This window comes from Spodoptera frugiperda, chromosome 29 (genome assembly GCF_023101765.2).
Source record: "Spodoptera frugiperda isolate SF20-4 chromosome 29, AGI-APGP_CSIRO_Sfru_2.0, whole genome shotgun sequence".
Lineage (NCBI taxonomy): Eukaryota > Metazoa > Arthropoda > Insecta > Lepidoptera > Noctuidae > Spodoptera > Spodoptera frugiperda.
This window is the reverse complement of record NC_064240.1, coordinates 4,077,665-4,217,013: the sequence shown is the minus strand read 5'-3', so window position 1 is coordinate 4,217,013 and position 139,349 is coordinate 4,077,665. Positions and strand designations below refer to the sequence as shown.

The 139,349-nt window shown below is 36.0% G+C and overlaps 8 protein-coding genes across 13 annotated transcripts; 4 read left to right on the top strand and 4 right to left on the bottom strand.

Moving 5' to 3' along the window:
• The first annotated feature begins 21,555 nt into the window (after positions 1-21,555).
• On the top strand, positions 21,556-33,808 carry LOC118268630 (uncharacterized). 2 transcript variants are annotated; one of them, XM_035583187.2, is made up of 7 exons: positions 21,556-21,946; positions 26,451-26,567; positions 27,882-27,996; positions 30,632-30,721; positions 30,984-31,076; positions 33,072-33,138; positions 33,605-33,808. In XM_035583187.2, the coding sequence occupies exons 1-7, from the start codon at positions 21,877-21,879 to the stop codon at positions 33,692-33,694; spliced, it is 642 nt and encodes a 213-aa protein (XP_035439080.1). In that variant the 5' UTR covers positions 21,556-21,876; the 3' UTR covers positions 33,695-33,808. The 2 variants fall into 2 exon arrangements, with proteins under 2 accessions (XP_035439080.1, XP_035439078.1); XM_035583185.2 differs by having other exon boundaries at positions 21,558-21,946; positions 30,599-30,721.
• Positions 33,809-35,806: 1,998 nt separating this feature from the next.
• LOC118268134 (huntingtin-interacting protein K) lies at positions 35,807-37,394 on the bottom strand. The gene is made up of 3 exons (XM_035582437.2): positions 37,085-37,394; positions 36,582-36,689; positions 35,807-35,985 (listed from the first exon to the last, which is right to left on the bottom strand). The coding sequence occupies exons 1-3, from the start codon at positions 37,241-37,243 to the stop codon at positions 35,890-35,892; spliced, it is 363 nt and encodes a 120-aa protein (XP_035438330.1). The 5' UTR covers positions 37,244-37,394; the 3' UTR covers positions 35,807-35,889.
• Positions 37,395-38,001: 607 nt separating this feature from the next.
• LOC118268190 (protein roadkill) lies at positions 38,002-89,462 on the top strand. 4 transcript variants are annotated; one of them, XM_035582550.2, is made up of 9 exons: positions 38,002-38,174; positions 56,056-56,089; positions 70,055-70,090; positions 79,336-79,504; positions 82,181-82,518; positions 84,113-84,354; positions 86,547-86,725; positions 87,361-87,503; positions 87,762-89,462. In XM_035582550.2, the coding sequence occupies exons 4-9, from the start codon at positions 79,430-79,432 to the stop codon at positions 87,913-87,915; spliced, it is 1,131 nt and encodes a 376-aa protein (XP_035438443.1). In that variant the 5' UTR covers positions 38,002-38,174; positions 56,056-56,089; positions 70,055-70,090; positions 79,336-79,429; the 3' UTR covers positions 87,916-89,462. The 4 variants fall into 4 exon arrangements, with proteins under 4 accessions (XP_035438443.1, XP_035438442.1, XP_035438440.1 ...); XM_035582549.2 differs by lacking the exon at positions 70,055-70,090; XM_035582547.2 differs by lacking the exons at positions 38,002-38,174; positions 56,056-56,089 and adding an exon at positions 61,774-62,060.
• A 521-nt stretch (positions 89,463-89,983) lies between these two features.
• On the top strand, positions 89,984-91,887 carry LOC118268335 (uncharacterized protein C15orf61 homolog). Of its 2 annotated transcripts, none has more exons than XM_035582782.2 (3): positions 89,984-90,243; positions 90,783-90,966; positions 91,649-91,887. In XM_035582782.2, exons 1-3 carry the CDS (start codon positions 90,088-90,090, stop codon positions 91,774-91,776), a joined length of 468 nt encoding a protein of 155 aa, XP_035438675.1. In that variant the 5' UTR covers positions 89,984-90,087; the 3' UTR covers positions 91,777-91,887. The 2 variants fall into 2 exon arrangements, with proteins under 2 accessions (XP_035438675.1, XP_035438676.1); XM_035582783.2 differs by having other exon boundaries at positions 89,986-90,243; positions 90,788-90,966.
• Positions 91,888-93,115: 1,228 nt separating this feature from the next.
• LOC118268273 (odorant receptor 13a-like) lies at positions 93,116-104,869 on the bottom strand. Its single transcript, XM_050706285.1, has 8 exons — positions 104,678-104,869; positions 102,395-102,643; positions 100,716-100,984; positions 99,671-99,872; positions 98,713-98,812; positions 98,513-98,617; positions 97,578-97,739; positions 93,116-93,251 (listed from the first exon to the last, which is right to left on the bottom strand). Exons 1-8 carry the CDS (start codon positions 104,824-104,826, stop codon positions 93,198-93,200), a joined length of 1,290 nt encoding a protein of 429 aa, XP_050562242.1. The 5' UTR covers positions 104,827-104,869; the 3' UTR covers positions 93,116-93,197.
• LOC118268668 (uncharacterized) lies at positions 95,268-96,536 on the bottom strand. Its single transcript, XM_035583243.2, has 3 exons — positions 96,372-96,536; positions 95,937-96,069; positions 95,268-95,850 (listed from the first exon to the last, which is right to left on the bottom strand). The coding sequence occupies exons 1-3, from the start codon at positions 96,527-96,529 to the stop codon at positions 95,347-95,349; spliced, it is 795 nt and encodes a 264-aa protein (XP_035439136.1). The 5' UTR covers positions 96,530-96,536; the 3' UTR covers positions 95,268-95,346.
• A 1,988-nt stretch (positions 104,870-106,857) lies between the features above and the next one.
• On the top strand, positions 106,858-138,993 carry LOC118268370 (probable cytochrome P450 304a1). Its single transcript, XM_050706272.1, has 9 exons — positions 106,858-107,100; positions 110,186-110,434; positions 113,954-114,126; positions 115,222-115,494; positions 116,579-116,696; positions 122,930-123,110; positions 134,204-134,321; positions 135,589-135,730; positions 137,491-138,993. The coding sequence occupies exons 1-9, from the start codon at positions 107,004-107,006 to the stop codon at positions 137,673-137,675; spliced, it is 1,536 nt and encodes a 511-aa protein (XP_050562229.1). The 5' UTR covers positions 106,858-107,003; the 3' UTR covers positions 137,676-138,993.
• LOC126912721 (jerky protein homolog-like) lies at positions 119,538-122,923 on the bottom strand. The gene is made up of 2 exons (XM_050706275.1): positions 122,113-122,923; positions 119,538-121,866 (listed from the first exon to the last, which is right to left on the bottom strand). The coding sequence occupies exon 2, from the start codon at positions 121,864-121,866 to the stop codon at positions 120,592-120,594; it is 1,275 nt and encodes a 424-aa protein (XP_050562232.1). The 5' UTR covers positions 122,113-122,923; the 3' UTR covers positions 119,538-120,591.
• Positions 138,994-139,349: the final 356 nt, after the last annotated feature.

The window sequence follows — 139,349 nt, the reverse complement described above, 5'->3', positions numbered from 1 at the left end:
AAACGACGCAACGTCGTATTGTGTTTATTTGTGGGACCTTAACAGCGTTTGGATTTGGTAGTTCATTGAAGTTGAAACGAGTAGATATATTAGATCAGTTTGATGGTCACCAGCACCGTACATGTACAGTTGGACATCCATCTGGTGGATTATTCCGTTTTATATTAATTGTTCCAGGTAAAAATCTGTTTGTGTCCGGTGAGTATGATAATGAATAAGTACGCCCCTATTAATGTATTACTACATCAATGTAATTATGTAACATTTTTTCATATTAGTTATATCTGTCGATATATTCCTTCTTTATTGCTTCTTATTTGCTATTCAGTAACTGTTTTTTCATTCTACAAGATGCCAAAATATACAGACTTCTTTTATCTATATTACAAGAAAATTTAAACTTTACACCCTCAGATTTTTTTAATGTAATAGGGGGCAAACGGGCAGACGTTAATACCATCGTAAAATTATATGGTACATCATGGTTAAACGCTCTATGGCTTTTGTTAATGTCAAAAGCATGTTTTTGGTCTGCTGTACGGCTGTACACCGGTCGTATTATAGGGTCGTGGTTTTGACCCGAGCCCCGAACATCGTACCTACTCGACACAGAGTACCGAGTGACTACATTTGTAGGTACAATGTAGGTATGTATGTATTTATATACGTGTATGTTTGATAACATATTTCTTGTTCTATCCCTAAAGAGAGTAAAGGTACAATACATAAACTCAAATTATTATTTGCATTCCATAATATAATTTAGGTGTAATGTTTGCATGGGAATTCTGATCATCACAGACTACGCATTGATTTGACTGCGCGGTTGGTGCGGTGACTGGGCAACTGGCTGCCGTGCATCGTGTAGCGGGTTCGATTCCGCTAGGAGCGACACTTTGTGTGATCCAAAAAATGTTGTTTCGTATCTGGGTTCCATGTGTATGTGAAATTGAGTGTTTGTTAACTCATCCAAAACACAGGAGAAAATCCTAGTGTGGGCAATGTTTTAAAAAAAGGTGTAGATAGGTTATTTATAACAAAAAGTGGCAAATTAAAATGTGGGCAAATGGTAAGGTTTTTGTAGTATGGGACTGCCAGATAGAAAATAGAGAGCGGCGTTGATTGTAAGTGTCACGGATTATGTTAAAGGGATCCAGTTATGACATCTCATGTCTCAACTTTGTTTTGGTTTCATGACCCTAACCAAAAGATTCAACAGAATTTGGCAGATGGTAGATTATAGCTATCGAACCTATTAGTGAATTGCAAGTGATATTTATGGAAATCCTAATTAATTAAATTTACGGGGAAATGTGGCTGGTAAACAAATCTCAGTTTGTTAAAATCAAATGTGCCAGTGCATAATTAAATAGGAAACTGATTTGGTTTTACTATCAGTAGCCCAATATAAATGTTTTCTTTCGGTACCTAATTTACTGGTTTTAACGTTTACGTTACGTCTTGTGATGAAAAATACAGTATTTGACAATAGATTAAAGCGTATCACCACTCCTTTTACTCCCGAAGGCGTAGGTAGAAGTGCACATTACGGCACGTAACTTTTTCACCATTTGTGTTATAAGTCCCATATAATAGAGGGTGAGCCTATGGCTGCTATGGCACATTTCCAGATTCCGTGCTGTTGTATGTTTTTAGAAAATATCCTTTTAGTAAAAGGATAATTTCTAAAAACCGAAAACGACCCAGTAATACTTTGTCCAACCCAGAAATCGAACAACGGAAACCCCTTACCCGACAGTCGCACTTGCGACCACTCGACCAATGAGACAATCTAAAACCCACTGATAAACTAAACCTAACTTACAAATATTACTTACCTAACCTACCTAATATTATTTTTATGTAAGCTCATCCGTGCCTAACGTGTCAAAGAAAACAGGTACTATCTGAAGATCTTAAGAAACAGGTACTTATATGAGACTTGAAACCTTGTAAGACCCGTAAAGTTAAAGTAGGTATGACGGAGCCTGCATACCTATGTAACCTATATTTTCAAAGTTCGATACAATATCTAAAAGGTGTCACAAAATGGCGCCCTAAGCGGTGTACTTTACCAAATATATTTTGCTACAAGTACTATATTTTTAGGGTTCTGTCGTCTGAAGGAGTTTACAAAAGGTTCTTCTTTGGAAATTCCTACAAGGATTGTATGATACTAAGGTTCTTGAGAAACAAAATCAGAAGACATTTTCAGGTCCGCGGGCTCTTTAAAGGTTGTATATCGGTTATTTTTTATTGGATATTTGATTTTATATCAAAACTATTAAAGTTGAAAATGTAATAAAGCAATTTGACATAAAGAAATTCGTTGACTTGTACCCTTAGTACGAGTTTGATTTACGTTTAAAGTAATCGAAAAGAGAGCGCGCGTTCGACGCTCTGATTGGTTGGTTTATTCGAGCCGACCAATCAGAGCGCCGAACGCGCTTTGACTCTTGGTACTGCTAGCTTCTGTGCAACGATATTAAATCATCATCATCCAGATGACCTCCGAAAATCTCAATGTAAGTTGTCATTAGTTGCTAGGGAATGACAGTTATGTTATCGAGCAATTTTAAGACTCTTCTCTTTTTTAAAGAAGAAAAAGAAGTGAGCAGAAGTCTATAATTACATTTTACTTACATTTCTCTGACAATAATAGTGAACCATCTCTTTTACGGCCAGGCTTTAAAAAACTAAATAAAACCTTGTAAAAAATGCTCTATTCGCCCTAACTTGACGAAGTTACTCGTCGTTTTTATTTTAAGTTAGTGCTTTTCAAAGACCTTTCACATTGGACTTTGATTGACGATTTCAACGAAATAAATAACAATACCTATAGAGTTCCATTCGGTCTGTTTCATTTCAATGAACTGTTTCGTTTTTCATTTACGATGCCCGTGTTACGAGCGCAGACTTGCCATTGTTCAAGTTGTGAATTTTAAAATAATGTTTATTTATTTTTTAAAACTAGCTATTTCTCAGTTTCGTTTCCACGTTGATAGCTGAATAAATTTCAAATATCATCCTGCAAAAGGTACGGATAGTGATGATGTAGTGTTGCATGTTTCTGAACAACGTACGTCCAAAAGTATGAATCTGTATTCGACTGTATATTATTATGTGTTGTACATCTTATATCTCCATTACTCTGATGAGGATTTTTAATAAGTAACTAGAACTTCAACACAGGCGATCTTTAACCACTTTTTTTTTTAATGGGGGAAATTCAACCAATTACTTCTCCCGCCATAGGCGAGGCGAGAGGGAGTCTTAGACTCTTACTGACTAAAAACCACCCCGTTCCTACTCGTGCTTTTCGAGCCGCAACCCCGGTAACCTGCTAGGTAGTCTGCAGCTCTGGACAAACTCGATCCACTGGAGTAAAGAATCACGACAAACCATTAACAAGAAAATTATTCAAAATACTGGCACAAGTTTAACAGACACTTTACAAACTTGACTAATCAGGCGATCATAGCCATATAATCAGTTTAACGATCACCACATTAATACCACCAAATTCAGAAGACCCCCATAACTAAATCATTGGGTGTTTAACAAGATAACACGTTAAAAAAGTCATTTAAAATAAGAGGGTCATCTTGCCAATGAATTTTACGACCCAAATGCGGTTTTTAAAATCGTTTTAAAACTTTATTTTATGTCCCCATCGATGGTAACTTCGCACTTTTATGACTTGTTTTTTTGAGGAGTGCAAGTCATCCAATGACTTTTCTCGCCTTGGGCGAGGTGGGAGGGAGTGTCAGACTCTTACTGACTAAAAACCACCCCGTTCCTACTTTTGCTTTTCGAGCCGGAGCCCCGGTAAACTCGCTAGGTAGTCCGCAGCTCTGGGCACTTTTATGATTAATCAATGATTTTTATTTAGTTTCGTTTTTTTTTTTTAAAGACGTGAGAATATTACAAGTTATAAAATGTTTTGGTCAAGGTCGAAAATAGAGTTCAAGTTTTTTACAAAAACTATGATGAGACATACTAAATTGTTAGTTAATGGAGAACAGCTCTACTAGTTTCGTACTAGTAAATAGAGGTGTACAATCAATTGAATCGACAAAAGTTTTTAGGTGAAAGGTGGACCCTATGAAAAAGAAAAGTTATTATTAAAATTCAAATTCGAAAATAAACGCTTCGTAGTGATAGTTATCATTTATTAGTCTAGACTCAATGTAAAGGATTAGGTAGGTATATCTTTTAGTTTTACCACTAAATCTACATAGATCTATATCTCTATAATAATAGAGAAAAGAAAATGGGCTCTTTTGAATTTTGATAGTGAGCCTAATAACTTAGTTATAAAAAAAAAACTGAAGTATACCGTTACAGTAGACGAGTGACAAGTGGGCACTTGAAAGTCATTCAAATTTAACCCTTAGAGGACTTAGAAATTGTTTGAACTCACTTAGTTTTCTTTTTGATCTTGAAGGTCGCTTATTGATAGCCACGTCTTTTCACATTCATTTTTGTTAAAAAAAGAAAAATGTTTTAGAATTGTACTTACAACCTCATTTCTATAAAAAAATAATCTTGATACGTTGCTAACCGAATGCTGGATATTTTAGTTATTTAAACAAGTTTTTTTTAGAACAACTTGGTCTGTTTCCAAGTAAATAAATGGTCTCAGAGGATTCTGGAATTTTAAATATAAGTACTATTCATATTTCGTTAGAAGATTACCACTCTCATTTCTTCAGTGTTTTATTAACAATTATTAATACTATAAAGAATAAAGTTTTTAATGGAATAAGCCAGTAAACGAGCAGACGGATCACCTGATGGCAAGTAATCGACGCGACCAATAGCACCCGAAACATAAGAGACGTTACAAATGCATTGCCTTGTAGGGGTTAGGAATTTAAGCGTTGTTGGAGAATCAGGGATTGGGAAGAATGGGAAGGGGAGAAATTGGGCTTCCAGTAACCTCATTCACACAACGAAACACAACGCAAGCGTTGTTTCACGTCGGTTTTATGTATCACTACGGTCCTACCGGCCCATGCCATTGTACCGAAGCATGGCTCTCCCACACTAAAAAGCTTAAAGGTTCCATTAAAATAACTTGGAAAGTATATCTATTATTGTATATGTAGTTACCCAATATCTACACAAATGGTTTCCTGAATTTCTACAGAGAACCTAAGGCCGGATAAAATTGTATGCTAATAAGGTAACATTGAATTTGTAACAATAAGAGCTGCGTACAAAAGATTTTAGGTTTACTTGTGATTGTGTACGGGGATAATCGAATCCAGCTGTATATTTTAAGAATGCCTGCTACTATTCCATAAAACCTAATTCAGGGTGCTTTTCCACCAGAGATTTGCTATATTGCTATGCTACGAAGATGTAATAACTAAGCTGTGAAACTATGTGACCGTTCCCACTGATACTAAGCTATGTAACTGTGCGAGGAAGATGTGCAGCTCGAGTATGCCATGTATCGATAGTAGAGAAGCCATCCATAGCACGCGCATCATTCCATATAAAAACATAGCTTAGCTATGTCCATTTCCACCAGTGCTAAGCCAAATGTAGCAATGAATATGATTGGTGGAAGCCAAATGTATCTTCAGCAACGTAGCATAGCACATCTCGTGGAAAAACACCCTTATTCGAATCTTTTTCTCCTGTAATAAAACCGCTATAGGTAATATTATGCCCAACACAATGGGAACGCGAAATATCCAGTTATTTCAGTTAATCTGTAACGTTATTGTGATTTTTTTTTAATTTATTGTGTTTTTGTTGTTCCATTTCACAATACTGTAATAAATAGCAATAATTATTTAATCAAAGTAAGACGGATACGAAGATTCCGCGGAGTACTGTTCGAAAGGTCTATGTCCAGGAATTAATGGAATCCTGGTTCCTGTTTCTTGAAACCAATTTCCATATCAATGCCATTAAATCCCATAAAATCTCTATAATTTTACAATGTCAAACCTATACAACTCCAATCGTATCTGTTAAAACTGTCGTGGTATCACTTCAGTCAAGCCGGCCCATTCGTGCCGAAGCATGGCTCTCCCACACTTCGCGATACTTCTTTGTTTATGACCTCCAAACAATTAATAAAGCTTCAAGGCTGAAGATAAAATGCTAATTATTTTTACAGATTAATCAATAACTTATTACATCGCTATAAAAGCAAACAAGAGCAATTTCTTTGATTTCAATGCCACGATATTCTTTTGTGAAAACAAAAGAATCTTGGCAAAGAGTCAGAAAAAAGAAGTGTAGGTATTTGCCTCACGTCCCTCGTGTAATTTGAAATAACCGAGATCCGCTGAAAGCGAGATTCAGGTAAAAAAATCACTTTATATAAGGCTATCCGTACACTTTCAATAGTATTGCTCAATATCATTAAAATATAGCACTCAGAAGTACCCTGTATTAAAAAATGCGCAAAGTTTGAACAAAAAGCTTGCTCCCACTCCTAAACTTTGATTCGTTTTATCTAAGTATTGTTGTCTTAAATAACAAAATAATAAAATACGTGTCTAATATTTGTTTATTACCTAAGTGACAGATTATATAGATTTTTAATTTTCATACCCCATCATCATCCCTATTACGAGTATATAGCACAACAAAAATGTTCCGCAATAGCAAAAGTATACAAACAGCCTAAAACGTCCTTTTATCCCAAACTTTCGCTAACCCCAGATATGATTATTGGGTCATGATTATCTGATTATCTTATTTATTTTTTTGTCTTTTCCAGAAGCGGCGTATATGTGGCGTAGTGGTGAAACAACCGTAGAAACAACAGAACAACTAGATTAAGCCACAAGTAAGTAATTCCATTTTGAGTACGTTGAAATTATATTGTCGGGAGGAGAATGGAATTTACTTTATTGTACATTGTTGGTTACGGTAAAAAAGGTTAGCCATTATATTCGGGGTTGTTTTGTAGATTCTAAGCATTTGACTTACGAAACATTTATGGTCTTGAAGATTAAAAGTACACAACACAGCTGTAGTTTATTTCTTATTTTATTTGTCATCATCAATCATTAAAACCCTATAGGTACGTGGCCACTGCTGACCAAAGGCCTCTTTTCGAACGGAGAAGGTAATCAGCACGCTTGCTCAATGCATTTTACTGTGTCAAAATGCGGATTGGCTATTTCAAACTTATATTTAGAAATCATAAGCCCAGGTTTCCTCCCAAATTTTAGAAAGTACATATAACTCGGAAAAAGTTACATTAGTACGGCCGTTGCCGTTGCCCGTTGATAGGTTTCGAATCCGCACCCGCATGCGTGAGAAGAAGTCTTAAATCTCCGGATCACCACGACAATTATATTATTTTAATTATATTTTATCTGTATCTTTCAGTAATCTCTCCAAACACCCATTAATCCAATATAATTCTATAAAAACACATTCAGGCCGGAATGCCTCTAAGACAATATTCCTCTAGCCTCGAAATAGGCCAAAAACAATGAAAATATTATCCAAGCGAAAGAATAATAGCCAAGTTATTACATTATAAGAGAAATCTGTCATGATGTCTCACATAAGCACTTACTATATTGTTTGTTGTGAAAACACACCTAATTGTAATGGGTGTAAGAGATAATATCACTTGTATTATTTCGAACGAGTACTATAGTCGTCAATTTGGCTGCAGTTTATCAATTACTATTAGGATTAGGGCAAATGGGACGTAATAAGATACATATTACCTATACAACTATACTTATATCTTCGGGAAAATCAGTAGGTGTCTATAGTGATATCAAAAAATCATTTTGCAGTAAAAGATATCGTATCACAATGTAATTTAAACTTTCAAGTTTCTACTTTAAAGTTCACATTGCAACCACCATTTTAAACTGGAAGCAATCAGAACAATGATTAAAAGGGGCTACACTACATTTATTGCATAGCAATTTCATACAGAGATACAAAAGTAGGAATTGTTCGGAACACGTCCGTGCGGGGATAACGAACATTACACCTCTGAACATTTACTGGAGTAACAATATCTTCATTCGTTACATAACCGAGTCACGTTCGAAGCCAAATGAGTGAAAATCTAATCTTTTTTCCACCCTCTCTTCGGTACCAAGTCTAAAATACTCGTAGATGGACGTTTACACAATGCCAGTTGGCTCCCACGACTTACAAAGCTGGATTCTACCTCGTTTGCATAATCAGAGCCGATTCGACGAATTCATGAGATCAAGTTCCAGTACTTTTGTATGATAAACTCATTAGAAAGGTAATCTCGATTTCGGAACTTGATTTTCTACAAACTTTATTGAAATTGGAACTTAATTATCTAGGTACGTAGGTAGGTTGTACGTTGTACGTCGCGGACTAATCAGCCGTTTAATTAGTGACGTAACCTTTTCGGTGAACAGCGCCATTCAAAATTTAAGGTAGCCGCATCGAGTGGGTTTTAGGGTTGATAAAGTTATGTATGCTGTGGTAATAAGGTCTACTCTTTAATATACTGGTTTGTAGGCAAACTAAATTATACCAGGCATGTTGTAACATCATTTGTCATAGTACTTAGGTATTTTATTTCTTACTCTTCAAAACTAGGTACCAATAATATCAAGCGATTCCAATGAGTGCAATTTCTTTTAAAAATCTGGTTGCTCCTGTGTTGCTCGAAAGAGCAAATTTTAGTGAACTTTTATAAGAAATATGTGTATAAATAAAAAATAATATACCAGGCATACATTATAGGATAAGTACTACCCTATTTTAATATACTTTTGACTCAATATTACCAACACCACGTAAATAACTTGGTCGGAATTATCACGAATACTTTTGAAATACCTTCTACACTGGTTCACAAACAAGTCAAAAGCATAGCAAAACAGCCAAATACCGAAAATACACCTCTCTAATCGAAACGACAAACTCGATTCTCCCGAAACTATCGATTCAATTTGGAAACAGTTAGTTCAGCTCTCAAACGGTGGTAAAGGGTTCCGGAAGGTTCTATCAAATAATATTATACAGTATTCAGATACCAGAACACAACAGTTTATAAGTTATAGTAACTTAACCGTGGATTTGCATAAATTCAGGTGGCATCTGCAAGTACAATTTGGATATGATCTCGCGGCCCGACGAACTTTGTAACCCTCCTCCTCTCGAATTGACAACTTGGAGCGTTCGCTGCCACACTGACGAACAAACAAACAAACCATTATTATATCCATGGAAATTAATTTCCATCTCCAAGGTTGGTTTTGGTGTAATTTGAAAGGTATTCACAATAAAATTCGCTCTTGAAAAGGTTGGTGAGTGAACAGTTTTCCTGTTCGTGTCTTTTTTTCGTAAGTAAATTTTTGTGCAGTGATATTTTGTTATACAAATTATTGAAATACAGGCTAAATGCGCTAGAATATATCGAGGGTCGTACCAAGAAACTCATCAATTATGATGCGTTGGTGGAGGCTTCAAAGCCTCGTACACAGACGCAAAGTTGCAAGCCTTTCGGTTTTTTACCGGATACATTTCGGAGAGTGTGCGGGAGAATTGCACAACTTGATTCCCCCTAGTCCTTCCCATCATCGAACTACAAGACAATCGGCGAAGCGCCACCGCTTCATCGGCGAAGCGCTTCGTTTCAAGCTTCTTTGTGGGAACTGCTAAGGAGTTGAATTCTTTTCCGGAGTCTGTGTTTCCTGATGGATATAACCTGGATATCTTCAAGGTCCGACTGAATAGGTTGCTTTGATAACCATGCTCACGCTGTAATAAGACTATTACAATTAATAATAGACTGCCTCGTTGGCCGAGTGGTTGCAAGTGCGACTGCCGGGCAAGGGGTCTCGGGTTCGATTCCCGGGTCGGGCGAAGTATTACTGGGTTTTTTTTCGGTTTTTCGAAAATTTCTCAGTAGTAGCACGGAGTCTGGAAATGTGCCCGGTATATGGCAATAGGCTCACCACCTATTACATGGGACTTACAACATAAATTGTGAAAAGTGGGTGCACACAGTGGCATTACGTGCCATAATGTGCACCTCTGCCTACCCCTTCGGGGATTAAAGGCGTGACGATATGTATGTAAATGGATTTCACGAAACAGCACCATTTTAATCACAATAACAGAATGTTTCCCGCAAGCAGTATTAGGATGCTTTTCCACCAGTTTACATGGCTATGCTACGAAGATGTAATAGCAAACCTGTGAAACTATGTAACCGTATCGACTATTATTAAGCTATGTAGCTGAGCGAGGAAGATGCGCAGCTCGAGTATGCAATGTATCGATAGTAGTGAAGCCATCCATAGCGCACATCCATAGCACGCCTCCATAGCACGCATCTTTCCATATAAAAAACATAGCGTAATTGAATCCGTTTCTAACAGTGCTAAGCTATGTGTACCAATGGATATGATTGGAGGAAGCCAAACACATCCACAGCAACGTAGCATATCACATTTCTGGTGAAAAATCACCCGTAATATTCACCTGATATACCTGATAGACAATATTTTCCACACAACTACATCGCTAGAACATTCGCGGCTAGACCAATTTACCAAATATCCAAGCTAACATTCACACGTTATTTCAACGTAAATAAATAGGTACATTTCGGTTTCTATGTACACTACCATTTACAGCAAAATACAAACAAGTCTAACGTAACTAACTAAGTAACTAAAACAAATTAGATATGTGTAATCTAATTCAGGTTGAGTGTAAACACGCCTTGTAGTGATACTTACCTACGTAGTATTAAATTAGGCTTTATGTAGAAGTTCGGCGCACACCTGTGTGTTCCACCCTAATCTCTCACTTATTGCCGGCTGCCTGCTAATTACAATTGCCTCCTGCTGCCTCCTGCTACCCCCTACTGCCTCCTACAGACGGCCCTCGGCTATTATTCATAAACCGGAGATTGTACAAAAATATAAACAGTTCCTCTGAATGAGGTATAATTAATTTAGGTACTTCTTAAGTAGGATTTGGGATATCTAATATAAATGTTGGTAGGTTTTAAGTTTTGGATATCGATGAAAGATCAAAATTGTTTTTTGTCGCATAAATAAAATTCAAAGCAATTTTCGCTTCGCTCGGAGATACCTAATGACGAATTTGCTTAAAAGGAATTAAATTAAATATAAAATTTCTATTGCAAAATTTTAGCATTACCTAAATTTGATTGATCTTATGAATTATGATCTTTTTAGCCTGGTAAAATATGTAGATGTTGTGATACCTAGTTTTTATTATATTTTGAATTATCATTTTTATTAAAAATCTACATACCTACCCACTCTTTAAGATCAGTAATAAGATTACGCAATGGAGTGCAATACTTAACATTTTTATTATCTTTTTGAAGAACTCCATACTCTAGACTCTAGTCTTTTGGGAAAATGTGCACAAAAAGAGTTAATTAAAAATTGATTATACTCTAACTTTTTGAAAAAGTCTTCGTAGATATATTGTTTGACAAGCCAAATCTGTTAAACATGCTTTTGGATTTCAAGTAAATGTATCTTAATATCAAGTTGATACAAAAATAGGTCGGGCACGTACCAAAAGGGGTGAAGGGTTCCGTACAACCAATTTGAAACAACGATGCCTACTCTTGTTTATTTTCATTATACATCCAATGCAAAATGAATTTTCTGGCTCACTGGTTTCATTTTGCATCGAGATTTTTTTTATATTTCATTCACAAAAAATACACTACGTATGTTTTCTAATTATCGATTATGGTTTATTTATAGTCACTACCTACTAATGAGAACATGATGCCTTTATTTTTATTACGTTTTGTAACTCTTCTGGTGTTCTGGTGTCTATGTGTGACGCTGCGCTTCACATTACTTACCACCAGGTGGTCCAGTGGTTCCTTTATATTGTGTTCAACAGGGATTAAACCACCAACAGAAGCAATAAGAATAATATGGTAAACCAAAAAGTAAAATGTCCTGGTCGTCCGGAGGTTTAAGACGCCAGCTTCTCATGCCTGAGAATACCGGTTCGAAACCTACCAACGGCAAGTACCAATGTGACTTTTTCCGAGTTATATGTTCTTTCTAAGATTATTTAAACACTGCCAAATGGTGAAAGAAAACATCGTGAGGAAACCTTTTTTTTATAAGGGGGGAAATCGTGAGGAAACCTGGACTTACAATTTCTAATTATAAGTTTGAATTTGCCATTCCGCATTGAGCAAACGTGGCGATTAATGCCCAAATCTTGCGACATGATGCCTTTGGTCAACAGTTAGGTACCATATAATAGGCTGTTGATATAAAACAAAAATATATTAAACCTGTAAGCTAATTTCTATAAATTTCTACCCCTTTAACGTACAGGTTAGATGGTATATTGTGACTATGGAATGTTCCTAATTATATCATTCCTACACCTCCAACCTTGAACGATTTCCGTGAAAACTGTAGCTCATTATAATAGGTATGATTATTTTATAAAATATCCAGTTCACTCAATTTCTTGTGAAATCAAAACAGACACCACGGGTTCTGTTAAAATTTAAATACCTATTAAAATTTCCGTTAAGATATAGAATAAAATATATCAGAGGAAATAAAAAGGTAGCACTGGGATGACTCATAACACTTCGTCTCTTAAAGGAGCATAATATGAATAGGATGACATGGTCATCATCATCATCATCATCAGCCGGAAGACGTCCACTGCTGAACAAAGGTCTCTCCTTTGGTCCACCTCGTTGAACGACAACTTATCACCTGCATCCACTGACTCCCCAGGACCTTGGTGATATCGTCGGTCACATACCGTCAGTTACACATTTCTCACATTATTAACAAACATTGTTTGCTGGTGCTACCAAGTATTGTTTGCCAAAGTATACTTAAGTATAACGAATTAAAGCACTAAGATCTCAGGTTCGATCTCCAGGTTGTTAAAGCAGTATATATTTCATCATCATTATATTAATCACAAGATGTCCAATGGTAAAAACCAGAGGGCTTAGTACAAATTTGTTCATTTCGAGATCGAAACGAGACCGTGTTCGGCGTTCTGATTGGTTGATTCATTGGAGTCGGCCAATCAGAGTACCAAACGCGGTCTCATTTCGGCCTCGTTCAACGTAAAACGAACTTGTAATACACCCTCTGTAATATACAAGTAGGTAACTACATTTACGGAACAAGAGAATTTCTTAAGATAGAACATTTTGCGGGTTGAACACCCTTGTCGACGCTAATAGGATTACAAAGACTTAGATACATTTCGACCCCATACCTGAGAAACTTCAAATCCCTTTCTCTCACTTTTCCATGGGTCTTTACTTTGTTTCCTTTTTGTTTTGCATTTTCTGTATTTGCCAACCCTGATCTTAAGTTATCTGAGATACTCGACCCGAACGTGACAACCCTGCACGATTAGGCAAGATTTTCCGAAGCATGACATTTTGCAACGTTTGTTTGTTTGTTGCCATGGTTACTAATGTCATGATGTGACGTTATTTGCTGATAAGATTGGTCGATGAAAAGCAAAAAATTCAATTGTTAATAGACATTAAGTTCTTTTATGTTAATGTGTGTGTTATGTTAATGTTCCTATGGGGGTCACAATAATCGTTGTGGGATTAAAGATTAAATAAAAAAGATTGGTCGTTGCGTTTCATTTATTCCATGACTTTTTGGTATTTAAATTTTGATTTTAAATCGAGAATCGTACGATCCATGGGTCATATCTATAACGACCATTATACCAATGAGACAATCAAGGCTTCTTCTTAGCTATTTATTAAAATTAAATGAAATTATAATATTTTCCCAACATAATGACTCAGTAACGTTATTTGTCAAAAATTACAGGAAAATTTAATAACCCACAGGCGTTAATAAATACGTAACAAGATTTTCATTTTACGTTTTTATAATATTTCCAAGGAAATTAATATAGGTAGGTATATTTGTCACATTTTTCCCGCAAAAGTTATCAATCTTAGGTACCTAGTGATATTCAATTGGTTTTAAATTTTCCTAATGTTCGTTTTATGATATAATATTTAAATATTTGCTTGAAAAAAAAAATATTCAGGTTATTTTAGGTATGGTAAGGTGTCTCACAATGTGAGACACCTTACCATACCTACCATACCTAACCAGGTAAATTTCAAAGTCTCATAGTGGGCTGGATTTTCAATCAATGTCTTTAATTTTTTGTGTATACTTAGCAAATTTATCTAGCTTTAATTTTGTAAAACATTAATTTCTCATATTCCTTTTAGTTTCAATGTAAACAAGGTTTTCATGAAAAATGATTTTTGGTTCAATGAGTACTCCAGGTGGTACACATTTAACCAGGGTATGGTTCACATTTAGCCACCTTATTTCTATGTATTCTAGTTCCGTTTATAAGCGAAATCAAAGCGAAAAACTTTGTGAGAATAATAAAAACAGGAATAGTGAATTATACAATTTTTATTTATTATAAAACAAACTATTCAACAGTCTAATAATCAGCCTTATATTTAATTTTATTAAAATCACTTTAAATCTTATACGAATACTTTCACCTGTGCAGTTTAAGGGCTTTAAGCATGTTGCCAGCCAAATGCCCACCACTTTTCGCACCATTTTATAACAAATTAAAAACATTTCTTTAAATAAACTCATTTAGTGACTGGGATGTACGTAATGTTCCAGGGCTCAATGTGTACCACCCTCAGGTGACTCACTGTGAGACACACCACGTTTTGATAACTAACTTCAATATTTTACCGGCAAATCAATCTCGTAAAAACACGAATTATAGCGCTTTTAATTGCTAACTAACCATAGAAAACAATGTATATATAATTAAATTGATATTATTTAATGGAAAAAAGCTAAAAAAGAATTGAATTTGCAAAAAAGACTTACTTTTTGAGTCAGTTTGCTTTCGAATGCTCCTTATAAAAACACTTTGCTCGCGATCGCCACGTAAACTAGTGGGCAGGAATGGAACGTAAATACCTCTCTTTTACTCATATTAGCGCACTTTAGCAATGTCACATTTTCGAGATTCGGCGGTGGTTAAATGTAGCTGCCTGGTTCAATGTGAGACACCCGACCCTACCTACTACACTTCTCTGGTTACTTTATTCGAGTTGGCCAATCAGAACGCTACACGCGCTCGCGTTTCGATTACTTTAAACATAAAGCAAACTCATACTAAGGGCACAGGTTTACTCAAACCAGCAAAAAATTGACATTGAAAACGTCATGTATTCATTATTAGATACCTATGTAATATAGATATAGTAATAATCAACATAATTACTTTGTTATTGCGTACATATAATTATTTAAAACAATAACATAATAAGAAGTAGGTACGTATACTTCCGACATGTATATTATACTAGCTTCTGTCAGCGGCTTCGCACGCTTTTCCGTGGGATAAAAATCCTATCACTTAAGTCAACACGTTATAGCCGGGTCCAGACGAGTGTAACGTGTAATGTAATCCACCGTGTAATGTAACACGAATTCTTCAGCGCGAGTGTTACATGTAATGCTCGTACTGCCGTCCACACGTAGAATTCGTGTTACATTACACGGTGGATTACATTACACGTTACACTCGTCTGGACCCGGCTTTATGCAGCAGTCGGCTGCGCAGCCGCCGCGCCAACCGTGCAGTTAAACAATACATAGACAAATGCAGTGAAGGGATTATTATTTTATAATTTGTACCTAGTAATACTTATATACTGTAGTAATAATGTGGTAATAATCACGGGTAATAATTGACTGACTGACGTGCAGCCTGTCAGTAAATTATTATTATTAGTTAGGTTAGCGCGGTATGTATAGCGGTTCAGATTCACACACGAAGCCACTCTTTGTGTGATCCACAAATTGTTCGAGTCTGGGTGTCATGTGTATGTGAACTTGTATGTTTGTAAACGCACCCACAATATATAAGGTGCTCTAAAAGTATCTGCCACGGCTTTAATGGGAGACAGTGAAAGAGATAGCTCTTTCATAACAAATGCAGACATAGATTTTTTGTGTGTGACAAAAAACTCATAATTAATAATTTATATTTACTATTGTAATCTTCGAACAAAATACTTCCCATTAAAGCCGTGGCAGATACATTTAGAACACCTTATATACAATAAGAAAATCCCAGTAAAAGCAACGTTTTATAAAAAAAAGAAAAAAAAGGTAACGCGTATCTTGTTAACTGGCATTAGGTATGTTTCTTAATATAAAACTCATTAAGAACTATACTAGGTATTTCATTATCTAACAATACTGGGACAATGTACGCAATGTGGGGACGCCTGTCAGTAGATATATTCTGATTCTAATTAAAGCCAGTTTCATTCCTAGAACACCGTAATATTATATCTATCTTGTCTTTTGTTAGGTAATGCACCGTTTTGTTTGTGTATTCATTAATTAATTTATACATAGGTAACGATGCTTTGTCATAAATACTACTCGTCGTAGAATGCAAATATAAAATTACAATGTCTTTTTTTTATAACGTCACGCCTTTAATCCCCGAAGGGGTAGGCAGAGGTGCACATTATAGCACATAATGCCAATGCACACCCACATTTCACATTGTCTTTCAAATTACAATGTCATGATTTTCATCTTACTCATCCTATTTTACGAGGAACTCTACTAATTTCGAGCCATTCTAGAAGCTCATATTCATGAATAGCATTTTACTGTAACAGTGTAACAGTCTCCGTGTCGTGTGTCAAAGGTTTAATATAAACAATGTCTTAAATACAGGATGTAAACGGAACGCTTAAAAACGTGGCAAACAGGTGATGGTAAAAAACGAGTTTAATAATTCTAAGATAATTCAATGTAGATTTTATGTAATAATAGTTCTAATCAACTGCTTAGGGCTGATGTTACAAGAATAACACTATAATAACAAAAACGATAAAAAAATATAGGGCTTTTCGGGAGCGTCTCTGTATAATTTTATTAAAGAAACTTTGTAAAATCCTTTTTTTAAATAGTTTCATTATACTAAACATATCTTCTTTCACATTTCTTTCACGTACCTACCTAAATATAAAAAATCAAAACTCACCACGAAACTCCTAAACACTTGTGCAAACGAATCGTGTGCACCATTCATCAGAAACACAAAGTTTGTTCATTCGCGTTCGTTTCCTATATAACAATACAATACAATGCTGGGGCAGCGACTATTACTCACAAAACAATCATAACTAGACGGAACTCCAGTGTTTCAGTGAACGGGACTGTCAACTTAATATGAACAAACGGCCGAACAAACAAAATACATTTTGTGGTTCGTTTTTCCTAACATGTTTTATTTATTAATAGTAAGAATAGGATAGATAGGTTGTGTTGTACTGTATTTCATGAGGTGGGTGTGATGGTAACGTAGAAAGAAGCGAAGTTACCTTAATTGGAAAACATATTTTTTTTAAACGAAATCCTTAAACAACAATTTGTGGATTACACAAAGAGTTGCTCCCTGCGGATAGCGAACCCGCTACACGTTGCGCGGCAGCCGGTTGCCCTGCCAAGGCGCTAACCGTGCAGTCTGTCCTAGGGCTATTATTAAATACATAATATAAAAATGTCCAAATACTAATCAAAAACAAAAAAAAAACAAGTTAATCAGTTTTATAACAATAACAAACCGGTGGCTTCTGACATTTTAACAAAGAACTTCATAGAACACAAATATTTTCATTTAATTAATTAAACTTTTAAATATTTTCAAACAAAAAGTCGAAGTAAAACTATAGCTATTAATTATTCAAGAAAAATGTTCTGTGTGTAACTTAGAATTAGGTTCGTAAATTATGTAGGCACATAATTTAGACAAAGTCTAGGTTTTAGACTGAACTGAAGGTGATTCCACGAAGGCCAATAAGGCCTTTTTTTAGCAAAAACTATGTAGTTAATCAAGCTTTTTTAGCTTTCTTTAGCCTTTTTTAGCAAAAATTATGTATTAACTTGGTTGACCTAGCCGACTTTTAGGATTTTGTTATATTATGAAGGGCAGATCGTGGTGGCCCGGAGGTTGAAGATACCCGCTCCTCATGCATAAGGGTGCGCGTTGAAAACCTACCAACAGCAATTACCAATGTGACTTTTTCTGAGTTAAATGTACTTTCTAAGATTATTCATAGATCAAACACTGATCAAAAGTTTGAAAATCGCCAACCCGCATTGTGCAAGACGTGGTAGATTAATGCTCACGCAACGCACTTTTATCGTGTGAAAAGAGGACTTTTGGTCCGCATTAAGTTACCACTTACAAATGCGGTATAAGGCATCAAAATGATGTTTAGTTTGATGTATATTTATTTGACAGAAAAAGATAATTACTAGTCCTTTTATAGGATAGGAGGCAAACTGACATCAGCGGTGTCTATAGATACCCACAACACCATAGGACTTACTAGTTTGTTATCGCTCATTCGGTGCTATAACAATATTAACGAATCAAATAACGGGAAATAACGGGTAGACAACATTTTAATATTGACTATAAAAACAAGAGATCCTCGCTGATTTTCAACACGATGATAACAAATCGCGTGCGAAGTGTTGTCTAATGCATACGAGGTTGTAACGTATGATTTGAGTACACTAGAAGAAATTTTAGTAAGTTCAAATAAATTCATCGAAACGGAGTTTCGTTGGAAAATCTTTTTTTGTGTCGAATTTAAGAAATAATGTGCAAAGTGCTATACCATTTTATAATCCTTATTAAATGCGCCAACTTTGGTGAAATTTGCCACTACTAGCGCCTTACATAATTTATTCAGTACAGTCACTTAAAGTAGTGTGAAAATTTTATTCAGAGTATTTGGTTCGTCTTAAACTAACACTGTTTTCCAATTTAAAGTAGTTGGCTAAGAATTTATGATTCCATATAACTGAAGCACTATTCAGGATAATGTAAGGAAGACTACAGACGAAAAAATAAAGATTTGTAGCAACAAGAGTCAAAAGACTGGCACAGGGTGTACTTTTTCGTGGATAACACATAAGTCAATGTAATTTTAAAACTGTAGGACTTAGATTTTTTCTTATATTTTTCTAATAACATTTGGAACCTTGCCGATCACCTGGTGCCTGTTGGACGTCGACTTCAGGGACACCCTGTATAATAGTTTTAACTAATGGTTATTAAAATAATATCACATTTTACTATTCAATTTTTTAAAACTTTCCATCAAGTTACCCAACGAGCTATAACTTGAGCTGCGGACAACGTAAAAGGTTACCGGGGCTCCGGCTCAAAGCAGGAGTAGAAACGGGGTGGTTTTTAGTTAGTAAGAGTCTGGCACTCCCGCATCACCCAAGGCGGGAGAAGTCATTGGTGATTTTCCCCCCTCAAAAAAAAAAATACGAGCTATAACTTCAAAATCTCTACCAGTATTACCATGTGGTGACATTTATATTGATCGCTCTGATACCTGATAGTCTGATAGATAGATAAAATACGTAAAATAGGTACTTTAGATAAAAACACTTCCACAGATTCGTATCGACATAATTGACATGTATCCTATAAATAGATATTAGGTGATATCAACAGATTAGGAACGTGCGGATGATATGTTACGTAGGTTACGCGTGTGGACAAACAAAGGGCCTATTGCAAAACTTTTTGTGGGGTAAAAATCGCCCATGTAACTCCTCCCGCCCTAAGTGAGGCGCGTTTATAACAGACATGGGACAAGCACGCTACAACCTCCCAAACCGCTGCAACTCCTGTGAGCAGCCTGTGCAGCTATGTAGTATAGCACATCTCTGGTGAAAAAGCACGCTTAGTAAGGGGTTAGTTTAAATAGTACGACACGCTAAGTAACTTTTAGTTAAGATCCTTTTGAATCAAACGGATGGTTTTTCTTTGCCAGATTGTTTTACAGAATTATTTTTATGGTGTCTATGATAGAATGACTTTCTTTTTAACGTGAACAAATAATGTGTCAAAGAAAATGGTATTCATTAATCTAACAATACGTAAAGAAATTAGCAATTCATGACAAGAAAATAAACCTCTCTACAACAGCAGAACAAGCTACCCAAAACTTTCACAATCTTTAATGAATTTTTAACTTTAACTTGTTGTAACATGGTCGAAAATCTATTGCAAACATTTGCCGGTTTTAGAGTACTTTCATATGCAGTCGGTATCTTAATCTACCTTACTTATAGATACATGAGTTGTAGCAATCAATCTTCTGAGAAATCCATAAAATGATATCCAAAATATTATTGTAAAGAATTTTAAGTATACAGTACCTACTTACTTACGTGTGCACTTATATCTCTTAGGGCTTATAATATTATTATGTATTCATGTAGGTATATGAATTAATAAACAATTAGGTCCTTGTGCACATCATTATTATATTTCACGTACTAAGAAACAAATTTTTGACTGCACGGTTTGTGCGGTGGCTGGGCAACTGGCTGCCGCGCAACGTGTCGCGGGTTCGATTCCCGTACGGAACAACTCTTTGTGTGATCCACAAATTGTTGTTCCGGGTCTGGGTGTGAAGTGTACGTGAACTTGTATGTTTGTAAACGCGCCCGACACAGGAGAAAATCCAAAAGTGAACAAGGTATTTAAAAAAAAAAAATAAAAACAAAACTGTTTAGACATGTGTATAACTTTCATGAGGCATGCAAAATTAATTAAGTATTATGTTTTTCGGCTTACTCACGTAGTTTTTTGACGAAGAACTCGATTAATTTCAAGCCATACTAGAGGCTCATATTCATGAAAGAATTCCGCGATACACGACGTGGTGACTATAGCGGTGCTAGATATAACTATGCCTATATTAGATTCTTTTCTTTTATTTATCGCAAGTTATTGCAAGTTATTGCTGAGTTTTTGGTTGTTGAAGTTAATGTAAGTACGTACATGTATGGTATGTCATACGTATCAAACTGCGATCAGTACCCCTAGTATGAGTTTGCTTTACGTTTAAAGTAGTGTTTGCAATCCATTTTGACCACTTAACATCCAAAAATATAAGTAAACAACTTATGAAAAGTGAAACTATTATGTAACACACCTTCACCTACCCATACGGAGAAAAATACGTAAAAATATGTTAACGTAAACTCAATATTGTATCGATTTTCCATAACACAAGGTTTATTGTCGAACTGTAATAAATTGTAAATAAAAATGTCGAAAGAGACAGAACTATTTGAATAAATAGGCTATTTACTGATACGTCAGTGTTGGTGTACAAAGATAACTAAATCATTCACAAATTAAGATAGAGATAAAGGCAAGCCGTTTGGTGACTAACGCAGATTTTTAACTAATTGATTTATTGCCCCTAAACATCGGAGGATAAATTAGCACGAGTGATTAATGGACAACAATTTATTTTCTACATTTATTGAGCAAAGACGTTAAAACAGAAACTCGATATAATTAATTACGACGAAGGGAAATCACCGGTAGGTACTCAGAAAAACAAATATGTGCTATGTGATAAAACGTCTATATTACATGGACATACGTACGTGTAGAAACAATATGAGTTACGGCTGTACGGTTCGTCTTTGTCCATCAGATGTGAGAAGTCGTCATAGCCGGTTATGCTAGGATATGATGGCTAGACAATAGCCTCTACCTCTAGCAAGGTTAAATGTAAATCACCGATGTAGTGAATCGCACTACTCTTTATAATGAGTGACGCGTTCCCCCCGATAAGCATAATATCAGAGAAGTGTAGATCACTGATAGCTTATCACCGTACCTTATTTTAATGTATCAAAAATGTTCTCAATATACAACCAACGGTCGTGTTGAGTGCGTTTAAATGCGAAATTGTTTTTGTAATAGTTACTATAATAATATAAAAATGATTGTAAGGTTATAAAGATGTGGAACCGGATCGTTTTTTGTTTTTTATGTTTTGTGTTAGTGTGTGCTCAGACCGGAGATGATACAGGTAATGTTTTTACTTATTAATTGTACTTATGTAGATATAAACAAACGATATGAATCTAGATGTTACTATGTAAATATTTAATTATGAATGTTTATTTTGTTCGCGTAATACCTGGCTTTAATTGCACGACGTAATTGCATTCAATGTTTACTTGAAACAAAAGAAAATTGTGGACTGTTCAGCACGAAAATATAGAGTAACGTGGAAATTAATGGGTAGAAAAGTCTTTGAAAGGAAATTGAATGATATGGAAAAGTTATTGGCAATTTTGCATAACACAATATAATGCATTTTTCCCCTGAAGTCTGCAGGTGGAAAATAATGCATCCTTTACGCATTAGGTAACTATATTTCAATTAATGCGCATTTTCTTTTAATTTTGTTAGCATTCCTCTTTCCTATTCTAAAATATATATCCTAATTCAATGAACGAACGAAAAAACTTCGCGGATTGCATACTACAATTCTGTTTATTGCGAACTTTCGTGAACAAAAATGAACGAATGAAATTAAGATAAATAAATAGATTTTGATATGAAATTAAAAATAAAACGTTATTTCAAATAATTCTATTAGTAAATCAATAAAACCTACGGCCGAAGATTAAACGAAACTTGGATTCGAGAACCGGAGTAGCCCTACTGATCTGGTTTCTTATTAAGAATATGAGTATCTAGTACACAATTAAGATCGGTACAATTATTATGCTATTGATCCAGTAAAATTGTGACATTTGAATGAAATAAATGTCCACCATTCCGTAGTTGTGTTGCTTATTCACCTTTTGTAAAAGCAAAGGTATGAATCCAGATTCCAAAATGACAATTTTTATCATAAGATCATGGAGGATTGTCTATTGAAATGAAAATCGTTGTCAGATTCTAATGCAATATGAATGTTAGGTATATTAAAGTTATCATTCCTATTCCTATTGTCTTCCTTTTCGTCTACTCCTAACACATTTGTATTACTTATAGAAGTGCATATTTTTATGTCCAACACTTAATCTAAAAAATCATTGTCATTTCCACATGGAAGAGTCATGCTTCTTTCACTACCGATGTGAAGTAAAGCTTGTGCTAATGATTCTTCGTACAAGTTAGGTTACCGGAGATCCAACCCCTCCCCTTCCCCCACTCATAGACCAACAACAACATAGCAACGCACTTTGTGACTCCTTTGGTATTGCAGTGGTTCATAAGCAAAACTAATTGCTTATTATTCAGTGGTTAATTTGCCCACCCGCTAACAACTTTTCTTCCTCATCTTCTCAATCCCCGATTCCCCAACAACTCTTAAATTCCTAACCCCCAAAGGCCGGCAACGCATTTGTTACTCATTTAGTGTTTCGTGTGTCCATGGGCGGCGGCGATTGCTAGCCATCGGGTGGACTGTCTGCTCGTGGTCCGGCTTATACCATAAAACCAAATTACATTATGTTTATTATCCCAATACGTATAATCTTCAACAGCTTTTCTTTTTTCCGTGTTTTCTCATATTTTTTCTTGTTTTATTTCAATCCCCATAGTACCGAGACCTTTAATGCGGATATTTTACAAGTAGGTACACTTGAGAATTTCAATTAACTTTTGTTTGTGCTCTATATAACATCACACTTAAAACAAGAACTCTTATGTCTAGTGTGACATTATCTTCCTGTTCCTATATAAAGCAATTTTAATATGAAAATCATTGCGCAATCTTATTATTCAATGTATTTGTTTATTTACTTACACATACAACATTACAGCTACGCTAATGTGTTATATTCCGGAGCTGCCGACTACCTAGCGGGTTTACCGGGGCTCCGGCTCGAAAAGCAGGAGTAGGAACGGGGTGGAGTGGGTCAGTAAGTCTGACTCTCGCCTCACCCAGAAGTAATAGGATGATTTTTCCCCTTAAAAAAATGTTATATTGTTAGCAAGTAATGCTTATACTTCAAAAAATACTTCTTCGGCCTGACGACTGCCTCGTTCGTCGAGTGGTCGCAAGTGCGACTGCCGGACAAGGGGCCTCAGGTTCAATTCCCGGGTCGAGCAAAGTATTACTGGGCTTTTTTGGTTTTTCGCAATTTTCGCAATTTGCCAAGTATATATGTATGCTATTATTATAACACAAATGGTGAAGAGTTCGCATACATTGTATGGCGCCATTACGTGCTGTAATATGCACCTCTGCCTACCAGGGATAAAGGCGTGGCGTTGCATTGAAAAAGAAATGTTTATTTATCTATAAGATTACAAATTTACAACAATACATTCCAATAATTTAATTAATATAATCTTTAATTACATATTAATTGCACTGATGATCATTTCGGGTAATTGATGAATGGGATGATGATGATTATGGGAGAGTAACTTGGGAACATGTCTCTAACTTATCCCAAGAATAGTGGAATATTATGTAAATCTATACTAATATACTAATCTATACTAATATTATAAAGCTGAAGAGTTTGTTTGTTTGTTTGTTTGAACGCGCTAATCTCCGGAACTACTGGTCCGATTTGAATAATTCTTTTTGTGTTGGATAGTCCATTTATCGAGGAAGGTTATAGGCTATAAAACATCACGCTATGGCCAATAGGAGCCGAGCAGAGCGGGTGAAACCGCGCGGAAGTAGTAATATTATTAAGCTGAAGAGTTTGTTTGTTTGAACGCGCTAATCTACGGAACTACTGGTACGAATTTGAATAATTATTTTTGTGTTGGATAGTGCATTTATCGAGGAAGGCTATAGGCTATAAAACATCACGCTATGACCAATAGGAGCTGAGCAGAGCGGGTGAAACCGCGCGTAAGTAGCTAGTAAGATATAAAGCTACACTACATCATACCTCGTATCTCTCTTTAGTTGTGGTGTCCAGGAGGTTAACGGGTGCTTTTCCACCATCCGTTCCTGTCTTTTTGTGGATGCGTTTGGCTTCCACTAATCATATTCATTGGTACACATAGCTTGGCACTGGTGGAAATGGGTTCAACTAAGATATGTTTTTTATATGGAAAGATGCGTGCTATGGATGGTTTCCCTACTATCGATACATCGCATTCTTTGCTACGCATCTATCTCGTATAGCTTAGTATCAAGTGAACCGGTCATATAGTTTCACATGTTAGCTTACATCTTCGTAGCATAGCTACATAACACATCAAAAGCACCCTTATTCGCATTTTCACTAGCCAAGTTAAAACACTAAATCTCTAAATCTTAACTTCATAAGTCTCGTTAAAAATACGGCTTTGTATTTTCAATGGAATTTCATAATTAATCTATAAAAATCTAAACTATCTTATCACATAGATAGCCTCAATTATAGGCAAATAAACATGAAACGCATACCACCACAATCTAGATGGACAAATTAAAAGTAAATACTAGAATTTAGGTATTTAGGTAACCTCAGATCTAATCAATTAGGTGGGTAAACCTGAAATAGAATTACCTAGATACCTAGATGATTAAAATTTAAAGTTAACTAATAAAAGTTAAATTTGTTTTTACGAAGTCTTTCTTCTTTTGTAGTAAAAGTACCTAAGGTTTTGTTTACCAAAGGTTGTCCATAGGCGACGCCGGTTGCCAACCATCAGGTAATCCGTCTGCTCGCTTATTGGCTTATGCTTATACCATAAAAAACCCGTAATCACCCAGAACACAAATGGAGTTACAAGTGCGTTGCCGGCCTTTCGGGGGTTAGGAATTTTGGGTTGTTGGGGAATCGGGGATTGGGAAGGAAAGGGCCCTCCGGTACCTCACTCACATAAGGAAACGCACTCCAGTCGAGCCGGCCCATTCGTGCCGAAGCATGGCTCTCCCTCACTTAATCACTACCTAATAATGTTCAGTACAGTTCAACTCAGTACCTAAGTATGTGGTTACTGGTTAAACTATACTATGAGTATATACATAAGTATATCTAATTTCCATGAACTGTTTTACGATCTCATTTTAAGCGTATTATTTTAATTCAACTTACATAAATAAACAGGTTCAATTATTTTAATATGCGTCAAGTTATTTGTAGCGATGAAAATCGTTTTTGTTTTATTTGCTACTAGTTACTGCCAACGGCTTCGCCTGCATTCCCGTTCTCCTAAGTTAGCTTATACCCAATTTCATCAAAATCAATTCAGTAGTTAGTCATGATCGACGAACAAACATCCAAACAAACAAACTTTAATATTCATACTAAATCTGAATAGTTTGTTTGTTTGAATGCGCTAATCTCCAAAACTACTGGTCTGAAGTGAAATATTATCTTTGTGTTGAATAGTACATTTATTGATAAAGGTTATATAGGTCACTACGAGCAATAGGAGCCAAGCATTTTATAATATTAGTGTGATCGCAACAGAGATTTTACTTAAACATAATGAAAATCCTAAACAAAAAAGTTGTCATGTCATTTATTAAGATAATGTTCAAGGATTACTTATTGTTTTTGCTTCGACATACAGATAATGATGGACAGACAGACGGAATAATGACGTCATTTATGTTACAGACAAATGTTTGGAGATAGACTGTGTTGGAGAAGGATACGAGTGTATCGATGGCGTATGCTATTGTGCCAAGGGGTACATACCAAACCACTTTCAGGACAAATGTATGAGATGTCCAGGTAAGCTCTACTTATTTCAAGCCTTATTATCATCATCATCATAACAGTCATAAGACGTCCACTGCTGAACATAGGCCTCCCCAATGACTTCCAGATAGGCCGGTTGGAAGCGACCTGCATCCAGCGGCTCCCTGCGATCTTAATCAGGTCGTCTGTCCACCTTGTGGACGTCTTATGCTGCGCTTGCCAGTACGCGGTCTCCACTCGAGAATCTTTCTGTCCTAGCGGCCGTCGATGCTTTGCGCTATGTGCCCTGCCCACTGCCACTTCAGCTTGCTTATCCGCTGGGCTATGTCGACGACTTTTATTCTTTTACGGATCTCCTCGTATTTTTTTTCGATTTCAAGCGTAAACAGAGCCCTTATTCGGGCATCCCCGTAAGTTAATATCATCCCCGTAAGATTAACAAATCCTCTATCTTCATACGAAGTTTACTTAGCTACTCCCCCGCGCAATCATACAAACAAACTTCTTCAGCTAAATTAAACAACATAATAACAAACTAATAGTAACAATAAAGAACCTCTTACTTTTTGGAAGTCGGTTAAAAACGATCCTGAATCCTTTGGAGGCTGCCAGACTATCCATTTATTCATACATACATAGTAATATGACTACGAATACATTATGTATTGAGCATTTACTCGTCATAATAATGTATGTGGTCATAAATTCAAATGAATATTGTAGGCTTATGCCTACATTGATGAACCTCTCTGGGTTATTGTACTGATAACTGGAACCCACGTTAAGCCACAATATCAGTACTCATCCACTATCTAGAAAACCGTGTGTTCTATCGATTTCTGATACAATTATTACCATTATTGTTTGTTGTTGCTTTTGACGGCTGTAAACTAACCTACGTAATTATTTAATACAGATGTTAAATGTAAATATTAGTAATATAGCTAGATAGCATAGTACGCATCTTTCCATATAAAAAGCAGCTTAGCTGAGTCCGTTTCGACCAAAGACCGAGAGCTAAGCTATGTGTGGATACCAAATGTATCTTCAGCAACGTAGCATAGTACATCTATGGTAGAAAAGCACCCTTACAACAAGATAAGGATTCAGGATCATTTATCATTTATGATTCTGTTTCCAAAACTCAAAATTCACATGGCAAGGCTCGATTCGATTTGCAATGTTTGAAATTTTCAATAAGACATGATGAAATATTCAATGAGCAGCTAAACCAGTAGATAAGTTATAATCAAAATCGTGCCCTGGGAAATCAATGCCTTGCATAATTTCAAACAACACAACCCCTAATTAGTACCAAGAAAAGTAATGAAAGCGTCTGTATTTCAGGTTTAGGAGAGACATGTATGGGACCGTGTTGTAACATATACGGGAACGGAACCCTGTCGTGTTGGCAAGGAGTATGCCAACCATGCTACGATGACTTCGGTAAATGGACTTGCAGGTTCGCATACAAGTTTTTAAGAAGCATTTTGAGGACCTAGAATGGAAATGGAAACCCTACTTACGGGAAATGGAAAGGTCTTGTACTCGTACATACTCGGATTTGTGGAGTATATTGCACAAAAATTGCACCTGCCTGCATGCCTGCATTTGCGAATTGGTTTGGTTTAGTTTGGTTTTGGTGTGGATTTTGTTTTATAAATAAGCTGTTTTGCCTACGTATTTATGCATGCATAACAATCTCATTTCCTAACATTTCATTGTTACTTAACCCAGTCCTTGGCAATTGTTAAGTAATCAGGTATAGTTTAAAAGTAACCATTAAATGTCTCTGAGTGAGGCAGTAAGTGAGCGAGTAGTTTCATTCAGTGGAGAGTGTCCGAGTGATGAGCCAATGTCACTCTCATTCTAAGGAACGTCCATTTCCATGCTTTTCAGCTTTCGCGGAAAATGGTATTTGCATTGTCAGTCTCTCAATATTTATAACGGAATAAAGTATGTAACACTCACAGGTGGATGTCATTATCAACAGTCTACAAGTGGCCAGTACTGCCAAAGACCTCTTCTCGTATGGAGAAGGTTACTCACCAACGTTACTCGTGCATTACTCACCACGCTTGCTCTATACGGGTTGCCATTTCAACGGTGCATTTACTAACTCATAATGTCACAAAACAGTCAGAGTGCGACACGTGTAGTCAATAAAAACTTGCATTAGGTATCAATAGTAATTTCTGTCTCATAATCATTAAACATTAATATATTCTGATTTCAAATATGCAGTTGGAAGTATATATTATGTTGGAAGTATATGTGATAGGAAACATGTCCGCTACATGTAATATTTTTTAAACAATATCAAACGCGGTACTAACCAATTTACTGCGGTTCGGTTACTGACATTCTTTAAATACCAGTCGGCTAATGTTTTAAAAATCGTTATAGTGAATTAGTTTGGAACTTGTACACCTACTGATTTATAATCATTATTATTGATTTAAAATTTATTTGAGTATTTGTAGGTCCTTTCTTGTGCTTTGACTACGGGCTACGCCGTAGCACATCGCTGGTAGTCGTAACATATCCCAAATTATTAGCTACGAGCCTACGACAATAGGGACGGGAAAGTCTAAACTAGTCAGACTAGTGTAAAGTTATAGTTTAGTAAAATTAGTGACAATAAAAACATATTCTCGACGGAACTGCCGCCATAGCTACGAACTACCTAGTGGCTTTACCGGAGCTCCGGCTCGAAGAGCAGAAGTAGGAACGGGGTGGTTTTTATTCAGTAAGAGTCTGGCACCCCCTCTCAGTATTAATCTGGTTTTCATTCGTGGTAGATTTACAACATATAAGCCCTACATTAGCAACGCAGTTTACTAAAAATAAAAACGTATTGTTAAGTTCAATTAGAACCAAGCCCATTTTACCTATAAAGGTAAACAAATATTATTGAAACAGGAAATTAAATTAGCTTTTTTATTAATTAAAGTACGTACTCGTAAAGATATCAGTATGAAAGTACCAACGATGAAGTTGATAATGTTGTTATCGAATTGATTACTAATACTTTTGATTCGCATTGATTACTTCTATACTTATAAACATCTACTTAAAGACAATAATTTATTAATATGTTTGCCCTTGACAATGCAAATGTTAAGTCATTTATTGTAACAAATAAATGTTCACTTCCCTACTATATATTTCACTTACGAAGGTTCTCGAGATTTCTATAATCAGAGCATCACAGATCGAGAGTTCTTTACGGGTTTCCGAGACTTCAGTTAGAAGAGCAGGAGTTATTTAGTCAGTAAGAGTCTGACACTCCCTCTCGCCTCAAAGGCGGAAGAAGACACTGAGATAGGCCGCACAAAAAAATTTTTTACTTTCAGAATATACGTAATACTTACATATATGTTCACAGACATATAAACAGATAGAGAGAGTAACTATTAATTCTATTAGATTTCCATTTATCGCTGCTTAAATTCCATTATCTACGTTTATTTCAATACTTTGCATCTTCCGTGCGATCCGACCGATCCGTGCGATGTGTGCGATCCGTCCGATCCGTCCGATCCGTGCGATCCGACCGATCCGTGCGATCCGACCGATCCGTGCGATCCGACCGATCCGTGCGATCCGTGCGATCCGTGCGATCCGACCGATGCGTACGATCTGTCGGATGCGTGCGATCCGACCGATGCGTGCGATCTGTCGGTCTGTCGGATATAATAGGGATGATGACGGGGTGTGAAAATTAAAAATCTAATTAGTCCGTCAGTTAGGTAATGAAAAAATATTAGACACGACGTATTTGTTACTTTGTCATATAAGATAACAATACTTAAAACGAATCAAAGTTTAGGAGTGGGAGTTAATTACGTCACTATTCAGTATAAAACGTACTCTAAAGTGACGTCACGCGATATTTCAAATGGATATATCTTTGAAAGTATTTGTTTCCGTAAGAAAATAGAAAATACGTGTATAATATTTTAAAATAATCTACAAGACGGTATATCCGTCCTGTTCTCCATCTTGGAAGTGATGTCGTCAACATTAACTTAGTAAATGTAGTATTTGATGTTACGTTCCAGGGAATCCCTAGAACAAATTCTTCTGATTTCCAGCACCCAGGTGATAATGGGCGCGGCGCTCATCCTGGGCATCATAGCCACCTTCGTACTCCTCTACAAACTCTGTGCTACTACAGATATGAGGTAAATAATCCGTACATACATACATACCCTACCGACTTTTTAACACTCTATGCTCAGTAAATCTTTTCATAAATACATAACTACATACTTATCAAACTTTTAACACACTCCGCCTAATAAAAAAAATTGAATAAAAACCTGTTGCGTAGTATCAAAGATCTAAAAGCATACATAGGGACAGACAACGGAGAGCGACTTTGTTTTATACTATGAAGTTACCATTACAATTATAACAATGCCATATCGTTTTTCATTTTCACAGGGCCTACGGAGCAGGATCTAATAGTGACGGTCGACTGTCAATTGGAAGTCTACAGTTATACGTCGACGAGCGACTACGAGACGCTCCGCCAAGGTAATAATAATAATTACACTTTTTTATTTAATGACGTCATATCAGATTTTACCTTTAATGAATCTTGAAGGTAAACACCTAATTAGTAGCACCATCAACAAGGAAATTGACGATTAGATATTAAATACTTCAGTCCCCAAGGCTTTGCATTTGCGGGAAACAAATTTAAATGCAAAATTATTAGGTACTTAATTAAATAAACATTTAATGGTAACTTTAACCGTGTTATCCAGGCTCCCAAAGGGCATGGGTTTAAGAGGAAGGCTTTGGTGTTTAAATTAAATAATAATTACAGCTGGCCCACTTTAAACGGTAGGGATTATCCTGCGACCAACATGCGTAATTGTATGCAGTAGGTAGCTGGGTAGGTAGATACATACCTAGGTATATCTATACATTTACATACGACTAAATTGTGCTGTTAGTTTCGTTAAAACTCGAAACCTTCTCAACCGATTTGGGTAATTTTGGTATTAAGTCCAGGGAAGGTTTAATTATATACTTATGGTGAGAAAAAATCTTTGAGGCGGTACGAAGTTTGTCGGGTCAGCTAATAGTAGATAGATATATCTTAACATTGTAGGTACAATAAGTTACATTGCTCAGTAGTCATTTCAAGTATGTATGTAGCTTTGATTAAGTACCTTGCCTATTTACTTACATAATCTTTGACTAGTGAGTCTACTGAGTACCTACCCATGTGGTTTAGGTATTCATTTAGTCCATTGAACTCCATTGAATTGGTACATGAGCTTTATAATGTTACTAGAGGTTAATTGATTAGATCCTAGTAAAACCCCGCACATGTCCCAAAATTAAAATTGCGTTCTCTAAATAAAATTGCCATACTCGGTCCTTAAATTATAACATTTCCATGGACTAATTAGTTATTTCTCCAGTGTAAACGTACCAACCTATTGAAGTAGGCGGCATCGGCAGTGGCAGTTTCGCAGCAAATTACTTATGTTTTTATTTTGATAATGCATAACTGATTATAATCTATGATAGTGATCTCGTTTCTCTTCACAATCGATCGATTGATCAATCAATTGCAGTCTCGTGATTACTTGTGATTATTACGTACATAGATATTCGTAAATGGTAATCAACAATAAATAGGTACCTTCACTGTCGGTATACACATAAGTTATAAGGTGTTCTAAAATTATCTGCCACGGCTTAAATTAATGGGAGGTAGTGTTGTGGTTGAAGATTACAATAGTGAATAAATTTCGTTACCCGGACCTGTTCAATTTGAGAACGTAAAGAAGTTAAATAAACATTAATTCTACTCTGCATAACGTGGTTCACAACTACGCACAGAGATAGTGAAGGAGATAGCTCTTTCATAACAAATTCATACGTAGAGCTTTTTGTATGAAAAATAATCTCAAAAGTAATCGATAATTTTTATTTCCTATTGTAATCTTCAAACACAACACTACCTCCCACTAGAGCCATGGCAGATACTTTTAGAACACCTTATATACATACTCGTATAGGTACCTACTTATCTACACTGAGATCTGTCATCTAATCATTTTTCCTGATTGATAAGAATCTATGCGAAAATATAAAAATCAAGCCAACACCCTAGTAGAGCTACGGCCTCGTTGATAGTGGTCACAAACATGACAGCCGATCCAGGGTCACAGGTTCGATTCCTAAGTCAGGCAAAATACTTACCTTCAATGTTGATTGATTTAGAAAGAAAAGAAAAACAGTTTATTTGCACCGTTACAAGATAATGCAGGCAAAAATAATCAACACGGTGCAAAAAGGCCAGTGCTCAGCTAAATTTTATTTGAAATAGATAAGGCTTAGTTCAATTTTTGGATTTCTGTATTTTTGGAAATGTGCCCAGCATAGGGCAATAAGCTAACTCCCCATTACATGGCCCTCATAACAAAATATAGCACCTACTCTGCTTAACCCTGCAGGGAATAAAAAGTATGTTTTGTTATATGTTAGTATACCTACTCTTTACAATTCCAGATACTCTCGGACACCGGCAGCAGGGTCAGCCACATACCCCGCGATAGCGTTTCTCAATGCTGGATTTGTAAGTACATACCTAGACTATCTGCATTATAAATAATAAGTACTCCGATGTGAAAACTATAAGGGTTCGACAACATCTGGTCACAACAAAAAGCACTTTTTGTGCCTCTGTACACTGACAGTGTACTAGGATGCTATTACACTGTCGCTAAACTATTTATAATTTTTCACATTTGTGTCTTTTCGCCTAAGCTCGTATAAGTATACTTCACAGCTAAAGTGGAAACTATCGTTTTCTTCTCCTCTAAATATTTCTTCTGATTTATTTCGTTGTGGGATCCAAGACGGTTATTCATGTCATTTGGACGCGCCGGACTTCAGTGTTCCGGTGTTTTCATGGATGTAGATCCTGGCTTACAGTAGTAGTTGCAACGGTCTGGAATTCTGCTGACTTATCCTATAAAAATACTATACAGCAAGACAAGACTAATATATTAGGTATAAATTAACATAATTAATATTTCCAGATCCACGACAGCAGCCTTCCGCCTCCGCCATACACGCCAGAAAATAAAACAGAAGACGATCGAAACACAGGCACAACAAATCACATTTGAATATCAGAACCGCCCAGTATTTTGAACCTTAGCTTACTGTAAATTAAGTAGATAACTCTTTAACAAGTAATCATAATAAAGTTACTGTTCTTATTTATATTTTTATTACGTAAATATGTGTTTTATTTACTTGTAACTTTTTAATTAATGCTTCAAGTAGCTGCAGGATTTAGATAAGGATGCCGCACCGAGGATTATATCGTCATATCGTTCAAAAACTAAGTAAATAATTTACTTGAGTGTAGGTATTTATGTAATAGTGAATAAACAGTAAACATATTACTCAGTCAGTAGATATTGATATAAAAAATCACTCAGTCAATACTCGATTGCTAAAGCGATTAAGTCATCATCGTCAAATGGTGATGAAGATTGGAACAAGAAGTAATATTTCAATCGCATTATTTTCTGAATCTATCTAAACTACTATTGATGTTATTCTCTTGGCTATTTGTAATTTTTTACTTGTATCTTGTAAGTGTACTTGTGTGTGGAAAAGTATCAGATTCGTACTAACTAATTAAAAACCACCCCATTCCTACTACTCTTTGAGACGGAGCAACCTGACAATCCGTCAGGTCCTCTGAGACTCCGTTTGGACATCAACCCTACTGGGTCCAATCTGTGGCGGTCTGATGGCTCTATAAGGGGCGCGCGGAACGCGACGCGCCGTAAACAGTTGGGTGTGATTTTGGTCGAGCAGTAAGCTATCATTGCTCGCCATCCGCATGCCCATGCTAACGGTGGCTTCAATATGAGCCCTGTACACTGTGAAACTACGCAAATATAAAACTTACGATGTCTTTTAAATGTTTAATACTGGAACCCATGTTCCACCGTCATATTTTGAGTTAAGTATGCAAGTAGTTGGAATAACATTTCCGACGTTTGGCTCCCAAGTTGGAACGAACGGGGGCTGCTCTAAAGCGGCTCCTACCCAACCTCGGGGGACCAAACGCCTCCTGCCGGAGGTTGTACGCGGGGATTGTGCGGTCCATGGCCCTCTATGGGGCCCCGGTGTGGGCACCAAATCTACGGCGACGACCAGCTCGCGCGCTGGTTTCATCCCAGAGGGTCATGGCCATTCGGATGATCCGTGGGTACCGCACGATCTCCGGGGAGGCGGCTAACCTCCTTGCCGGATTACCGCCGTGGGATCTGGAGGCGAAAGTGCTCGCGGACGTATATAGGTTATGTGCGGAGGCGCATCGCCGGGGCGAAACTCCGCTGCCGCGTCAGATCAGTGCATGGCGGGATGAGCTCCGGCGGGATCTCATGGCGGAATGGAAGCAACGACTGTCGCAACCGAGGGCTGGGCTCGCTGTTATAGCAGCGGTAAGTCCCCTCTTTGAGGAGTGGCTAGAGAGGCGTCACGGCGTCCTCACCTACCGCCTGACGCAGGTGCTTACCGGACAAGAAAGTTTCGGTAGGTACCTGTTTCGGATTCGGCGGGAGGAAACGCCCGGGTGTCGGCATTGCGTGGATCACCCGGAGGACACGGTGGAGCATACAGTAGCGGTGTGCCCTGCATGGGCTGAGCACCGCCGTGTCCTCAGGGATGTGATCAGCGACGGTGACCTCTCGCGTCCGGCTTTGGTTCAGGCCATGGTGCGGAGCGAGGGGGAATGGGACGCCGTCTCCTCCTTCTGCGAAGCAGTCATGCTAGCTAAGGAGGAGGCGGAGCGCGTGAGGGAACGATCCTCCTCACGCCCCAGCCGCCGCAGAAGACACTCCGGGCGTCGGGGATCGCGTGACGATCTCCGGCCACCGTAAGTGCGGGCCTGCGGACGGCGAGTAAGGGTAGCTCGCCGCCCGACCACAACCAGACCCGTGCGTACGGCGCGTCGCGTTCCGCGCGCGCCTCAAAGAGCCAGACCACCACAGATGGGGCCCAGTTGGGCTGATGCCTGATCCGGAGCTGCGGACAACGTAAAAGGTTACCGGGGCTCCGGCTCAAAGCAGGAGAAGGAACGGGGTGGTTTTTAGTCAGTAAGAGTCTGACACTCCCTCCCGCCTCACCCAAGGCGGGAGAAGTCACTGGATGATTTTCCCCCCTCAAAAAAAAAAAAAAAAAAGTAGTTGGAATAATCAAATTCATAAAGAACACATCAATCTTTGGATAGAAAATTCTATTCACATAAGTTTTGACAGTAGTATGTTAGTGAACATAGCTTATAATATATTCAAGTAATCAGTTAGTCAGTAAGAGTAGTTAATGCCGCTACCAAATCACCCCGGTGTTCTCTTAAAGTCCTTTCTGCTAATGTTCGAGATATTTCCAACTCCTTTACCTGAAATTGATAAATGTTGTGTTAAGTTTCATATTGTAACAGTGCTCTTATAATGAGCACATTGTGTTCAAGAACAAAAACTTTACTACCATACTCGGACTCATTTAATGGTTCCTTAACCCAGTCCTTAGCAATTGTTTTTGGAACAAAATCGTTACTAAGGAATAGTTTAAGTAATCATCAAATGTCTCTGAGTGCGGCAGTTAGTATGTATAAGAACTAAAAGTATTAATAGAGTATTTTTCCTTGATATTAGCATGAAGTAATCTGATTATGTGTACAGCGATAGGATAAGGATAGATCATTATTACATGGAAAGGGGCTAATAAAATAATGTGTGAGGAATAAGCAATATACATCAAGCTGTTGTGCTCTGTACCTTATAATTATATTTCTTAATTCAATAACTGGTATGCTGGAATGCAAATCAATGCAAGACACAATGTGTTTGCTATTATGTCTCATATACTGGCATACAAGATGTCAATTACTATTTTGTCTATGAGCAAAGAAGGATGGAGTGTAAGGTCTTTGACCTGCATCTGGGACAATCCCGGCAAAATGTTTGTTTTATAATTTTATTACAAAATACTTACAATTAATTCTATATCATCCTTTTTCACAGAAACCTTTTGTAGTTCCTTCTCTTTTTCAAGACGCTCGGCAGCCTCTTTGTTTCTTCTGTCACCAATCAACGACAATGCCTGTAATCAGTGTGTTTTACATGTTAAATATGTTTTACATAATAAAAATGGAAGTAGATATGCTATGATACTAATAGGTAAAATATGATCTTTAGACTTCTAGAATATTAAATTGGGTTATTAAGAATATGAGAAGCAATCGTTAATAATTAGTCAAGCATTAACATTAAAAGAAATTAACGATTGAATTTTGTCGTTAGCCATGTCGAGACTACACTGAACTAAGAATTTTTAGTAATTTAAAATATTTTTAAGAATATGATATATTTGATACTGAACGTCGGTTAATTGACCTATAGTCGTAATGAATATTTATTGGACTGTTTTCGTATGGGAGGTTACAAGATAGGTATGATTCCTAATAAGTAACTTGGTAAATTGTTTGTTACACTTACCCCAGATATATCCTGCGAAGATATTTCCTTCTCTTCTGCATAGTCTGTAACCTTCTCCAAGTCTGCTACTCCACTGTCATGTTTTGCAGTCTTCTTTTGAGTTTTATCTTTATCGTGTTGAATATCATCAGTATCACCGTTAATTTCTTCGTCGGCCATTCTGTTATTTATTTAGTATTCTTCTACTATTTGGCTTTTAACAGAAACTAATAATTCTCACTCAAACTCTATCTAAATAATCATAATACAGACAAACTGAACTTGTCAAGCAAAACGAAAAAGAGATGATTTCAGGATTGTTTTTTTGAGGTTATTTTTCCATTTCGTTTGGAAACGTTTTGCAATTGTTCGAAATCGCTTTACTGTCTATGATCTAACTTTTTTTCATATCTCACTTAAAATTATAAAATCGTAAGGTTTACTGGCTACGCAGCTATTAAATGTAATGAAATGCTAACATAATTTATAATGTTGATTAATTTCGGATTAATTTGTAAGTATATTTTATTTGATTGCAACTCAAGTATTAAAATATTGTTTCATTTTAGGACGAAAGACCATAACGAATTGTAGGTGACAAGAAGGAATACTACGTTTAGTTAATTTTTCCATAAACCTAAAAATCTAGTTCACGGCGTATGAAAACGTAAAATCAGCGCGATTTAGCGCTAGCAAAAGCTGTTTGTTATTCCATTAATGAGCTTAAAGTTTTGGCTTTCTGCTTTACTCTAGTATTTTAAAATTCGTAAGTCATATTATTTTTACATATATTTTATGATGAGAAGATTATCACTTCAATAAATTCATTATTATTTTAAGATGTACAGAACTTTGTAACTTTAACCTAGTTGTTATTTACGTTTAATTATTGCTGTGTACTGGATTTAGTAAGTCCATTTGATTTGACACCTTGACACTATTGACAGCGTAGGATTTGCATTACCCCTTCCATACTATTGTATATTTCTTCTTCTTTTGTTTTTAATTCCTTAATTTTAAGGTACAATAAAATTCTTAAACTATTTTTCTTTTGGGTTCATCATTTCAAGTGTATGGCAGTATCGGAAAGTGGAGAAAACGGCAGAAATTGGTAAGTACACTTACTATTTTAGAATAAGTGAATTGTCAAACTAATAATGGATATTTCGCCCTTGACGTTTGATTTTATTACTATTTTACTCACTTATGAGTTTATTTTTTGATGCTAGGTACATAAATAATTGCATTAAAGCGATTCGTTTCATGTACCATTGTTTGGTATTTCAATGTGACGTCAAGGCAATATGGAGAACGATTTCATTAGCTCGCGATAGCTCGTGTTTGTTTCGTATACTTTTGCCTTTCTAGTAATTTCACCAGAGCCTCCTTCGTGAAGTTATGCGCATACATGTGTGAAATATGGCTATTGCTTTATTCTGCTTTCATTAAAATGGTACAAGAGTGGTTAGTGACCTTGAACCATGGTGTTATGTACCTACCTTTAGTTCAGCCATGTGTTAGCAAGGTACATTTGTACCATAGCAGGTAATTATTTGTTATTTCCTTTGAATTATTTTAGTTTGTAATAAACTTGTACAGTGTTTGTTCACAAAATTATGTTTAAAAAGTGGTCATGCATGAATTGAGTCTTATTCAATACATCAACTGAATTAAAATGAAAATAATAATTGTTTATTAGACAAAACCAAATATTTTTTATGAATGTCTGTTTACTATAAGAAGATAATTTTACTACTCTTATTTTTATTTACATAATGCACAAATTAGTGTTTATTTGTTTATTAGCTACTGCCAGAAGATTTGCTTGCATACCCAGGATAAAAAGTACCCTTATACTGACTATAGTCTATCACTATAACTAATCTCATTCAAAATCTATTCAGTAGTTTCTGCATGAAAGAATATACAACCCTACAAACATACATACAGCATCATAAACTTTCAAATTTAGAATATTAGTAGGATATAATGGCACCATAATTTTACAATAACATAATTGTAATAATAAAAAAAAAGCTAAAAAATAGGTTAGAATTATCTTTCACTCTAATAAGTTTAGTAATGTTTTCAATTGTAGTTTAAAAAAAGAATGCATCTATGGTTTGAATAAAAAAATAATACAGGCACAAAAACACAACACATTCCAATTTTGAACTAGCTTTATCATGTTTACACTCAAGAAATCTTGACACTATTCCACTCTCTCCTTGACCCAGCTCCTGGTGCAGTCATATATACATTTTAATGATGGCAGCACTGCATCTGATTGTATTCATAAATGTTTAACCCTTTTACCCTGTCCTATATTGAATTGCAATTATTCTCCAGCAAAATAATAGCAGTGATTGAGTTGTTTTCTTATTTATTATATGTGCTTTTTATTTAAACTTACAGATTCTTTTTTTAAATTTAGTTTTTTTTCTGTTGAATCTTTGGCTGTATCTGTCATTAGTTTACTAGGAGTAAAATAATATTGCAGTAAGGTGAATGAACTTTTGTTAAGTACTCTTAAGATGAAAATAGGGTAAGTGTTAACAAATTGTTATTAAAACTGTTTTGTTTCTATGTTATTCTTGATAATAACTAACCATTTGATTGAAGGTAATGGCCTTAGCTATTAAATGAAGTAACTATGAATTAGATAAGTCTTGTACAACAGTGAGATAAAACTTAGATTTTAAATATCATCATGATCATTTTTTTTTAATTTTACTCGTGTCTATTTATGATGAAACACGGCAAGCATATAAAGCATATCCTACACAGGAAGTTTTTAAATATTGTATGTTTATTTTATTATCTTCTTTCACTTGTTACTATTTGTGATAAAGGTGGCAAGCTCTATAGAATATATGTCCAACACTGATCACAAATTCAATCTTGTTTAAAAAAAATATGATACTTCGTTAGACTTTAAGATGAATCTTCTGATCTCCTGATAAAAGAATCTTCCGATAATGCAACTTTTTTTGTGCTACTAAACAATTTTAATGCTGAACAGTTTTTATATTATTTACTTGTTCATTTTATTTGTGTAGTTTGAACCAATGTTATGCATGTAAAACATTTAATTGATTTTCATGAGCATGAAAAAGTTAACTTTTTCGTGAAGGATAACTATCCTTCCTTATAAAAGTTATGCTAACGAATGACCAGGTTCCCTTGTGTATAGTTTTAGGTGACTATTGTATTTTTGAGTAATTTTTCATTCAAAATAATTCTATTTATTAAAAAATAAAGTAAGTAGGTATCTAGTATTTTTTTTTTAATACTACCAAACCCAGCGATCTCTTCGTTTCGTCACAAATGATTTTCCCTGCTTTCCTCTTGATTTTTTTTCTTTGCTATAAACCTCACGGGGCCCATTACTAAAGAATGCAAAGCTGTGGATATCAGGAAGGAAAACCCGACTTATTTTTATATTATAGACTATTCTGTGTTAGGTAGGTTACTAGGTACATTAAAATCCACACAATGCTCATTGTGTAATAACAGGTAATCTGTGGTATATTTCTACCCATTGTCCTATGACGTTATTAGACCACAATTTGTTATTTATCCTACTTGGTTGTTTCCCTTAAAAGTATATTCTAAAAAGGTATACCTACCTGCTCGCAAACAATAAAACATTCACTTTACCTGATTTTAAATACAATAGGTCCTACCTAAAAGTAAAAAAAAACCCTATACAATATACATACAAGAACATTTTTCTTTTGCTTTTTGTATGCACGTCAACTCAATATGTGATAGGTACTTTGTTCTTAGTTGCATGTCCGTCCGCTAGATGGCGCGTCGACGTTTAAATAATTCATCATGATGCGAATTTATTAAAAGTGGATTGATCTTATATTTGCGAGAATTGGAATCACTTATTTGTTTTAAATTTTTTTAAAATATTTTTTTTAACTTTTCAATGGCGTTTTTCTGTGGAAATACCTATCAGTTATTTTTACATGGCCATCAGTAACTACTATTAAGTATGTACCGATAATCGTCCCCCAAATACTTAAAGGTCGATCTAAAAGAGTTAAAGGCCTTATCACCTAATTTTGATCTATTTTTAGATAGTAAAAACATATAACGTTACTCTAACGCGGAAGCTTAGCGTTTTTAATAGACAGGGGCACTCTCAATGCCGTTGCTGCTTTGAATCACTGGTTTTATTTAATTTTCCTAGGACACGCGTCACGTGCTGCTGACATTGTAGTTTTATCTTCTCAAAAATTGGTATAAGTGATTAGATTTAGATTGTATGTTGTATTAGTTAAGCACTTAGATTCTAAGTGGTTACTTATACAACTATTTGTAATCAGTGCTTGACCAGAAAAAAAATTAGCTTGACCAAATCTGGTAAATTTTGAGGCGAATCCAAAGTTGGTTTGGACAGAACGGACGGATGAAAGCAGATTTATACGAAAGAAATATACCTAGACGGACAAATAGAGACTAGATTGGACTAGATATTAAAGTAGGGACAAATAAAGTACCCTTAACCGACGAGTATGCATGAAAAGACTGATGACTGTTGATGAAGCGAAAGAGGTATATAAGATTTGTAGCAATTGGCGTTCCATTGTCTCTGCTTACCCTCATGGGAGACAGGCGTGAGGTTATGTATGCATGTATGTAATTATACAAAGATTCATGCAAAAAAAAATCGTGTGTTTATCAACGCCTAACCGGAATAAAAAGCAATTTGCTACCAGCTACCACCTGTCGTACGCGCGGTACGCGTACCCAAGGTGTTTTTACAAGCTTCAAATTAGTTACTAGTCGTGTGAATACAACAGGTGTTGCCGACACAGAATGGCTTCAAAATATTGTAAATCTCTCTTGTTTATTGTTTAACAATATTCGTCTTGAAATGTCGACGCTTTGCCCTATTCACAAATCACATGGTAGCCTAAATCCTTTTTATAGTTTCTTGTAGGTAGGAACAATGTAGATTAAAAACAGTTTTATTTCCCTAAACATCTTAATTTTTGTCATTGAATTACTATATCACGCTTTATTTAATAAAAATCTAAAAAATCTTACAGTAAAATTAATACAGTAGAACTCCAATTATCCGAATTAATTTAACCGGGACCCATTCGGATAATCAAATATTCGGATAATCGGATTTTTTAAAAAAATTGCCATTGAAGAGAATAAAAGCTACGTTTTGATATTGCACTATTTTTTTATTGAATTAAATTGCGGGGACCTGAAGTCATGTAGGCACAACGGCAAGTTAAGACAAGTCAAGTCAGTCAAGACTTGACGCGCAAACACTGGCTTCGCATGGGGTTACGAATAATAGCGCAAATTGACTTTTTTTTCAATTTTTGTGATTCGGATAATCGGCGATTCGGATAGTCGGAGTTCGGATAATTGGAGTTCTACTGTAGATGATTTATAGATGTATATTGATATTAATTTAACAGTTTCCGTGTCATTAATACTGATTCGAATAAAAATATTATTAATAATCATCAAAATTTTAATGAATATTCTTTAAAAGAGTTCAAATATTTATTTTCGTAAGATGATCATGAGTTTGTTGTGTGCACTGTCCGCTAGATGGCGTTGTCCGCTACGAGCAGCGCGGTAAAATATTTTAATTTTATGGAGTGACCTCGGTGTTCTTATCCTAGTTGATTATGAATTGGTTACAGCTTTCCATAATTTTGGTTGACCTGATTTATTATCGTATCCGTTGAACACGGGAAAATATTAACAATGCTCGTTGGTACTTCGTTAATGCGATCCTTGACACAATTTAGATACGTATTCAGGAAATTATCATGTGGTTTTTACGAAAAAAAAAACAACAAATGGGATGCTTCTATTTTTCCCTTGTGTTTGTATTTATTTCCATTTTAAACGTTTTCGTACGAAAATGAAATCATTGGCATTGTTGCTACCTTATTTAATTTACATTTCCGAAACACAAATCTTCTACAAAAATAATATTCTGTAAAATATAAAAATACGACCAGTCTTTATCAATATTTTAATTTAAAGTTACAAATTCTTAATAAAATTTTGAATAATACATAACAACCAATTTTACGCTACTTCCTCAAATCCTTGAAATAATTCAAATAATAAGTAGGTAATAATAATAATCACGCCGGGCACTAAAACTAATATTTTCATCTTAATTATTTAAGTCAAAATATAGAAAGAAATTGTAATTATTTTCACACTTTGAAAGATAGATAATCGAAAACATTAATATCAAGCAAAGCGAAATCCGTATTAATTATGCAAAACTTTAAGTTAGTAATTAAAAAAGAAATATTCATATAGGATGTTTATATGTAACGGTCAAACTTGAGGCGTAAATATATGAATAATTTCCAAAAAAAAAATCATCTGCATATTGTACCTATGCGTGAGATTCTCGTGAGAAATGCCCACCTTATTACTATGCACTGCTTAACCAATTTACATTAAAAAGTTATATTTTAAGAAAAGTAAAACGTCTTTTTTTAAACTGATACATGAATATGTATGAGTGTGATGTGATGTAGTCGAAATTTTTATTCATATTGTTATATATTTTATTCTACTTTCTTTGGTCTATTGGGCTGTTGTGTCTACTGCCTATTTTATGCGTGATCTCAGGCCTCTCATGCACCATGCCTATATTCAGTCGTTTTTTTTTATTATTATTATTTTAAATTCGGAATACGTCCGTCTAATGACCAGTCTAAATCTATCTATTGGAAGATTGGACTACTATACATATCATTTTGATATGAGCCCCATTACACCGTACAAAATGCGTTAAAATAGCGAAATATACCGAAAGAATTATTGAGAATGTGGCCAGTCTCAAAGATTCTTTCGAAATCGGTAATCTAAGGTACTTCGTCAACTACTAATGTGAAATACTTGCCCAATCTTCACTACAGCGACATATACTCATCGCTGAATATATCTACATGAAATATGCATCAATCTCGATAAAAACAACATTGCTATCAGTTTAAAGATTTATCATTCAGTCACCATGTCGTTAGTAAACTCGAGGTTTGTTGTAGATTATGTAATTTCTTTGAAGATGAAAATAAAAGATTCTGCTGTTACCGTCTAGTGACGTTTCCAAAGCATTCGTGCTCTATTTAAAAGAGAATCGGTGTTCTTGTTCTCATCATAAGGTTCCAATTCCATTTAAAGACATCAACAAACTCTTGAATCTATACATAGTATAAAACAAAGTCGCCCATTTTGTCTGTAGTCCCTTCGTATGCATAAAACTTTAAAACTACGCAACGGATTTTGAAAAGCGGTTTTCACTAATAGAAAGAGTATTTTCTCCGACAGGTTTTTATATATAATTGAAATACATTGAAACTATATTAGCTGAGTGTATAGCGATTTATGTCCAAGAAGTCAGAAAAAAATCTAATTGAAGATTGCATTTGTGCGTGCGCCGCTTATACCGTTGGATACAAGTAAGAACAATGTATAGCAAAAACATTGGTCTTTATGAGTTCTACAAAAAAGTCCGCGATGACATATATCCAGAATTTTTATTTAAGTCACAAAAACTCTTTTCTGTATTAAAAAAACATTTAATTCGTTGGGTGATGTTTAACTGGTGATATAACCAATAATACATATATCCTTACATAATAAGTAAGTTCATCATCACGAGCATTTAATTTAGATTATTTTTGCAGTTTACAGTGTGTTATTTAGACATATAGTTTAGGAGATATCACGATATTAGTATTGCGGCATGGTACGGAATCCGGCCGCGGCGGCGGGGGCATGCGTTGACTGTATTTGTCGAAGAGCGGGATACACGCAAACGAATTGCGCGGGTCAGCTAGTTTACCAATAAATTTAAAAATTAGTAGTAGAATAGTTTTACTTAATACCCCGTTCAACTTTATTATAGAAAATGCTAAATTGGAAAAAAAAAGAATACTATCCACGGGGTATGTAAATTAAGAATCTATTTAGTCCGTCAGTTAGGTAATGAAAAATATTAGTCACGTATTTAATATAAAACTAATCAAAGTTTAAGAGACATTTCTACTAGAAATGCCGTATTTGCTCCCTAGAAGGGACGTATATATCTCCAAAAGCACATATTTGTGTCCATAAGAAACCAAAAAATACGTGTGTATTGTTTTAAAATAATCTACACGACAGACATTAAAATAAAAATTAGTCCTCTACCTTTACGTGACGTCTTTACACGTTAAAAAAAAAGAATTTTCGTATCAATCTTGTTTATCATTCTGCAACAAAATTCGTGACACTGTTGAATATCTAAAACATAAATAATGTTGGGACAAAGAACTTTTGAACAACAAAATTTTTCTGCAATGACAACGTATTAAAGTCAAATTGCCGTTTAATGAACTTCAGTTCATAGATACTATCATAATAAGGTTAGGTATGTTAATAACCTTTAATGTACCTAATTTGATTTTGTTTGCAACTTTAGTTACCATTAAATAAATTACTGGGTACCTCTTTGTTTATTGCTTCTGAAAGCGTGTGGGTATGAGAACTTTGAATTTTTGTGTTTATTCGGATTTTGGGCGATTATGCCCGATGGTTTCCTTAATCAACATATCACCAGCCTATAAGTGGCTACTGCAGATCAAAGGCTTCTTCTCGTACGGAGGTTTGAGCAATAATCACCACGTTTGCTCAATGCGGGTTGGCGATTTCAGACTTATAATTTTATTAGAAATTATAAGCGCAGGTTCGATGTTTTCGATGTGTTCACTTTGTTTTCCTTCACTCTGAAAAAAACAAATTGGTACTTTGCTGTTGGTAGGTTTTAAACCCGCAACCTCATGCATGAGAAGCGGGCGTCTCATGCCTCTGGGCCATCAAGAATTACTAGAGGTAAATGATCTGCTTACTTTGCATATTTGTTTACTCCTTCAGGAAAACTGTTCAAGGAAATGACTGAATTAAATTCATCTTCTATTTGCATAGAGAAGTATTACGAACCGTACCTAAAATTTGATCCACAAAGACCCTGCATTTCTACCTTTCATCAAAATTTAATTCGGTGTAGTTAGTTGAATCCGAATATACAAACAAACACACAAACAACTCTGCGAACTTTCACATTTATGTTATTAATTCAAATAATTTCGCCATCGCATTTACTTAGCTGCATGGCTGCATGAGTTTCTCTAGATATCTCGTCGTCAAAGAGGATTAGGTCTTTTCATTTCTCGTCCAAGTCATTTGAATACTGTACCTGCTGGTCAGCATTTATAAAAGAGAGTTGGTAAAATCCACTACTCGTGTATGTGTATCTCCATGTTTGAATATCACCGTAGTCCTTTGACTTGGTTTGGACCAAAAATACGTCTATGTGGGTGTTCATTCACTGCTTAGGGTAATTAGGATTGGCGACATTCCCTTTTGGAATAAATATAGACGCCTATTCGACTACATTTCGTCCAAAAGCTATCTGTCGGTATTAGAGAATGTCCATGAGTATCAAACGACAAATAATTTGGTCAGTTACTCTATCTAATCAATCAATGATTGCTAAGATCTAACTTATGATCGTTTTTGGTCAAAGGTATTTACTTTACGCATTCTGAGTATTAGTCAGTTAAAAACTAAGCAACTACCTACTAGATACTTGTCCGATATCATTTGTATCCATCCAGTCTGATTGTCGTTGGAATAACGAGGCTACATCATATCATATGCACACCAATGCCGTAACTAAAACCCTAACATTAAAAATTGAAACCTCAATGTTAAATTAAGTAGAAGGTTTCTCAGCAACAATAACTACTACGTGGAACTCGGCTGGTTCAGAAATGTTGAAGGTGACATAGGTTGCCTGTAACCTTGGACAAATAAAATCAACCCTTAGTTACAACCTTGGCCTTAAAAGCCATCGTAATTCAATGTGTTTTCTAGCTTCAACATTTTAATTGGCCGTAATTTTGTTCGGAGTACTTTGTTTTATAGATGACACAATTGAAACTCGTATGGAACAATGACAACTGTGAAGTACGAGGTCGTGGTGCAAAGAGGCGTGTCCTAGAACGACACAAATAGGTCTGCCCAAGATTTTAACTTTCGATTAAATATAAAAAGGCAATAAAACCTTGCAGCCCATGGATAATGGAATTTAATTCATCAGATATAAAGTGTAACGCAATAAAACATCCGATATTTATTCACGTTCTATAAACTTGCGGAGCACTCAATGTATTTATCGTTAAATCCCGTGCCTACCGAAATATTTTGTGTAACCTTGTTACAGTAAGCCGAATCTATAGACCGATCGGGCGACGGGTAGGCCAGATTTGTAATGAGGTGACCTTGTATTGTGAGGCTCCAAGGACTCCACCCGCTCGAAGGATATTTTCGGGGTACCGGCCTTGGGCAACTTTTGTCTCAAGGACTTGAGGCTCCAAATGATAAATGACATCATTTCAGTTTCTAGGTCGAATCACCCACTAGCCTGAATACGGAATTTTTGTGTCAAAACCTTAATATCACAGATATTATGGGCCTTTTAGCGGTACATTAGTAGGTACTTAATCTGTAATGTTCAGCGATCAATCATTGTTTACGGAAGTTGACAATACGTTTTATAGCGTTTATTTTTAAATCAATTAATGTAAATTATAATATGCCTACTGGCATTTTTCGAACCTTTGTTTATCATTTATATCTGAGTCTCAATTAGGTTGTATTTACAGCTTCTAACACTAACGAGTTTTAAAATTCTATACTCAATTTTTATTTTAGTCGATCCCGTTTACATTTCGTTTAAAAACCCATATTATCAACAGCAGGAAGACGTCCACTGCTGAGCAAAGGCCTTCTCCACGTCACATCACCTAAACGTAAACTAACAAATTACCTACTAAATAAAACCCTAGGTTACAAAACAGAAGCTTTCAACATCACGTCATGATTACCTACTTTTCTTTAGTTGAGAACTCTAGAAACTTTATGCAAATATAATCTTGTTACGTGGGAGTAACCCTAGATTCTCAGTACAGGATTGCTGGTAATAGAAAAGTTGTTGGACCCCGGGCGTGTTTCATAGGTCGTACTTTTGTAGGTCACCCGCTTCATATACCTCTTAAATAATTTCCTGAAATATCGAAAACGAACCTTATTTACTTATTACTTGAGTGGTTTATTGTTAACATAGTGCTGACGGTCACACGGTCTAAGTAGGCTTCTGATTTCGTATCATGTCATGTCATCTTATGGAAAAAATAGAAAGGGTATCTAATATCTATGAGTTTCGTTAAACTAGGTCTTTTGGTTCTCGTGATGAAAATGCGTGAGTTTATGTGCGTATATGCGAGTATGTTATCTATCAATGACGTATTATTTCGATGACGTATTACGGAAACCCTTAGTAACTTATCGTAAAATATTTTTAACATAATTATCCTTGTCATAACCTCAGTCTAAATCGTAAGGTTAAAAAAATATTGATTCAATATCAATTCGTGTAGCGAGATGACCCTGTGTAACGTTCACGTACATGATAACAATGTTGAAACAATACTTCCTTGTATTCTCAACTGATACTTGTAAATATACTATTAAAGTATTTAGTGCCTTATTGTTGGAGTTCGTAGCAAACGGTTTCGCAGCACTAGTACCTACTGATAGATAAGCTATCACGCTCACTATCGCGTTGTTCATCGCTTTACCTCGATCTAATTCGGTACAACGGCACTACATATCTAATAGATGTTTTTAGGGCTATCAATCGGTTAGCGGTTAACTGAGTCGTCATTTAACTGTACAATTTTAGCGACGAGGAATCTTAACCTGAAAGACAAATGAAGCCTGTCATTGTAATTTTTTTAACTGCGGTGTGTTCACATGACTGCATCGATGGTCTACATAGGGTTCAACTTCATTCCTAGGTTAGGTTTTTCAAATTGTAAATTGTATGTTGTGGCATCCATGCCAAAGATAAGCTTTTTAGCCGAAATTCTAAACACCGTTCAAGTTTCCTGAAAAAAGCTCACCCAAAAAACGGTTCATATTCTTACATAAGTATCGGGTGTTGAACTATGTAATAAATTCACATAACTGTATACGCGTAGCTTTATAATTGATACATTTTTCGTTCATTTGTCATCGAAGGCATATTAACAATTTAATTGTGCGCAATCGGCTGTTTATTTCTTAAACCATCACGAATGCGCAAACAGTACGACGAGTTATGCGGTAAATTACAAACATATCTCTACAATTATTGATTTCACAGAATATCTAAGCTCAGAAAAAATGTTTCTGCGTATGGCACGTCGTGTTTTGAATAATAATAACAACACCGTTCCTTATTTGATACGAATAGGGATTGTTCTTCAAAAATGCTCAATACGCACGTTACTTCCTGCATGAATATGCCGTTGATATCTGTTCGTATTTGAACTTTCAAAGTTGTGGTTATTCTAACTGATAGTTGGGTCACTGGAAAATCGACTTTATCCTTATGTGAATCGAGTCGCTTGTGTGTTGTTAACAGTATGGTGCGAGAGGGGTCAGTATTCCGCGGTTAACTCGTCCGCCGGCAGGGCGTCGACCTCGGATTGCACGCGGACCAGGCTCTGGACACTTGCATTGTCCCATCGACTCGTGTCGCAATACCCGTGCCTACCTATAACCAGAAAATAATCAGCTATTGCGTTATGAACGAGTTAACTCATGTTTAAGAATTTCCTTTCTGACGATTGTCCTAAATTAAGCATTAGCTTTTCAACACGTGGGCAATGGTGTGGCTATTAACATACCACGAAATAAGTTTATAAATAGGCTCATAGGAATTCAGATAACACCACATGTGACACAACATTAGGGATTGATTACTCAAACGCGTTAATATGGTGGGAGAGAGAGCGGGACGGGGAAAAGTATAGAGAATCGAGATAGGCGTGGTAATTAAACATTAGTTAATTCGGTTATATCGGGTGAATCATGGCTAGTGTTGTATGAGTAGTGCAAATCAGGTTATCGATTGGGTAGTGTTAGCGACACAGGCCGGGCATCGACCCTCGTGACTGCAAGGCATGCCACTTGTACTGAAGCGCATCGTGACCCAAGGAGGAGCGACGTGCCTGTCTGGAAAGCATAAACAACTTGGAAGGTTCTACCAACCATAATAAATTCACGACGTGGCAATCCTTTGGTCCAATTTGTCAATGACAATAACCTTTCGTTTCCAGTGAAGAAAATTAATAACAAGACCCTGTTTACTTTTTTTAAATTATTGACTATGTGGGTTTACAGGGTGCAATCAAAAGAAGCCAGTTAAGAATTCTGCTAAAAGTTCGATAGAGAGAGCACTGGAAACAAAAGATTACTGCATAATATTTAGTATCAACTTGTGGCTTTACAACCAATAACGCGGCGGGCTTCCGCTTTTTATCATGAAAATTAAGAGTTAATTATATTATTTTATTTATGTCCAGTCGTAAAATTTAATCAAAATTCTCTCCACATTCACACAAGCTGTATTTGATTAAAACGAATAATGTGATTCACTTGTTAACATGACCACTTCGATATATGACTACTTAATGACTCCTCGATAAATGACTACCACTTCCTGCTCATTCTTCATTATGTATAGTGGTGCTATCTGGAACACAGTAATAAGCCGACGTTAACAATTCATGAAAATACTCCATCACAAATAAACCACATTTACATCCTGTAAATTGAAGCGAAACTACCTGACCGGGACCGACCGCCTCGCGTTAACGACCAACCACTGCCAGCCAGCCGTTTACCCATCAAAAAGAGGGATATTTTTTATTCAAAATATCAGGTAGGTAGCATTTGAGTCCCTTTTCAAAAAGCAGAACCTAGAATTTTGTTATCTAACAACGTTTGACGTAGCGGGGCCTCAAAATACAACGAGAGGTCGGAAGGGAGGGGGCTGGGTCACGAATTTTACGGGTCCGGGTGCTCTCGACCCCAACTGTGTTGGTGTAAGTGTGCCAGCGATGTATGTAGGTTAACATCGGACGCGCTCGATACGCCACCGCTGCTGCCGCCGATGTCGACCACATAACCTAGATCAGGGTGCGGAGAGAACGCTTATGAAATCTGGCGCACGTTGACTGCATAAATGAAAAGCCACTTTATATGTCCGTTTGAGTTAATTTGATATGCCAGTAATTTAGTACGGGCGCATTTACGCCTGTCACGGGCTGTCAAATGGAATTTTATTTTCTATTAGCTAATATAACAATGGTTTAGGTTGTACTCGACCTAAATCTCTTGTACTAACTGTAATAAAATCAACACAAAACTTTCCTTTGGAATATTTAAATCATGATCTTAATTATAATTGCTGGGGAAACTATCCACAACTTTCACAAGATGATCAATGACAATTATCTATTCTAAAATCGTCTTTGTTTAAAATGTTTGCTCCGTCGTGATTCATGTAGTAATGCTCTTTCTCAGCCCACGGCGAGAAAATTATGTCAATCTCTATGTAGCAGTTTCTGTAACAAGAATTGCAAAAGTGTAGCATGCGGACAAATTTCGTCTCTTCACTTGTTTCCTTTTAGCTGTTTGTATTGGTAGTAACACTAAATAGGCATTTAAAGGCGTGATGTTATTAATGTTATGCATGTATGTACATAATTATGTATGTTATTATGTATAATATAAAGAGACGACTGAAAGTTGTCATACAAAGTATTTTTTTTAAGTGGGAAATCATCAAATGACCTCTCCCGCTCTGGGTGGAACGGAAGGTAGTGTCAGACTTTTACTGACTAAAACCCACCTTTCCTTCAAGTTGCCCTTTGCGTTCCGGGGCACGGCTCGTTAGAACTTTCCCGCAGCCCCGGCTCAGTTTATCCCGTTTCCCTTGGGGGTTGACATTTCAAAAATCCCTTCTTAGTGCTCACTTATGTTACTAGGAACCTCTGTTCAAAATCTCAGTTTCCTATACCGAGCGGTTTCGATGTGCGTTAATAAATCAGTCACCCAATCGCACCCCTAAATCACGATTGTAGGGTAGTTCAAAAAACTTATAATGTCAAACATATTTACTTGCCTATGTACGTGTTCAAACCAAGTTTCAAGTTTATAAACCCAAGGAATAAGATTTTTCATAGAAACGTTTTTACCCATTTGCCCCACCCAGGGGGTATGAATTTCAAAAATCCTTTCTTAGTGCTCCCCTACATATCCCAAGGAACCTACATTCCAAATTTCAGCTGTCTACGACCAGTAGTTTCGACTGTGCGTTGTCTGTCAGTCAGTCACTCAGTAACGGAAGAGTTTTATATATATAGATTAGCTAATACAACAATGGTTTAGGTTGTACTCGACCTAAATCTCCTGTACTAACTGTAATAAAATCAACACAAAACTTTCCTTTGGAATATTTAAATCATGATCTTAATTATAATTGCTGAGGAAACTATCCACAACTTTCACAAGATGATCAATGACAATTATCTATTCTAAAATCGTCTTTGTTTAAAATGTTTGCTCCGTCGTGATTCATGTAGTAATGCTCTTTCTCAGCCCACGGCGAGAAAATTATGTCACACTCTCTATGTAGCAGTTTCTGTAACACGAATTGCAAAAGTCGGAGCATGGCGCACAGTCGTTTTGTTGTTGGGCCCCACAATGAAGTCCATTCAGTTTTGATTGACTACACTCTAAATGAAATGAAATTCAATCATTAATAGATTTGCTGCTCTACGGTTGTCGTAAATTCATTATTACCGAATACTACCCGAGATGTTGAACGTCATCGTGACAATAAATATTATTTGTGTCGAAACTAAGCACTAATTCAAGAGTAACATTATGTAACATTCAATTATCTTTTCTTCTAAATAAAATTTTGAAAGTTGTCACGATCATCGATCACAGCCAATAGAAATTCTTTTCATGGCTAACTTTCAATAGTTTTACTAAAAAGTATACAAACGAAAGTTTTACATGGTTATTTTAGCAATCTCTTTAATGCCTGTTTTTTTCTATTTTGGTAGTTATCGATTACGCTACTTGAAAGTTGTTTGACAAAATGAAATTTTATTGTACGAAAGTTCAAATATTTTTTATATTAAAATAAGTTTTCACGGAGAACGTGCAACAAACAAAGAGCCTGCAAACAAAGAATCACGCAGCAATGGATTTAGAGTCGAAGGTGGGGCAAAGATGTATGAGCCATATGCAGCAGCCAGGTATAAACTGATACAATTAAAGCGTTGGCGAAGGGTGTGTTTGTTAGGTACAGGAATGCGCGGGTGAGTGTTCGGCCGAGCTGTGCACCGTGCAGCTGGTCCGCTTCTGTCTCGATACGGCCAATTGTGCGCGCCGATTTCAAAACGAAAGTACCGCGCATCTAGGACGGTGAACGTATTTCTCGCTGAGATTTCTTGCAATTTACCAGCGAGGTAGGCACTTTGTCAGAGAATGCGGCATAGCCAGATTGTTAGATATTCATAACTTGCAACATATTACAACTAATCAACAACATTAGAAACTTGCAAAACAAGCGAGTTTCTAATCTAGTGCGTTTGTTTATTTAATGTGTGAGCTTTTAGCCTTATCGATGGACCAGTTAGCCGACCCTAGAGACAATCATGATAACTACCTGCTCTATCCCCGTTCCGAACAAGTTTAGTAAACATTTCTAAAGTCAACTGTTTCTATGCGAATGTTTACACTTCGAAGTTAGTTTGTACTTCGATTCCATTTAATATTATTATTAAATCTAGTTTCTAGGTCCTTGCCATTAACAATTGGGTTAACAAGAGGATATAATTATACTTACCTACCTAAAATGTCGGCTGTGGGCTTTACAATGTGTCATCAAGTAAATGGAACAAAGAGATACAAAAGGTAGTTACAATTACAGTTGTACTCAACCCAAATATTCGTGGATTTGTCATTGGCTTTTGTCAGAGCTACGACTGAGATCTCAAAATACGAAATGAGGTTCGAACTCTTGTCTTTGTTACTTTAGAACGTATTGTAGCTGCGGAAACACGAAGGTCTTTGAGTTTATCGGAGGTTGGCCAATCCTTGTTGGGTAGGCTGAAGCGTTTGACATACGTAGAACTAATTTAGCGGCTAGCAGGAAAAGCGTTGAGGTCATAACCGTAGCCAATGCTGAAGGAGAAACGTATGAAGATAAAATTGTAACGCCTACTGACAAAAAGTTAAGGAACCTTAACGGTTTAAAATGTCCAAAAATGCTAATCTTATTTCCAACAAATCACGTTTCAGTTACAAGCATAATTTCATTTGGTAATGATTCCGTAGAAATGTACTTATTTTAGAAGGGTGTTATGAAAGGCGAATGGGGCGTGAAATCGTTATTGCTCGACCATACCGCAATGTACCGAGCGACTGTTATATCACACGAGGTATCGTAACTTTTGCTCGTTACTTTTGTTCCATGTTCTAATAGAAAGTGCACGAGCCTCTCGCCTTTCGGATGCTATTTATTGCTCAGCCCGTAGATCGGTATCTGTACATCTATTCAAGATCTTTTCAAGATGCATATTTAATTTTTGATCTCTGTGACCCAAAAGTGCTTTGATTTGTAATGGTTACAAGACCATTATCTTCCATAAAAAAATCATGTTAAGGTAATAGTTGGAATTAAACTACAATTATGTTGATTACGAAGTAGCGGGATACACGCAAACGAAGTTGCGCGGGTCAGCTAGTAAATCAATAATTGCAGCATCACATTGCAGTTTTTATGTCATAAATCCATAAAGTACGTTATTGACAATCACAACACATCTTACACCGATGAGTTAATGAGTCTTTGTGATATACGAGTGTACAAGACGTGCGTTCTCTCAACCTACTTCTTGAATGCCGACATCATGTAAACAGAAGTCGACTCTATTTTAGAGGATATAAAGATTAAAACATTAAATATTCACTAACGTTCTCAATCCTACATTTAGGAACTGCTTCTGATGTGCCACTGCATTGTAAGCCTTATGTTGCTTGAACAAGGTGTATAATACTGAGTGGGTGTCTGTTTTAACACAGTACAGTGTACATGTTCCATTCAACCATGAACTCCTTTGAGGAGCGTCCCGCGTTGAGACCTCAATTTTTTAACTCTCTCACTTATTGGTCAATCGGCGTGACATTTGTATGGCATGGTATTACTATTATATGGTTATAAAATGGTTATTGCAAAAATACCTTTACCTTTTAGCTTGGGCCCCTTGGGTGCTACTTTTCTAGTTAAAAAACTATGAACTTTCCGTTTGATATTTATTCACTTTGAAAAACGTTTTGTTGAAAAGAAAATTTGGTATATTAATGATATAGTATGTAGTAGTCATTTGTGTATTTAAAAAAAACTAGTTTTTAACGATATTTAAAACGGTGTACGTGCCTCAGAAAATAATCCGTGTTTTCAATTATTATTTATCATTGTAACACATTTTATACTGACACACGCATCCGTCCGTCTGTAAAAGCAAACAGTGTCAAGGCGGCTTATATTGATTTCAAGCTTGTAATGAGTACAAAATGACTACACAATTGATTTTATTATTGTACGCCAGTTGCTTTTGATCAACATAATAATATATCTATAATTATAACTATAGAATCTACTGACTACGCTTGTGGTAATGTTAATTAAGATATACGTTTAGTAGAATGAGTGATGCCTAAAAACTAGTCTTAACTCTGAACATGTTAAAGTCGATTGGAAGAAATGCATTGCCTCCACTCGATTCCGGAATATCGTATACAATTTTAGAATAGAAAATCGATAGCTGCGCAGTCCTGTCTGGAAGTAGGTAAAGCTATAGAAATGATGTCAGGATTATTGGATAATGGATACTTATGTAGTATGTCCTAGATCAGGTGTCAGTTCTTTTGATACCACTTCAAATGTTCCTAGGAATTTTCCTTGTATTACTAAAAAGAGAATAGCTGACTGTATGAATGAAATATCAATTTAATTTTTTTCTTGCTTGCAGGTAATACGGCGACAACTGAGGAGCGCAATATTGTGTACGTACATTTTAATATTTTAAAATACTATAAACTCGCTGTATGCGTTAATATCTGAGATGCGTATGTTTAACGAAGCACCTCGTCCACCGTGTCAATGGTTGTGCAAGCGCATTGTAAAGCTGATTGCTCAATCAGATGCATCTTGTTTCGTGTAGCCATGCGTGAGAGTCGAATTTCCCAATAGTTATATGTGTAGAGAAGTCGGGTGCTTGTCGCGGCGGTTTCCCAATAGAAAGTCCTCAGATGCAGGAAGCGCTGCACTGCAGTGCACGTGCATTTGTTCGGGCGCGGCGTTGGTGGGGCGGCGGCCGATGCACTTTCATGCTGGTGACGTCACACCTTACCTTTCGTCAGCGTCACACCGCAGCTCGTAAGAGCTGTTACGCAATGGACGCACGCCACTCAACTTTCCAATTTCGACAACGCGCTATTGTGTAGCGCTTTCAAATTTTACTATACCATCGCCCGCCGCTCAACGGCGCTTTCTTGCATTTCTCTCTCTTTTTAATCACGACTGAAAAATGCTCTAAACTCGGTGCGCGGCCGCAATGTAAAGATGCACTTTCACTGTTGCGTTCCGCCTCTCATCTCTAATAAATATATGTTATTAAATAATTAAGATTTTTCCACAGTTGGTACTCTCATAAATTGAAAATCATTTAAATAGTTTTTTAAAGTTATTCATATTTATTGATATGGTAATTAAATCTAACTTTTCTTTAATTTTTCTTTACATCATCATATTTGAAGTAAGTGATAGAGAATTTCCATAACCCTTTTTATGTATATATCTGTATGAAATTGGATAAATAGTAAATAAATCCACGAACGGCACACTGAACTAAATGAATGGTAACAACGACTATATTGTAGGATTTTCACCTAGACGAGATAGCGAGCTTTCCATGCAGCGAGAGTCGAGTTGAGAGTGAACAGCGGCTCTCTCCTTACCTTAATCTCGTATACATATTAATAAAAACATTTAGAACGATAACACTACATATCGATAAACAACTCGGTAGCTTTATAACATCGTTCATGAACTTAGTGCTCTCTATAAAATACTTATTTCTCAATGGCCTCCTTTCGTTTTAATGTAGGTTATGAACTAAAAAATTAATTTCCATATTGATCAACATGATAATTCATTATTACAAATATTTGTTGATTAATTCAGTATGCGTTTTTGTTGCAAAAATGTGGTGCCTACAATAGTGGAGAGACGACTACGAGTTGACGAATTTTTTTCACCTATTCAATCAAAGCGAAAATCTATTTAAAAGTTTTTGTTCGAGTACCTATCTACCCGTTTTTGGTTCGTGTGCCGTAGAAACTTAAGGTCAACTTGTATTGTAAATGAGAAAGTTAATCGAGGAAAGTGTGATCGGTGGCACTTGGTGCAGCAGTTTCTAAAAAATATTTTGTATTGACAACCTTTCGCTGTATTTTTTTAAAGTGTAAATTGCAGGTTTTCCTTATCTGGACTAGACTGATAAGAGACCTGGGTAAGGAGGACATACTAATGAACGTGGAAAGGGCAGCTTCACTTGTAAGATAGACAAAACAGACTTACTGTTAATCAAACATCCACCTACTCTGCGCTTGAAAAAAAAACATATTTTGACGTACTCATGATTAGTGGTCGTGTCCCTAGGGCTAGACTCATAAAGAACTGAGCCATCTCAAATTAAAACTGCATTGTGCAAGAGTTGATGATTTGCATATCAGAAGCCTTAGTGATCTTTTTTTTGAAGGCAAAAATCATCCAATGACTTCTCCTGCCTTGGGCGAGGCAAGAGGGAGTCAGATTCTTACTGACTAAAAACCACCCCGTTCGTACTCCTGCTTTTCGAGACGGAGACTCGGTAAACCCGCTAGGTAGTCCGTAGCTTCGGAGCTTTAGTAATGCTTAAAATTTGTTTAACACCTAAATATTATATCTTATTTAAAAACCGTTTTAATATCATCCTTTTAACTTGATAAATTGCACAATACTGTCCAAAATTTCGATGGACATATTTAAATTAATTATAATCGAATCACTAATCAACGATCATTAAAATATTCTTAAAGCCACCTGATTAAATTAACGAAAGTCTGTTTTTATCAATATAGTATCGTTCCTTACGTACACATGTTTTATTTGTTACTAAGTGAATCAAACGACCTTGTAGATAAGAAAAACAATAATAACCTATACAATACATTTTAAAACGTACCCAATAAACATTGATTTAAGATTGGATTTACGTAACCATTGCATCCACATTAATTGCTGCTTTCTATTCCATTCATTTCATTATCTTAATTAATGATGGTTATACAAAAATGTGATACATATGCCTACAACACAAACTAATCGGTTTTCTCCGTTTTAAATGATATCAATTTGAAACTGACTTCGTAATAAATATACTTTCCCTTTGGAGATATAGTGTTAGTATTCCAACACGATTTACCATCCACCTTCTAATCGTAAGCGAATAATGGATGGACTCTTTCAAACAGTTTCACGTTACTTTCATACCAATTTTGGTTTACCCCAAATATCTGTCCAGTTTTGTTATTAGTTTCATATAATAGGGGACGAGCTTATCGTGGCCCGACCACAAATCCTAATAAATCCAAAGTCCGTGCTGCCACTGAGATTAGTCGGCGAAAAATTCCATAACGCTTACAGCTTATCAAAGTTCCCGGAAAATCGATTCAAATTGTTGCACGTGAATGTATTTCCAATAAATAATGTATTGGATACCAGATTTCTCGAAAAATGCGACCAACAACAAAGTGTCAGGCAAATAGCATCCTCAAAATTTTCGGTGGCCTAACGACGCGATTGCATTTTACGGGGATACTTTTATTCATCAATCTTCGTATTCCGGTAAATGATTTTAGAAATTATTAAGTTCTAAACTTGTTTTAAAAACAAAAACATTTGATATTGTATAACAAGGCACTGCTTTAAACAAGATTAGGTGCTCCGACAACAGTTTGTCAACATACAGTATTATGCAAATTGCTGTCGCATGGTACGCATATAAAATCCATGGGTCAGTCGGTATAATTTCTTTGTGTTGTTTTTGGTATACTTCAGTGTTATGGACATGAGAATTTTACTTATCACCACCTAATCATCTGACAAAATCGTCATCATATTTTGTCGAAGTTTCTACAGTTCTTTTTTTCCTTCCTTAAGCATTATTGAACTTTAGGAATATATGGCCATCAACGAATCACTTAACCTCTCAATTTTTATCATGACATTTTCTTTTATTATTGTTTAAGTAGCAAATCTGTTTCCTGATGTTTGTCACTGTTATGATAATTTTCTCAGTCATCAAAGGCGTTATTAGAAATGTCACGTACTAACCACGTTTTTTTTTTTATATTGTTCGTAATATGCTGAGCAATGGCATCGGTAGTGACTAGTGAGTGACTCACATACCATTTAATTTTAACTTTGTACCAGAGATTTTGTACCACGTGTTAGTAAGGTTTTTTAAATATCCCTAAAAATCACGTGCGCGAAAAAAATTTGGACTGCATAAATAGACTGTTCTCTGATTTTTTACAAATCCAGGTCTATTTGTCTTGTAAATGTTCAGCCTTCATTGTCCTTAGTCACTACAAATACTTCTGTCTTTGTTCATGGGCAATTTATATGGGATCATTGTCTGTCTTCTTTTCCTTTTCTGGTGTTTTATATCCATCACAAATTCATACAATAATATTGGCCTTTTACAATGTTTTGACTCTATTCTTTTATGATTTAGACCACTTCTGACCAACCTTTTTACTCTTTGGGCGATCCATTCTCTTCTTAGTTTTCTATGTCCTTTGGTGACGATAGATTTATTTGTACCACGTTAAAATTTACATTTGAACTCACTTTTTTATAATAAATGAAATTCCGTCGCAAGTTGTTTGACCATTTGGTTAAAATTAAATAACATTTGGTACCTATCGATGAATGTAATTAAATAGATACGCATATTAATTTGGTATTGGATATTAACCTACTAAAGCAATGACTTTTAAAAGTTTTTTTATTTAATTCTTCAAAAAATACTTAATATTTAAATGAATATAAGAATATATTTGGTAAACCGTACAAATTAACCGACACAAACGTTCTTAGTTGTACGTACGGTGTTTGTCTTTTTGAATGCCTTTTCGAGACAAAATCAAACATTTTGTTTGATACGCCCAAAAAAAATTAAGTATGACAATACTCAAAATCACGGTGTACCGAATATTTTCTAAGAAACATCATGCCGAAACGATTCAACTCAAACAAAGGAGCAAATAATCTGAGCAGGTAAGGTGGGTTGTGGAATCCGAGGCCGAGGGCTTTTTCCCTTCGGGAGGTTAACCCTGAAGGCTCGAACCAAGGTCGACGAGTGTTTGAGACGCCTTTGAGGGCGAGATGACTCGATGACTTTGCCTAACCCCTGCGGTCATATTATTTATATATTCTGTTGTGGCAGCCAATGCACGCGTTATTACTGCAGCTAACCTCCCGGCCTTACCAATCGACTTCTTTCATTCGCATATCTTATACCTAACATGTTCACTTATTTATGTTCAGCCAATTTCGTTTTAAAATATTTTTTGTTTTATTCCTGTGTCATTCTTGTGACTTTTTTGCCTTTCTGAAGGACAAAAGTTAGTAAAATAAAATTCGAAGAAGGCAAAATTTATTTTAAACTCTACCAGAACAAAAATCGGTTTAGGTGTTTCTGTTATATGTATGTTTAAAACCGATGAGCAATAAAAAAAGTACGTATATCTGCAGATACATATCATCAACGCGAAGAGACCGGAGGTACTTGCTGATCTTACAATTATCTTTCAATGAAAACTAGGTAGTTGCACCACAACCTCGGTATTAAAGTTATAGACCCTTTCACAAAGTAACAAGACGCAGTATAACCGAGCGAAACTTTCAGTTAAGCTTTACTTTCTGTTACGGCAAATGTAATCGACACGTGGTCTTTGTTTCAAATATGGAAAAATACTATCAAAATATGTTCAATTAAACTAAACAATTGATAAAGACAAATCGTTTAAAACATTATCGAACGTAATTCACGTCTATTTGTTTGCTGTGTCGAACAGGGCGGCTCAAGGCTCTGCTCGGGGGCAACAACTTCTCCCTACGTGCAATGAACAAAGCTGCAGTCAATGTATAAGCTTGATAACTCATTGTTCGGTAGGTTAAATATAATGTAGCGACTGCTCCGTCTGCTGTTATTTACACTACAATGTTTCTTTTCTATATTGAAGTTACATGTTACTCATCTCTTTGAATCATAAAAGTCCTTTATTTTAACACGACAGAAATAAATTAGAGCATTGCAATATAATACCAGTTACCTGAAAACTGGGATAGAAAGTTGGACACGTGCATAACAGTTTCATAGGTTTCGTAATTGGAACGTCTGTGATGTAAAATTAGGAAGTGGCTTTTGTTGAACTTATAATCTTGCATCCGTCAAAAAGTGGTATTAAGCATATGAACAGGCTAAAGCTTTCACCAATACAATGGAGACTGAACGGAGAAAGGGTCTGTGGTGCGCAGCTGTCCCGCGGGCGCCCGTTGTCGGGCGCTCCGCCCTCGCTGACCCCGCGCCTCCGCTCCGCTCTCCGCGAGCGGCGAGAGAAGCGCTCACATTCACATTACAGTCGACTCCCCGACTCGCGGCATTTGAGAGTCCAGTACAGTCACGGCAGTCGCCCGTCAGTCGTCGAGCGCAGCGTACGTCTGTCACGTCTCCGCGCGAAACTTACCAGCCATGTGGTGAAGTGAAACTGTCAAACGTGATACACTTTCGCATACCGGTGTTATTCGGTTTTAGTGGACTATTGTACTTTTAAATTAAAATTGACTTGTGGTGGTTTGTGATAACGAAGTGGTGCAACAATTTTGGAAAATTGGATTATACGAACGTATAATGGCCTTAGCCAGGTGAGCTATTTTGGTTGTTGGAGTCAACGCGGAACTAGTTTATTTTATCATGTTCGTCGAAGGACTTTTCGTCGGTTGGATCGTTACATGAATTAGAACACTCACGTGTACGATCATCAGTTTGCAGACGTCAAGCGACGTTTTCCTTGTATGATATTTAAGCGTTGGCACTGATGAATTTAATATTGTCAGGTATGCCTTCATGATCTCTAAGTCACAATATTGTGTTGTTTTGATTAAGTACTTATTTATCTCTACAATGGGCGAAAGTTGCTTTGCCCCGCACGCGCATTTAACTTTCCTTGTTGTGTAAGCTGAACGTCAACCGACAGGTAGAGGGAGCAACTTAGAAATCGAGTCACTTTTACTGCAACCATTATCATTAGTAATAATGAGTTTTTAACCAATTTTCTTTCATGCATTAGTAAAAACTCATTAGCAACGGCGTCATATTTACAATTTCAACTTAACTTTCGTGTCTCCACCAGCCCCTCGACCGTTCAGTTTATGGTGTTTCGATGTTTTCTTTTATTCCCTGGCACCCTCATTCGTCACGGCTACCCCAAACAGTTGAACCCCACTGTTGCTTGCTTGACGGTGTTTTATTTGGGACGTCGTGTTTTTTCTTCGTGCAACGTTCCGTTAATACCGATGTTATTATTATTTCTATGCTAACAAAGTCTATGATTAAGCCCTCACCCACGGTAACATATTTTTGTTTTCTAGATAGTGTTCGTGAGAAGCAGTTCCAGCTCTTTGTTTATCACTGTCACCAAAATAATATGGGTTATTATGAGTATTTACCGATTTTATTTATAAACTAACCTAAATAAGATCTTTTCCAAAGATAATATTTAACGATGGATCAGTAAAAACAAGTCCTAACGTATGGGTTCGTTTCTTTTCTTTAGCAGGTAGTCAGCCAAGCGAGGCCGGAAAGCGCTCACCTCCTGATGTTCCAATAGCCTTTTTTTCATTCAATCGTGTTCCTCTTTTTTGTGAAAGCAAATGTAACGTTCCAGCTTTAGACGATCATAAAAGAATTGTAATTGGTTTTAGTTTATCTGTTTCCTATCTATGTTTATATAACTTAGAGAGCTATTGACAATATTGTTCTAGTTTCACCAAATTGGATTAACTTAGTTTACAGTTTTGTTTATTACAGACAACTACTTGTTACTTACGTTATTTTGTCATACTAAATCGGCTTAAGTGCCAATCCCTATTCTTAAAGCAAGCCACTAATATTATGAAACAAAATTCAAAACATACTTAAGCACGTGACATTTAGGAATAGTAAATACATATTTCTAAACAACTACCAACCAAGCTTATGAATGTACGGGTGTCTACATAAGTTGGTCGCCATCTTAAGTCTCTCCCTAAATGTCTATACAAAGTTAGAATCGTATCTTGGTAAGCAGAAAATAAAGATTTGCGGAGAAGCTCCTTCGTGCGGGTCGATGACCTTCCTCCGCGCAGAATGCACGGAAGAGCATGCAAGTGTGGGTAGGTGTCTTCGTCTCGACCCTCTTTACTCTTATTTGTAACGAACACCTCGGAGCCCTCGCAAGTCGCACCCTATATTATATTTATATCCGTCCTCTTCAAATTCCATTTAAATCACATTGACTTATCGCGGAGTTTGGAAATCCCTCTAGCTTACGGCTTTACATAAAATACTTATGCTCTCACAGTTTATGAGATTACAAAGTACAATGTATAATAGCATTGGAAGTCAGGAGATATTTATAGTTTCCGATCATTTCACAATTTTGCAATCAGGTGCTATTATAATTTTAATCTCATTGCTCTACAATTAAGCATATTCAATTATTTTAACGCCTTGATGAGATTTACTGTAATTAGTAAAGCAATGGACTATAAAAATTACTCTAAAATACACAAATAAGCTACCATTTCAGTAACTACAAAATTACTGAAATTCATTTCAATGTTCCAATCCACTGACTCCTTTGACCATCACAAATGTAACGTATACAGCGCAGTAACCGGTGGACTGGCTCATGTTACGCTTGTCATTGTTATAGTATAACAATCTAGTATGATTGTTTAAATAAATTGGGCGAGGTTATTTCGCAAGAATGTATCAATTTAGTCCGAGGGCCGGTGAGCGTTTACAAAGCGAAAGATTGCGGCCGAGCCCGCACTCGCTGCTCCTGTTTCGTTGACAGCGGAATGCGATAACTAAGTGGGTTTGCGGCACTGACGCTGAATTTTGGTTACGATAACGCCAGGTTAAGCAGAACTGTCCGTTACCCGAATAGAAACGGTGCTACGCTTAAATAATGAAACGTAAATCGTAAAGAATGTAGTCATTGAAAAGATAAGCTTGTTAGCTCTGGCTTTAATCCAACTTGCGTTAGCGTCGTACGTACTCTTCACAAAAAGATTTACGGTATATTGTATAACTTAAAAAATCCAGTAAAAAGGAAGGTTATTTACCTGAACGATTTAAATTTATCATTATTGTATGAGTTTTACATTTTTAATGTCATTGCCGTAACGTAAATCCATTGTTAGTTTTTCATAATGATAGTTCCAAATCGATTTTCTACTTCAACTTCTTCAATGGACCTTATAAAATGTTTAAAACTTTCTGTGAATACAATGAATTATGAAAAAGATCGAATTGAAATCCTTTAGATTTAAAAACAGAAAACAGATTGTAACTGGAGCCACACCTAGTTACATAATGATGTCGATATAAATAGCAAATTTATTGATACAGCGATTACATACATACGTATTCAAAGTCTTCCTTATTATCGTGATGTGTATTACACAAGGTCAAGGCTACCAACGTATATACACCGCTGAATCTTATTTGGGAAATCAAATTTATTCATTTCTGTTTTTATGCCTTCGTAGAAAATTTACGGAGCATAAACTTATCTCGTATTGAACTCTTCGATAGAAAGGTTGTCTAAGCTAAGCTTAGTCTACCTTCAACAAGACTGTTTGAGTTCTAATTCTACGAAATTGAATTAGGTACTATACTATTTTTATAGAGATCAAATTGGAACCTTATTAATTGTGATGCTTATAAAAGCGATTTCTATAGTAAAATAAACGTTCTTCTTTCTCTTCATTATAGAACTGCAAAAGACCGTTCAGTTTTTAACTACTATATTGTCGTCAGTGCACATTTGACATTTGTATAAATACAAACCGACATCTATCTTAACGATAACCCTTATTTGCCTCTTATGCCACCCACGGAAAAAGATGAGGCCATATTGGTAGCAGAGGCTAGAGCAAGAGATTCTATTGTTAAATGCGTGTTTCTCTTTTGGAGAGAATGGCTGTAATTTGTTTTGTGGCCATTTCTCAGGTGAAACCTCATAATTTGAATATAGCGTCTTTGTCGATGGAAAGTACGCTGCGTCTTTCTTCGGCACGGTGCGTGGCGCTCCTCTTTGTACGATGATCTCGATAGTTTCACCAACATACGACTTTGAACAGCTCACTGCTCAGATTTCTTTTAATATCGCTCTTGTTATGCTATGTTAGTTATGTGGCATCATATTATTGAGTCTAGTATATTGGCTCTGAGGCTTTATTTATGATAAACGAGAGATCATTATTATAAAATATGTCATTTCTAAATGGAGCAATGGTGTATTTATTAAATAGCTGAGCCAACCAGTCGTCTTCTATAAACTATGATAATTTATAATGATTCTTATAAATTCTCGTCTTTTAATTTAATGACCTAAAAACATCGGACGATTCTCAGGTGAATTGTGTCGCAACTTTGGCGTAACTCTCGACCGATATCATTACTCAGCTGAAAGTGGCTCATGAAACTATGACAAGACCCACTCATGCAAGATCTAAATTATGTACCCACCCCGATCGACATAGTTTTCGAAGCCCAATGGTTTCTGAAGTTTAAAATAGTAAAATAGTTGTGGTTAATTTATATTTTATGCAAACTGACTGTCATCGGAGTACGGTCAAACTTAATCAGGACAATTCCAAAAGTTCAACATCGACCTAGTACCAGGTACATTATTTATTTCATCCGTTGCCGATTTGGTTCATAATAGCGTGAAGCGTTAATTTGCCGAGGGAGCAATTCGGAACGGGGACATCGCGCGCACTCCAACTTGGTCGGAGAGTCGCGCGCGTTGACCCATTTTGTGCGTAAAGCGGTATGGTGCGTAGAGGAATCGATGATATAGCAACCGAATCTCGAGGCCTTCGCCGCTTTACTGATGAGTTTGGATCTGTGTCAGGGTCCTCCCCCGCTCGGCGTCCCTACGCCTTCTGCGCCCTGGCCTCCCTTCGGTAGGCAGCCCCTGCCTCGGTTGACCCGTAAAACTCTAGTGTTTGCGTTATACTTTCCGTGGGCTGTTTAATGATTTGGGGTCACTCGTGTTAGCATTATTCGTACCTACCTGGAAAAAATGTATACAATGTTACAGGGATTACGTTTTTCACCTCACATCCATATTATTTTGGTAAACCGATGTCAAGGTATTTTTTCAGATCTGACAATTCTGCATTGAAATCTCACCACAGTACATAAGTAACCCATAGCATAATAAACTGGTCATCATAAGACGGACAATACATATATTATCCTTCCATATCAAGCTGTAACAACGCGAATGTTGCGTTAGTATTGTTTAACTATACATAAATTCGTTTTGAGAAGCTTGAGCTAACAAAACAGAGGTCACTTATTTTGGGGCAATGTATACTTGACCAAGTTTTTGTTATTCATAATTCTTCCATAAAATACATAGAATAATCAGTTCAAAAGACCTTAAATCTGTACGTGTCTGTTGTATTTGTTGTTACTTTAATTATTATATAATTTATGTAATAGTTCTTGAAATCAATTACTAAGTACTTTAATTGAATGAGAGTATAAGGTTATTGACTAAATATTATGAGGTTGAGAGAGTCATGCTTCAGTAAGTTAATCGTGACTAAATTGAAACGATCTAGTGCGTTGAATGAAACCGAGCTTCGGGTTACCGTTGGAGTGGTGATCGACCTTTGCAGCTCCGTCACCTTCGCAGCAGCCGCCAGTGTTGGCATTGTCGCCTCGACGCCAATAGGAAGCAGCGCGGCCGCAGATCGCTATTGGGCTTAAGGCCATTTTCAATGCACCATCTTTTACCTTGTGCCCCTTACTGTGTTGAATGACCCGAAATCGACTTGGACGGTTGTAGAGCGAGACGAAGATCTCCATATATCTTGCTTTATCACCTAATTTTTTAGCAAGATAATTGTAGCCCGTTTTATCATCGAAGACCTCATTTATTCACATGAATGTCTGACAGTCGACTATCAAAAGCGAAACGTGTGCAGATATAGCATTGATTCTGTTAACCAAAGTACCATGTAAACGATTGCCCTACAAATAAAGTCGTATAATACACACGTAGGCCTTGCCCAATTTTTTTCAAATGCCACTCTTTTCCCATGTAGGTCAAATGCATTACGATGTCAAAATTGACCCGGTTCTTTTTGTGCTTAGAAGAAGGTTTTTTGAAAGTTTTGAAATGAAAACAATGATATAACGTTTGTGAATAATTCACGTACAGATTATTTTGAAAAACAAACTTTTTAATGATATAATGCGTACCTGTTCCAATTAGTAACTTCCAGACACATAGTGATTAACGAATTGTTGAGATGTAGGAAAGTAGAACGGGGGCATCAATTTCAAGGTCGAATGTAGCTGAACAAATTTATTTTGAACGGTCAAATTCAGCGGTAACATCAAAACACCTTGGAGAAATACATCCTGTGCGACACACGGACAGTGGATATTATCGAGGTCATCACACTATTCGAATAGCCCTGATAATTAAAACACACTTACTCAGCCTCAATTCGCTGCAATAACCAGATATTACAGTAGACGCGTCCTCAAATGCTTTAAAATGTTGAAATCATTGAAAAGAAATCTTTGATGGGCAGCTTTATAAAACGTATTCTAGTGAGCCTTCTTCAAGTACAAAAATGCCTGGAAGGCAAGGCTCCACCTTGTCAGCTTACCGAATATAATAATGAATAAATGCATTAATGTAAAGTCAAAGGTTTAAATCCAATTTTTCGTAATTGACGGACGATTTATATCGTTTTTGTCTAGTGTTTCTTAATATACGCACGGTGCGCATACGAAGACTGAAAGTGTACGTCCGCCTGGTTGTGTGCGCGGCCTCAACCGAGTTTTGTCGATGCTTTCTCGAGCGGCGAACCGGGTCGCGTTCTCGATGCCCCGTGCTGAGCTGCTTGTACCAACTGCTGCCAGAGTCTCGACGAGCTTGACACACGCACACCAACGCACGGCTGAACCATCTACATGCACACCCACATCTAACCGAGATGTATTGTGTCAGGGCTAGTAAATAATTTTAATAAACGCGCCGAGCGCGGAGAGATCGCAATAAGAATATTTCAACCTACCGTAGATAGTTTGTGTTGAACAGTAAGTACTTGGTAAATTGCAAAAAGGAGGGCACAGCTACATTTGCATATTTTAAGGTTAAAGGTAAAGATAGACTTTACCTGTAGGTGTGGACAGATAACGTGGCCGTAAGATGTGGGATAAATGTACTTTTAATACTTGATGTTTTTTTATTCAAATTAGTCATTATAAATTATTGTATTATTCAAGATTATTTAAAATGACCCCGCTTGTGTAATAGCTTGTGTTTGCTAAACAAAGAACAAGGTTTAATGTTGTTCCGGCTCTACGTATCATGTAGATGTGCTGATACCTTCGGCCTCGTCCTCTTCACCAATACTAATCTTTCTGGATTCAATGTGATTCTTTCATTGTAACTTATTTCAATGTGCGCTGTCGTCAAGGCGGTACTTACTCCACCTGTACATTTAAATAACAACTACAGAATTAAATCTGTTAGATTTCTGAATGGCCATCAAAATTGTTAGATAAAATTAAAGGCAATCGACAGTGACGACCCTCGTCAGTGTAGGAAGTAGGGTCATGCAATTTATATTAGGCTGAAGTCAAGGTCTCCCCAATCATTTTGGCCATCTAGTAATTCATAGGACAATAAAAGTTGAGGCCGAATCATTTCAACCTTCTTTGTCACTTTGTAATGAGTCGAAAGGACTTTGCAAGTTTCCTGGTGAAATCATTGTCGACCAGCCTTTATTATAAATAAGTAGACACATCGCATTTATAACATTATTTTCTAATCTTTATTATCTATTTGCGATTGCATATTCATGGCAAAACAATGTAGAACTCGTAGGGCCGAGGTGGCACAGTTTCTTGTTTGAGTTATAAATCAATCTGTCCTAGTTAGATTAGCGTCTGCATGCGCTACACCGTCATCGATGTCTTCGCTTTCCAAAGGCGCTGTTGCCAAATACTGATGGTGTATGGTGGCTGGCGCATGGCGGGGCATGTTGCGTGGACCGTGTATCAGTTTCATTCCGTTTCCCATTCGCCCACCTTTGCGTGCGTTCTTACATAACCGGCTTCGCAAACTCCTGCTCACGTCACTCTTTGTATTTAAAACGTGTTAAGTGTCGTTGTAATCATTTCAAAATGATTTCCCCGAGAAGTTGGTAACTTTCACGCTATATTTGGAACTGTTGATAGGTCGATTGTGATTATTTTATCGGTGATTTTTAATGTTTTCAGAATAACTAACTTGAATGTGTTTCAATGATTTTATAACAACTATCAGTGTTGTTGAATATTAATGTGAATAATTCGCCCAACTATAAATAAGTAAATGGATTTACAACGTAACGGTAGCAAGTAAAACCGCTTCTGTGTTCACATGCGAGGCATTCTGTTTGATTCAGAATTGGCCGTTCGTCCTCGGCCTCGCTCTACCGCTTCCGCCTTACAGCTTATCCTCGCGTTGTGCCCATGATAATCTTTTGTAGTATGAGCCTTGATCCTAGGTCTCTTCCTAAGTAACCTCACTCGTCTATTTAATACTATAACAATATTGTCATTTCCTTTCTAGGTATAATCAGCAAACCGCGCGCTCCTCTTCGTTGAAGTACGTAATATTTTTAATTCTTTTATTTACCTTTAACAACTTTTTGGGTATACATTTTATTTAACATGTTGCTAATGGAACTTAGTTTTATTTGGAATTCAATGTTGGTTACATAAAGGGTTATGTAATAATCTTATTAAATTTTCTGAAACATGGTTGAAGAAGTAATAGAGTCGTTAAAGTAACTGGAAATATGTTTAGAAAAAGATAATGAAGTAACGTTTTTCATCATTTGCAATATCCATGTGAACAGTTTCAATAATAACGTTGGTTTTATTGTGCCACGTGCAAACAGGTAGGCGTGAGTGCGTCTACGTCACAGCCCAGCCTATGAAGGTCATGACGTAACGACGTAGTCTCACCATTATTCAGTTTGTCGATCCATCGCTCGATTCTTCACGAGGCCAAACGTTCTATTACTCGACAGCAGAGGTTATGCGCGCTTTTATAATTCTGTCTCGTTTCCTTAACTTCAAGACCGTTGGCGGGCGGCAGTGGCTCCCGACATTAAAGCCTAATAGCACTCTGATTTACAACCAGGAAATGTACAGTCACTTGGTAGCGACGCGACACGAGTGATCAAACCAATAATTCTGCAAGTACATCTTTGTTATGTCATAATATTTTAGTGTGAATGAAGTTAACACATAAAGTTAAATATTCCGTAGCGGATAACTTTCGTAATATTTGTGTTTAAGAAGCGCTCCCTGATATCGCTCTGGAACTTCGCCAAGTCTTGCCGACGCAGCGCTCTGGAGAAGGTCTGGAATGTAACATAAACACAAGAGATTTAAAGTAAATTGTACTTCTGATATTTAGATATTCTTCTGCGATGACCTTTACGAAACGGTCTTCAGCTTTTTGCGGATGCTATGGACCTAATGTGGCTGGTAAATTATTCATAACAACCTGTTGATACTTTATAATTAATTCTAATGATACTGTATATTGTTGTTACATAAATTATATTATTATCATTGGTCGGTTAGACGTCTTTAATGGATTCAGTTATGAAGCCTTCATAGAACTCATAGGGTGTTCTCATTGGCTTCTCATTTATTTTAAACGTTTCTGGGAATAAAGAATCTTCAGCTTACTTCGTTTTAATACAACTCCAATCTTTTTAAAGATTCCTTCGTGATCCAAGTGAGCTCATGTTCTATAATTGTTTTACGGAAATCGTTGATGTAGATTACTAACTTATCCGATAACGTTTGAAATAGGATGTTGCCTATTCTGAAAGAATTGCTATTGGTGACTTTCATTGATTAATTTTATCTTTCAATGTCACAACGATAAAGCTTCGTTCAAACAACCGCGATACCGTCTCTTGGTACAATATCGCTATTTGTCTTCACATATAGCTGAGCAAATTTTACTTGCGCAGTTTTGTTGGCCAAATTACAATATATCATGCAGTCATCGGTTTACCTTGCAATAGTGTTGTGTACAGGCACTTATCATTACACAATTAGCACCTTAGACTTCATTATCGATTAGTAATCGAATTATGTTTTGTATTTTTGTTAAAATCATCTGTATTTTGGAATATTTCATCTGTCACCATTGCAATTGTTTCCTTAGTTATTTGTTAATGACCGTTTTTATCTTCATTATGTCCTGATTATCTAATAGGTATAATCTTTAGACTGATTCCATCAGTTTTCCAATATTAAAGGTTCCTTCAATGTATGGTATAGATTGTGTAAATCGCTATATGTGAGTAGTTGATTGCGGAAGTTTTAAGGCTTAACGTTTTATGCTATGGTAATTAAAACTACTTTATAGCATTTATACTCAGCATGTACCTACTGAATAAATACTCGTAATCTATCTTAGCCTTACATTTTTTCACGATAATGGTTTAATTATGTATTATGATGGTACTATAGCCATTGTCGATATTAGTGATTAGCTAGCGTATTCGTTTTCCTGTTTTGTTAGTTAGATATGTTATGTTATGTTATGTAGCTTCCTTATTAGTATCTCTAAAATTAACGTTTGGCCCTGAAAAACAAATAAATAATAAATATATAAAACTGTAGCTGTTTATGATATCAACTGCTTTAATGAATTTGTAACACATATTTGGTCACGTACGGAGATTAAGTATTGGAGTGACATGGCGTTGCGTCGTAACGGTGCGTAGCTCTCGGATTTCTCTCTTGCCTAAATTGACATGTATTACAAACGATACGTGATTATCGAGCTCTACTTACGGCATATTCCTTAATTGTCATGTTGCCACACGTACGGCCATCATCTATTGAGATGACGTAGCGTCGGAGCACGGTCACCTTGCGCGTCCTCGCACATCGCGGACAAATAAAGGTGGTGAGCATTCAGTTCCGCGTTCGCATACTCGCTCCAACTGCGAAATAATATAATTATGTAACAACGCTTTACGTTATCACCAACAATAATTACAATATTCATCACCGTACCCCCTTTGTCATACAATACTCAACCTAATGACCGTATTAGTTTATCACATAGTTGACCAGCATGTTTGTTGTTTTTATCATCACAAAGACGTGTTAATGTTATTGTCACCGAGTTTACAAAATTGGTTCTTAAACGCGTCTACAATATTATACATTTCATTATGACTGCAGTCAACAAAGGCGAATAATAACAAATAATGTGAAGCGCGACCGGGGACTACGGCTAACGTTCAACTGCCAGCTGTTTTGACAATGACACTTACTGCTGACAACATAAGGCTCATTTTAGCGATGTACTATTATAGTTGTTTGTAGTGTCTCTTCAACCCCTCTGACTATTGATGCTGTGGGGTATAGCTATCCCTTTTCCACTCCATCTTCCCTTTCTGCCCCCACGTAGCGGCGGAGATAACCGGACGAAATTGAAGTAATATTTTATGGACTTATACTTTGTAGAACATGCACTTCCACAACTCATTTGTGTATCGTCGCTTGAAGAGGTTTCACTGTTTACTTTCCCATATTGCGTAATGTTACACAAGGCCTGGTTGCAAAATCGCTTTGGGGTTGCATGCGACATATTGAACACTTTTTCTTTAACTTTTAAACAATGGTTCCAGTTGTTAAAGAACATACAAGATTTCGAGGTCTCTTTATAAAGTTAGTTCACTGACAATGGTTCAGTGAAAGTCGCGAACATTTCGATTGTCTGTACATTTAAAAGGTTACATGGTTTCGGTCGCAGTAAACTAATTACGTGTCAATAAAATGTGGTTGTTTGACTCTGAACTCGATGTCGCTTGTTTTATTGTTGTATTTACAACGTTTGAGACTATGACGGTGGCCGCAACCTTGAATATATCATGTGTTTGATTAGTGTCTACGTCACTCGTATTTCAGCCGATTCATTAGTACAAATTCCTAAAATATTATACGCAATAATCCGTTTAGTACATTTCCTGTCACAATTAAAAGTAGCTAAGTATAAAACATTCCTCCAAAAAATATATTGAATCTTTTTGGCTACTTTCCATTTGTCATTTGCACTGAATGTACTTAATGTGATCATTTTTCCATGGAAAAGTCTGAGAAGTAGATAAAACCAGCGATTAACCTGATACCAAAGACCTTCAATCACAGTCAATATTTTATTTCTCATAGAACCTTGCTCGATTTTCACTTAACACATTTGTCCTATGTAAAGAGGTCGAGTGTTAGAAACAAATATGTATTTCTTAGTTAAGTTTACTATGGCTAACAATATCGTTCATAACTAACGCAAATACATTCGTCTACGCAAATACACCACATATTTATGTAGCCAATAATATAGACATAAACAATTACTTTACACAACATATCACGTAGTCGTAAAGAATAATAGTAACAAGTTTATCTACCATCGTTCGTCGGTTAGTTTACGAGCGTATTCACCGCAGACGGCTTTGAGCAGCCTGACCGCAACTTCGTCAGAATCTAGAACGAGCTCGGAATTATGTTTTGCTTTTAATTTCATACACTGCTGTAGCAAGACCCTACTTCCAAAGCCGTCCAAAGACTCGCCCCGTTCCTTTTCCACCCTACCTCGTGAACGTGAAAATCGATACCATTTTCATCGTAGTCTACTGCAACTTGCAATTGAATCTCTTTCGCTTCTCTCTGTTTCATTAAACGACGTATTTAAACGTGTCATGTTAATGTTTGTACGAACAAACAACACGTTTCCTTTGTCAGTAATTACTCAATATTTGAGATTGCCCTACCGCTTCCACCGAAATTAGGTTTTGTTATTTGGAACACTAGATGTTTGTTGTAACGCCTAAGTAACCTCGACATGTGTACTTGTTGCGTCACCACCGGACATGATACAATACCTCTATTATTAAAATGTCACAGCACAGAGAATCGTTTACTCGCTTTGTCTACAAGACGAGGCGACCTCGTATCCACTTAAACCGTCTTCAATCCGATGCAGACCAGTCTTCTATAGGAAAACTGGCACGAAATCAATAGTACGGAATGTATTAACGCCCCCTTTCTGGCTCTTATTGTGCATAGTTACATTTAAAAATTGTTCTAGTATTGAAATTATGTTAATGTTTACTTTATATGCAGACTAGAGTAAAGCAATATCAACAGGTATTTTTCCTGTAGACCCAATATGGTGCTAAACTATTCCATCTATGAATATTGCAAACCGTTTCCCATTGTTATTGTCGCATTGTTTTGCCCAACAAAAGTGTGCAACGTTATAACGATGCAGATATCGTAGGACTATTGCTCGCTGTAAACAAGCCGTCCTTCAGATCCCAGTCGAGGACCCTATAATGTCGGGTCGTCCTCAGGGCGTCTGAGTCACAACACGCAGTCATCGTTAAGAGGGCATTGCTCACTTGGTTACTCCCCCCTTGGCACGCCCGCTGCATCAGCGAACCACCGTTTGTAAAATAAAACCAGTCACATGCGTATCAGAACATTCATTGTTCTATCGTCCTTATTCCGATTCCATTGTCTCGACAAGCGTCCGCCATTATTATTATTGATTGCAAATTTATGGCTATACAGCCTTATTGTGAACCTTTCAGGGCTTAACATATATAGGACATGTACGACTAATTGTAAATAACAATGTAATGGGCACGGAAAACCACAACGTTTATTATTTAAGCTAAAATCTAAATATATGTTACAATAATAACGTAGCTTTAATTCTATGTTAGAATATTCACGCTGAATATTATTTTACACGCGTATAAATCAGGAATAAAGGAAATTAATTGCGTATGAAAATGTTAGCGCTGTAACTACGCCATGATTGTACTGCAATATTTCTTTGTTATGCTAATGAAGCTTTCATATGACCGTACTCTATTTGTAATACGTGAATGATTAAATAGATACGCATCCTTGATTATCTGTTGATGGAAATTCAGAGGCCGTGACACAACAGAAACAGATGTGTAATTGTGTTGGATGTCACCGCTAAGGTACCAATAACTCAATCAGCTAAAAACGGAGTCCCCATTCCCTGTTTTTATGGCACCTACTTACGGCTTGAGATTTACCAACCGATCCCAATAATGTAGTGAAACGACGTCGAGAGAACTTAAATATAGAAGAGGATGCAAGCTGGTCGGGTGACATCTATAATAAGACCACGGGAGACCGATGATACGTACTACGTAGATTGCTCAACATTTCACGGGTTGTTGACTTCTTCATTTTAATATAAAAGGTCTATAATTCAGTCAATGTAGAATTTATACTAATAAAATTAAATGAGATCCCATCATTGACAATAAAAATCACCACAATTTCCATTAAGTTCGAGGGTCATTTAACAAATCACAATGTCTATTTAAATGATGACTTTAAAAATAACAAAATTTTGTAAAGAATAATGAAGCTAATGTATGGTAAATTCAATAAATTATCTTCGGAAACGTTAGAAGTTAATAATTTAATTTTGATGACCGTTTTAATTAGTTTTTATACAAACCACATTAAGAAAATCAGTAAAATAGATGAAAGGCTCTTGGATGCTCAAATAACGCTATTTAAATAATAAATCTGTCTTGACAAAAACGCTATCATTTACGATCCAATAGTTTTTTGTGTCGTTAGCCTGGTGGTCCCACCGGTGGGTGGTCTACCGCAAGGGCCATCCGGCCACATCGCAACCTTTCCATCAATACCCTACGAAACAAGTGAAATCCTACTCATCTTACACTAAATGCGTCATATGGGCACCGCAGATTATGGCAACAGTTTTAAATGTAGGCCAAAAGCAATAGATGAGTTGATATGATGATTCACCTATTGTTAATCGTCATAGGAGCGGTTTACTGAAGCTGAATGTAGGTCGGTCGGGCCGCTCCATTTGCTACAGTGGCAAATTGTTGATCGACCTCGGAGTGATCGTAGCGCGTACGATATCTTATCTACAGCCCAACAGAATGAAAATCTTATCCACCTATTAACAGTTGACATGAAACAAATATTTAATCTAACATGTGTAATGTTCTGCTGAAATGTTTGACTTCTGATTTCAATTAGTAAATCGTTGTTGATTTCGTCATGACACATTTTTTTCTTATGTGTTTTGCAACGTTTTTATCTAGGTGAATTTATAGGAATTTGTAAAGAGGGAAAACTTTAGAGTGAAATAGTTAATTTAAAAGGTGTTAAAAATATTTTGTCTTCTTCAACATCACATCACTTGTAAAGACTCGACTCTCGCAGTCGCAGTTTCTGGGTCGTGTCGATTAATTCACTTAGCCTACTTTTATTTAGTGCTGTGACACTTTTTTATGTTTGACATACTTCATTTCATTGCTCCAATGCAGACCAGAAATGTCCATTTTGTCCCAGCTATTCCTATGTAGGTCCAGCTATTACCCTGCTTTTTTTATTCGTTTTAAATTCTGTTTATTTGTTTTAGTCATCATGATTTAATAGCGTGCGATGTTTTGGAGCAGTGTTTGTATTAATTAAATGATAACAATCTATTTGGGTGGGTTATGTTTCACAACGGAATGACCATGTAGCTCGTCAGGAATCTAGGATATTCTATCATCACTGTCATGACATTGTTTGTCGTAATAAACCACGTTATTATAAACTTTAATCGAGATTGTAAAACAGTGTGTAGGTGTACGCTCTGAGGAGGCTAGTAATAAAAAGTAATTCATTGGTTCTTTGTTGCTAATTAAATTTGTTTACACTTTTGTCTTCGTTTCAATTCAAAGGGGATCTAAAGCAATTGTTATTTTTAGTAATAAATCGATTCCTGTAAGTTTGTTTGTGTCTTGCTGTTCTGCTTAAGCAGAAAAGAATGGTAAACATTATCTTTATAAAAATTATTCAGTGCTGAGTGTTGAAATTGGGCGCTCGAAATAAAATGCTCCAGAAATACAGCTGACAAAATAAGTATCCAGTTAACTCGCGTGATACGATTATACCTTCACAAAAAGCGACCGCACGCGGACTGTGAACGGATGCAGTGCGGTGATGAAACTGACACAGATTCTAACGCGTATTTGGTAATCGAAATACAGTTCGTGAAAGTCTCGCAGGACGGTCAAATCTCGCACATTGTAAGTGTCCCACTTCGACATACTCTCGACATTTTGACGGCACCGAAACCCAAAAGCCGAAAGATACTAACGTGTAACTCTTCTTTCGCCGGGTCGTCATTGTTCAGCAACCGTCCTCGGTGCGCACGTACCGGTACATACATTTATAAAGTGTATAATGTATTGTGTTCGCGTCCCAGATTTGGGAAGCGAAACTACGATCGTTGATTGGCGTATTACGACGTTGCTACATTTTCGCCTTGCATTCAATTCTATGAGAATTTGCAGGTATTGCTTATCGGCCACTAGGTCACTCGTTAGCGTATTGTATTTGTTTCATTTGGCCGTCTACGCAATGTACCTAAAACATTTAAGCTTTTTATCCGTGTTAGAAATTACTAGGACACCTTAGGTAACCCATTTTATTGTTGCTCTATCTCACGATACATTGGAAATTGTGTTAGGTTCCAACGTTTTGCAAGAGATAATGTAGCTTGTTAGCAACGTATGTTTATCTTATTTGTTGGAAACTAGCACATTTTAAGACTTAGACGGTGACATAAAATGTTTAATCAATCCGCCAAGGTGTCCTGTTACTTAAGTTCCATTGAGCGGTAATATGTACATAACAATTACCGTCAAGTGTGTATTGAATACCTATTAGTCTTTGTTGTATCTGAGAAACAAACTAGTCAAATGTTAACTCATTTTCCGAATAAAGCCTAAATGCCAAACTACAAGTCGGTGACATCATTAAAGTTGTCCTGTTTGACTTACTCGTTTCGGTTTTATTATTTTGCTTATTATATTGCATCATCGATCGATGAATTCCTTATTATTACAACAAGTATGTATATTAACTGTTATGATCGCTGCTGACATAGAGATAAATGGGAACATGTTTTTGTGTTATCAAGCATTTAGATTTTAGGACTAAATAAACTCAGTTATCGCCTTCTTTGTTTGTTGTTTACCAAGTATAGATTTGTTCATTAATATGTATTTTACTGTGTACATTATTGTATAGATCGACGCTCACATTAAGATAAACGTGTAACGCCATGAAATCAATTTCCTGGTCTTTAAATGCTCATTATTGAGTTGTCCTTCTCAATTGATTCTTCATTAGGAAGCCTGTCTCATTATTTGTTTTATTTCTGTTCTTTACGTCTTGTTAATAAACGACAGCTTTTGTCATTATTATAATAAGGCTATAACTGTCGTCTTCATTATGGCTGCTATTTAATGAACTGTATCAATTAGGCCAGTTCTCATTGAGCCACTTCCTCTCGGAATATTAACATGAGCAGTCGAAATCGTTTGTTTCTGTAAGTAATTGAAGCTATTGTATTCAAGAGTTTCATTTGCATGGGAAACTTGGCAGGATTGTTACTCGTGTAGCGTCTCGTCTCCACCCTCTTCATTGAATCGATTTTCACCTTCGTATTTATGACCTGGCATATCTTTGGCGCGTTCATCGAGTCTGCTATCTGAAAACTTAAAGCTGATTATGAAAACAAGCTTTAATGTATCAATACCTTTTCACCTGAAACTTAAGTATTCGCCCATTGTACAGAACTACTTTCGATTGATTTCAAAACTATTTGTGTATTTCTTCTATTATTTCAGATCAGTTCGTGGTTAATTCTTGGTTTTCCCAAGCATGTTTATTGCGGCTTCAGTATTTGGTGCAAGTAGACTTATAGATGGTTATGTATTGTTGCAGGCTCGGGTCAGGCAGCGAGTGCGGCGGTGGAGGCGCGGGCGGCGGCGCGGCCGCTCCGCAATCGGCGCGCGTCTCCTCCAACGGCGCCGGCGGGATGGCGGTGAGCCGCGTGCCCAGCCCGCTGCACGACGGCAACACGCCCGTCGCGGAAAACTGGTGCTTCACACAGGTAATGTATGGTATCCATCCAAACTTGTTCCCCAAGCCGTCACGCCACGCGAATGTAGCTTTGCTGCTTGCTGCGCGCCGGCGTACCCTGTGTTGTTACTGTGTAGAAGTCCTCCATTCCATACGATCTCTATAATAACATTATTGTATATTGTATGGTTCATCAATTTTCATTCAAGTCTCATAAAGTATTTACTTATTCCAATGAAAAACAAAAGCTTCAGACAAACAAAGCTTGAAGGTTGACGTGAATGGCAAGGGCATTCCATGGCCGACTGAAAATTTAACTGAAATCGGAAAATGGGCCCAGAAACAGAAGGCTTTAGTCACGCAACTCAGAAAAACCTTATAAAAGTAACGAATTCGTCAAATAACCGTCGTAAACTCATACATGGGCTTGTACATAGTATTAATACAAGTCATATGTTGATGTGGTGCGAATGGCGATAATAATTGTTTACCAAGGCCGTTATCGGTGAACTTGAAATATGTTGCGCGCATATGCATATTGTGTTAACGTATACATACATATTTAAAACTACTAGGAAGAGCGGTGCACGTGTCCGCTGTTCAAACTACAGAGGTGACTCGTGCGTCACGTTGTGTAGCTATACATACCTACAACTACTTACAGCCGAGGCTAGCGGTATGCGTATACCCCGCGGCGTGTCACTGATTTAGTGATATTAAAAAGCCAATTTCTAAAATGTTTCTCGGATAAACGTAGACGTGATAACTGAGCAATGCCAAGCCAAACATTCGACGTCATATTCTCACATGTTACATAATAGTCGTTTGTTCTCTCAGACGTCAATAAAACATATTAGCAACAGTATGCCGCGTACTGATAACAAAGTTGGCCATCCGAGGAGGTGCTTTATTCGGCTCGAGTAGTTAACTAGGTATCACTATGAAAATGCTATTTTCCCGGCCGATGGTCATCGCTAAAGTAATTGGAACGACCGTTGTGCGACATAGACTCGACGATCTGGTATTACCTTTTTGATACTTTTTGTCCAAAAATCTATTTAGTCTACAATAACGGTGGTTTTTTGCTTGCTTTGTGAGCAACCGCTGCCGCACGTACATTTATTAAGATCTGTCTCAAGTTTTAATCTTTAGGAATCTGTTGTGATGTGTTCGTGGTCGTACCGTTATTTAACGGCGTTTACATTAAAATAAATGCTCGCAGTGTAGACGTAATGATGAACGTGTATTGTAGTGATTGTACAATGTAATGTACAGAAGAGTGTGGGTACAGTACCGCGTGCTTCCGTGTAGGACGCTACGCTGCAGTGTAGTCTGTAGTCTCAGTTGGACACGTGTTCTCCGTTGGCGCTTCTGCTGCGCTGGTACACGTGCCGCTCGCCGATAATCACGTTCTTCATTAGTACTCGGAAACGCGTCAACAATAAACCTCGCATGTTATCGCTACAATTAGAGCTCTCTTTGAACTGAGGAACTGAGCCATACACAAACGACGGTACTATGAAACCATTACGTGTTGTAAATCACTTTACTTCGAAAAGGCTATTAAAATTACTGCCATTTACTTACGTTTATCAACAAACTAAGCCTTTGCAACTATACGTTACATACTCTGTACATTGCAAATGCGTATTGTTGTTGAATTATTATTTTACCTTAGATGCGCCACGCTCTTGATTTGTCAAGATGGTTTGAAATGATTAGGCCCACGTATTTTCCTCCACATTGTTATTTAAAACAAGTTTCTCTAAATGAGAGCTGGTTTTTTATAAGGAGCACACATATAAGGCTTTTATGTGGCGGTGGAATCTGCAAACGGATGTTATCTATGTGTCCGCGAATGCGCGGAGACCGGGGATGATGCGGGCGGCCTTGGCGCGGGTCGGCGACCGGGCGAAGACCCCAGCAGCACCGCAAGCCAAGCAACGGTCGAGGGCAACGACCAGCGGCGGCCAGGTTGCGCCCGCGACTTGCTACGCCTATCCTCCTGACCGACGCCGTGGCCCAAGTGTCCACCCGTCGAAGCTCAGGGCCCCCGACAATGCGCCGATCACGTTCACCTAACTCGCACCATGCTAATTATATTGTTACGAATGAATTATACACCGTCACATTCAAATCGAACTGCCATAACCTTATTCAATAGCTACGCCAAATGTGTTTGTGGCCATTGAAATTACCTGAAACCAAGATCAAAGACTGTCGAACCCGATAATATAAACTGTTTAAAATATACAACAGACGACATCGTAACCTTGAATCATGAATGAAATAATGACTGTTGCCCATTTTGTTCATGAAACTTTATTTGCCATAAATAAGTCGTTAAACTGGTTGTTTGTTTTTCATGGTGACTGTCGGTGAGGCAATTAAGGACAATGCACGAGCACTAAGCTCAGTAGTTAGAGCTCCGGCCTGTCGAAGATTTATCGTTAGCCACCCGGGGACACCTTGTGAGACTATCCGCTTCCCTCGCTGATTTATGGCTTTCCATTATTTATAAAGCATTGTACTTGCATCATTCTACCTGATGACTATCTCCACCCATTACAAGTTTGTGTTTAAGCTTCTGCGTAGTTCTACAAGTACCTATCATAAGCATTTTATACGTCTTTCATAACTACCTACTTGTGTAACATAATAAGTAACTAAATGACGTTTAAGTTAAATTCATTTTCCTTTGTTGCAGGTCAAAGTGGTTAAGTTCAGTTACATGTGGACAATAAACAATTTTAGTTTCTGTAGAGAAGAAATGGGTGAAGTGTTAAAATCATCGACTTTTTCAGCAGGTGCTAGTGACAAGTTAAAGTGGTGTCTTCGTGTTAACCCTAAAGGACTCGATGAAGAGAGCAAAGACTATTTATCTTTATACTTATTATTAGTGTCGTGTAATAAATCAGAAGTGCGTGCAAAGTTTAAGTTCTCAATATTAAATGCAAAACGGGAAGAAACGAAGGCGATGGAGTCACAGCGTGCATACAGATTTGTCCAAGGCAAAGATTGGGGGTTCAAAAAATTTATCAGAAGGTGAGTCACACATATGTAGTACCTATTCATAGTATTCCAACTGTTACACCGTCATCTGTTCTACAAAATAATACGCAGTATTGTTAGTCACAGTTTCGATAAAAATAATTTTATCATACATATTGCTTTTAGGTTCATTCCCCCAAAATAATTCCATAATATCACTTTTGACGACGAAAAATCACGGAATTGTGTAGGTTTTTGTAGCTTTACGCGTCGTAACAGTTAGGTTGGGGGCGGACCCCATAACTGAGCACATAATTTTATTCCCTGCTGCTGAAAATATGGGTTTCTCGCGAGGGCTGGAGAACCACAATAAGTAGAGCTTTGGCACCACACGTGCGATCCGCATCAACGGCTGTAATGATAGGACGGTGTATTATCGAGGGGTCTTGTGTCATTGGTCTTGATGTAAATCAACCCCTTTGGAAGTCACGCGTTCAATATATCCGGTGCACAGACGAAGCTAGTCAGGGTTATATTACAATCGTTATTTCTAAGTATCCTTATGTGGTTTAAAAGAGTAGTCTACGAAGCCCCAAAAACTAAATATCCTTGAGAAATTAAGCACAGTCTCTACTTATCCTATTAGCAGTATTTTTACCTGGCATACATTCTTGGAAATAAGCCTAGATTGATACAATTGGTTCGGAAACCCTTTTTGGGTCAAGGTGTGGACGATGTTCATTAATCTAATTCTAACAATTTTATAACTACCTGTTGCCCGCTGGGCCGGCCGTGTCCATGAGCCTTTTTATTAATAGTTTTACTTAATTCCGTATTTAACTTTTTGCCTTTACCTATACTTTTTTCTACTAAACGTTTAGCTTTTATAGTAACAGTTAGTCAGTTAGTCTATTATGGGACAATATTCCGGTAATTTTTCACCACACAAATAAGCATGTGAATATTCAGCTAGTTACTATAAAAATATGCTTCACTGCAACTCAGCGTACGAGAAACCGCCATAGTTGACTTTATATTCGGTTCAGTCAGCAAACAGCAGAATTCCTTTGATATAAATATCATAGCCATCAATACGTTTACAATGGCAAACTTTCCCCTAATACCGGAACACTTGGGTTCGTATCTAAAAGGGAGAGGGCGCCACTAACGATCGGCTTTGGGCCAAATCTACCATTGCCCTGCGCCTCATTGCGGTGATGCGAATACCACAAGGTTTACTCAAACTTTACCGAGTGCTAACAGTTTTACGACAACGTAAAAATGAGAACAAGAACATTTGCCTATACCTATAAATCAGTTACCTTCAATTTTATTCTTTGCTACATTTACTCACGATATTTTATAACCGATAGGAGATATCTAAGGGTTCTTTCTCCCACATAGCTGTCGATGACGTTGGTCCTAGAAAATGTTGTATCAAAACAACTCGCAGCTCACAATACGTCCGGTTTTCCTAGTAATTAATCCACTTGTAGAAATGACTATGCATGATAATAATATTCATCAAGTGTTTTGCTCTGCGTATTCCCGGGAATTCCAAAGTAGAACAACTAATCTCAACTGTAGGAATTTCCTATGATAAAGTTTTAAAGAATAGAATCTAACATCACATTTCTCTAATTTCCAGAGACTTCTTACTAGACGAAGCGAACGGCCTCCTACCAGAAGACAAGCTGACGATATTCTGCGAAGTGTCGGTAGTGGCCGACAGTATCAACATCAGTGGCCAGAGCAACGTGGTCCAGTTCAAAGTACCAGAGTGTCGACTCTCCGATGACCTAGGGGCTCTCTTCGACAATGAAAGATTCTCTGACGTCACATTGGCAGTTGGCGGCAGGGAATTCCAAGCACACAAAGCAATTTTAGCAGGTAATTTACATATGTGTGCTTAGTCTGTTATCGGTATTACGTTTTATGGCGTTACATAAAAGATAAGCAATTTATAGTTGAGTTTATTGGCTACAAAGCAACTGCTGAGCATATTGGTTCTGGGTTCTGTTTCTGATATTCGGATTTTCTTTTCAATTTTGCATTAGGTCTGTATTTGCCTTGACTTTCGCGGAATTATTAAACGTAAATGCGCCATTTTCTTCGAAAGGCCATGATGTATGATCGTTATATCATATTATGAAATTCTTATAACATTCGTAGGTATTATTTCTAGATATATGACATGATAGTACCGATGTCACGTGTAGTAAATGCTTTTTATCTAAAAGATTTTTGTCCGATATGAAATCAACAGTTTTGTAGCAATGTTTTAATATTTATTTTTCACTAACAAAGCAGTATTTATTAATTATATTTTACATGTGGGAATTTTAGGCCAAGGAGAGGACATTAATCTATTTTTGTCCCGTAACCCCCCTTCCTATCTAACTATAGTTTCCTTGTACCAAATTCGAGTGGAATTTCCGAGCGCGGCTGACTAACAAATAAATTATAACTCGTATTATATTGCTTGCTAGCTTTTTTCTGCGGTTTCTCTCGAGTAGGTACCTATTGTAGGAATAGCGGGATAAAACGTAGTCTATGTCACTGCCAGAAGAGCATATTTTCCAATGGATATCCAACTGGAACTTAAAATTTCGAAACCTATTTAATGAAACAAACAATCGAAGTTATTCCACTTTATAATAACTACAGTATAAATGAGCGTTTAATATACATTTAAATATTATTAAATAGTACAAAATTACTAAATTTAACCTAATGTTTTCCGTCATGACATTAGTTTATCAATAAACCGCAGTGTTGGGTGCTGACTAAGCTTACAATAACAATAAGTTAGTAATAATACAATAACAACAATAATTATCATATTGTTATTGTTTTTCTATTTTACATTGGGTTTTTACACCCATTCCTGTAAACAGGAATTACATCGACAGCATTTGACAGTACACTGCTGGACTATGAGCCTTCTTTACATAAGATAATCTTCACACATGGCAACCAAGTTGGATATCGCAGCTTATAAGGTTCAGGTTTATCAGGCCGAGAACGCTGCTACCTGGGCTCTTAAAACCAATCTCAATATCAATGCAATTGCAATCCAATAAAATCTCAATAATTATTCAATGTGAAAACTATAGAACCACAATCATAGCTATTAAAATAGGATTCAGAGTATGGACTATAAAGCCTATTGAGTTTGGCTGCTTTCTGGCATTTAGTTCATTCAATATCCACATTGAGTTTTATACTCTCTCGGTACACAAGCGCAAAAGTAGCATTTGGGTACAGGTTCTGTTCCACTTTGCTGTTGTAAATAGGACCCAATGTGCTATAATAAGTCCCAATAACCATAATATTGTTAATCCAGAACATTTGATTACAACGTATTATTTGTTACAAATTAAATGCACATAAGTAGGTTATGATAACGGCCGAATTTAGAATAATGTATAATGACCGCTATTTTTTCCCTGTTACACGAAATAAAATTGAAACTGTATTGTTTTAATTTTAATTATGACATCAGTAATGCAACGCCTCTTCAAATCATCTCTGTAGGTCGAATATTATGTGTATTTTTATTTTGTCTTATTGAGGTAAATTAGTATGTGGTAAATAAATTCTTTAATATCGTTTGACTTTAAAATCTTTGTATTTTTACATACTTATTGCCTACTTTATCAAAATAAATTAATAAACCTTTTTATAGTCTCATTACAAATTATTATATAGTTTTATTTTTGCTAAATAGAACGCGCGGTGTCATACGATATTGCAAATTTTGAGAATACTAGACTTTAGAACTAGAACAATGCTCAGCAGATGCACTTGCGATTGAGATTAACCAGAACAATATTGCTTTAATGTAGTCAAAATTAATTGACAAAGAAAATATCATGAATAGACTGATCATAGATGGTAAGCAAACAGCGCCATGGACACTCACAGCACCAGAGGAGTTACAAGTGCGTTACCAGTCCTTTTGCGGTTAGGAACTTGAGGATGAGGCTTTCAGTAACTCCAGGCCTGCCCGAGACGTTGCTAAAAAAAAAAAAAAATACTCCAAGTACAAATTCTAATAAATTCCTTTTTGCATTTTCCAGCGAGAAGTCCAGTATTCGCAGCGATGTTTGAACACGAGATGGAAGAACGGAAACGGAATCGAGTGGACATCACAGACGTAGACCACGAGGTGTTACGAGAAATGTTACGCTTTATATACACGGGCCGCGCGCCCAACCTAGACAAGATGGCGGACGACCTCTTAGCAGCCGCTGACAAGGTAAGCTGTTGCTATTGGCTGTTTCGTTTTTGGGCCACCAATCAGAGTGCATCTATTTGAAAACCGTTACGTTTAAAGTGAACTTGACAGGAGTTGATTTGTTATAAATTAAGGAGTAAAATGCAGCGGTAGAATTGAATAATAAAGTTATTAGAAAAAGTTAACTCCTTTAATCTGTTATTAAAACCTGCTACTTAATAATATTTATTCACTGAACAAAGTCAATGGAAATTATAAAAGAAAAACGTTTAAATGACCCCTTAATAGCCACTATCACGCTATAAACATGTATAAAAACGTTAATCAGAGATAATAAGATAAGTCAGCCACGTGCATAGAAATTATGGCACAGATTAAAATCGTGTGACTCGTTAATTGACACGATGGTTAAGTGTAGGAGGAAATACAAGTAATTAATAGGACAGTGTTTACTACGCTGAATTAAAATGCTCTGTTACTTGTAGGGCGAGGAAGTGTGTATTTTGTTATTGCTATTGCTCAGTTCTATATCAAATTGAATTCTAATTCTATTTTCTATATTGAAAATAGTGAAGTTTCACTTTGTAGGCTTTTCATAACTGTCATCATTCGATATTTTTATGTTTATTAATAAATGTTTTTTTCTTTATTTCCAGTACGCACTCGAGCGATTAAAAGTGATGTGTGAAGAAGCGTTATGCCTGAGTCTATCGGTTGAGACGGCCGCGGACACACTAATCCTAGCCGACCTGCACTCCGCTGACCAGCTCAAGGCGCAAACCATCGACTTTATTAACACGTTAGTATACACTTTATGACTTTTATGCAACTGCTACTTGTTTATTTGAGTGGGAAAAGGATAAGGTTGATTTACATGCAATCAAGACCTAAACTTGTCAAGCAGTAAATATAATTCTATAAATCCTGTTCATCTACGGGTATGCTCAACTAGTTTCGGACCCAATCGGAACCCTTATTCATGAGTAACCTAGCTTCTTTTAGTCTATCATGATTATAATGATCAGTGATATTAATGTTGTTTTGTTTTGTTACGCAGAAGTCACGCTACAGACGTAATGGACACTGCGGGTTGGAAGAACATGATCTCGTCTCACCCGCACCTGATCGCGGAGGCCTTCCGCGCACTGGCCACGCAGCAACAACAGATCCCCCCCATCGGGCCGCCGCGCAAGCGTGTGAAGCAGGCCTAGTGCGGCACCGCCCGGTCCGCGCCCCGGCCCGCGCCCGCGCCCCCGCCCCCGCTATACCAAAGACACGCCACCCGGCCCGCGCGCCGCGCCCCCCACGGCCCACGTGTGCGTATCATTACACCGGATCCCACGATCCGGACCTTCGTTTTACTATGATTGATCTCAAGACGATATTCGATCCTAATGTTTTTTTGTCTCTTGCGGTTAATTAGTGTACCGCTTTTAATAATTACTTTTAATGTGTATGTTACGGAGAAATGCTGGACGCTTTTTGCGCGTTGATGTAGTTTTGGATGTAGGCTTCGGGTTAATATTTTATGTATGTCGTTTTTGTGAACATTCTCTTGCAGCTATGTATGTAAATTATTACTATGTATTGAATATGGAACTCGTGTCTAAAACAACTATCCATGTCATATAAATTTATATCATTATATTATTATTATGATTGTAACATTCATTGGCTAACAAATTGACATAATCGGTTATTAATTAATAGTGATGTACAGAATGTAATAATTCGAATAATCGAATGTAATGATTATTATGCCACAATGCAAATATAATTGGATTGGTAAATCTTGGTGTTTCGTGTTCCCATAGAAATTACAAGAACATTAATGTTAGACAATGTATAATGTAGGCCTTTTGAAAATATTTTGAAGTAGAGTGGTAATTGAATGCAATAAAGTTATGTATGTACCACAGGTTTGTACAAAATTGTCGTGTGAAATGAAATAACAACGGATCCCGGCTCGACACAGAGCTGGGACAGAGACAGTTGTGTGCAAGGCTCTGGTACCTCGTAGACGCAGTAGGGGACTCGAGTGATTGTATAAGTCTATTGAAATTGTTGGTATTGTATATAGATGAGCTACGATCCCACCATAAAATATTTCTAAGTACTAACCCTTAAGTGGTATCACTGATGACACCATTAATTTTTTATTATAACTGTAGGATGTTATTCCAATGACATATTGTGATTTTTCTATCATATTTCCATAGGTTTAAATAATTACACGAACGCTTTTGTTTGGTTTCATATGTAGATGATCACTGGAATAATTTAAATTTTAATGTATTATTATTGTTGTTGGTTTCGCTTCATCGATTGTACATTACTTCGTGTCATGTGTGATGTCCAACTCGGCGTGACTTGACTCGCCCCTCATTTTGCTCACTTCATTAACTTTTAAAATTAATATGATTCTAAATTACAAATTGATAAATGTTATTTATTAGTATTATTATCATTTTTTTCATTTTCTATGTCAACTTGACGAATTTTGTAATTATTACTATTATTCTTTTAACTTTGTAAAATGAATGGACCTACCCACTAAGTACCTATTGTAATATTTACTCAATAGAAGTATATAATATACCGCGGCCAATAAATAATAATATTTAATACCATTTTATACCCACTTCCCATTTTACTACAGCTGACAGCTGTTCCATGTAATTGAATATTACAAAATGTCAAAAATAACTGTGATTTCGAAATTGTCAGTAAGTTGAGCAAATAAATGAAATGATGATGATTTTAACTTTTTATTTCTATTCTACTGTAAAACTGTGTATTTCAGAAATTAAATTATATTATGGGAACCCTAAAAATGATGTCTGTCTCTTATATATCTTGCATCGTGAAAACTTTAAAAATGTTAGCATAAATGCTGGTTGACGTCATCCTATGAGATCTACTGACATCGTCGGAGCCCTCGGAGAGATTCTTGATAAACCCTAGATGATACATAAATAAGAAGGAAGCAGAAGAAATAGGCACGTAATATGTGTGCCCTTATAATTTCTACCTACTCTCGTGGAACGAAGGCGTGAAACTTATGTTTGAAAACGGCTAAATCCTAAAATTTGTTTTGACTTTGACTGAAGATTTATTTTTATTAAGTAACTTGTGGCCAAAATTCCATATAATGTTAAAGTACAAAAGTCGTTTGAAATCGATTTATCTAAAATTACATAATTTCACATCTCTACTATTGTTAGAACGTCACTTACAATAGGTAGCTGTCAATGTCAAATCATGAAATTGTCATTATTGTCAATGTCTTTCGTAAGTTTCATTCATTCGTTGTCGTTTATTTACGTTTACGTAATTTTCATGAGTTAGTATTAATGCGATATTGATAGAATTTAGTTAACAAAATGTATACGACTTGTACCACCAATAAATTACTTATAAACGTGAAAACTATAGCAATGCGGACAGCACAGTTCTCTTCAAAACCTGCAGCTTCGGAAGTTCTTACTGCTTATTTAATTCAATGCAATGAACCACCGTGGACCTCCTATTTCGTTAAGGTAATATCAACAAATACATATTATATCAGCTAATATTTGTAAAAAAGACCAGTCTGAAAAGATTTAGATTTATAAATAAGTTGGGTTTTCCTGACGTTATAACTCCTGAACGCACGAACCAATTTCCACGGTATTGTATTCGTTGGAAAGGTCTCAGGCTCCGTGAGGTTTATACCAAAGAAAATGGTCAGAGTGTAGCAAAGGGGCTTGGAAAATTCAGGAAAAAAGCAGGTAAACAAGGAAAATGGTTGGTGGCAAAACAGTTTTCGCTGGGTTTACTAGTCTATATATAAAAATCAATCCTTGTTCGTTAGTCTCGCTAAAACTTAAGAATGGCTGGACCAATGGCCTTCAATTGTTTGTAGAAGTCTAGGAAAGATTTGAAATTAACAAAAAATGTTTAAATCAATTCAGTTAACTATACTTCTATGCACCTTTTTTTCTAATACAAAAATGAATGAATAAGATAGCTAATTATGTTGTGTATTAAACAAAATTAAACATGTAGCATAACTATATTCCTGGGTGATTTCTTTCAGTACAGTAGTGTGAAGAATGATCAATTTGGAATGTCAAACTTCAATTGGAAAGCCGGGAGTTCAAACTATCAAATATTAAGGACTGGCTGTTTTCCTTACATCAAATATCACTGCTCAAAGAAGAAAGCAGAAGATTTAGAAATATCCGACAAATTCATGAGAGCTATCAAAGTTATTAATTTTGGTAAGTATACTTGAGAGCAAAGGAACAGAGGGGTTTTTCTTTTTCATTTCTTGATAAATTATTTTTGATACAATTATTTTATTAAATGGTAGCATATGCTGTATGAAAGGCAATTTCATTACCTATGAGAGTAATTTGTTTTAAAGTTATAGAGGGTTTAAAATGAAGAATCACCAGTGGTGCCTTTCCCAAGTCAATTTTCACATTACACACACACACAACTTCACGCCTTTTATCCCCGAAGGGGTAGGCAGAGGTGCACATTACGGTACGTAATGCCCCTATACAATGTACACCCACTTTTCACCATTTGTGTTTTAAGTCCCATGTAATAGGGGGTGAGCCTATTGCCATATCCTGGACACAATTCCAGACTCCATGCTACTACCGAGAAATTTTTCGAAAATCCGAAAATAGCCCAGTAATACTTTGCCCGACCCGGGAATCGAACCCGAGACCCCTTGTTCGGCAGTCGCACTTGCGACCACTCGACCATCGAGGCAGTGCCCATCCCAATTTTAGTTACGTATCTTACTTTTTAAAACTTTTTCTTCTGGTAAATTATGATGTAACAAGAACAACATTTCTCCCTTTAGATTTTTCCATTGAATTTTTTTCATGTTCCTAAGGTGCAAAAGGATCTGCATAGAAAAAGTCTAATAATGAAACTCTTTACTTTCAGGAATACCCTGCCTGCTCTATGGCCTAGCAGCAACTCAACTGATAAGACATAAAGAAATAGTTCATACTCCTAAGGGACCCGTCACAATATACTTCTTATTACCAGAAGATAAAGGATCAAGCTACTGACTCTTACTAACTTATATAATTTATTAAATCCTAGATAATACTTTTGAGTTGTGTAGATTACTTGTTAAGTTTTATTTTGGAACTCTGTAGAAAATAAGCTAAATCATAAAACAAAGAAATTATTTTTATTTTAACTTCATAATTAATAGTAACTTACCAAAAATACCTGTTCAGTTACACCATTTTCAAGATTTTACTCTTCTGAAGTAAAAACAAATCATTCACTATTTAATTTTCTAATAATAGAAGTAAATTCGTAGTTAATGAATAAAAATATTAGAGCAATTGTGTACAAACCACGTAAAAGCGACTTATTGCTTTATTTTTGAATCAGGCATAAATTATTTTTACCAATTTAATTGTGTTATGGTAATGATCTTATGAGTCTCATTTAATAGGGAATGTGCCTATTACCATATACCGGGCACTATTACATTCCACTATTTCTTCCAGAGAATTTCATCTGGCATTAGGTGAATGGCCTGATAATTGATCAGCCTATATCATAAAAAAATCTACATTTGGTTCAAGTCTAGCAATAGCAAAGCTCAGCATTACAGCTGTGAATTGGGCCATAAACAGTACTTTTTTGTCCCCGTCGGACAAAAGAACCTGAGACCCCCTTGTTTAGCTGTCACACTTACGACTACTCCAAAGACTACACCATAATATAGTAAACTGGACTACTCGATGAAGCAATAATATAGTACATACATACTTGTGAGATGAGTACCTAGTCACTTGAAAATGAATGAAATACTTCACTCGAAAAGCGCAGACCAGACGGATGGACTATTTATAATCTGTTAAGTATTTTTGTTTTTAATGTTTGTACAAAGTTCATTACGGCAATTAGTAATTACATAAATATGCAACTGAAAGCGTGAGTTAATGATCCGATAAACGTATCTATGTGGTCGGAGTAAGAGACGAGATAAACCAGAATTGTAAAGTCATGTTAACGACAGCAATATTAGCCTTTGATAAAATAATCACGAGGTCTGGAAGTGACTCTCTCTCTTTATTTTTGTAATTTTGTCACAGCACCTAAAAGTTGATACCAATATTAAAAGAAGATTTTCTTCTAAATTTTAATTACAATATCTCATCTTTGAATATCTTATCTTTCCATAAAGTGCTAATAGACATCACGACAACTTAAAACTGTGTTAGTAACTTACACCACAGGGGTAAAAACATAAAATTAGGACTTGATGGGATTCTTAAACTTACGGCGATATAAGGAGATGTTGAGTTATATTTAAAATGGATGCGCCGTCAACCTTGCAAAAATAAAAAGCGTTATGTTTGTTTAATTTTTTAATGTTCATAAATCAAACGTCAATTAATTCAGTGTTGTTATTTATTGAACAGCGAATTTCTGATTGTGTAGAACATTGCTTCTCTTCTCTGTATCTATACTACTTGCTGTATTGACGCAGCATATTGAAGTAAGAATATGAAGAGCTCATGCACTGAAAACACAAAGAAAGTAGTTAGATAAAGATATATAATTATAAGTACCTAGGTGTGCCTAGGTACTTAACACATTGAACGCCGTGGTGGTCACCGGTGACCGACGTTAGCGGAGGATTTGCCTTCAACAGTTTACTATTGGCAGTCAAAGACTTATATCTTTATTCATAAGTATTAGAGATGGGTTGTAACAGGTTAAACACTATATCTGTTATAACTGTTACGGTTACATAAAAATAACAGATCCAAATATCTGTTACTAAATAACAGCCTGTTATTATTGTACGGACGATAAAACGTCTTCTTTATCTAGTACTCTTTAAAACCGAAAATCGTATAGAAAATAGATATAAAAGAGCATTTTTGTTTATGTCGTCCAGTTACTACTACAAATTTGAATAAATAAATAATTGGCTGGCCAAAAAAGTTAAATCGTAAAACTCAAATTTTTTAAACACGAATTCCGTTAAATCAAAGAATTAGTTACATAAATAGATACGATCAAAATTTCACTTTTTTTAAGTTTTCAATTCTTTATTACGTTCGCGTTGCGTGTTGGTTGGCTGGTCTAAAACAATTTAATATGTCTATATTAAATTGCAATTATTTTGAAAAAACAAAATTTTCAAATAAAAAAAAAATTATAAATTGTAATTATTTTGAAAAAACAAAATTTTCTCTATGTCAATTTCAGTAAAAACTAAATTATACGTATTTTTTAAAATGGTCACTGGTCAGGCCTTATAACACTTGACAGGTAATGCAACTAAATATAGAAGTCACTTTTTCCTTACTATTTGTTCTTGCAAGACCACCGACTATATTTTAGGACTAATAAATACTAGGTGCTTCTCTTTTTAGCGTCGTTTAATCACTTTAGTAGGAGTGAGAAGTAAACATGTTCCGAAATAAATAATAGGTGTGTCTCTTTTCGCAAAGGTCATTCATTAATGAGGAAAAGAGAGAGAGATTGAATACGCATGTACAACAAAGTAACAGCCGTACGTAGTTTTTTGTGTTAACCTATGGTATTGGTAACAACTAACAGTCGGTTTGTGTAAGGACTGTTACAATGAATAATAGTAATAGCCGTGGTAACAGGATTTGAGGGTCTGTTATTAAATTAACAGATAAAATATGTTGGCAGTAACAGTTGTTGTTAGTTATTTGTAGATATCTGTTACTTTTATCGGTTACGATAAATATGCCTCACTCCTAATAAGTATAATAAAATACCTATTTATAAATAACTGTGATGATAAATAGCTCTTCTCTCATTTAATCACATATGTATTCAAATCGCGTTAAATGACGATTCGTGTGGGGTAGGTGATGTTGTTAGTTTCATTTTATCATCGAATTTACGAAAAGTAGGTAAAATAGTTAACCTAATTAAAGCAGCTTTTTACGTCCTCACAATCACAAGTGAATGTGAATCGTGCATATCATATGACAGCATATAATATTATCCATTCAAATTTGGTTATCGATTTTCGAAAACAATCGTTTTTCGAATGCGAGTTAAACTTTTGACCACCCGAAAACTAAAAAAGTAAACTTCAATATAATATACGCTAACGCGATAGAGAAGTAAACTTACGTTAAACGCTAACGCAATAGAAAAAGTTAAATCGAGTAAAAACAATTTTATAGGGGTATTTTGATGTTACCTATTTTTACAAAATAGATATGTGTAAAAATCTAAATATTTGTAAAATGTGTCTACATGCAGTCAATGTGTCATGTTTTCTTATTATTGCTGTACTTATCATTACTAGTAAAATATTTTTTATGGGATTTTAATTCTTAATATAATATTCACATTTAACTAGTATTTAAATAGTATTTTGTACATAGTAGTATAGACATTTAAATAGTAGTTTGTACATATTATAATCATGCAACTAGGAATATAAATACATTTTATTACAAGAGGCTTGGGATGCCCCAAAACCAATTTTAGATACTGCTAAGATTTTTTATTATTGTATTTAGTGAATAAAAATAAAAATGGATACAATTTACAACATTATTTATTTTATATATTATTATTTACAATTACTGGAAGTTCAACAAATACAAATCATTTTACAACTAACTCGAACAATACTTATCGACTACTTTATCTAATATATCTAAAGCTCTTGAAGCTAATCTTTGCCATTCCCTTTGATTTTCAAGTTCCATTTTCCTAATCCTGAATTCCTCTGATTTGAAATCTTTATTTTCTTCTTGAGGTGTTTCAATATTTTTTTCCATTTTTACTTCTTTTGGAGTTTCATTTATTATGATAAATGGTCGTGTTGTTTGGTCTGTTTCTACTGTCTGTACAGGCTGAATCTGTACTGGTTGAACCTGTACTGATTGAACCTGTACTGGTTGCATCTGTACCGGTTGCACTTGTACCGGCTGCACCTGCACAGGCCTGATTACTTTTCGATGTGCAATAATCCAGCTGTTTACACCAATTAGTTTTAGTACTCTTTTCTCTAAATTCGTCAATTTTGCATAAACTACGGGACCAGCACCAGTGCCAGTAGCTGCTCTATGTAAGCGAGCAGCTTTCTTTTTGGTATTGTTTTTGAAATCACTCCATACCTAGAATAATAAAAATCTGTGTTTAATAAAATTAGCTAGTATAACATAGTTTTAACCAAAGGAGATAAACAAACTGTATGACAAACCTTCTTCCATTTATCAGTAGTTTTAATATCACCGCTAACATCATTGTTTAACATCTCAGTCAAACGCACCCAACTTTTCATATTGAGTATCCTGCCTCTTGCATCATGGGGTGGTTTGTTGAGGTCACCGTGTCTAAAACGAATAAAATTAGTTATTACACTTACAAACACCACAATAACAGCCGAAATTAATAATAGATCTTAATACAAGTTCTCCTCTGGATTGATCTCTTCTATTGACTCCACATAAAACGGCTAAGTCCGCCAATTTCACAGTGTTTGTGCAATAAAGTTTTAAACAAATTAAATAAAATATCGAACTTAATCCTCAGATTTTGGAATAAGATCAGTAATCTATTAATTTCGGCCGCCAACTAGTTGTAATTCATTCATTCTACAATCACATAAACACCAAAATACAATTAAATCACTTACTCTTCCATGAATGACACCATTTTACTAAATTGAGACGTACTCGTTCTCATTTCTACAATAAACGAATAAACTTTACTATTAATATTATGAAAAGTTAACCTCAAGCTTAACTTCAACTTCTGAAATACGTCAAAATTAAATGTCAAAAACCAAAACATAAACAATTATGTATAAGCAATAACAATTTAAAAGACAGTTTCTTATTATAACCACAGTACAATATTTGACAACTCTGAATTTAGTTGGTTTATATTGCGAAGCTGACGTGATACCAACTTAAGAAAAATAATAAACGCTGTACTCCACGAGTAAACGCGTATCGACTAACGAGTGGGTAGAGTCGATCGACAGTATCGACATTTACTCAATTGGTATGATGTTAGCTCGAATTACGCGATGTTAAAATCATTCGATTCATTAATTATGTGTAAGAAGTAAAAAATTAAAACTCTAACTCTAAAAGTAGGTAGAACAGATACCACTAAAACAGTATGTTATTATGTATTGCTGATTTTTTACTCGATCATCATTATAGTAGATAATTTATTATTAATTATGCGACCTTCCCGGTGGATAATATATCCAATTTTACTTTCATATACCTAAACCTTGTCCTAAGCGCAGCGTGTATTTAAAATGTAAGGTGTGTAGAGCAACCAGTTCAATTGTAGTGTTTTAATTGAAGGTGCGTAGCCTGTATAACCAATGAATTTAACTGTAATGGCACAGTTAAATCGTAAGGTGTGTAACCAATTTTACGGAAAATCAATATAATTTTATAAAGCGGCCGTTTGAGGAACTAATTCCAATTGTGTTGAGTTTGACGTTTGGCGTTTGTCCGTGACTCCATGGCAAAGGATCAAGATTCAAAAGATATTGGTTTCGGGAATTCATAATTTGAAATCGATTTAAAAAAATTAATACAACCAATCGATTTTTACAATCATAGTCAATCTCTACCGTTTTCGATCCGTTCCGATTCACGCAGCAACCTTCATGTAGATTTTTTAAAAGAAAGTTAAAGTTTATAGTTTTTTTCTAAGGATGTTTTTTACATAACCGGGTAAGCTCCAGCGAATACCTAGAATTTAAGGCTCCAAAGGGCTATAAAGCTACTAAAAACTAAATGACCGCATCGCTCAAGGATGCCCGGTGAAACTGCGCGTTAGTACCAAGCCAATCAGGTAGAATCTTCAAAATACCTACCGATGAGAAGGTCTCCAGCTGTATCTCTGGTAGGCCGGTGTACTTGATGGTGACAGGCTGCTGCGCACGCAAGATGATGATGATGATGTCGGTGCGAATCATCAGGCCCAGAGGTGTCTCGTGCCAGCCACACTTCCAACCCGCGTCACCGACCTCAAACGCCTTGAACAGGGAGTTGATTGCTCATGTCTCATTTAAAGTTAAAATGGCTATTTTATTATTAAACTAGGGGCTGGATGGTAAAGTATTTTATCGTACAAAATGTAGATTTCTATGGAGAAGAAGGAACGAGAATCCTCATTTTCCTACTTACATTCCACAAATCTTAAAATTTACCTACTTACTATAGGATATATCGAGGTTGTGCAAGTTTTTGGAGTAGATCAAACTCACTATGACACAAATACCTATTATACAACAAATAACGAGCTACCTATCTACCTTGAGATTGAATTACTTCATTTACTTTCTCAACTGATAAAGGGAAGGGAAAGAAAGGGAGGTCGTGGCTTACGGTGGTTGTAACCAATGTCGTGACTTGAAATGTTTAGAAACTAAACCACGATTAAACACTAGCGAGATTAATTTTATCATAATGTTTGGTTATGTTTACGCCAAAACAGTTTACTTATCTACTTATTAAGAACATTTTACTCAATAAAAAGCTACCTGTACCTATAAGATATCTATAGGTAGGATTTTTATATTTAGATTTAGATTTCAGCCATGATCATCCCACTGCTGGGCAAAGGCTTCCCACCCGCTCTTTCCACTCTTCTTTGTTTAAAGCATTTGTATATTTGTATTTGATAGGATTTTTTTTTGCGTTAGAAAATCTAAACTTATTATAAAATAATCCCTACATATAAAGCAAGTACGTAGGTACTTGATAAGTTACATCAGAGATACCACAAGTGCGTATGTCCTTAAATTACCTTATTCCTAATCATGGTCCCCAGATGGCACGGTATCCATAGCTGCAAACACGCACAGATGCTTAGCAGGGAAAATAATATGTCCAAGCTGCCTTGATCTAGTTTCTGAAAGCAAAATAGAGAGAAGAAAGTTTTATTTATTTAATAAAGAAGTGAATACATTAAATACGGATTTATTAATAAAATATTTGGAACCTTACCTCTGCAATCTGATACGCAATGAGGCAGATGGCGATGGAACTGAATGAGACTTGGTACACTAGCGGAGGCCCATATATCGACGATACAGTTTTCACAGCCCTGAAACCAAACCGGTCCTTTATATTATATTTTCACTACAGTTTACTGTAGCTCATTTAACTTTTATGGTGACTTGAACAGACGGATGGAAAGTTGACCTGATGGTAATTTGTTGAAATTGTTTGAAATTCACATAAATTGTACCTAACTATAAAACATTACGCTACGATCTATAAGAGCCGAGCAGCGGGTGAAACCGCGCGGGAGTAGCTAGTTAAGTAATAAACCGGACTGGGATAGATACCTTCCACCATAAACTTAAATGCCATAAGTTATCAGGTATTTAAAATCTGAAAGTTTACTTAGCTTGCCTACAATGGCTAGTACGTAAAGGGACCTTACTTTTACTTTTAACTATTTCATAGACGCCTAGATTGAGTTTGAAAGTGCCTTTGGGCTACCTTACAATTTAAGATTAGCAATTCAGTTAATACATGAGAGAGTGTTTAATAGGTTGGTAAGGCAATCAGAAATGTAGTTATTACATAGAATAGTTCGGGCAACCAACTTGAAATACCACCACCACAACCTTTATGGTTAATATACAAAGAGGAGATGTCGTAACTAAATTTACCTTTAATATAATGCGTGACACTTTACAGAATGCGCGAGACGTTACAAACCGCGCCCCTCTTTGTTTTCTAACTTGCAGTCCCATACTACAAACACGTGGCCAATTGTCCACATTTGAATGTGTCACTTTTTACTTATCATACTTAAATCTTGTACTTATAATCCATCACTGGGTAGTGCCCATTCGTTTTGCCACAGTGCGCAATCACAGTATGGTATCTCCTCTATGTACTGCTTCAGTGCACAACATCCAATTGTCACACTTTACACATATGCATTACGTACCGAAATACAGAAAGATGCCACTTCACGATCTTTTCAATTCTCGCATTCAATATGCGCTGTGTTTCCATCCTGCGGGTGTCATGCCGAGGCAGCAATGCAACGGACTCTTCAAGGTCAGCAAATATCACACTGAAGTCTATTATTATCATGTCCATAATTATGTAATAATGCAGCAGGATGTGGAACAGTGTGTACACGTATACTGTGAAAATAAAATTATGTAGTCATCAAATATTTAAGTATCTAATTTTATTTTTATGGTATAAGCCGGTAAACGAGTAGATGGATCACCTGATGGTAATCAATCGCCACCGCCCATGGACACCAGAAACACCAGAGGCGTTACAAGTGTGTTGCCGGCCTTTTGGGGGTTAGGAATTTAGGGGTTGTTGGGGAATTGGGAAGATTGGGAAGGGGGATAACTGGCCGATATGCACTTTGGCCCAATTTATGCTTACGTTAGCTGCCTTTAATAATTTTGACATTACTTATTAAATTCAGGTCCTAAATCCTAACTAAGCTAGTTGCTGAGTCATTTTCAATTTGATGGATTTAATACCAATTAGGAATATTCCACTGTATGCAAAAGTAATTAGTTCTTTAGTGCTAACAGTGCCGTGTGCAGTTGCTAAAACAAATTCTGTTATCGGATTGACTTATGCATTGTATACCATAAAGGCTAGCATAACTTTTGTTCCCGGTTTCACCCATTCCAATCAGTTTTTGATTCTCCACATTTAATTCTCCTTTCGTAGCAGGCAGCCAGGTATTTCTTCAGCCTTACAGAAAACCGACGTGGAACAAGTTGTGGTGTTTCGTTGTGTGAGTGAGGTTACAGGAGGCCCAATTACCCCTCTTCCCAATTCCCGATTTCCCAACAACCCCTAAATTCCTAACCCCCAAAAGGCCGGCAACGCCCTTGTAACGTCTCTGGTGTTTCGGGTGTCCATGGGGAGCGGCGATATCGCTTACCATCAGGTAATCCAGCTGCTCGTTTACCAGCGCATATCATAAAAAATATAGGTACAAAAAGCCGTAGACTTACCACAAAAGGTTTGTACAAAACAAAAACACAGCGTCGACTGGATCAACAGGAACAATTCGTAGTTGGGTGTCCTATAAGGATCATCATGAGGTAGCCACATGGGGAACTGGAGTGGTCTGGTAGTGTTCTCGTCCAGGGTCGCGAACAGGCTCTGGTATATCAGTCCAGCGAGAGGAAACACTACGTACAGTCCTCCCACAAAGCTGACGAAGCCGAACCACGCGTAACACAGCTGCCAAATTAGTAACTGGCCTTCTAGAAATGGTTTCCTGTAAAATTTCGTCAGTTTAGACTATTTTTAAGATTTTAACCTGACATGGTCACTAATAATACAATTAGAACTTAAAACGGGATATTTACTAGTTTATTAGTTTTTGTGAGTTTCCGATGTTTCAGCACTGTTGCAAGCGACATGATGACAGTGGGTTTTGCGTGTCGAGAAGTAAAACGAGTTGTGAGTGATAAAAGTGACAGTGGTAGCGGTGTCGTAAGCAAAAAACGAACTAGAAAGAGGAAGACCGATTTATCTGCTCATAAAACCCGTAAATCCTCAAGTTCATCCATGATCGTGGCGCTTGCAACAGTGCCGAAATATAGGACACTCACAAAAACTAATAAATGTATGGTAAATATCCTGTTTTAAGTTCTAATGATAGTTCAAACAATTTATGGCCACTTAACATTATTATCTTTACGCGATGTCACGTGCCTGCTTATCATCTAAGACAGTTTCTATTTAATATTTTTATTGTCTCGACTTCTATGAACCCTTTGAAGGCTTCTAGATTGGGGGCTTTTATCAACACATTTGTTATCTCATTCTAATGCTAAAATAATAAAAAAATACTAATCATATCTTCTATTGTTATAACAAAACACAGTAATTAAGATAGTCACTAACGCAATTTGAACTCGGACTAGATACTGTTTAACTAAGTACTTAATTTCATACTTAATTCTATGAAATAATAAAAAACTTCTGCATTTTAAGTTATGACACTAAGTACCTATTATAATCAAACATAGCCTTGATAATTCAGATGACAATAAAATTGGAGGGATTTTATCGTAAAACGTAAGTATTTAACGTATTAAATAAGTAAACGAACGTAAACAAGATAGTATAGGAATTATAGTACATATAAATCTGGAAGGCATTGGGGGAGGCCTATGTTCAGCTGTGGGCTTCTTATGGCTGATATGATGATGATGAAATCAAAAACCTATTCTCCTTTGAAAACCTTATAGGAAGACAATGATAAAAACATAGAACGCTTTTTGCATTATGTTTTTTAAAACACTTCAACACTCATCAGTTCTGGTCAATAAATTCAGACCTATTGACCCGAATCTGACAGTAGCGGTAAACTTTGTAAAGCTTGTGACCTAAAACAGCACCATTAGTATGAGTTTGTTGAGTATCGAAACGAGAGCGCGTTCAGCGCTCTGATTGGTTGGTTTATTCGAGCCAGCCAATCAGAGCAACACGCCCTCGAATTACGTTAAACGTAAACCAAACTCATACCAAATGCGAGAGGGAATGCCAGACTCTTACTTAATACTAAAAACAACCCCGTTCCGTACTCCTGCTTTTCGAGCCGGAGGCCGCTAAACCCGCTAGGTAGTCTGCAGCTCCAGAGGTAGTCATACTAAAGGTACTGGAGTCATTGTTCACTCACCTGTAAACGGGTCCCAAACTACACACATAGATAAATTCTTCGTTCATCTTGACGACGATATCGTAAATCTTGTTTGTGTGCACGAGGATGCTGACGTAGACGACAGGGATACACCCGAGTAAGACCCAGTAGCAAAAACATTCGGTTGCGAACGAATAGTCCTTTATAGTGACCCCTCGATAAATGAACATTTCTTCAAAAGTCATTGCTATTATGGAAAGCTGGATACAAATGCTCGGCCATATTAATCTGCAGATGAAATGGAAAATTAGAATCTTATTAGGTTTCAAATCCTACGAGAGTTGACAAGTTGTTAGAAATAATATAAAATGTACATATGTATGTTGAAAGTCTATTATTTAGATCAGTACAAAACTGGAGGTCTACTCAGAAACGTATGATTTTGGTGTTTTAGTTTAAATCTTTGTAAACTAGTTCATAAAATACGTAAGGTTGCGGGTTGAAACTATGAGCAGAAATCGAAGATCATGGTTTTATGGTTATCATCATATTATCTGCCAAGAGGTAACGGACTTTCCCATCTAACGAATGCATTAAAAATCGGTCGGTGACAAAGCTCTGTTCCTTATGCAAAAACCGAAGCATTATACTCGTCTCTTTTAAGTACCGACTGCATATATCGCAAATAGGAACAAAAAAAATCAAAACAAAATAGTCTACATTGGTGGTCTATCCCTATATATGAAAAAATATGGAAAACATTCGTGCATCTATAATTTGGAGAGTTTCAAAACTAAAGAAACAATCTTTTTCCTTTTTTCATTCGGTGAAAGTCCAACAAAATGTGAACAAAAATAAAATAGCAGACGGTATTACTAATATTTAAAGGAGTGTACGCTAAAAGGTCAGCCACACGTTTTGATAACAACAAATTTTTTTCAACGTCAATGATTACAAGCCGCTCACGTGTCCGTCGCTTCAGATAGGAGCATTCTTATTGTTTCAGCCCAAAACTACACGTGACACGCCATGAGGCATTTAGCAATCGTCCGAGTTCTAATCGTAAAGGATAAAATCAGAAACATGAGGAGAACCTACCTAAAGAAATGCATCATAAAGTCGGTCGACAAAAATTTGGAATGTTTTACATTTATTTGGTCCATCTGTCATCATTATTCTTCCTGCAGGAGTCTTAAGCGCCAAAGAAGGGAGTTCTAAATCTGTTAAGCATTAAGCTAAAACCGGGAAGCAGCGTGTTCTGATAAACTGCCATCTCCAACACGCTTCCGAAGCGTGGAGTGGAAAGCCTATCTTTTGTAGAGGGAACACTTTAATTAGCTGTGGATTCTCATGGGTTGTTGCTGTTGATGTTAGATTCAATAAAAGAATTCCGTTTACTGGAGACCGATTCGGTGGATTTTTGTCATTTCAGCAACTTATTTTTTATTAAGAATTAGCCAGAGTTTTCTTTTATTGTTTTGATGGATGCTTTACGTTTGACCTCACTTTACTCTCTACTGGACTTTATTTAAAACGTCCCGAACTCATCTTTGAAATGGGCACATTCATGTGTAATCCATTAAGAGTGAACCGACAGTTTTTATTTAGCACAGCAGAACATTAATGGAGATAAAAATACTAGACTAGGTAATACTAAAGTCAAATGTCACGCATTATACTCGTATCTAATGAGATCATTCATAACAAATAAATAATGCTAATCGTTCGACATTTCTCTAGAAGTAAATATGTTTGCAGCTGACTGTCGAAGGGTGAAGTATAAAAGGACTTTCTGGTGCAATTTTATACGATATTACAGAATGAAACGGTTCCTACAAACAATGAATGACAAAAACGATTATACGCGTATATAGGTAATGCGACACTAACGGCCTTGCTTGAGATAAAATTAGAAAAATACCTTAAACTTTGTGCTGTTATGCTTTCTGGTAAGCCAGAATCTACAATGTGCAGAAAAAGCTGTTGTTTAGTTTTGTAAAATTAAGGGACATAGGACTGCTACAAAGCCTTCATCAGTTGCACTGATGAAGATCAGTTGTATATTCGCAGTAGCACTTTAATTGGACGGGTTTGAATGGTGTTCTAACATAGAAAAATTAAAACAACATAGAAAGACATAGGTAAAGAACATGAAAATAAGCACAAAATCATAAACTGATAACCCAATGTTTTTATGTCAACATGTTAGCAATTCTTTCTTAAAGCATAAACTGCTGAAATAAAACTGTTTAAAGGCAAAGCCTCCGCTAAGTGTGGCGGTGAACGTGTTAAAGGTGATAAAAGTAGATTCCAAAGTCAAACCTGAGTCGAGATCCCCTATTTGTAAAGAATACTCCTTTAACAGCGAGAAATATTCGTAGCTGCGGATGAAAATTGTACAAATTTATATCTGGTCTGTCGAAATCGAAAGATTGCTTCAAGAGGAAATCTTTTATTATTTGAAGACGCATTCTGCAGTTGTCGTAAACACAGTTAGGCTTTTGACTATCGGAAGAAAACTGTTGAAAGATCCTCAAATCCTCTTCTAACTCTGGTTACCTACGACTGAGGTGGAGGTGGTGACTGAAACACTCATTTTCTAAGACGAGTAAAACCTTATTTTATTCAATGGTCTACAATTATTAAGTTGATCGGAATCGCAACTAATTTAATTGCAATTATCGGGCACTTAGCTTATTACTCGCTATGTAAAATTATAGATATTTTTATGTTCTAGCAGTAATCAGAATTACTTGCTAATGATATAGGGGGTTGTAGGGAGAATTAGTTTGAAAGAAATGTAGGAAATGAGGTAATTGGATTGAATAATTAATTGAAATAGGGTGGTTATTCTTGATACGTTATGCTTTTATACGAAAGTCTCATTAGCTTACCTTGTTTTGGTTCATCATGCCATATTATCATTTTATTAGTTAGGTAGGTTGAGTACTCGGTAGGAGTATAGTAAATAATGGTTTTAGAACGTACGACACCCAGCCTATTAAAAAATTTAGTTGCATACCTGATTTTCCATAAGACATATTATTTCTATTTTAATCAATTAAGAATTTACTGCTCACACATATGACCCATTTACTTTTAATTCAAATTCCTAGGTGTTTAACGACTGGGCTTCTCCCGGTTCTGCAATCTCTTTTTCTTCCTTTTGGCTTCAGTCATTCTGTGTCCTGCATTAAATTTTCACCAAGGGAAGTGGAAAGTGGAAACTATCGTTTTCTTTTTCTTCTCCGCTAATATTTTTTTCTTATTTATTTTGTTGCGGGATCCAAAACAGTCATTCATGTTCTTGATTTGATTTGTTTCTTGATTCCAAAAATGACACAAATTACGCATTCTCATTCATTTGTTATCTATCTACATAATTGCTCATCATCAAATTAAATAATTAGTCATAATTAAATTTTACATGTGTCGTATAGGGCAGAGGTTGTCGAGTGACCCACTTTAGCCTGTGCTCAACCCGGATTCATTGTATAATAGCGTAGTAACTACTACCAAAAACAATGCAATGTTTATATTTTTATACAACTCACAAATTAAACAGTCACTCTTTAGCGTCATTGATGAAAATGAGGACGATTTAAATATCCATTATCGGTTTCTCTCTAAATAATCCTTTGGTGCCTACTTTAAGACTATCATCCTATTTACGTGTATGATGAAATGTTTCACATTTGATGTAGCTGGATGGTGCTTTTTTTTAAGGGGTGGGAAATCATCCAATGAATTTTCCTGCCTTGGACGATGCGAGTGTCAGACTCTTACTGATTAAAAACCACCCCATTTCTACTTCTGCCCTTCGAGCTGAATCCCCGAACGGGTAGCTGGATGATGTTGTCCTTCCATGGTATGAGGGCTTGCGAGTGGAACCCAAAGGCTTCATGTCACTGATGCCGTGAGATCGGAATGTCGGAGTAGAACTGAAAAAAAAATGCATGGTATCAACGCAAAATCACATGTCATGGTGATATTTGTGATCATCACGATCTATACCTTTTTTTTTGAGGGGGGGGGGGAATCATCCAATGGCTTCTCCCGCCTTGGGCGAGGCGATAGGGAGTATCAGACATTTATATCGTTCCTACCTGCTTTACGAGTCAGAGCTCCGGTAAACCACTAGGTATAGTCTAGACTTACAGTAGGTATTACAAAGTGTGCATACATAGATGAATGCAAATTGTAAGTATGTATGTATTTGTTACGCTAATACCTCAATAAGATAATTTGTAGATTGATATCTTTATTCATAAGATTCCTGATTGCGTTATTCAATAAGTGTTATCGTAATAATCAAAAGCATCATTACAAGTCGTTCCATATCGACCAGTCTTTCCTGACACCGACGCGCGGCGCTGCTTGTTGAAGAAAAATGTTATAAACTGACCTGATTCAGTACATTTACAATTAGTTCCATTTAGTGCCGTGTACCAAGATGTGTTGGTCACCCTTTGTTTATCTCTGAGCGTATATAGTACCTCGGGATGTGGTTTTATTTGTGCAGTTTGCGTGTGGATCTGTCTGTCAACACAGTCGCTCTTAAATTACCAATATTAAGTGCTTCTGTTATTAATAAATAATTTATTTTAATATTAATATTGAATATTGTTATATTGTTTAGCGGTTCATAATGATCGTCCTAACAATTTTAGCCGCGTTATTTTTACCTTATTTAATTATTTATTTGTATAAAAATGCTTATAACAGGCCGAAAAACTTTCCTCCAGGTGAGTTGCTTTCCTTTTTTAAAATTATTAAAAATAATAAGTGTTTTTTTTATTAATTATAGAGAAAATGTTCAATTTTCAAATTTTATTCTGTGCACATAATTCTAAATTTAAAATCGTGTGTGGTAGATATTTATTATTGACGTTTTTTACAACTGGATTTTATCAAATAGATATAGTTTAATCCTAATAAATACTTGTATTATTAAATGCGTAAATGTATTAGATATTGATAGATATCACAAAACAATACTAGAAGTTGAACAACCTCTATTTTTTCCCTTGCAATTAATGTTTATTAATATTTACAAATAAAAAAAATCACCACCCCGGCACTTATTTTCTTAAATTAATAAGTATACATATGTACTTACATACAAACGTACATATACTTACACACAAATGTACATACATATGTTTTTCCCCTTTTCTTGCATACAAAACCAGATTATTTAGTTCCGTAGGGAAATCGGTTAAGTTTACCGATTTCTATAAGACACCTTTGGAACAGGTTGAGTAAGACAAGTTCAACACAAGGTGTCTATGTGTGCAGTAAAACCTTATTAGAAATTATTTCTATAATTAAACATACAGGTTGTAAACGGAACGCTCCCAAACGCCGCAAAGGGGTGATGATAAAAAACGAGATTTATTACTAAAAATTAAGGCGAAATCCATTTCGCCAATAATGATTTTTACTGTTTTCCTCCTTTTCTTTTGAAATTTTCCTGAATTTTGTTTTTTCTTGCTATAAACCTCACGGAGCCCAAGACCTTTCCAACGAATACAAAACCATAGAAATCGGTTCGTGCTTTTTGGAGTTAAAGCCTCAAGAAGGAAAACCCGTCTTTTTTATGTAGTACTCGTAATCTACTGGTTAACGCTGATCGTAAAAAAAATATTTTCTTGCTGTAGATATGCATAATGAATATTGTTGGCAATGTATGTCTGTCTGTCTGTTTGTTCTGCCTTTTGGCTATTATTTTCTCAAATGGCTTGAATTGATTTTGAAGGGATTTTCATTGGCATATAGCTGATGTACTAAGGAGTAACTTGGCTACTTTTACTAGTTACAAAGTCCGCAATCCACGCAAACGAAGCCGCGGGCATTACCTAGTTTGTATATAACAACAAAGCATTTTCTCAAGTTTACCTAAACTTGGTACCAACCCTTATTAAGTTTTAAACATGACTAAGCCGACTTATTATAATATGCCATTATAATAAATTATAATAAGTTGATGGAAGAATGCATATTTTAAGAAGCTTTAAAGTCTTCAACCCTTTAAGCGTCCAGTTTAATATCATAAAATACCTAAACTGAAAAGGCAGAAAGATTAAAGCGACAAAATACCTAAAATGCGTTTTTTTCATATTTGAAAACGTGCAACAAACACGTGAATTTGACCGCTTATGGAAATATTGACCGAGGAATGCATTCAAATGGCCGCTCAATTCACACGTCTTAAATTCGCACTTCTTTATTGAATAATTGTCCATCTATCGCTAAATTCTCAAGTCTTACTTTGGAGCTAAGTATTTTAATACACAAAGACGAGCAAACAAAAAAGACTGTCTGCCGATATCTTAGAAAAAGTATTATTTGTATATAGCACGTTTTCCAACACGAGATTCTTTTAATCTTTTCACACAAATATTTATCAGAACTTAAAGTAACGTTCCTGACACCATTTCTTAGGTTGAATTAAAAAAAAAGTCGTAAAAAAATGAGACCTTTTGATCTTTATACAAATTATGTTTATCAGAACTAATGCTTTAGCTTTAATTTACTTATTATCAGTAATTTTATTGGGTTACAATTAAACAAAACAATGTACGCAACTATCATGCTTTGTTACTGTTGTTTACGAATTTCTTAAGGACATAACACGCACTGCTCCATCCGAGCAATTAAATTGTCAGTTAAATTTGAACTTTAAATCGTATGTCGTATGATATATTTCACGTCGATAAAAAAACCGACGAGCGGTGAGTGCCCAGTGCACGGTGGTCTTGAGTTGTAATTGACGCGCCCGTGTGCTTACAACGCACGGATCGCACGCAAGGAACAAGCGAAACAACGTCGCATCGGTCGCAGTCGGCGCACTGACTGCAAGCTTGCACCTCGCGGGCGATTCTTATTTAATCTACCATATAGCACCGTAAGCATGCTGGCAGCTAGTGGTAGCCATAAGCCGTGCTAAAGCCGAGCCGGAGCCGTGTTTGTTAAATATGCTTTGACCATTATATTTGTTATGGTCACGTTTGGTTTTCTGTCAAAACATGGAGGCGTGATACGCGCAATACTTACGGTATTACAAATATGGTGCAGTTAATTTCTTTAGCAAACAAAGAATTCTAAATTAGAATTAAAACTATGTGTCCTAAGACTAAAATATCTATAGAACACATGTAACCTAATTAGTCTTAGGATTATATTTCCTGCTGCACAATTTTTTTTTTTAACAAGCGATCTCTTTTTATATGTAAAACGAGCATCCTATATCTGCATTTACTATGTGAATGGCACATTAAGTGAAAATCTTGATATTCGTAGATAAAAATCATCATGTAACTCGATAAGTCTCGTGTTAACAAACGTGTAGACACACGTTTTAATATTTACTAATCAATATCAAAAAATAATCTATCGTGATTATATCTCTGTCAATTCAACTCACTGGTTTTTCAGTGTACCTGTATTTCTTTTTATTTCAATGTATTTTTATTATCTACTTTCGTCTATGCATGTTGGTTACTAAGCAAATCAATTGTAAATGCGATTATTTATAATGGTTATTGATTATCATGTCTATCATAATGTAATATTTGATGTTATCGACAATGTAATGGCTCATTGATCGAATGGTCAGGTTAGATAAAGTATTATGAAAATCGACAGTCCGCATAAAAACTGGAAACCTGCTAAGAATATTATAAAATTAATTATATTATGTTATCGGCTCACTCACGTAACTGTTTGACGAGAAACTCGACTAGTTTCAAGCCATGCTAGAGGCTCATATTCATACTCCTTACTCGTTCATAGACACAACACTTATCACCTTTTTTTCTTTTTCACCAGGCCCACCGAGTCTCCCAATATACGGTGCCTTTTGGATAGTTCTGGCCCATGGGTTCACTGACCTCGCATCAGCTTTCAAAAAGCTAGGAGAGAAATACCAAACGAAGATCTTAGGTCTCTACATGGGACCTGTTCCAACCGTAGTGCTGAACGACCCTGAGCTGATCAAGGAGATGCTTAATCGGGAGGAGTTTGACGGACGGATGGACATCATTTTATTCAGATTGCGGTCGTTTTGGAAGAAACTGGGTAAGTTTTAGTTGTAAAAGAACAAGTTTTCGCCATCAGCTTTAGCTCACTTTCTGAAGACTTTATTGGAAATTATTACTTAGTGCTTGGATGCCCTCCATCACGCATCAAGAAATCATATGTTTCAATAATTTCTTGTTGCGTGATGTGAACGGCTGTATTAGAATTATGTCTGGTTGGCTGCCAGCGGCTTCGCTGCGTTCCCGTAGGATAAAAAGTAGCCTGTGAGTTATTCCAGACCATAATCTATGCTAAATCTAAATTTCTTCCTGATCCCTTCAGTAGTTTTTGCGTAAAAGTGTAACAAATATCCATACTCACGAAATTTCGCATTCAAAATATTAGTAGGATTACAAATGTACAGAGTTCCCTGAATGTAAAAATACAGCCTATCTACAATGGAGATAACTAAGTAGTTTTAATGCAGTTAATGTTGTTTACAAAAACAATCACTCAATGTTTACATGTAAAGAAACGGTCAATTGAAACTAAAGGTTATGTTTAAAGTAACCTCAATGTAAGTGGGGTATAATTAAGTTAAAAAGTTATTGTAACCAATATCTCTCCCTCAATATCTTATTTGTAATTTGGAAGATTTTACAGTTAAAAATATGTTTTATGGTCACTGATAATTATGTATAAAAATAAGACAACAATAAGTATATCTTTAATTAACTTGTTTCGACATTTATCAAATGACACAGTCCTGACATACCTAAGACAATAAGTATGGTGATTTGGTTCCGTATGACCCTGATTATCGTATGACTTTTTCATAGATAGTTTTACTTGCTCTTAAAAGGATGGAGTTGAAAAACCACCAATCGTCATAAATAGCCTATAAGTGCTCATTGTTGAACAAACACCTCTTCTCACACGGAGAAGGTTTGAGCATTAATCATTACACTTGTTCAAGGCAGATTGGCATACATTCTCCTATGTACCTATCACGTAATCCATCATAATATCTTGAAATAATACTTCCCATCTAAACACATACTTCCCACTTTGTGTACATAAGCACTACTTGTACATTAGCAAAGACGTCAATATTTAATTACACTTATTGTAAGATGCATAACTAACGCATGTGTTTATCTAATGCAACATTTTCCTTTATCGCTGGAAATGTCTAGACACATAGGTAATTTCCGACATAAATATTATTACGTAACGTAATGTTCATTGACAGACTAGCTTCCTTCCCGCGACCTTGTGATTTCATTTCCACAGTTTTATTATTTTAAGGGGGAAATCATCCAATGACTTCTCCCGCTCTAGGCGAGGCGAGAGGGAGTGTCAGACTCTTAATGACTAAAAACCACCGCGTTCCTACTCCTGCTTGTCGAGCCGGAGCCCCATTATACTGTGCTACTGTGCTCAATTAATGTTTTTACTAAGCAAGGAACCGTTAACCATTTCACACCTTTCTCTCCAACTTGTTTTGAGCTTAGGGACAGTTGCTATCCGGAGCTGCAGACTACCTAGCGGGTTTACCTGGGCTCCGGCTCGACAAGCAGGAGTAGGAACGGGGTGGTTTTTAGTCAGTAAGAGTCTGAGACTCCCTCTCGCCTTGCCCTGGCGAGAGAAGTCGTCGTTGCAGACGGTATTACTAATATTTAAAGGAGTATACGCTGAAAGGTCACGGATTAAAAGAAACTAGTGGTCGCCTAGTGGTTGAAATTCAACCATATACGATTTAATTTACAATACCACTTAATATACGTTAAAGGATAATTTTTATTTAACTCAAACTCAAACAAACTCTTATAAAACTCTATTCATATGAGACGTCAATATCATCGCAATGTCTATCGATTTTGAAGCTAGTTTTGTCAAATACGATCAGATACTATGCATGTGTGTGTAATGTTTTATTTATTGATTTAATGTACTTTATAAGCATTATTTTTGAAAAATATTAGCGTTATGCACTTCTCCTACACATAAACTATAAGTGTACCAAATTTTATGCTCCTACGTCCGCGCAATTTTCGTAAATAGCGGTCCAATGTTTTTGCATCACGTATTAATATATAGATTATTTATTTTTGCGCAATTGTCTCGCGTTTGCCGCGTGGAACCGATTTTGATGTAGTTTTCAGCAAAGTATTTTTCAGACTTAAGAGAAGGTTTCAGGGATATCATTTGACCTAAAAAGAGAGAGGGCAGTTCCCTTTTTTATTATTAATAACAAATGTTATCACCGGATCCATATGGTACTACATAAGCATATAACATAAATACATACCATACAGCATAATATTTATTATCTTCAAAGACCTTGTTATTGAAGGAAATGGATTTCAGGAAGTATCTTCCTGAAGTTATAATTAATCAATTATTGTTTATAATAATAATAATTTATCCATTGAAACATGCAATTAGGTACTTAGTTATCACATAATCATTAAACGTACCTAATGTTTGAAAACCGATGACCGTTGGGTTGACGAGATTGAAAAGAGACCGCGTTCGGCGCTCTGATTGGTTGGTTCATTGGAGCCGGCCAATCAGAGCGCCGAATGCTGTGGATGGAGTGGAGACCGCCTCTACGTAAAAGTAGTTAGGTAGACTAAATGTAATGATGTCTTCCAAAATGACTGGCAATGGAAAATGGTAGGAAGCAAAGAGTTAAAGATCGAGTTCAGTGGCAATCTATTAGAGAGACCATGAAAAAAACTAGTGCTGTATTCCGTGAGATACCATAATCCTTGAAATGAACGGATAAGGGCGGATGCTGACGACACTTTTAACATTGAAGTCAAAAATAAATTATGTTTGTTTGTTGAATGAGAGAAAATAAATGCATTGTTTATCAATGAACGTGACAGCCGGCCATGTCAACAGACTCTGCTACTTGTAACGATTGCAACATTTATTTATTAATGATAATTATTATTGATAATAAATAAAGGACTCCTTTTTCCGTTTTCATTATTTTATTTTAATAATAATTTGATTTTATTCATCTGCTATCAATGGATGCAAGTGAGCATGATACTAAAGTCTGACGAAACTCTTTGTCTGGAATTATTAACGAATTTATCGATGTGTTCCTCCTTACTTATTTGAATATTTTTAGTACCTAGGTACTTTTGAAGCCGATTTTTTGGGTAATCAAATACTTTGTGACTTTTCATTTTAAAAAACTCTCTACCTTACGTAGGGCGCAGTTGTAGAATTTCCTGAAATCTCTGTACTGATCTTTCTGTCTGAATTAATGAGTGATTTTGTTGCGTGGAATTTTATCTATATTGAATCTTATTACTAAGTGAAGAAAAATGTATTGATTTAGTTCGAAATATATAAAGACTTCCTAGGGACCTCGTGATAACTTCGAATTACCGAGAGGATTCGAATTATCGAAGGTTTTGAATTAACGAGTTTCGACTGTACTGCCAGTCACTTCGCAAACATTACACCTAATACTTACCTACCAATATAATTTCTATCTTATTACAACGGCAAACAGTTTAATATAATATCATATTATGTTCAATGTTATCTTTTCTCCAGGTATATTCTTCACGGACGGCTACTTCTGGCATCTGCAGAGAAGATTTTCACTCCGTTACTTGCGAGACTATGGGTTTGGACGGCGGAGTGAAGAGCTGGAGTCGGTGGTCAGTACTGAGATCAAGGAGATGATAGACCTGAGGATTAGTGGGCCGAAGTATCCTGTTGAAACGGTATGAATTACATTTATGATACATTACCTTTGTTTTATGCTCTCCTGAAAAGCCCCTTGACTTTGGACAGATAATAATTTGTTGCAGTCTTTTAGAATCAATACTACGTTGCGTGTATGTAGACTAGGGCGCTTAATTTTTGGGCTCGCTGTAATCGCAGCGGTAAGTCCCCTCTTTGAGGAGTGGCTTGAGAGGCGCCACGGCGTCCTCACCTACCGCCTAACGCAGGTGCTTACCGGACATGGGAGTTTTGGTAGGTTCCTGTTCCTTATTGGGCGGGAGGAAACGCCCGGGTGTCATCACTGTGAGGACCGCCCGGAGGACACGGTAGAACATACGGTGGCGGTGTGCCCTGCGTGGGCTGAGCACCGCCAAGTCCTCAGGGATGTGGTCGGCGACGGCGACCTCTCGCGCCCGGCACTGGTTCAGGCCATGGTGCGGAGCGAGAGGGACTGGGATGCCGTCTCCTCCTTCTGCGAAGCAGTCATGCTAGCTAAGGAGGAGGCGGGGCGCGTGAGAGAACAAACCTCCTCACGCCCCAGCCGTCGCGAAAGACACTCCGGGCGTAGGGGATCCCGAGACGATCTCCGGCCACCGTAAGTGCGGGCCTGCGGACGGCGAGCAAGGGTAGCTCACCGCCCGAACAGAACCAGACCCGTGCGTGCGGCGCGTCGCGTTCCGCGCGCGCCTCAAAGAGCCATCAGACCACCACAGATGGGGCCCAACAGGGCTGATGCCTGATCCGGAGCTGCGGACTACCTAGCGGGTTTACCGGGGCTCCGGCTCGAAAAGCAGGAGAAGGAACGGGGTGGTTTTTAGTCAGTAAGAGTCTGACACTCCCTCTCGCCTCGCCCAAGGCGAGAAAAGTCATTGGATGATTTTCCCCCCTCAAAAAAAAAAAAAAAAAAAAAAAAAGGGCGCTTAATTTTGAGTTATTTAGTAATTTGTATCCCTACCCATTGAATAAGATCAAGAAGAAGTTCTAATAGACCTTTTGTAACCTACAAATGCTTCACACAATTTTGAATTCTCTTTTTCCTTTTGATAATAATAACAGCAGTATTCATAAATGTAAATGCTTCTATTTCTTTGCAGGAAATCGTCAAAGGAGACCTGGTCTACATGCCATATTTCTTTTCAATACCATTCCTAAACGGCATGCTCCAAGTGTTCTCCCGTAGCACGCTGCCAAGATCGGAGTACAAAGCGCTTTGGGACCTCGCCCGTGGTACCGTCTTGTTCCAAAGAAGCTCCACTGATATGGGAGGTGCCCTCTCCTTGACTCCTTGGCTGAAGGATGTTCTGCCAAACTACAGTGGATACAACGATCTGGTCAAAGGGAACGAGTATCTGCTGAAATTCTTCAAGGTACGTGTGTGTTTTATTGGTATTTAACTAAAAATTATTTCTACAGTTTTTGGTAGTTCATTATTATAGCTAAAATGAAGCTATTGATTGTACGATGATTTAGAATAGAATGTATTGAGGTAATATGGTTAGGAAAGACTTGCGCTTTGAGCTTAGACTTTAGTTCTACATGTTGACAAAAGGGTTTGAGAAAGACTGCTGATGAATGAACATTCCTATTAAAATATATTTATATAGGTATCAGTTTATCAAACAAATATGAAGTCTTCTACTGTTGTTACTAAAGAAGAGTAACAGTTAAAGCTGTTCTCTTATTTCAAAGTTCAGGTTCAATGACCTTCAAACAGTCTCAAATTCGTTTGTTGGTCATACCACGACATCTATGACCATTTTTGTGTTAATGGCTTGACATATGTAGGTATAACAATTCTTGGAATTTCGTAGGTGTGCGTGAATGACGATTCAACTTAATGTGAGTGATGGACACGAGCCAGTAGTTGCTAATTAGTTATTAATTACTTAAGTAATAAGAATCAAATTCCTATGTATGTATTCAATGGCACAGTTTCGTGTTTTGTATTAATTATGTCATTGCGTCGTTGGATAGTGTGTGAAATTAGAGAAAGAATTTGGTTTGCTCTGGTTTGATCTCTGAGTCAAGAGAGAATTTTAATAACATTAATAATGTTTTTAAATATCCATAAAGGGTTGGTTCTTCCATTAGATAGTGGCATATACATGGTAGATAAATAGTTCATACAATTAGTAAAATTCTAGATACACAATAATATTTTGTCTAACATTGTAAGTTAAGATATCGAGTTCGTCCCGCTATCTTCTTTTGGGTCTGATGAACTCGACATCTATAAACAAGGATTGGCCGCAAAAAGCTTTACACAGAGAGGAGTGGAAGGAGGGTAGGGAAGCCTTTGCCCTGTGGTGGGATGATGATGGCTAAAAACTAAAACTTATAACTATAAGTCAGACGTGTTACCATTATAAAAGATCTTGATATTCTCCGACAACTGGACGCGTAATCCATGTTTGTTCTACATTTTGATAAAAATAAAATGTTGTCTTCCAGAAATTAATTCACGAAGCTATGGAAACCCACGACGAGACCTACGACCGTCACTTCTTAGACATGTACATCACGAAAATGAAAGAAGAAATGCGACAGAAAGACAAGACTACATACTCAGGTAAATAAAATTAATTTTGAATTTTCGTCATCTTATAATAGGGATTCTCCAAATTTTATGTAGTGTAGGTATACTTAGTTAATTATTATGTTATCGGTTACTCACATCACTGTTTGATGACAAACTCGACTAGTTTCAAGCCATGCCAGTGGCTCATATTCATGATCAGCATTCCACGACACAGGTGGCGGCGATTGTCCCGCTACTATATACTGAAAAGTGCGTACTTCGTTCGAATATTTCCCTGTTTATTTTATTTGTTTTTTTTTTTTTTTTAACCCTTACTCCTCAGATACGTCCTATTCTTCACTATTTATTCCTACTTTGGTCTTGTTCAGTCCTCAATCCTCTTCACTGTTAGGTAAACAGTCGGTGTATTAATCATTTTTTTTGTACATAGGCAGGTATCTCCTCCTTCCTACATTTAAATCTAATATTTTTTTTGTTAATGCATCATTGTGCCTATGTACTTCGTTAGTAACGAAGTACAAGCCATTTCACATCACATATCCATATTTACTTAGCCTGTCTTTCTTTTATATTTTAAGTAAGTTCTGATTTATCTATCCTTGACTAAGTTATCACAATTTTTTTGTTTTAAGTAATCTAATATCCGTCTTAAGCTGATTAAAATACTTAATTAAGTACTTACATAAGTATATCCTACTATATCGTGAATGATCAAAATTTCTATTAGGCTTTTTGTTCTAAATCTTTTAGCTCTATATTCTCGTACGATTAGCATTTTATCTAATCCGCCCAGTGTTCCCATGTAAACTAATATTGAATTAATGTTTTATCTAAATAAGTACTGCATGTGATTATAAAGAAACCTAACGTGATTGTCGTTTGAATTAGATTAGGTATTGTGCCCTTTAACCGATTAGGTATTCGTATTAGTAGATAAAAGGATTAACTACTTAGGTGGCTTCTATTTACTTACCTAAGTCGGTCATTTGAATGTAAAAATTATATTTTTTTGATAAATAGGTACTTTTTGACTAGTATTAATTGGAACGGTTTTTAAATGAGGCCTTTACATTTTATTCACAAAACAATAATATTAATCTTATTAGAAATGAAAGTATGAACTACTGTACAAAGGCGTTGCACGATTATTTTCTTAACTAGCTGATACTCGTAGATTCGTTCGCGTAGATTATGGATTCTGTGACTTCATTTTCTACAATAAAAGCCTAAGTTACTCCATAGTACTTCAGCTATCTACCAATAAATGTCCCGTCAAAATCGGTCCAGCCATTCCAGAGATTAGCCGGTACAAACAGATAGGCAGACAGACACACAAAAAATTTAAACCATGTGATATGCATATGTCTCTGTGCTGTAGTAAAAAGTGGTTACTTCAATATTACAAACAGACACTCCCATCTTATGTATTAGTTTAAAATGTAAGCAATGCCATCTTGTTTTACACACAAAACTGCTAATTTTGTGTTATTGCAATACTCGTAATAGCAATATTTTAATGATAATATTTGTTTTGTCGGTCGTGCGACCTACTTATGTCAATAGCTCATTAAAATAACTATTACGATAAATATTAAAACAATATCTAGTTACCATTTACTGTTTTGAGTACATTGTCAGTAACAGGAAAATGTTATATAATAATTTGTATCTCATGTAACTGCAGTTATTCAGATATCTGATTTATTTCAAGTTGAATGGACTATGTGAGGCTAATATTCGATAGATACAAAGTGCAATTAACTACCATTTATCTTTTCCGGATCACTGTATGTAGGACGGATACCTAAAACTATCTTGGTAGGTACCTATAGGGATACTTAGTTTTGTCCATGAATCAATGGAGGTTATACAAACTAGTTTTATTTCCAAAGGTCCTTAGTAGTTCATACAGCCTGTTAAATAAGAAACAAAACAATAATGAGAAACATCGACTTTCGAAATCAAAGTCAATTTGATACTTTTAATGATTTTTTAACCGTCTTTTTTCTTGTAAAAATTTTTTTTTATTTAAAAATGGAATGTTTGAATGATACTTAACTCTCAGAAAAAAATGGCTGGTGTTAAAAAAACAGGCTGTATACTTCTTTTTCTTTAGCGTTTTTCTACGGCGACGATGTAGGCCTTCTACAGTTTCTGCCATCTCCTTCGGTTTTGAGCAATTTCCATCCATTTCGTGCCAGCTGTTTGTTTGATATCATCGTACTAACGCATGGGGGTCTTCCGCGTGGGCGTTTTTCGCCCCACAGTCTAGGTGCGGCTCGACCATAAAGCAAGTACAAAGAGGAGATGCCAAAATGTGATTGTGTCATAACACAAAAGATCGACCCAGCTCAGTAATATTATAAGCTTAGGTATAAGTGCTGACAAAACTGACCTCAAAAAACCGCGGTAAGCTTCGGGTATGGAAAAGACCTTTGTAATCGCCCAATCGATCTTATGAACCCTTTCTTCTTAATGTCATTGTAAATTTTTATTTATTCTTCATCAGAAATGTCATTTAAAATGATAATTAATGGTCATCCTGTAGTAATTATGCGATAATAATATTGTAATAAAATTGATTGATTGGCAGGATGTTTCACGATTATTTTATCGCACCGAATATTCATGCAAAATTTGAATCCGTTTCATATTTACCTACACTAATATAATTATAATAAGCTGAAGAGTTTGTTTGTTTTTTCGCGCTAATAAATGGGACTAGCTAGTCATTATGTATTTTTTATGTAAATTTTTTTGAATTACATTTAAATTTATGCAAGAGTTATATAAGATGTTTACATTGGTTGACTTTATTTGCAATCTGTTTGTTAGTATCAAAAAAATATTTAATACTAATCAAAAGGTTATTTATTGACATTATTAAATGCCTCTACTATGTATTTACTTATCGTGTTTTAAACTAACAGTTTTTATGATCCTAGGTGATAATGTGACTGGCAATAATAATAATAAATTAGGCTTCAGAAACGAGTTCTTAATGTAATTTTAATTTATTTAAAAACTTATTCACAGTAGACCTATTAATTTATAAATGCACTTTAAATTAGGAACGTGGATCGAAATTTAAATATCACCAAAAACATCATGTAAAATACCCAAGTCTCGCACCTCAGTTTTCTTACCGTAGAAAGATTTGAGATCCATGTAATAGCAAGTCGGTTATTTTATTTAGTCCCTATTTAAGGAATTTCTGTTTTAAGTTATTATGTAAAATGTTCTTATATCAGTATTACACTTATATTAGGTTTAAAATGAAATAGATCGACTTGGCCATCGCACGTAATCATGCAATAGAGTCTATTACGATGGTCTATTAAATAGACCATCGTAATTCTCATATTATATTGGTTAGTCTATTTCATGATTACGAATTACGATATAATACGAGAAATGTTAACAAAAGTAGGTTTGCTTGTGTTTTCATGCGATGGCCAAATCAATCTGCAATTTTGTTATAATCTGCAGTATTAAAAAAATCGAAACTTTGATAAGTTATTATTTTATATTATATACAATGTTTATACAATGCCTGCTTAGCATCTGAAATTCAGGCTTCTTGTTTTATTCACAACGAAGTTATAGGCGGTAGAAATTGACCTGAATGACTTCGAGAAAAGGATGGTACGGCTGTGCCGCTTCTTTTGTTCGACTTGGCGGGGGCACTACCGTGCCGCCACATACCTAAATAGGAAATGTTGTGTTACCACGGCGATGTAAACTTGACCATTTTGTAAATAATAAACCCCTTATCGAATAGGTTAATCAGTAAAACGTGTTAAAATGTCAACAGTTATGTAAAAACAAATAACAGGTGCGTTTAAGGATGTTAGATTTAATTCAGCAATAACTATTAAGTAGATATTTCGCAATGTTTACGGAATCGACAACGCGTAACATTTAACTAAAGAACTAAATTAACATTTAGGTAGGTATTTTCGGGATTTGGTCTATCCGTAACAAATGCAGGAGCGAAATCAAGCTCAGTGAACAGATTCCGATTATACGGATAAGTTCCTGTTTTGCGAAAGCCGGCTTGAATATTTGAAGCCGTAAGAGCAACTGGCATAGCAGACGCTACAATCCCTGGTATATCGTAAATGGACATTGTCCTTCCTGGATGGTTTCGCATCCATGCATCGCAGGCTAAATTGACAGCTTTCTTCAAAGGGCCATATGCCGATCGATCAAGTGGCTGGAGTCTGTGCGAGCAGTGGGGTGGGAAAGATAGTAAGATAATGCCATTGTTCTTGCAAAAGTCTAGTGCGTTAATGTGGACGTGTGAAGAGTGATTGTCGAGCAGAAGTAACACCTTATGAGACAGAGATACATTTGTATGTTTTTTAAAGTGTTCCAGAAAATGCATAAATGTTTCATCTTGCATCCAGCCGGAGGGGTTAGCAGCTCCAGCGCAGCCAGGGGGCCCATCTCTAATAAAATGTTCTTGATAACGCACTCTCGGGAAGACGAAGAATGGCGGAATAACATTTCCAATGGCATTCGCTGCAAAGGCGACTGTGACCAATGTACCCCTTTCCGCCGAAGTTACTGAACCTACTTGATGAGCACCACGCCTAGCCACTACTCTGTCGGGCTTTTGAACAGTGGTTATGCCTGTTTCATCAGCGTTATATATATCCTGAGGCTCAAATTTATGACGATCCATGACAGTGGCCAGATTGTCATAGAAAGAATCTACATTTGTTTTGTTAAAACTAGTCGCCCTGGAGAGGCTAGTAGCTTGTGCTGCGCGTAGAGACAGTTCGGGGTTTCTTCTCATAAACATCCGAAACCATTCCTCACCTGCCAGCTCGTTATCATCCCAAGTTTTAGGTCTTGATAAATTATATTTAACTACAAGTTCATACGCCAGTTTTCTTACCTCCTTCTTAGGTAGTCCAAAATATATATCAGCACATCGAATCAAGTACTTTGAAAGCTCTCGTTCTTGCACCTCATTAAAAACTCGGTTGTGTGCTTTATATCCCATGTCTGGATTTTCTTGCTCGCCAGAGACATCTCGCTTTCGAATATATCTTAGAAGCGAACAATGGTTTAATCCGTGCTTCTCTGCCGATTTTCGCAATGATCCTCCGGTTTTCACCTCCTCATATGCGTCTTTGTACTTCGACAAGTCTATTTGCCCTCTCGATGTCTTTCTTACGCGTACTCTAGGCATCTAAAAAAACAAGAAAAAAGTAATAAGTACACTGTTTCAACCGTACCCAAAAAAAATGTTTCAACCGTCCCCAACTCCTACTTTAGGTAAAATTCAGTTATTAGTCATTGTAACAATAATGATACACAAAAACTAGTCACAATGTCATATTCCGCGAGCTTCATTTCAAACAACAACGCACCCTCAATGCTGTCACTTGAATAAAAACGACAATAATTGGAAAAATCTCCAAGCAAAAATACTTACTTTTGGTTATCAAAACACAATAGGGTCCCCTAGAAACAGCCAAAGCGCGCGGAGAGTGACGCAACACTAAGATTCGTGTTTAGACCTGTCGTCCGCTTCGTTCTCCCCTTGGACCCCTAGCCGCCCCGCCAACGGTTTGCGAGATATTCGTTTTGTTTCAACCCTCCTTTGTTTCAACCGTACCCAGTCTACCCTATGCGAAACAATATTGTGAACTAGAATAGGTATTAACTCAAAAATAATGGATACTTACTTGATATTACCTACATTTAATGTAAACAGTAAATATGGACACTTAAAAGAAGTCCTATTTCGCTTGGCTGTCAATATGATTGCGATAAACTTAAAAACTACCGAATACCGAAACAAAATACTGAATTTTGTTTAGTTTTCAGCAACAGACAATGTAACAAATTATTTATACTTATCAGTAATTGTTTGAAGAGGTATAAGACCTACAATAGCAGTGTTTTTTTGAGGAAGAAGGTTTATACATCTTCGCTTCGCCGTTCTGGCAGAAAGCGGGTTCGTGGTCAAAAAAAAGGTTTTAGAAACCGCGGGTAGAAAGCTGAACTATAAAAACTGTATCAACTAAGATTTTATTGTAACTTTCGTGAGACATACTAAATTAATTATTATGTTATCGGCTTACGATTGTCGCACTGCTACCAGTAGCAGTGCGACAATCGCCGCGTCGTGTGTCGCGTAATGCTGCTCATGAATATGAGCCTCTAGCATGGCTTGAAACTAGTCGAGTTCCTCGTCAAAACATTACGTGTATCAACTAAACTAATAATTCACCTTTCCTTATTTCCAGTGGACCAGCTGATCCTAACATGCACAGACTACACGTTCCCCGCGGCGTCGGCTGTGCAGTTCGTGCTGGCGATCCTCGTGGAGCGTTTGTTGCTGCAGCCTGAGATCCAGGATAAGATCCATGAGGAAATAGACCGCGTCGTCGGCAGAGACCGTCTGCCGAACCTGGATGACAGGAGAAAGTACGTAACTTCTTACTTAACACGTTAAACGCCTCTCACTGAGGGAATCGGTGACCGGTATTTGTTTAAGCCCTTAACACGCTAAACACCACTCACTGGGGGTACCGGTGATCGGTATTGGGTTAAGTTTAGCATTGGTATTTTGATAGCCATCAGAGACAATTTTATTGTGTCGTGGTGCCCGGAGGTTTAAGATACTTGCTTCTCATGCATGAAGGGGCGGGTTTTGAAACGTACCGATGTAACTATTTCTGAGTTATACGTATTTTCTAAGATTATTTAGACACTGGCAAACAGTGAAGGAAAAAACATCGTGAGAAAATTTTTATTCGGAAATCGTTACCTATTGTTAAATAAAAGAGACAGGATTTTATAAGTATAGCTAAGTCTGATCCTGGGTTTTGTGCTAGAAATAACAGTCGTTAGATATATTTGGAAAATATATAATAATATCTAGTTTTGTTTCATGTTAACTTCACAAACTTATTTAAAATTAAGTAACAATTAAAATAATAAAACTTAGAAACAAGAATTTATATTATTCTTAATGTATTTAGATATATGCATTTTATATTAAGTATAAATATATTTAATACAGCAAAAAACGCACAAAAAATATCATTAAAAAAGGTATAAATTTTATTAATCTTAAATAATATTTAATTATGTATATTCATAATTATTATGAGAATAGTTATTACCTACTGACAATTAATTTTTTCAGAGGTATAGTTTTTGGTGACTTTAAATCAAATTAGAAGTCGTGGCTAAAAATATTTTCCTTCCAGAAAAATAAAATGAAGATTATAACTAGTTACATTAAGGTCAAATTCAAAGCATTTATTTCAAAATTAATCCTTAATTAGGCATTTTTGAAACGTCAAAGTCCCTAAATACCTGTAGGTACCTATGTATATTTTCGTGTCAGCAATAATGTAATATAAAAAATATTGCTCGTTGATAAATAAATGGCGCTGCATAAGTTAGGTACATGGCACCGTGTGCAAGAAAATTATCTATTATCATTTGATATATTCCGATTACGCATGTAGTCACCCGAAGAGGAAACTCAGCCAACATTTGGTTCACGTCGGTTTTCTGTGAAGCTGTCGTATCACTCTGGTCTAGCAGCCCATTCATGCCTAAACATGGCTGTTCTATTCTCCCAAACGTACATAAGTATTAAGTAGGTTTTATCATAACTTTCGTGAAACATACTAAATTAATTATTATGTTATTGGGTTTCCCACGTAACTGTTTGACGAGGAACTCGACTAGTTTCAAGCCATGCTAGAGGCTCATATTCATGAGCATCATTCCGCGACACACGGAGCGACTGTTGCGCTACAGTAGCACCCGATAACATAATAATTATTAGGTAGGTTATATTTAAAAAATCTATATTTTTTCTCAACAGACAAACAAACAGACAGATTAAAGTTTTAATAGGTATCGATGTGAAAATGAAAGGCGTGCTTGTTTCCTATTAGGTCATTGAGAGGTCAATGCACTCAGGTACCTATTAAAACATTTTATCACGATGGTGTGAAAAGCAATATTCCGTTTCGGGACAAGTATTTTTAGCATAGCATTATTGGTATAGGTAGAACCGTTCCACATAAAGTTACCTAATTACCTACTTCATATTTATATGTATAGATTTAGAAAGTATTCAGTTAATTTTTGCCAAAATAAACCTAAGATTTTAAATAGGTAGATAGGTACATACATCATGAAAACTAAGTATGTAAGTATGGTACCTACTTACATAATTATGTTCATTACATTCTATTTGAGGTTATAAAATAATTATTACGGGGACAAATACATAGTTATAAATAAATATTTTATGCTTAGCTGTTATCCTTCGTGCCTTCCTGTTGTTTTGGTTCCAATATTTGAAATGTAGGTAGAGAATGGTCTCTCAGCAAGGTTGTTGATTTGTCGTAAAATTGCACATAAAACTCCTTTTAAAGTGTTATATACAGCGTTTAACAAAATACCCATATACATCAAGAAGCACTGAAGAATACAGGTTGAATAGAACCTCTACACAAAGTATCAGCTCAAAATACGTTTAAAAAAAATGATACCAAATACTTGGTGTCGCATGGTTCTTGATTTTAAATCATAGAAACGTTTCACAACACTACAGGGGTCACTCGCTAATATTACGAAACATTTCTTCTGTAAATCTGATCGCCTAGTACCAGTATCTACCTAATTTTGATGTTCGGTTTCTGGAATTTTATGTATTGGAAAAATTCATAACTTCGTTCCATGAAAACATGAGTTTAAAAAACCCTTCCCGTATCGTTTGTTATGTTATCTAAAAACCGTGCACTTGATATGTATACCCCCTTTTTGTTACACCGTGTATAATAAGGTTATAAACACGTAACACTCACAAAACCTCCAAACGGTTTTAAAAGTAGGTGAGGTAGTAACTTGTCACTAAATAAAGTACTGTTTCCTATTTTTTGTTTTAAAGTCTGGTTGATTAATTTAAAACACTATAGGTACACGTTGGTACCTACACGGCTTCGTTGGCAGAGTGGTTGCAAGTGGGACTGCCAGGCAAGGGGACTCGGGTTCGATTCCCGGGTCGGGCGAAAGCTTTTTTCGGGTTTTCGAAATTGAAATGTGGGTGTACATTGGCATTATGTGCCATAATGTGCACTTCTGCATATCCCATCGGGGATTAAGGGCGTGGCGTTATAAAAAAAAATATAAGTAGGTACACGTGTTTTTTTCTTTTCTTACAGATTTATCGATCGGATATTTTCAAATCAATATTTGAAATATCGTGTGACGTCACGATTTACTTACTACATTTTATAGGATAGATAATATCGTGACGTAGCTTACTACAATATATAGGGTACCGTGACGTAACTAGCTCCGTCTCCTAAACTTAGATTCGTTTTATCTAAGTATTTATTAACTTCTCTGATAAAATTCAAAAAATACGTGTCTATATTTTTTTTAATTATCTAACTGACGGACAAAATAGATTTTGAATTTTCATACCCTATCAAATACCCTATTAATTATGCTTGTAGCTTGTCTTCCGCGAATATCTAGCATGACATCAGAGTTGTTCAGTCTATTTTATGTGTAGGTATTACTGTCAAATTTTGAAAAACCAACACGAGGACACATACCTAACATCCACCAATTGAATGAAAAATGCAACACAAAAGATTAAATAAAAATATAAAAGATCTATCAGTCAAAATTAGGTATTTATTTCAAATACACCAGGAAGGCATTTTTGAACGTCAAAGCAAATATAATACATAACATGTATTAATAAAGTCTGTCTGTCGGTTCACATCTGACATCATTCGTCTACCTATAGATGAATACTTTTATTTAATGAGCAGTTGCAAAAAACAATAATGATTTAGGTATACTAACTTTCTATCCGCTACGTCTCGATAATACTAATAAATTAATCAACATTCTGATAGCTCATCTATCATATCCCCTTAGTACGAATTTACTTTACATTTATTAAAATACTAGCTTCCGCCTGCGACTCCGTCCGCGCGGATGTCGGTCTTCGCGTGGATGTTTTATTTCTCCATTTTTAGTAATTCTGACAATGACATCTTATAAATATCTATTGGAGCCAAATATGGCGAGGCCCATAATAATTAAGGAGATCCCTCTTTTGAGCTACTGCTGTTGAGCTCGCGTTCTGTAGAATAAAACTGAAAAATAAAGATTTTTTTCTTCGTATTTTTCCAGGATAAAAAGTATCCTATTTTATGCCCAGGATAATAAGGTATAATTATACCAAGTTTCATCGATATCGAACCGTTAGTTTTCACGTGATGCCTGAACATACAGACAGACAGATAGACAAAAACATTTTTAATCACATATTTGGGTTTGGTATCGATCCAGTAACACCACCTGCTATTTATTATTTCAATATTTTCAATGTACAGAATTGACCCTTCTACAGATTTATTATAATATGAATGAATGAATGAATGAATGAATGAATGAATGAATGAGAGTGTTATAAACGTAAGAGAAGACAAATATAATCAGAAAGCTCCGAACTGCTAAGCTATCGGGAGTTATACGTGTTATTGTGAGTCAACCATAAGAAATAGACATTTGCTGTCGTGGAATATTTTTTTAACAATTTTAAGGAGAACATTTTCGTCATACATTATTTCTGTGTAGCTTTAACCATTAAGGCTGCACACGCGACCGAAGTTGAAGAAATGTACTAAGTTCTCCTGTTTTCCCAACATTTCCCTTCACTGCTCTGCTCCTATTGATCGTAGCGTGATGAAAAGTATACTATAACCTGCCCAGGAGTATGAAGAACAATTGTACCAAGTTTCGTTGAAATCTGTCAAGTGGTTTTTATTTCTATAAAGAACATACAGACAGACAGACAGACAGACAGACAGACAAAAAAAAATCTGATTGCATTTTTGGCGTCAGTATCGATCACTAATCACCCACTGATATTTATTTTGGAAATATTATTCACTAGCTTTTGCCCGCGACTTCGTTCGCGTGGAATAGTGACTTCCGGCAAATTTTTGGTTTTAACCACATAGTTCCCATAGCTATAGGCTGATGATGATTATGATGATGATGAGTTCCCGATCTCGCGGGATCTTTTCAAAAATGAGATGTGGAAGATATTCCAGGGAACTCTTCAAAAATCAACATAATGAGCTCTGCGTTTGATTTTAATAGATGTATACTCACTTAGGGCATTGAAAAAATAGTTTAAAAACGGACTTTAACTAAAGAAATATTATAATCTTTCCGAACTTAAGATGAAAACTAACTTAAAACTAAAGAAAGCTACGAATTACGAATTTATAACAATTAAAAAAGAAATTATATTAGAACCTATCCTTTATGCTATAATAACCAAGCTTAAACTAAATAATTTAAAAGAAACGACTTAAATCTAATCTAATTAATTTATAAATTAGACTTACAATTTTATTAAAAAAAACTAACTACAGTAACTACTAATAATCGATATCAAACTAAACCTACGTTAAAAAGTTTAACCAGAAAACCAGGAAAACCCAACAAATAAACTTATTAATTGACAAATACAACGAAACCAATTTAGAATATACGAAACAGCAGGACCACTACAGACAAATACTATACACATTTTCTACAATAGTACCGAAGCGCTCGGCCGATACCCAACCAAATAATTGTAACAAAACCATAGCGCAATCTATTTCGATCCCAACGCCATCTATCGAGGATAAAGACAACTTGGATTATTTATTTATACTCCGTTCGGGCATTTTCTTTGTACTAAAAGTTTAATTATATTGATATTATTTTTTTCATACCTTTTTACTATTTGTTAACTTTTTTTCGATGAATTAAAACAATAACATGAACCGAAGTCGTGTAACGATCGACATAGAATTATCTATACTCCGTTAGAGCGTTTTCTTTGTACTAAAAGTTGTATTATGTTATATTTTTCATTGCTTTTTACTATTTTGTAAAAACAAATTTCCAATGAATTAAAACAATAACATGAACTGAACAATTGTAATTACACCATTGCGCGATCAACGCCATCTATCTACGGAGTATAGGAACAGCCCGACATTGTTCAATTCCGTACTATAAGTACGAAATTGAACAATAGATGGCGCTGTATGTCCGGAATAAATTTATTTTTTATTTTATTTTTATTTTTATTTTATTTTTATTTTATTTTTATTTTATTTTTATTTTTATTTTTATTTTATTTTATTTTTTTTTTATTTTATTTTTGTTTTATTTTTGTTTTATTTTTATTTTATTTTTATTTTATTTTCATTTATTTTTATTTTATTTTATTTTTATTTTTATTTTTTTTTTATTTTATTTTTATTTTTATTTTTATTTTTATTTTTATTTTATTTTTATTTTTATTTTTATTTTTATTTTTATTTTTATTTTTATTTTTATTTTTATTTTTATTTTTATTTTTATTTTTATTTTTATTTTTATTTTTATTTTATTTTATTTTTATTTTATTTTTATTTTATTTTTATTTTATTTTTTGATTTTTGAAATAAAAATATATCTATGTCCTTTCTAAGGTTCTAAACTATATCTGTACCAAATTTCAACCAAATCCGTCAAATAGTTGCGGAGATTAATGGTATAAGCATAGAATGTTCGACGTGATTCTTTAATTTGACATAACTTTTTTATTTATGAACCGATTGACATGAAACAAACACTAAATGTAAATTTAAGCATCCCACAATATATTCGTGAAAACCGCATCCAATTCGGATCAGCCGTTTCTGAGATTAGCGCGCACAGACGAACAGACAAACAGACAAACAGACAAACAGACAAACAGACAAACAGACAAAAAAAAAGTTAATTACATTTTTGGGTTCGACATCGACATAACAATAACCCCTGCTATTTTTTTTATTTTTATTTTCAATGTACAGACAGCACTTTTCTACGATTTTATTATATGTATAGATATAGATGTACAGAATTGACCTCTCTACAGATTTATTATAAGTATAGATAGATATAGATAGATAGATAACCGAAACGAGAGCGTGTTCGAGGCCCTGATTGGCCGGTTCGAATACACCAACCAATCAAAGCGCCGAAACGAAAACGAAACGAGAGCAAACTTGTACTAAGGGTACTGATTGCTCACACATAAGTACATAGGTACTTACTAAAGTAATCAGGCACATGGACTAGTTTTGTTTTACTATCAATGACATGCCGTTGCGATTTGCGATTATCTTCAAATGAGGACAGGGTGTGTTTGAGCTGCTATTAATGTTCAGTTTCAGTAGGTAGGTTAATGCATTTTTTGTTGCGATAGGTCCGGTTTGACCCATTTTTCTTTTAATCAATCATTAAACTGAAAGATAATGACGTTTTGTTAAAACATTCTACAAAGATTAAGATAACGACCGTTTTTTTAGCTTCCAAAAATTGAGCAATTTTGACGCCATTTGTCAAATTTTCCATAATTTTCTATTCACGTCTCTTTTGCGTGTAACTTGGAAAAAATAATTACAGTGACTTTACGAGAAGGTAATAAAGGCCTTAAATCGTAGCAATAAAGCTTCTTTTCAAATGTTAATCTGTCGTGCTGCGTACTTACCTATTTACTTTTTACTGGATAAAGTGCGATGACCGCTGCTACGCCAAGATTTAGGAGTATGTACCTACCGTCTGTCATCCGTATCTGTTAGCTTTGCATGCCTATCTCCTACTGTTAGATACCAGAGGGCCTATTGCGAGTTAGCTTAACGTTAACGCGACTATGACGTTCGGCACTCTAATTGGTCGGTTGCAATTAACCAACCAATCAGAGGGCTAAACATGGCAACGTTTTGACGTAAAAAAGACTCGCACTAGGTCACCAGAGGGCTTAGCACGAGTTCAAATAGATCGAAACTATAATGCGTTCGGCGCTCTTATTGGTTGATTCATTCGCGCTGACCAATCAGAGCGACTCGATTGGTTTTCGTTCAACATAAACCAAACTCATACTAAGACTCCAGATCATTACAACATGTACTCGTTACCTCTATTACCGTTAGCTTGCTTGCTTTTTGTCCATTTTAGAGGTTTAATCACGATAGCACAGATAAACCGTTTGTTTTGTTCTGTAAATGTTTGATGTTGAGCTGGTCGCCCATTGGATTAACATGCCAATCAAGATAAACCGTTCTTCACCAAAAACTTTAACAACCGTGAAGTGAATCGGATTTTGTACTTGGGATGGGAGAGGTTTTAATTAGTGTAGTTTCCTTGTATTGTAAGAATATTCCTATTTTATGGATAAAACAAAGATTTGCTTCATGGTATAAGCCGGTAAACGTGTAGACTGGTCACTTGATGGTAACGAAACACCATAGGCGTTACAAGTGCGTTGCCGGCCTTAGGAATTTAAGGGTTGTTGGAGTATCGGGGATTGGGAAGGGGGGTAATGGGGCCTCCGGTAACCTCACTCATACAACAAAACACCACGTAACCGTTGTGTCCCCACCTGTAGAGCTGACCTATTCGTGCCGAAGCATGGCTCTCCCACATTTAAATATACTTAATAATTTCCCTACACATATTAAAACAAAGAGCCTACCTAGATACGTGAAGCTGAGGTAGAAAAAAAAACAAATATGTACTTATAATAATAGGAATAATTAGGTTATCATTTAATCCAATAGTAAACAAACTACTGGTCTTTATCCTAATCTCAATCAAGGTTCACTAAGTACTAACCTATCATAACATATTACTAATTATTAGTATCTTAGAACTTGATAAGTGATTAGATAGTTGGCTTTGTCCTACATTTTATTTACTCGTGCTAAAACAATCCAAATACGAGCCATTTCTACATTTGTACCTACCATCTAACCTATACAAGACAGACATATCAATCCATCATTAGATTTTTACTACTCAATAAAAATGTGGTACTACCTAACTACCTGATGTCAATCGCACAACAGGTTTATGCCCGAATACTCAAACGCTACTCAATTTTAAGACGCTCTCAAATGTAGTTCTGTCACTATCAATTCTTTATAAAATGACAGAGATAGCACGATATTTAAGTACAACTTAAAATTGAGTAGCGTTTGAGTATTCGGGCGTTAGACTTGCAAATTCTCCGTAATAAGTATCTATGTAACTACAACAGCTCTAGTAGTCTGAAATAGAGTACTAATTACCTAGTAATTTGATTTTGACAATGTAGTTCAACAGCACGAGATATGTCGTGCGTTCGACACTGCGATTAGCATTTAGTTAGGTAAGTACATAATGTGTTTAATTTCTAGTACCTATTGAATTTTAGCCAATATCCCAGACGTGCAATTTTGAACCAAAGTTTACCTGTTGTACTTGACCGTGTCTGACTTCTTGCTGCTTACTGGCATCTTAAATGCATAAGCACGTACGTTAGTTAGTACCTAAGTACTTGGTTTTACAAAACGTAGGCAAGTAGCTAGAGCTAGATAAATATCCTACAATAATACAGGTATCTACTTAGGTAATAGTTTTCGACTTCCATAGAATTAGATGTATATATTTCTGTGGACACATCTAAACATTTCTTCAGGATTGTATATTAATCTGTGTTTGAAATTGAAATATTTGATGTAGTGGATTCCTTTGGAACTACCAAAGGAATCGTATGATATGTCATTAGTATATAAATCCTAATATTGTGTCAATTAGTACAAGTGTCGAGTTCTTATTCGGTTAGAAGAGAAAGTTATAGTTAATTTTAATTACAAGTGTAATCTACGATTTAATCGACAAATATTAACGGTATGCCTCATTTACCATCAGCTACTTGCCTACTTACCTACGCACTGCACGTTATCATTAAGCAACTGTTGCTCAGCACACCACAAGTACCGTTTTGGTCATCCATCAAAACAATTGCATAGAAAACGGACTAATGACTTCGTTGCCCACAGCTGTATATTACCTAAGTCGGCACCGTCTACAATCTACATGGTATATTATATTATGTACCCATATATTAAGTACTAGCTACTTCCGCGCGGTTTCACCCGCTCTGCTTGGCTCCTATTGGTCATAGCGTGATGTTTTATAGCCTATAGCCTTCCTCGATAAATGCACTATTCAACCCAAAAAGAATTATTTAAATCGGACCAGTAGTTCTGGAGATTAGCGCGTTCAAACAAACAAACAAACAAACTCTTCAGCTTTATAATATTAGTATAGATGTACATAAAGCTATACAGAACCAGTATAAACTGACCGTTGAATGACAGAAAAGATTATAATAGCGAGAGTATGATAAACTGGTTTGTGTAGGTCGATGTGCAGTCGTAATGTGTACTCGCTACTTGTCTTAATTGTCCATAGATAACAGTAATGATAAAATCAAGTTATTAAGACCAGATGTTATTTATTAAGGAATGACTCAATGAAGTCCTATTATAGGAATGTTTGTGTAGACTCATATTCTATGTTGCCTACTTATCTATTTACTAACTTTTGCTCGCGACTATGTCCGCGTGACATAGTCTTTCGGTAGAATTTAGGATTTTTGAACAATAAAGATTCACAGCTCATCCCTTATTGGTGATATCATGATAAATGTAGCCTATAATAATTATTTTGACCCGACTTTCATCTCGTACTTACTTTTTCAGTTTTCGCCGGACATACCTACATATAGATACAAACATTTTAAAACTATATTTTTTACTTTGAAATCGACTGTAGATTACGCCTCAAGTATTCTAAGTATACTTTAAAAATACATGTACTACATGAAGTAAGTTTCTGTAGAAATGTTCTGAGGTAAAAACAGTGGCCTGATATACATTTACGAGTAATTCACTCATATCTTGTATGAAGAATATAATTACACGGCACGTGAACACCAGAACTCATTTAACAGAATATCTTGCAGCATTGTATGGTACACCCGTAATAATATTTATGAAGAAGCATTACAATTAATTAAACGAATTGTAACTATAGTGTATCTCAACAGTAATGGACGTAAGAGTATTAAAATTATCATAAAGCCAATTACCTACGTTTGTTTTTATAATTAATTCCACACATGAAGACCATGGCTAATCGTCACATACATATGTACTTGTTAAAACTTGATTAACATCAGGCGAAAACATGGAAATAAAATTTTAGCTGCTATTAATTGCTCTTCCACCGGACATGTGCTATGCTACATTGCATAATACATATCATATTCATTGGTACACATAGCTTAGTACTGTTGGAAACGCACTTAGCTAAGTTTATGTTTTTTATATGGAAAGATGCGTACTATGGATGGCTTCCCTACTATTGATACATCGCATACTGGAGCTGCGCATTTTCCTCGCACAGCTACATAGCTTAGTATTAATGGAAACGGCCACATAGTTTCACAGCTTAGCTATTACGTCTTCGTAGCATAGCTAAGGGAAAAACACCTTTACTTTACTTTACAGCTCTTTTTAGCTATGCCTAGTTCATAGAATACAACGATATTGTATTCTAATTTAAGATGGTGTTATAAATATTCATACTTATATTTATTTTTTTCACAGTATGCCATATCTGGAGGCTTGCATCCGAGAGACTATGCGGTACGACACCACGGTACCTCTGTCAGTGCCTCATCGAGCAATGAAGGATACCACCATAGCAGGATACGATGTGCCAGAGGTGAGAAAAAAGAAAAACTAATAATCACATTAAATATACAATGTGATAGGGTTGGGACTTCTAACCCGTTAAGGCTGAGTACTACATCTAATTTTATCGACAAAAAAAATATGGGGTTGAACCCCTAATTGAAAATATTGAAAAATAGTGATTATTTCGGTAAAAATAATTCACAAATGATTTTTTTTCTCACCAAAACATTATCAAACATATGAAAAAAGTAATAAATTAGTTAGCCAAGGTTATTAGCTACCGTTTGTCGTTTTTTTTTTGTTTCTACGACGCATACAACCTTTGATATCAAAAAAAGTAAAAAAAATATAAAAATAGCCATAATTTTTAGGGGGAGGGGATTCGACCCCTTCGACCCCCGACTTTTGTCCATAAAATTAGATGTAGAACTCAGCCTTAACGGGTTAGAAGTCTCAGCCCTATCACATTGTATAAAGTTTATTCAGCATCATAAAGGCTTTAGTTAAATGGGTGAGAATTTCGTTGCGGGATCCAAGACAGTCATTCATGTCCCTGGGACGCGCCGGACTTCAATGTTCCGGTGTTTCCATGGTTGTATCTACTGTAGATCCTGGCTTACAGGAGTTGCAGCAGTGTAGGAGGTTGTGGCGGGCTTGTCCCTTTAAAAGAAAAATGGGGAGTCCAGATCTGACAAATGCGCCGTTTGCTAGCAACTCTCTCTTGAATCGAATTAAGTAAATGTTGGGGTGTGTCCAACTTGAAAATCATAGGTTTCTATTGAGCAAATTATGACTATAACAGGTTTGTGTTAACTCATGATAATATTAAATTATTAACATTTTCAATTTCAAGTTTTATCATCTTATGCGCTAATAAAATTATTACCTACCACAACTTACATAGTATTAGATGAATAGCTAGATATTGTCAAGTCGTAAAATTTGTAAATTAATGTTATAATCCATATTAATTTTTGTATTATACTAGTTTAAATTTATGATAAGTAGGTACCTAATATTAATATTGCAAATACTATTTAATAAATAATAATTTAATATAATAATTTTCGGTGACTCCTTTACCAACCGAATTCTTAGTATAAACACATTTTTGAAATTCGAAATGTAAAAAAGACTGTCTCTTTGATTCTGATGTCGTTATTCCAATTCTTCTTTTCAATCGTACACTCTTGGCAGAGTGGTCGTGGTTGCTTCGATGATACTAAGAGGTTAGATGATACGTCGTCGGTCTTCTCAGCATCAATAGCTTTATTCAAATATTTTATTGAATTCAGGGCACGATGGTGAGCGCCAACCTGACCATGTTACACATGAACAAGGAACTTTGGGGTGACCCCGAAAACTTCCGACCAGAAAGATTCCTCAAGGACGGAGAGCTTGACCTCGCCAGCGACAAGTCATTGCCCTTTGGAGCAGGTAAGAACCTTTGATCCAATGTTTACCTGAAGGCCTAAAATCCACAAAGAAAGAAAAGTTCATTGATCTGAAAGGGAAGGTATCGGTTACTTAAGTACTTATAAAAATTGATGGCCTTTATTATAACACTTTGTATTTTTTCAAAGCTGCAATGATGTCATCAAGTTTTTTTTTTCTAATTTTACTTTATGCATTTAAACATATGTATATGTTATACACTTACACATGTAGATAAATGTACCTACACCAAAAAGTAGAAATAACGATTAGTCGTATGTAGCGAGTAGGTGTAGCTTAATAGTTTATAGTCAGCTGGACTATTAAAATAGGTATGCAGTCGTATTACGCACACAGTCCGTATTTGGTTTTAGGATAAAACATCAGGACACAAAGCGTCTTATCAATAAACCATATTTTATTTGCGTCAAACTAATCATTGATGAGAGCATTAACATAAATGATATATGTAGGTACCTATGTAATCGTAAACCTAGACACACAAACAGGTTACCAAAATAAAATCTATACTAAGTAGGTGGTAGGAATCTAATTAACATAATCCTACCTGCTGCGTAACACTATAGTATGCAAATGATGTTTAGGTGTTTTGTTTACCAAAACAAAACTATAAATAAATAAACAAAAATAAATTGTGGGACGAAAAATTTATCTGCAGATATAATGATACCTTCTTTTTAATTTGATAGGTATATGCAATAACTTTTTTTTATTACTTCATGACTTTAATCCCCAAAGGGGTAGGCAGAGGTGCACATTATGGCACATAATTCCAATGTACACCCACATTTCACAATTTATGTTGTTAGTCCCATGTAATAGGTGGTGAGCCTATTGCCATATACCGGGCACATTACCAGACTCCGTGCTAGCTATCACTGAGAAGTTTTCGAAAAAACGAAAAAAGCCCAGTAAAACTTCGCCCGACCCGGGAATCGAACCCGAGACCCCTTGCCCGGCAGTCGCATTTGCAACCATTTGGCCATACTTACTTTTAATTTGATAGGTACTTGCAATAGTCCTCACATTTATTCAGTAGTTTTCTACCGCATAGTTAGACAAGTCGTACCCATTACGTCTGCATTCGAAGCATAATACATAAGTAATACAGTTTCCACTTATGTACTAACTGACCTATTCTAGCTTTATAAACCTGTCACAGTTCTGTTTTGTAACAAGTTTTTACGCTTCGCTGCGAAACTGCAGAAAATTGCTATAATTATCTAGGCTTTGGAAATATCTATAAATTTTATGTTGGCATACCTAAATGACAAGGGGCAATGTACTCTAAATAGCCTGACACATATAAGATGACAAAATTAACGGTAAAAAAAATCTTAAATTCTTTAAAATTAATCGCAGATTATTGATGGAAATCGGGACTTTTTAGGTGCTTAAACACATACCTATCGTAACCCATTAGACGTTTTATCATGAATTAGTAGGAAAAAATACCTACAATGATATAAAAGTGCCTACGTGACCATTTCGGATTAGGCGATTTACTTCAGCTAGGTACGAGATACCTATTAGATTAGGTTTTGCGTTATAGGTACATGTTCTTAACTGACATCCATTTACATAATTGTACCTGATCGAAATATTCATAATTCAATACCAACCTGAAAGATAATTATGGGAATTAGATATGCCTTTAACTATGGCTTCCACCTAGGAGTGTCTACAGAAGAGATTCAAGGAAGATTTTGCATTGAATTACCTATTCTTTTTTTGATACACAGGCAGAAGATTATGCGCTGGTGAGACCTACGCTAGACAGTCCATGTTCCAAGTATTTGCTGGTTTCATGCAGACCTTCCATGTATCCACCGCTGACGGCAAGCCCCTGCTGAAGCCTGCTAAAAGGATCCAAGGCATCATCACCACCATTCCTGAGTTCTGGGTTAAAGTTACTGTCCGAAAATGAAAAACAGCAAGCAGGAATTTTGTCTCAAAATTCGAAAAATAAGTGTCTATGATCTCTCCTGTTTGTCGCCAAAAAATGGAATCAAATTGTTTACTTTCTAGTTTCTTAATGAGCTAATTGAAAATATATTTATGTTTCCGTCATATATATTTAAAAAAAAAATGTATCCGTGATAACATTTTTGTGTTGCTGTACTTTCTATTTCTATTTTTAATGATCTACTTTACAGAACTACTTATATCTATTTCTCTCAAGTTGAATTACCATCTAATAAAAAATAATAATGATAACCGAATACCGAAGTGAATGAAACTACGTACAGTAGACACATAATCAAATTACCAAGATTAATTTATGCGTAACGTAAAATAAGTTTTGACAGGTCACAACGACATTGACATAGTTGAAGAGCCAGCCTTGACAGAGGCGACCCATTCAAGATATTTAATTTCAACCTGTTCTTGTTTAAATACTTATACTGTTAGGCATTACATAGAAACAAACATAGGTAACTTAATATGATAGACTAAGTTACGATGTCTCACTCATTATAAGCATATCTCATTAGCATTTTTACGCATTCACTTTTTAAATAATAAATTATACCAATGCCTTCCGACCAAAAGCGACATATTTTTGCGATATTGAATAATACACATCTTGCGATGGAGAAAAAATTGTTGATTCCATATATGTCTAAAACTCAAAATTGCACAAAAATGTCACTTATCCTGCTTTGGCCGGTAAGGCTGCGTGACGTTCCCGCTTCTGCGCACACAATTTATGATGAAGAGTCCCTCTGTTACTCGAAACTAGTAGAGCTTTACTCCCTTTACAATACGAATGTAAACCGTGATTTTTAGTTAATTTAGTATGTCTCACGATAGTAAATTATTATAAAAATTAACTGCTACTATTGACAGATACGACATTATATGACCGCAGTGTTATGAATAATGCATGCATGGCAATGATAATAATAATATTTACTACCTATGTCATAATCAAATCGGTACATTCATATTTCGGTAGGTCCTGTATCTGATAATGTGTAGATAACTTCGTATAATAAAAGGGTAATCTCCACGTAACATACCTTTTATTTTAAATTTAATCTTGGTAATTGTTTCGTTATAATATCTGAACATTTTAATTATATATGACATTGTTACTTAACATTAATCTTTAAGGATCTTTGACTTTTTGTATTGCAACTATCAAAGAATTAACTTTACGTACATAGCTCTAATTTTAGTCATGTAATTAAATTAAAACTAATGTAACACAAATAAATAATAAAATCCTTGTATTAAATAAATTGTATGTTTTAATTAATTACACAACCACTTATATAAGTTTACATTACTTTTATTAAAAACTATAGGTACAGGTTTTTTTAATGATGAGTAATTAATGAGTTTGTTGCTCTAGACACTTCCGGAGAAGGAGAGTTTTGGTAAACAAAAATAAAAGATTTAAAAAGAATTATTGCTGCTCTTTAGTCTCGCTAGAATTCAAAAACGGCTGGACAGATTCGGCTAATTATGGTCTTGAATTATTTGTGAAAGTCCAGGGAAAATTTAAAAGTTATTATTATAACTTGAGACGGGATATTTACCATGTTTATTTATTTCGATGAGTTTCCGATATTTCGGCACCGTTGCAAGCGCCAGT

What these genes read in the sequence shown, in the direction of transcription:
- LOC118268668 (XM_035583243.2), bottom strand. Translation starts at nt 96,529, where the DNA reads ATGTTTTGGTTTTTGACATTTAATTTTGACGTATTTCAGAAGTTGAAG. An exon ending in ATGGTGTCATTCATGGAAGA is followed by an intron (nt 96,070 to 96,371) that starts GTAAGTGATTTA and finishes TATTCGTTTTAG; the next exon opens with ACACGGTGACCTCAACAAAC. An exon ending in CTACTGATAAATGGAAGAAG is followed by an intron (nt 95,851 to 95,936) that starts GTTTGTCATACA and finishes TTATTATTCTAG; the next exon opens with GTATGGAGTGATTTCAAAAA.
- LOC118268190 (XM_035582547.2), top strand. An exon ending in GCGCGCTCCTCTTCGTTGAA is followed by an intron (nt 70,091 to 79,335) that starts GTACGTAATATT and finishes GTATTGTTGCAG; the next exon opens with GCTCGGGTCAGGCAGCGAGT. An exon ending in AAAACTGGTGCTTCACACAG is followed by an intron (nt 79,505 to 82,180) that starts GTAATGTATGGT and finishes CCTTTGTTGCAG; the next exon opens with GTCAAAGTGGTTAAGTTCAG.
- LOC118268134 (XM_035582437.2), bottom strand. Translation starts at nt 37,243, where the DNA reads ATGGCCGACGAAGAAATTAACGGTGATACTGATGATATTCAACACGAT. An exon ending in CTTCGCAGGATATATCTGGG is followed by an intron (nt 36,690 to 37,084) that starts GTAAGTGTAACA and finishes CACTGATTACAG; the next exon opens with GCATTGTCGTTGATTGGTGA. An exon ending in AGGATGATATAGAATTAATT is followed by an intron (nt 35,986 to 36,581) that starts GTAAGTATTTTG and finishes TATCAATTTCAG; the next exon opens with GTAAAGGAGTTGGAAATATC.
- LOC126912721 (XM_050706275.1), bottom strand. Translation starts at nt 121,866, where the DNA reads ATGCCTAGAGTACGCGTAAGAAAGACATCGAGAGGGCAAATAGACTTG.
- LOC118268273 (XM_050706285.1), bottom strand. Translation starts at nt 104,826, where the DNA reads ATGCGTCTTCAAATAATAAAAGATTTCCTCTTGAAGCAATCTTTCGAT. An exon ending in AGTTTGGGACCCGTTTACAG is followed by an intron (nt 100,985 to 102,394) that starts GTGAGTGAACAA and finishes GAAATTTTACAG; the next exon opens with GAAACCATTTCTAGAAGGCC. An exon ending in TGGCATCTTTCTGTATTTCG is followed by an intron (nt 98,813 to 99,670) that starts GTACGTAATGCA and finishes GTTTGGTTTCAG; the next exon opens with GGCTGTGAAAACTGTATCGT.
- LOC118268370 (XM_050706272.1), top strand. Translation starts at nt 107,004, where the DNA reads ATGATCGTCCTAACAATTTTAGCCGCGTTATTTTTACCTTATTTAATT. An exon ending in AGACAAGACTACATACTCAG is followed by an intron (nt 116,697 to 122,929) that starts GTAAATAAAATT and finishes CCTTATTTCCAG; the next exon opens with TGGACCAGCTGATCCTAACA. An exon ending in AACCTGGATGACAGGAGAAA is followed by an intron (nt 123,111 to 134,203) that starts GTACGTAACTTC and finishes TTTTTTTCACAG; the next exon opens with TATGCCATATCTGGAGGCTT.
- LOC118268335 (XM_035582782.2), top strand. Translation starts at nt 90,088, where the DNA reads ATGTATACGACTTGTACCACCAATAAATTACTTATAAACGTGAAAACT. An exon ending in GGACCTCCTATTTCGTTAAG is followed by an intron (nt 90,244 to 90,782) that starts GTAATATCAACA and finishes GATTTCTTTCAG; the next exon opens with TACAGTAGTGTGAAGAATGA. An exon ending in TATCAAAGTTATTAATTTTG is followed by an intron (nt 90,967 to 91,648) that starts GTAAGTATACTT and finishes CTTTACTTTCAG; the next exon opens with GAATACCCTGCCTGCTCTAT.
- LOC118268630 (XM_035583185.2), top strand. Translation starts at nt 21,877, where the DNA reads ATGTGGAACCGGATCGTTTTTTGTTTTTTATGTTTTGTGTTAGTGTGT. An exon ending in CTACGAGACGCTCCGCCAAG is followed by an intron (nt 31,077 to 33,071) that starts GTAATAATAATA and finishes TTACAATTCCAG; the next exon opens with ATACTCTCGGACACCGGCAG. An exon ending in CGTTTCTCAATGCTGGATTT is followed by an intron (nt 33,139 to 33,604) that starts GTAAGTACATAC and finishes TAATATTTCCAG; the next exon opens with ATCCACGACAGCAGCCTTCC.